The following is a 128,497-nucleotide window of genomic DNA, read 5'->3' on the forward strand; positions in this document are numbered from 1 at the left end:
CAAAGACTGTAACATGACCGGGCATCACTTCCAACTGAGCTTGGTTCACAGGCACTGGTATGTCATTCCTTGCTGCTTGTGTTCTATGCCAGAGTTCGTCGATCGTAATTGCTGGAAGGTGGTGGAATTCCAGTTTCTCGGAAACCCATGGCCAAATGTTTCAGTCGGTGAGAGATCTGGAAAACGTTTTGGCCAGTGCAAGAGTCTGACGCCCTCTGTATCGAGGGAGGTCTTCACAGCGGGGCAAAATGCGGTATTCCAGTGTTGAGTTGGCTGAATGGCCACCTCCAGAAAGTCAATAAATTGAAAAATAATCCCCGTTGTTGACTTGTTCCTGCGAATGAAGAACAAAAATCTGTGGAAAGCACCAGAATCCCGTTTCGGCTGAAATTAAGCCCTGCTCGAAAATCGATGGTACTTGAAAGTGTTGTGCTTGCATGGTGCTCCAACAGACTTGCTGCGATGAAGCGGCCTCACTTCAATGTACTGAGATCAGTGTCTTTCTCACCCACGAAATACGATGAGCTCACATCAACAGTAATTTGCATGGCACCGAAGATGTATGGTGGTGAACTGAAATGACACTGCTGCCCATGAAGATTACAACACAATGAAGGGAAATGCAACAGATGCCAAATGAGATGTACTAAATGCCCGGACATGGAAATGATTAGCTCTCACAGCAAACTCACATATCAGGTAAGAGTTACTAAATATACATTCTCTATGTAAGGATACATTAGACAGCGGTTTGTTCATCCAGAAGTAGATTTTAGATACTGGTTGTTTCTGAAAAGATATGTTATGCTCCGTATAAGACGAAGAAAATTCGACGGCAAAGTTTGAATGCAAGCGAGCTAAAACTTTTTCTGTGATTTTAACCAACTTAACTACATCCATACAAAAATTACGGAGATTCTAAACTAATACACGACGGTGTTATAAAATGTTAGCCACAGTAACTTTGATCGTGACGGAAGGAGGGAACAAGACGATACTAGATCACGTCTGCTACGCCACGTGACCGCATGCACACTTCCACCAAAGAAACCACCTCCTTAAGTAAGCGTCTATGTTAATAAAGGATATCAGAGATTAGCAATAGTATCCATAAACTGCTAATGTGAATGTCTGGATGATTCCTTTAAGAAATGCCACTCCATCCTTGTCCAATCAGAGCTTTTACAGAAAAATAATTTAAATATAACAGGGATTATGGTAATTTATGTTCACTGGAGAGAGAATGGGAAAGAGGTCGATAATCAGAGGATCGAGCGAGACAGACCCTTAGTAAGTAACACTTCTTATTTCTCTTTAACGTTCGCGTAAAATATCATTATACTTTGTAATGTAGAGGCCATTGACAATGATCACAAATTTTACCATAACAAAGACATGCTACGCTCTACGATCCAAAACTTGTATCTGTTGATAACATACGAAATAGATAATTTAGAAGTAACACAACTCATGAACTAATTCATTATATAGCTAGTAACAACAAACATCACAAGAAACCCTATTTTCACTTTACACATTCCATACTATTTATTCAGTTAACATTAGTTGTGTGGAAGGCAGATGCCAGACTGATTACACTAGTCAACAGCCATTTTGCTTCTGGGATCTGATGCATCAACTAGTATGTATTTTGGTGTGAAGAATCCGAATATACCTGTCAAAATGTTCTAGCAAGTACCATTTTTGCGTTTATAAAGGTTTTTTTTATTTTTAGTATTCAGTATTTCGCTTTTTGCTGTTCTTTTGTTTTCTGTTTGTTTTTGATTTGCAGAGGAGAGCTAGAAGATCTACAAATCTCCAGTAGATGGTTTGTGTGGTAATCCAGTAGTGTGAAAGAGATCTTCAGTGGGTGTTTCCTGCGAAAGACACTGCAAACTTTCGGTGTTTAAAACTTACATTAAGAAAAATGACAACTAATAAATCTCGTTGCTGTCTATACCACCCCTACGACTTTTGTTATATGTGTGGGAAATTCATTCCAAAAGTCCACAGAAAACTAATCACGGATTTGGTTAAGAAAGTATATAAATTATATTTTGATTGTCCTGTTGGTGATCAAGATAAAAATTTTGCACCCCATATTGCCTGCATAACCTGTATTACAATCTTAACCGAGTGGTTGAAAGGAAAACGCCGAGCCATGCCATTCGCTATTCCGATGGTGTGGTTTGAGGCTAAAGACCATTATTCAGACTGTTAATTCTGTCTTACAAATATTTCGGGACATCCAAGCAAATCTAGACATAAAATAAAGAATCGAAATGCTTCTTCAGTGCATTTGCCTGTGCCCCATGATGAGGGGTTGCCTGTTCCTGCCTGTAACTTGAAAGCCACTGAAGCAGACACCATGTCAAGTGAATCAGAAAGTATTGAACATATAGAAGAGTACTGCCCTCAGCATCATGATACTTCGACTCAGCTCTTTAATCAAAAGGAACTGAACGATTTGGTTCGCGATCTAAAACTTTCGAAACAGCAAGCTGAACTCTTGGGGTCGAGATTGCAACAACGGAATCTTCTAGCTCCAGGGACAAAAATTTCCTGTTTCAGATCAAGAGGTGCTTCCATCGCTCACTATTTCGATATGCAGACTTCAATGTGTGTATATAGAGATGTCAATGGTCTGATGATGCCGCTAGATATACAACATAATCCATAGGAGTGGCGACTATTTATTGAGTCCAATAAAACCTGCTGAAAAGCAGTACTACTGCATAATGGAATGAATTTCCATCGGTACCTTTGCCTTACGCAGCAGAAATGGAAGAAATTTATGAAACCATGGCTTTGCTGCTAGAGGCAATCAAATATAAGGATCATGAATGGCATTGTTGCTGTGATTTAAAAGTTGGTGCACTCCATACAGGCTTACAGGCTGGATTCACCAAATACTGCTGCTTTTTGTGCCTTTGGGACAACAGCATATAGTCAAGGAATGGCCTATAGGGAAGTCATATGTTCCTGGAAACGTAAATGTGAACAGTACCCCATTGGTTGTTGTTGTTGTTGTTGTTGTGATCTTCAATCCTGAGACTGGTTTGATGCAGCTCTCCAGGCTACTCTATCCTGTGCAAGCTTCTTCATCTCCCAGTACCTACTGCAACCTACATCCTTCTGAATCTGCTTAATGTATTCATCTCTTGGTCTCCCCCTACAACTTTTACCCTCCACGCTGCCCTCCAGTACTAAATTGGTGATACCTTGGTGCCTCAGAACATGTCCTACCAACCGATCCCTTTTTCTAGTCAAGTTGTGCCACAGACTCCTCTTCTCCCCAATTCTATTCAATACCTCCTCATTAGTTATGTGATCTACCCATCTAATCTTCAGCATTCTTCTGTAGCACCACATTTCGAAAGCTTCTATTCTCTTCACCCCATTGGTTGAGCCCGATAAAATCATTTTGCCTCCCCTTTATATCAAATTGGGCCTTCTCAAGAACCTTGTAAAAGCTCTGGATAAAGAAGGTGAGACCTTCAATTACTTAAAAGAAAAATTTCCCAAAGTAAGTGAGGCAAAGCTGAAAGAGGATATCTTTGTTGGGCTCCAAATCAGAAAATTTCTGCAAGAGCCATCCTTTGATACTAAACTCACAGATATCCAATTGGATGCTTGGTCTTCTTTTAAAGCAATTGTGAAGGGCATTTTCGGTAAGAGAAAAGACAAAATCTGTTACCATTGTGAATTGTCTGTTGGACAAGTATAAGAACATGGGGTGTAGAACGTCGCATGAAATTCAGTTTTTACGTTCTCACCTTCATTTCTTCCGGAAAAATGTTGGAGCCGTAAGTGATAAGCATGGTGAGCGCTTTCACCAAGACATTCTTACCCTAGAACACCGTTACCAAGGTCACTGGAACCCTTCGATGATGGATGACTACTGTTGGCGTCTTGTTGGGGAGAGTGATGAAAATGCAAACAAAAGAAGAGATCGGTCGTCGCACTTTTCGAAAACCGAAGACGATTAAAGGTGAAAATAACTTCTGAACTAATTTGGACCTTTTATTGGCATCATGCCCATATATACGTACAAAACAGTATTGATTTCAAACCTTCCGAATGTGTATTTTTGTTTGACTTAATTGTGTCAATTTTCGCTATTACCATTTTTTATTCTGCTGCGTATCTAGGAAATGTGACGTCATAGAAAAAAACTGATTTTACGAGTGTATTCAGCACCCCAAAATTAGGTAAATCCACCCATTTACAAACTAGATGCACAAAAAAGCTTAATTTTGTTAGCTAGTGTTGTTATACCAATTCTAAGGAAGGGTAACTAAAGTACGAAGGATATTGCTTACAAATCCCTCTACCGGCTATTTCTTGAGTGTTTCCTGAAGTTTTCCTAGCGGAGCGAATATTCCATCATTTTTTGGCAATGTATTCAGAACAATGGCGGGTACAGAAAAACCACAAGGAGAGGGCGCTAAAGATATCTTGAGCTACCTTTACTTTTAACTTAATACAAAATGATCAAGTCACATGGAAAGTTTAAGAAAGTTTTATTTAATCTGATTGTACTCTTACGCACAACAATGCCATCTTGTGATATAAAAAAGTTACAATTGTGATTTTATTCCTTAAATGATGAATTCTAAGCGCCTATTCTTCCTGGTAAATTGGTTAATTACAGCATCAATAGGACAATCACGGTCTGGGTGAGTGCTCAACAGAACTAAGCCATTAAGTCGGTCCTCCTTCATTGTCGGCCTCAGCCATGCCTTTGTAAGAGGCAATGTTGAAAAACTTCTTTCTGCTGTAGCAATAGACGCGAGTAGGCAAGCAAATATTTTGTAGAGCGTGCGCAAAGTAGGACTGTCAGATCTAGGAAAAAACAGACATAGCTTGCATTACAGAATCACGATCATTATGGGCGTTTATGCTCGTTTGCTTATGTTGAAGAATCTCTCTCATTAGTCTCTTTTTAATCACAAAACAGTAGAATATTCGTGACTTTTCTGGAACAGATGCCAGACAGATTAATGTATCGAGATCACTAGAATGGCCACTACTTTTAGGTATGTGTTAGTTATCCATGTGCCAGACAGAAACGTATAAAATACGATGACGGGGACGCGCGTGCTACATTGGAAAGTGCAATTATTCGATAGCTCGATTCAGTCGAGTCGACTGACGAAAGAAACGAACGACTAGCGTGCGGGCTGACAGGCAGCGGCGGTGCCGGTGGCAATGCGGGCGGTCACCCATGGCGCGTGCCCCTTTTATACATCCGCCACTGCTTCAGAATGGCTGCAAGGTTTTCGGCCGAAATATCGCTACAAGAGTTAATTATATCCTGCATGCACTCCCGAAAAATGGTGAAGTATTTTTCCAGTATTATTAGATGTTCCGAGATACAGTCTAAGTTATATTAAGGGGAGTTTTACTATCTTTGGCGCGAAAAAAGCGTGTTCTTTGAGACTTTTTTTCTCGGGATGTGTTGTAGATATCAATGTCAAATTTGGTCAAAATGTTTATATGTCCCCCACAAACTGGAATTTTTTAGATCGGAAATGTCGAAGAGCAAAGGCGGAAGTGTCGTCGGAATGAAACAAAATTTCGATGTAGACCTCCACGCGCGGTATGTCACAGGTCAGCCGGCTCGTCTGAAATCAAAATTGAATTGACGTTAGCGAAGTATATAAGACTCTTTAGGAGTTGTATCTCGCTTAAGTTATTTGGACCATAGAAAACAAAATGGCAGCCATTTGAAAAAATACGGTTTTTTCATCGATTTTTCGACTTCTTTGGCCAAGTAAGACTACTTATAGTTCATGGATCGGAATAAAAGTGGTACAAATCCTAGACAATTTAGTTAGCTCCGTCAGAAACAAAGAATCACGCCAATCGGTTCAGTAGATTTGGAGTTACCGTAACGCGCGATAAAAAAAAAAAAGTCCTTTCGAGAAAAACGCGTTTGAAGTTTTGACTACATAATAATGCAATATTATGCAACTCACGTTCAGTCTGCTATTCCGGATCCATAAACTAGTCCTTCCTCTTCCTCATAGAGGGCGTTCTGCTCGATATGGGCCATTCTGCGCTTCTCCAGAGCCGCTAGTATGGCCGGTGACAAGCGGTTTTCGGCCGCATGAAGTCGGTGTCGTCCGAATGCTTGGCGAACTGCGTCGAATAGAGTCCTAGGGTGGCGTCCATCGTTGTCATTGTCTTCAGAATTGCTGAACAGCCTTCGTTGAAGCTGCTTACTGCCAGGAAAGTCGCAATCTCCACAGTCTTCGCACCAGAATGCAAATGCTTGGCGGCTAACTTCCAAACACACGCGTTCAAACTTTCATTTGAATTTTGCGTGTTGCCGGCTGCGGTGGCCGTGCGGTTCTAGGCGCTCCAGTCCGGAGCCGCGCTGCTGCTACGGTCGCAGGTTCGAATCCTGCCTCGGGCATGGGTGTGTGTGATGTCCTTAGGTTAGTTAGGTTTAAGTAGTTCTAAGTTCTAGGGGACTAATGACCACAGCAGTTGAGTCCCATAGTGCTCAGAGCCATTTGAACCATTTTTTGCGTGTTTCCTCCCAATCACCGGTACAATAACTCGTCCTCCGAAAAAAAACTGGTGCGTGAAAAAGGCCGATTTCAGGCAGGTGCATTTTTTTGTTCAGCCGCGAATAACAAACATTTCCGTTCTGTATTCAGAAAAACCATTTCAGGGGTAGATTCTAATCACTTTTATGGATCCAAAAATGCAATTTTAAAGAAATCGATTTTTTGAACCAAAAGATAGATGAAAGATGATGAAAAGAGATAGAGAAAATTCAAAACTGTGTTCCCCGTTTCCTCACGAGTTAGTTTAATCAACGTGAGTTTGTCGTGGAGAAGCTCCACAAATTGTTATCGGCAATGCTGCAATAAATCGTTTACTCACAAAATTCCGAGTGGACGTGTTAGTGCGTGAATTTAACAATACAGTAGAGTCTCGATAGTACGAAGTGAAAAGGGCCAGGAACAACTCGAACTACTGAAAACTACAGAAAAAGAATTAAAACGACGATGGAAACAATACAGGACCAAATGTGACCTTTATTAAAACAAAGCTTTTACATACGCATATACATTGGCAGAATAAACGTTTTAACGTAAATCTGGTAACAATTTAGTTCGTGAATTAATGGTGGAATTCCTTTTATTTGTGAAGCTGCAACGTTTCCACTCGACAGTATCACGTCACTGTAAGAAACAATCGACGTCGGTTGGTGTCGCCTCTGGTTGTTATTCCACATGGCGCCTGGGGTCCCCAGGTACACCGCGGCCATCGACGTGTCGCTTCATCGGTACAGTCTCGTCCTCATCGTCGCCATCACTCTCACACCGCATTGGGGTGTTAACCGTATCAATTGCACAGTAGAAGAGTCTGTAACTTCCGAGTGTGCGCTTGAATTCAACCATTCAATTATTTCCAAATTCCCTATCTCTTCACAGACTGGCAACCTCCTGATTAAATTACACAATGAATGGTCGTCCTCATCGTCAAAATCTACAGTTTCACTATTCGACCTACTTGCTGTAGAATTTTTCTCAGTGAACTGGACATTGCGTCTGATGGCTCGCTCCAAGACTCTCTGATCCAATACACGACGTCCTTCACAGTCATTTTCTTTTAGACTCCTACATCGCTTTCGTTGTCTTCCGATTGCAAGACTGCGTGTAGCACTCGCCAACGATATTTTTTTCTTCAGGCGTTCCGGAACGCACTGATCCATTGGCTCAAATGAAGTGATAAGGTCTGATATCAGAAACAAGGCGGGGATCCCGTCACACGGCCGTTCTTCTTCACTTGGATGTGAGGAAGCATTATCCATGTCAAAATAGCTTTGCATGGCAATAACTTTTTAAAAACTTTTGCACTCCGATGTAAATGAGTTCAAAAAGCAATTCCCGAAGATATCCTGATTCACCCTAGAGTTATTTTGGTGCGTGAAGATAACCAAAGAGTTGACATTGTTACATTCTAGAATGCTCTTGGCTTGGCAGAATTGCCAAATACAACCAGTTTTAGTTTGTGGCTTCTAGTTAGACCTGAAGCTGCCATAACCGTGAGCTGCTGTTTACTCTTTTATGCGGCTGGGATTTATAGGAAACTCGTAATTCCAAGACTCAAAATATCGAGACTCTACTGTGCCAAGAAAATTAGTAAACTGCTGGCTTTTGTATCTGGCGCTACCCTTCGCTCCCCGTTTTGCACCTTAGTCATTGTACGTTGGTGGCTGTTGTGGTTGTAGAGAGTTGAGTGTTGAAATGGTTGGCATTAATTACATCATGCTGGTCACCAGACATCTTATGTCTCTGTCGCGTCAATCTATTTTTAAAAAATGTGTGTGTGAATTCCTAAGGGACCAAACTGCTGAGGTCATCGCTCCCTAGACTTACACACTACTTAAACTAACTTATGCTAAGAACAACACACGCACCCACGCCCGAGGGAGGACTCGAACCTCCGGCGGGAGGGGCCGCGAAATCCGTGACATGGTGCCTCAAACAACCCGGCCACTCCGCGCGGCAATCTACACTCCTGGAAATTGAAATAAGAACACCGTGAATTCATTGTCCCAGGAAGGGGAAACTTTATTGACACATTCCTGGGGTCAGATACATCACATGATCACACTGACAGAACCACAGGCACATAGACACAGGCAACAGAGCATGCACAATGTCGGCACTAGTACAGTGTATATCCACCTTTCGCAGCAATGCAGGCTGCTATACTCCCATGGAGACGATCGTAGAGATGCTGGATGTAGTCCTGTGGAACGGCTTGCCATGCCATTTCCACCTAGCGCCTCAGTTGGACCAACGTTCGTGCTGGACGTGCAGACCGCGTGAGACGACGCTTCATCCAGTCCCAAACATGCTCAATGGGGGACAGATCCGGAGATCTTGCTGGCCAGGGTAGTTGACTTACACCTTCTAGAGCACGTTGGGTGGCACGGGATACATGCGGACGTGCATTGTCCTGTTGGAACAGCAAATTCCCTTGCCGGTCTAGGAATGGTAGAACGATGGGTTCGATGACGGTTTGGATGTACCGTGCACTATTCAGTGTCCCCTCGACGATCACCAGTGGTGTACGGCCAGTGTAGGAGATCGCTCCCCACACCATGATGCCGGGTGTTGGCCCTGTGTGCCTCGGTCGTATGCAGTCCTGATTGTGGCGTCCACCTGCACGGCGCCAAACACGCATACGACCATCATTGACACCAAGGCAGAAGCGACTCTCATCGCTGAAGACGACACGTCTCCATTCGTCCCTCCATTCACGCCTGTCTCGACACCACTGGAGGCGGGCTGCACGATGTTGGGGCGTGAGCGGAAGACGGCCTAACGGTGTGCGGGACTGTAGCCCAGCTTCATGGAGACGGTTGCGAATGGTCCTCGCCGATACCCCAGGAGCAACAGTGTCCCTAATTTGCTGGGAAGTGGCGGTGCGGTCCCCTACGGCACTGCGTAGGATCCTACGGTCTTGGCGTGCATCCGTGCGTCGCTGCGGTCCGGTCCCAGGTCGACGGGCACGTGCACCTTCCGCCGACCACTGGCGACAACATCGATGTACTGTGGAGACCTCACGCCCCACGTGTTGAACAATTCGGCGGTACGTCCACCCGGCCTCCCGCATGCCCACTATACGCCCTCGCTCAAAGTCCATCAACTGCACATACGGTTCACGTCCACGCTGTCGCGGCATGCTACCAGTGTTAAAGACTGCGATGGAGCTCCGTATGCCACGGCAAACTGGCTGACACTGACGGCGGCGGTGCACAAATGCTGCGCAGCTAGCGCCATTCGACGGCCAACACCGCAGTTCCTGGTGTGTCCGCTGTGCCGTGCGTGTGATCATTGCTTGTACAGCCCTCTCGCAGTGTCCGGAGCAAGTATGGTGGGTCTGACACACCGGTGTCAATGTGTTCTTTTTTCCATTTCCAGGAGTGTATTTTGCAAGCGAAATTAAGTGAGAGTTGTGTAATGTTCTCGAGCTCTTACAAATATTTTTGAATATTAACAAATTAACGATATTTGGGAATTAACAATATTCAGTAATTCAATTTCAGGGCCATCCATAAATTCTACCACACGTTAAAAGAGAGGGAGACAGTAAAAAAGTTATGATATCGCGGACGACTTTTGATCTTACAGTATTACAACTGTATCGAACAACTTTAAAATATTACAAACACTATAAGTATTACTAAATAAGTTTTAAATTTTTTGCATCACTTTTTGGTACGTGGTTGCCGCGCGTGTTTTACTCTCGCTGTACCTTACGGTATCGCATGCCAGACGCCTCTGAAATACGCCGAAAGGCCAATACCGCCTTTGAAGCTTTGACAAAAACCGCCGCCGCTCCGGTTTCGTCTATATTTGATTGTTTGTATCATTCAGTCGACACTTACACTTTCGCTGAGTGATGGGCGTGTTTTTCTTAGTTATACTATTTTGTGATTTTTAGTTTATCTAACAAATTTAAAATGAGTAAAAAGAATTTAGGTATTCTTTACTCCAAACTATTTGAAGTATACAGCGCAGCTTATTTCTTCAAAACCAAACAGAATATACATGACGGAGTTAACACCTTATGGCGAAGACTGGAAAGCAGTGACAAACTTGAATGTGAAGTGGATTCGAAAATCAAAGAAATCCAAAGAAATTGACAAAAAGAAAGTGACAGTTAAAGTTTTCTTATTTTTTCGAAACAACTTCTTCGTCGTCAAAACCACCAAAAGAAATAGAGACTGTGGGCGTGAAAGCAATTTCGAGTTTTACATATTTCATTCTCGCGCTAAAAATATGTTTAATGTCCTGTGGCAAACTGAAAAACAAAAGAACCAAGTCAGTTAAGTTCAACTGTTATTCACTACTTCTCATAAAGCAAAGTCGGCAACCGCACCTTTCTATTTATCTGTTCGAGGTAATCGCGAAAGGTACATGGTCGATTTCAGTGATGTTTTCAATATCGTGATGTAGTATACCTTTTGTGCGAAATGCCCGTGTTCAACATTTTATATGTTTACCTTTAATTGAAGAAAGGAACCAAACAGGACACATTAGAAAACACTGCTGATATTAATATGCAATCAAATGGAAGACATTACTTTTGAATACATTGTGAGAGCAAACAGTGATCAATGTTATTACTAATGTTTGCTATCAATAACAGTCTTGATCGCAAATTATTTATTCCGGTGATCGCTTTCGACCACAACTGTGATCATCTTCAGACCAATAAGCAAGAAACTCCTTCTGATTTTACTTCAAACAGTACCTAAGGCAATGCCTAGTCGGACACTTATAGGAATAAAATCTGAGTTCAATAGCTTACTGTTAGCACGTGATGTTCGCATGGTGATAGATGCAGCAAAAAAAGCCGTGATTCTAAAAAGACAGAAAAACTCTAGCAATTTATGAAATTAATTTCGACTTAGCAGCAGCTCGCAAAATTCGAAATACTGTTGGTCGGCCTAGACTAGAAGAAAGTCAATCCGGTTTACTTAACGCCATAAAGAAGATTGCAACTTTTGGTCGTGCAGCTGATGATCGACGGCGCACTGAAATTTCAAAGTGCTGCAAAATATTGGACGACTTAAAAGCCGAATTATGTAGCCAAGACTAAACCATCAGTCGACCAGGGTACACTTTAAGACTTCTTCTCAGATAAGTCATTACAAAGGAAGGAATCAAATACGCGTAACTGGTCCTATTAAATTGTGTACAGTAAACTTTGCGCTATATGAAAAGCATTAAGATGACAAATTCTGTACAGCTACGATAAAAAACCTTAGCTTCGATTTTGGGTGGTGGTCAAGTATTCTTTTCATTGGCGGATGACAAAGCAATTGTGCCACTAGGTATTACAGCGGCAAATGCCCAGGCACCAATATCTATGCACCTGAAAAACGTAAACTTATTCCCTCTTTTTACACAGGTATTATGGTGAAGGGGAATCTGAAGCTGTGACACACTTTGGACCTACACTCGTTGCGATTCGTAGTGGAAAACATTCATCCTCTAATGCAGACAGTCATACCACAAACTACACACTTTGGATCTACACTCGTAGCGATTCATAGTGGAAAACATTCATCCTCTCTGACACTCATACCACAGACGTATATAGACTTCCTGTATTATCCGCTTTTGAAAAGTTACTGATAAGTCGGGAAGGCTTTGTAAAACCCGTGTTTATTTTCACTTGCGATGGGGGTCCCCACGAAAATCCATGTAACGAACGTTTTACGGTTTCAACTGTAAAACATTTTAAAGATTTTGACTTGGATGTTATTTACATTGATACTAAAGCTCCAGGAAGAAGTGCATCTAATGGAGCGGAGCGACGAATGAAGCCAGTTTTGTTAGTCGCGAACTTACTGGTGTTGTGTTAAAACATAACGACTTCGGTTCACAGCTTAATTCCAGTAATCGAACTACAGACTTGAAGCTAGAAGTATGGAACTTTGAGAGAGCACGCGCCGAGTTGGCTAATATTTGGAGCCAAGCTATCCTGTGGTTGCCGAAGAGATTGTACTAACAGATACCAGTCTGGGCATCGGACAGGTTAGGACACTGAAGAATACGAGTAATGTCACTTGGCACGCAAGTTATGTGCGTTATTCACAGTATGTTTTACAAATTGTAAAATGCGAGGTTGTTGCGTGTTGCTGTGTGCGACGACCTAGTCAGTGGCAAGTATTATGAGAGGGGTTTTTGTCCCCGCCCGTTTTGATTAAACAGATTTCAGACGGGTATGCAACCGTAGTAAATGATGACCACGAACATAAATTTGCTCCATTGTAACTATAGATATCTTTGGAGCTCCGAGCGTTATCACATTTGAAGCAAGTTCTTACCATGGCTATTGCCCCAGCGTCGATGCATACTTATTTAAACGATCGTGCGGCATTTGTGGTCTGCATTATTTATCCTATAAAGCCACTAAGCGACACATGCAATCATGGAAGAGCCAGCAAGAGGTTTTGCCCATCACAAAGATTCGTCCTCAAACTATTTTAGCTATGTGTGCCAGGAAAGTTCTTTGTATGCTAAACGATGAGGATGCCATATGGTTGGATAAAGAAGATGTGGGCACATCGTATTTTACTAACACTATCCAGATCAAGAACGAAGTGACTGCTATGCCAGTGACAAATAATATAAAGGAATGGGTTCAAAATCCATGGACACAAGATGATTAAATTTTGTACCTTTTATTTGATTTGTTAGGTTTTCCCAGGTTTTTTTGTTTTTGTTTTATTGTTCATTTTATGAAGAAAATATACACAGAAATATATAATTAATTTTGAAAGTATTGTTTTAGTTTAATAATTTCTAAATTGAAAATAGCAAAATATGTATTGTCAAACCAGTGGAGTGGGGGATCACACAAAAGTGATCACCTATGACAAGGACAGGGGGGTCTCCAAAAATCTACATGATTGATGTGACACAATTTATGAATGGCCCTAGGAAACAACACCATTGAAACCGCACTCCGGCAAAAACGTATTGAGCGATGGGTTGGGAAACGTAGCAGAGACAGACGAACAGTTCATCAAAAAAATGTGTTCAAAATGGTTCAAATGGCTCTGAGCACTATGGGACTTAACATCTATGGTCATCAGTCCCCTAGAACTTAGAACTACTTAAACCTAACTAACCTAAGGACATCACACAACACCCAGCCATCACGAGGCAGAGAAAATCCCTGACCCCGCCGGGAATCGAACCCGAGAACCCGGGCGTGGGAAGCGAGAACGCTACCGCACGACCACGAGCTGCGGGCAAAAAATGTGTCTGCTTATAGAGAGAATCTACGTAAATACATAATTGTGTGTGCATGAGCGCTAACAATTATAGCAACAAAAAACGACTTTAGCTCAATAATCAAATCAGCGTATACATAATATGATAGAAGTTGAAAAATAATTTAGATCCTATTATGTAATGATAAAGCAAGACGAAATACATAAACACCAGTGGTGGGGCAATGTATGTCCTGGCCCAATTTGATGGCTCAATTAGCTGTTACTTACAAGGTCACCCACTCCCCCCTACCCCTCCCCAACCACACTATTCAGGCATCTGGTTGACTTGGAAAAGGTAGTGAAACTGTGATGTCACTAAAACTAGCAGACAAAGATGTCATCATTAAACCTCCCCCCCCCCCCCCCCCCCCACTTCTCTACACCAATTGGTTGACTTAAAAATGGTTGGAAACCTACAGTCGCTACTTTTCCACACCATCACTTGCGTTCTGAGCACTATAATGGAAGTCCCAGCCAAAATGATAAGGAAAAAAAGGAAGCAACCCCCCCCCCCCCACACACACACACCAACACACACACACACACACACACACACACACACACACAAACACACTGTACAGTGATTAGTGGTATGTATATGTACACGTACCTAAGACACGTTAGTGTTTTAGGTCAAAGTAGATACATGAATTCTATTTTATTTTCATTTGAAACTGTGCAGGTATTATAAGGGTTAGTACACTATAAAGATCAGTTCAAAGCACTTACAGTTATCACCTTATCCTCTTCATAGCTAACAAAACACAAATAACTGTGCGATACGTTTCTTTGGAATTACATTTTTAGCAGTATTTGATATGGCGAGCTTAATTGCATTATGGATTAACAACAATTGCACTCTCTTAGTAGTGAGTGAAGTACTGCAGGCAGACACAGTATCTGGCACATCCACAGACGTAGCGACGTCCGCCGCGGGCTGCATCGCCTGCAGTACATCAAGAGAAGGCGCCGATGCGCATAACGGACTCCATGCCGCCGTACACAATCTTGGTGCCACAGCTGTCGATGGCTTGCACTGCCTTTAGGACGCGGAAACTGCCAAGCACCTGCAACAGTGCAGCCAACTTACAGGGTACATCAGTGGTACAAGCAGTAGCTGGGAACAATATCCACAAATTTAGTCTACATCAATTACAGACGTAAGAATAGAACCCATTTATTAATTATTCGCTGATATTTTATTTAATGTTTCTGTTTATTTATTAATCCGCAATTCCAGCGAATGCATGGACTACTTGACTGTAGCATCACAGCTACAGTTACGACTTGCAGCGAGTTAGCTGCTGGGGATGAGAGCATACGTGTGTGGCTCGACCCTACAACATTGCTGAGCTACCCTTTTTAAACAGAGGTGTGCACAGCCTAATTTCCTAAGGTGAGAGCAACATCCGATAATGTCACAATTGGTTTGCTAATATGAACTGCTGGTTATAGAAGCTACTATTCAACGGAATATCCATTAGGTAACAGCGCAGTTCCTAAAATGCCAGTGCAGGGTGCTTGTCGTGATACATTATTGTGATACTAAATCTCTGATAACTACAACAGTGGTGGTATTTTTAGGACTTACACAAGGTAGAGCTTAGTACTCTATCGGAGGTCCTTGAGCTGAACTTTAATAATATATAACAATTCTTCGCTGTAATTGTCATAGAAACCCCCAATTTCGAAGTTGAGGATGAGTACACTGTTGGACGATTGCCAAACTGGGATGTAGCAATAACGAAAAGAGAACTTCTGACTACAATAAGCATTTTAAAATCGGAAAGATGGAAATTAGGTATCATGTGCTATACGCTGAAGGCTATAATGTTTAATAGGACATTTATTAATGGCAAGAACATAGCGAATGGAAGTACCACGCAGCAGTACTCAAAAATAGGGCTGAGCGGTGCAGTAGAGATGATCTGTTTTAGTAGAGATCTTCTTTCAAGAATATTTCAAAACTCCTAATAGATTCTGCTTCAAAAAGGATAGCTGTATTGTATCAGCAGTGGTGGACCGGAGGATACACATCTTGTTATTCCACGGGTCTTAAGAAAAAATTATTATAAGGTGTCTCGAACTGAAGACCACAACGCATTTTTATTAATTTCTGTAAAGCGTAAGAATCGATTCCTCTCTTTAAGTTTGTTTTGTGTCTCCCGCACGACACTGCGGCTGAGTGAAGTCATCCCGCGTAAGTCAAAGGTGGTCCACGAAACTGGCCATTATAAGATCGCGTGGTATGAGACTAATATCGCAAGAGAATCCGTTTCGGCTGTCTAGGCCGTTATTGATATTAGTAATATTTTATTGATACGATTATGAACCGAAATAATCCCTTTGTTATTGATTCCCTTATGAGATGCTGTTGTCGTACCATCCTTTACCACTCTATTTGAGATATAATATATGGCTACTACAGCTGCTAAAACTTTATTCGTTGACTGTGATTTGTCAATTACTGACAATGAAAATGTGAATAAATTTATTTGTGAGAATGTAAACATACAGTCACATGATATAGTGTGTCTGATTTTGTGACATGGATTTATAGTCGTTTTGAAATTGTAATTTGTATTTAACATTATCATTCAGCGAGATGTCGGTGCGGATGTTGGAAAATGTGTGCCACAGTTTAGTCAGCAATAATGACTTAAGATTAATATTAGTAAAATAATGATTTTAGCCTTGCGGTCTAGCGCACTGCTTTCCGGGCGGGAAGGCGTGTCGGGCCCGTCACGAATCCGCCCGGCGGATTAGTGTCGAGGCCCGGTGTGCCGGCCAGTCTGTGGATGGTTTTTAAGGCGGTTTTCCATCTGCCTCGGCGAATGCGGGCTGGTTCCCCTTATTCCGCCTCAGTTACACTATGTCGGCGACTGCTGCGCCAACACTGTCTCCACGTACGCGTACACCACCATTACTCTACCACGCAAACGTTGGGTTTACACTCGTCTGGTGTGAGACGTTCCCTGGGGGGGTCCACTGGGGGCCGAACCGCACAATAACCATTGGTTCGGTGTGGGGCGGCGTTGGGGTGAAGTGGACTGCGGTAGTCGTCGTGGGGTTGTGGACCACTGTGGGCTACGGCGGGAACGAGACCTCTCCGTCGTTTCTAGGTCCCCAGTTCCATTCAATATAATATAATATAAAATAATGATTGACGTCATTTCCTGTATAGATGCACTATGTCGAAGTCAATCAAGCAATAAAATGATTTTGAAATTTTAATCTGTTCAAAGAAACAGCTTATTAAAAGAATACTTACATTACCTCTTTGGTTTATAGAGAGTCTGTGGAAATTGAAACTATGTTATTTTGTTTCGAACATTTTTATACCCTGATTAGCTTTTCGAAGTTGGGGTTCAAAGCCATATAAAACTTTTCTAATGAATTCAGAGGGGATACGTAGCAGATTGTGGATCTAATGTACCTTCATAGTATTGTTCAGTATTATAATCCCTGAATAAGGTATAGGGTTCCAACAAATGCACTAAGCCCGCATCTCGTGGTCGTGCGGTAGCGTTCTAGCTTCCCACGCCCGGGTTCCCGGGTTCGATTCCCGGCGGGGTCAGGGATTTTCTCTGCCTCGTGATGGCTGGGTGTTGTGTGCTGTCCTTAGGTTAGTTAGGTTTAAGTAGTTCTAGGGGACTTATGACCACAGCAGTTGAGTACCATAGTGCTCAGAGCCATTTGAACCATTTTTTGAACAAATGCACTGCACAACATTTGTTATGTGTCTCCAAGTATTACGTCGCAGAGCATCATACTCGGACGGGTCACTGAAGCTAATCCGTTGTATCAAAACAGTACCCTGGGAAGGATCGCCTAACACCACAAGCATTGGGGAAAATTAGTATAGCCGACTTGAAAACCATGTTATACGGTATTACGGCGATCTTTATGGCGTTGGTATTTCCGCTAATGTTTATGTTGGGAATATTGTGGATCGAACGGAGGCATTGTTTTAACAAAATATTTAGAAAAACTGCATTAAAAGATGAACAGAAATGCAAACAAAACTAAAACATGAGACCCAGGTGCCTTTTTTGGCTTTAATGATTGTCTTCAAAAAGTTTTTATGTTCCTGATAATTCTTTAATGCAAAATACTCAGTTTAGGAATGATTCCGTCGGTATAATTTTGACCCTGAGAGTTTCAGCGACCTGTGTTATGAATTTCGTTGATTTTGCTTGAGTACCATGTGGAAATAAGACAGGGTAAACTCGTCAAAAAGCGCTGATACTTCGACAGGTAACTTCCTCCTCTAAACTTTAAACAACGAACTGCGGCCTAACCTCCTTGTGCCAGTGCACGATGGCCTGCTGAAAAGGAATGAGGTATAAAAGTTTAAAAATCAAAAAATTTCATCATTGTATACTTTGAAAAACATACTTTATTTCCGTCATGGTACAAAATTTAAAACCTTTGCTAAACATGTCAAACCTTTTTCTAAAGGGCATTTTTAAGAGCCAGTCCTCGCCCCACGTAGGAAATTGAAATACGAGGTTTGCTGCCCCACAGTTTTTTCCTCAGAGCTTATTTATTCTTAAGAGTTAGATTTTGATGACTATATCATTCAACATTTCTTTTACGTCCATTGTTTTACTGGATAACCTTCATCACGTTCTATGGCCTTACGCAAGTGTTGTGTAGGAGTGTGTACTTTCTGTTGGTAAAAGCCCAAAGCGAGGAGGCTAGGTATGGTCATCTGTAACGCCCTGTGAGACACGGGCCTCTCCATTGGCCTCAAACTACTCCAGCAGTTCAGGTGAAATGGCTTTCTTTAAATGTTGTGCTTTATTGCAGGCATTTGTGAAACCTGTCTTGAGAAATTGTTGAACATCCAAGAGTCTGTCATTGTACAAGCACTTGCACTGCATACTCATAGCTGTAGAGTCAATTGTCAAACTGTGATGCGTCGGTCTCCGCGAATGATGGCATCCAGACGTTCTGAACGTGGCCGATCATCTGCACTTCTTGACGTTTTAATTCTCGTTACCCACACCCCAACGGTTATTCCTAACAACTTCACCATTACCCTACACTACACAGGTACATTTATGGATGTTCACCACAATTTCCTTCTTCGCGACTAAAAACTCAATTACTGCACGTCACTCATAGCGAGTATCTTATGTGGATGTCATTCTTATAGTTGATTATGTTTCTCTCATCCGTCAGAACTGTTCGAAGCCTCGCACACATGCTGATGAAACATCAAATTTGAAGCTCCTCAGAACGTTTTCCCATATTTATTAATGGCAGTAAAAAATATAGGGCATTAGTAATTTAACAACCCTAGTAAAATTAAAACAAAAAGCAGGATAGGCTGCGCTTCAAGGCCTACCGAAAGATCGGCTGTTTTTGACAAGTTTCCGCGAGTACATTTCAGCGAGTTACTCAAACTTTAGAGACTATACGGCTTGTGGTGGGCAGGAGGGAGGGGGGTGGGGCCTGGTGGGAGAGCAGACCGACTTTCATTGAAATATTTGTATTTCACTTTATGTAAGAAAAATAGATACCCGCTGAACAAATATTGGTAGCGTCAGATTCTCACCTTCACGAACCGAGTTAGGAAGTTCACTCTACGTGAATTTGCTGTTTTATTCCGCAAGACCCGATCAGTAGACTCTGTCAGCAGGAATGTTGATAAAAATCGCGAGTAATGTTTGATCACAAAGTCCCTGTTACCGATCACCGGCATGGTTAGCTACTTACAAACATATAACAATCGCTAATGACAATAATCCGCTTGGAATGTGACCGCCGCTTCCCTTGAACACTGGCTGCTAGAATAATTTGTTAATCACAACCATTGTGACTGTCCATTAGATTTCAGCCAGGCTTGTGGACTCAGTTCAAAGCTAGTGAGTTAGTCAGAAGTTGATTTCTAGTGTGTGTTCAATGGAAATATCTAACCGGATTTAAAATAAAATGATACAAGTTACGCTGTTCACGAGAATAAGTGGCTGGTTAGCAGTGATCACAAGAGATCTTATGAAAATAATTATCAGACTGTCTCTTCTCTTTCGAAAGTATGCAATTCTAATAAGGAAAAAGATACGAATTTAATCAAAATATTAGGGTAAGTCAATTATTATCCGCAATTTAGTTATATTTTTGTTTATTTTGGTAGTACTGTCGTTTTACGTTGATGGTGCATGCTTTGTTTATTTGATGTTATATCTTTGCAATTTTCAAGCTGCTTGGTTAGTTTCGTTATAGCTGCCGTACTATTAATCATGGTTGTTCCGCTGTCTATTTGCACCAACGAAGAGCAACATTCAGTAATCCGTTTTTTGTGGTCAGAAGGCGTATCGGGGGCCGAAATTCATCGAAGACTTTCGGTACAGTACGGGAACAGTGTTTTGTCACAACGGAGTGTCTACAAATGGATTGAAAAATTCCGAAATGGTCGCACAAGTGTTACGCACAATGAAGGAGCCAGACGACCGTTTACCGCCACAAATGAAGAAACCACTGAGCGTTCACGTGAAATGATTCTCTTAGACAGACGATTAACTATTGACGAAGTGGCACATCGTCTGCAAATTAGTCACAGTTCCGCCTACGAAATCATCCACAACAGGCTTGGGTTCCATAAAGTTTGTGCAAGATGGGTCCCAAAACTACTCATACAGTTGCATAAACAAACGCGCTTGGACATCTGCAAAAAACATTCGGTTCGCTATGGTAACGAAGGGGACAACTTGTTAGACAGAATCATTACTGGTGACGAAACATGTATCCATCATTACGAGCCGGAGAGTAAACGGCAGATTATGAAATGGAAACAACCCAATTTGCAGTGCAAGAAAAGCTTCAAGACCCAACCGTCCGCAGGAAAACTGATGCTTACGTCTTTTTAGGACGCACAAAATCCACTACTGGAACATTATGTGGAAAGGGACACAACAATAAACAGTGTACGTTACAGTGAGATGCTTACTGCAAGGCTAAAGGCAGGATTGCTGTCAAAAGGTGTTGTGTTGCTGCATGACAATGCTGCCCACACTGCTAAAACGCTCCAGAAACTCAAATTTGAAATACTGGATCATCCTCCATTAGTCCCGATCATGGCCCTTCTGACTATCACTTGTTTGGTTCAGCCAAACAGGCATTAAATGGCCGTCGATTTGCCTCGGACGAAGCAGTGAAAGAGGCGGTGCATTCCTGGCTCGCAGCTCAACCGGGAACCTTCTTTTACGAGTGCATCAGGAAGCTTGTACAACGATGGACCAAGTCCGTCGAAACGCCAGGAGACTATGTAGAAAAATGATGTTCTTGTATGTTTCCTATTTGATTACAATAAAAATTTATAACTACTTTGCGGATAATGATTGACTTACCCTCGTACATTCTTATTTCACATCTCGCTACGTTATTTCTAAACGCAGTGCATAAATGTCAATTTAATTTCGATCCTACAGCCAGTATGAACCAAGAAATTGGCTGCCAGTGGGCACTGATCCATATCAGTAGGACATTCTTTGCGAGGAAATGGATGCCGTTCATCATTAGCTTCTATTGCACAAGGAGACGCGTTCATTGTCTCGTGGTAAAGTTCTTTGTTGCGTTGCGCAACTGAGGGATTAACTCACTTTTCCTAATGAACAAGAGTCTTGTAAATCTCGGCTCTATTCCTGGATGAAAAATGGTGTCCAATGTTGCGCTACTTGGACGATGTTTTTGAGAAACTGAATGACCTTACCGCATCTTTCGAGGTCGAAATTTTTAATATAGTCTTTCTAAGAAAGTGCTTGCGTTCAACAGAAAACTAGTACTCTGGAAAACCTAGATGGAGAAGGATAACAGCAAGATGTTTTTTTTTTTTTATCTCAATGATTTCGTGAAGGAAAACGAGTTGGCTGCAAGTAAAATTAGTAGAATGGCGTAGTATATCTCGAAAATCTTCTTCAACAATTCGAGGCTATATTTCCGGAACCTTCATCTGAGTATGGATGGATCAACAATCCGTTCGATACAATCGTAACGTATCACTTGTCAAGAGTAGAACAGAAGGAGCTAATACAACTCTCAAGTGACAGAACACTAGAACACTTCGAAACGAATTTAAATCGAAGTCGCTTGAAAATTTTCGGATGCGGACTCGGAATGAAGATCTCACTTTAGCAACAAGGGCAGTGGAAGTGTTATGACCCTTCGCTTCAACATATTTGTGTGAGTCAACTTTTTCTGCAGTGGCATTAATGAAGACGAAACATCTATCTCGACTGCAGCTGGAAGAGTATTTGCTAGTTGCTGTTTCAACGAGGATTGGAGCTGCTGTCTTCGCAAATTTAAGCACACACATCACGCTAAATGTGCAAATGTCACAGAATAGATGTGATATGGCATAGGTCATCCTTCGATCCATTGTAGAACTTGGAAACCCATTCAGGGAATATTCGTTCACATTTTTGTTGAACGCAGTTGGTTTTTATCATCCTGTATTAAAATATTTCCTTTTATCCATAGTGCAATTTATAAACAATGTTTTGTGAGTAGAATAAAATTTCCAATGGTAAACTTAACTGCTTTTTCGACGTTATTTTCCCAGCTAACTAAAAATTGGAAAGCCTTGAACCCCTCCCACTAAAATTAGTAAGTATTAAGATTGTTTTACAGGGAGTGCAGTGGAGCTGACGCTGAAATCATTAAGTATTTGATTATATCATCGCTAGTCTCACTGAACTCTTCTGAACTCTACATGTCATGTGTGGTCTGGCGTCTCCTTACTAGCAACAGGCCCCAGGTTCAAACTAGTCAATTCCCTAAAAAACACGCTCATAGCGTCGTTGTGCGAAAGTGGTAGGGAGACACGACTTAGAACAAACAGACACCACGCAGAATGTTAGAGCATTAATGAAGACGAAACATCTATCTCGAGTGCAGCTGGAAGAGTATTTGCGAGTGCTGTTTCAACGAGGATTGGAGCTGCTTTCTTCGCAAATTTAAGCACGCACATCACACTAAATGTGCAAATGTCACAGAATTTCCGTATTTTGTACTGAGTATATTTTTACGCTTGTTTATTTGCTTTTTGAATGCTTGAATATAACAGCTTTTAAGTTATAGTTTAAATGTCGACTATTGTACTATCGTTGTTTTTACGTCGTGATATTTCAATTATTAAAACATTCTAAATGAATTAAAAACAATATAGAGGGAAATAGTTAAATGTTGACTAACTAACAAACTAACTTGCGAATTAATTTGTAAAAAAATGTTGTGTAGTTGCGTACACATATTTGCTCAGAAACTTCCTGACTTATTAAAACCGTGTGCGGACAGAGACTCGAACTCGGGACCTTTGCCTTCCGCACGCAAGTGGTAGAGGAATTTCCCGCGAAAGGCAAAGGTCCTGAGTTCGAGTCTCGGTCCGGCACACGGTTTTAATCTGCCAGGAAGTTTCATATCAGCGCATACTCTGGATATTTGCTCAGCTCCAATAATTGCACACACAGCCGCGGTTATTTACGAACTAGTTGTAGTTGTTAACTTTCATCATCTTTGAATAACACAATTGCGTAATAATTAATAAATAATGTTTAACTCTGATATCCTCGAAAGAGTCTTATTATTATTATTATTGTTATTGTTCAACCTGACAGCTGCAAAAATTAGACAGAAGTAAATAGCCATCGCGGACCGTTTTTGTACCAAGTATGAGCGTGCTCTGGAAGGAAAGAAATATAGGAGGCATGGACTGGCAACATAATTTATGTTTAGGAAAGGCGACGCGATGGAGAAAATTTGAGAACCCCTGGGCTTGACCCTTGAGTGTCTACCTTTCTCTGCTTGACGCTGACAATCTCCACGGCTGGGAGTCCGCTGCCACCGCACAGTAATGTGTCGCCGTAGGGGTCGCCGCTGAAGAACTGTGCCGCGTACAGGAACTCTCCGTTCAGCGCAGGCGGCCGGTTGACGGGCACCACGGTCTCCAGCAGGTGCGTCGAGCGCAGGTCCCACAGCTGCAGGCTGCCGCTCACCGACCACGACCCCGTCAGCACCGTCATCTCCTGTCGCCAGCGGGACTCAAGTAGTATATTAATACAACAGAGTCCAATTACATCCCTATCCCCTACCCTTCCTGTATTTCATAATCATTGTAATTATCTTGTTCGTCTGCAAAGTCTCTCCTTCTACATCATCTTCCTGTCATACTACACTACCGGCCATTAAAATCGCTACACCACGAAGATGACGTGCTACAGACGCGAAATTTAACCGACAGGAAGAAGATGCTGTGACATGCAAATGATTAGCTTTTCATAGAATTCACACAAGGTTGGCGCCGATGGCGACACCTACAACTTGCTGACATGAGCAGCAGTTGACCGGCGTTGCCTGGTGCAACGTTGTTGTGATGCCTCGTGTAAGGAGGAGAAATGCGTACCATCACGTTTCCGACTTTGATAAAGGTCGGATTGTAGCCTATCACGATTGCGGTTTATCGTATCGCGACATTGTTGCTCGAGTTGGTCGAGGTGCAATGACTGTTAGCAGAATATGGAATCGGTGGGTTCAGGAGGGTAACACGGAACACCGAGCTGGATCCCAACGGCCTCGTATCACTAGCAGTCGAGATGACAGGCATCTTATCCGCATGGCTGTAACGGATCGTGCAGCCACGTCTAGATCCCTGAGTCAACATATGGGGACGTTTGCAAGACAACAAACATCTGCACGAACAGTTCGACGACGTTTGCAGCAGCATACTGGCGCATCACCCGGCTTGATGGTATGGGGTGCCATTGGTTACACGTCTCGGCCACCTCTTGTTCGCATTGACGGCACTGTGAACAGTGGACGTTACATTTCAGATGTGTTACAACCCGTGGCTCTACCATTCATTCGATCCCTGTGACACCCTACATTTCAGCAGGATAATGCACTACCGCATGTTGCAGGTTCTGTACGGGCCTTTCTGGATACAGAAAATGCTCGCTGCTGCCCTGGCCAGCACATTCTCCAGATCTCTCAGCAATTGAAAACGTCTGGTCAAAGGTGGCTGAGCAACTGGCCCGTCACAATATGCCAGTCACTACTTTCGATGAACTGTGGTATCGTGTTGAAGCTGCATGGGCAGCTGTACCTGTACACGCCATCCAAGCTGTGTTTGACTCAATGCCCAGGCTTATCGAGGCCGTTATTATGGCCAGAGGTGGTTGTTCTGGGTACTGATTTCTCAGGACCTATGCACCCAAATTGCGTAAAAATGTAATCACATGTCAGTTCTAGTATAATATATTTATCCACTGAATACCCGTTTATCATTTGCATTTCTTCTTGGTGTAGCAATTTTAATAGCCAGCAGTGTATTTCATTACTGCCGTTATACAAATCGGCGTCTTAGCGGTCATGTATTATATAAATACGAGAAAAAAAGAAACACCCGGAAAGACTGTATTCAATGGTACCAGGATACAATATGTGGATACTGACGGGTTGTAGTGTTGAGATTCATTTTTCATGGTCATCGTCAATCAATGGCGCTCAGGAGGCCAGTCTGTGTACCCTCTGTTTTCAGTCGACCAGCAGTAACACCGCTGAGTTTAGACGTGAGCAATGTTTACAACATTAATTCTGAAGTGTAAGCATGCCCCACCGACGACTACGCATTCTTTTGAACATCTTCACCGATTTGAACGGGGTCGAATTGTGGGCGTGTGGGAACCTGGATGCACTCATCGTCAGATTGCTGCTAATGATGGGCATAATGCATCGATGGTGCGTCGCTGCTTTCAGCACTGATCTGTGGAACACTCTTGCATCTGTAGACCAAGTCCTTGTCGTCCGTGTAGTGCAGATGCACGTAAACATCGAAGAATTGTGCGAACAGCTGTGGGCGACCGGACATTATCCAGGGACGATATCCGAGCACATTTTGTAGCTGCTGTGGTCATCAGGAACCACTGACAGCCTGCTTATAGCAGAATTGAGATCCGCTGTGTCTTTGACCAGGCTACTATTGACACCACAACACCGTCAAATATGACTACTCTGGTGTCATAAAAGAGTTGACTGGAGAGTGGAATGTGAGTCTGTTGTAATGAGAGTAGGTTATATCTGTATGACTGTGATGTATGCACAACTGTGTGACATATATTCAGTGCCGCCTGTTCCAGAGCGAGTCTGCCCACGACGCACAGGATCCGTCACCAGCTCCATAGTGTGGAGTGGGCGGGGGGGGGGGGGGAGGGAAGGGGGCATAAATTACAATTCGTAGTCACATATGGTGTTTCTGCAGGGTAAGTAGCCAGCGCCCGCTACATTGGGCAGGCTGTTATACCCGTGCTACTGCCATTTTATCAACAGAAAGGTGATGTGATTTTTCAGCGGGGCATTGCACATACGGTTGCTGCGATGCACATTGCTCTTTGTGGTGTGTAGCAACTTCCCTGGCCAGTAAGATCATTGAACACGTATGGGGCAACTTACTCGTTCTCCAGAGCCAGCAAGAATCTTCCTCGAATTGCAACAAAAGCTGCAAGATACTTCGGACAATCATTCAAAGTCTTTCCAATCGACTGCATCTGGGTCCGCAGCTTGTGGTCTAGTGGCTAGCGTTGCTGCCTCTGTATCAGGGGTCCTGTGTGCGATTCCTGGCCAGGTTGGGAATTTTCTCTGCCCGGGGACTGAGTGTTTGTGTTGTCCTCATCATTTCATCATTATCATCATTATTCGTGACAGTTGCTTGATTGGATTGAGTTAAAAATTGGACTGTGTATAAATTGGGACTTTGTACTGGCGCTGATGACTGCGCAGTTGAACGCCCCACAAACTAGACATCATCTGCATCTGAGAATACACATCAGAGTGGCCTGCAGAGGGGGGCACAGTGCGTATTTATGCGACTGTTTGGCCACCGTTTATTGTTACATGTGTCTTTCCTTTGTATTGTATTGTGTGTGCTGTATGTTAACCGGGGACCTAGAAACGACGGAGAGGCTCCGTCCCCGCCGCAGCCGCAGTGGTCCACAACCCCACGTCGATTACCGCAGTCCACTTCACCCCTTCCGCCGCCCCATACCGAACCCAGGCTTATTGTGCGCTTAGGCTCCCGGTGGACCCTCCAGGGAACGTCTCACACCAGACGAGTGTAACCCCTATGTTTGCGTGGTAGAGTACTGGTGGTGTACGCATACGTGGAGAACTTGTTTGCGCAGCAATCGCCGAATTAGTGTAACTGAGGTGGAATAAGGGAAATCAGCCCGCATTCGCCGAGGCAGATGGAAAACCGCCTAAAAGCCATCCACAGGCTGGCCGGTTCACCGGACCTCGCCACAAATCCTCCGGGCGGATTCGTGCCGGGGACCAGGCGCCCCTTCCCAGTCCGGAGAGCCGTGCGTTAGACGGCATGGCCAACCGGGCGGGCGTCTTTCCTTTAGTCTGAATTTGTTTTCGTATACTCCTAAAATGATGAAGTACCTGTCACCTCACTCGTCAATAAAATGTTCTTGTCCGTGCGAGGCGGCAAACTTTTTCAGCAGTGTCGAAGTCACCTCAAGAAATAAGAGGACTTTGTGTGTGACAGTAAGACCGCCAAACAGATGTACTGTGTGCTGTGGCTGCATATATCAAAAGATGCTACAGCGCATTGCACATGTAAAACAGTCAGTAGTCGAAGACTACACTAAGAGACACTAACCATCACATCCAGAGCATCACCGCAGACGTGTGGTCCCGTAATACCACGGATGCAACCGTCTGGAATGCGCAGATCCCATACCTGAAATATGACATAGGGAACTTTATAGCATTGTACACTGTAGAAAACAATATCGACATTATAACAGTGTACAGAAACGCTACTTTTAATATCTTACACATCATTAAAAGGGAAAAATGGATGAGTACTTATAAATAATGCTTAAGGGGCAGTTTTGACAGATATACTGTGATGCCAAAGCCACGAAATAGCTGAAAAAAAAACAAAGAAGAACATTACCAGCAAATGCAAGTTAGTTGTAGCGTGTATGAGCTTGAAGGCATAACATCCCTTCCTGCAGAGTGCAAAGAACTATATTATCTGTTTGTTGACTTCCACCACCAACATCTGGGTAGAAGCGATGGCCACATCGACCGTGCAATCCACACTTTGAGTGTTTGCAGTTGAAAATATTCGCACATGAGGCGACCCTTGTGCCGTCTTCTTATATGAAATCAATAACTATTATGTTGGCCTAACGTCATGGAAGACGCATCAAACGTATGATCTCTATATGAAAGACGTGCTGGTCTGTTCTTGCCCCTGATGATGGTAATACCCGAGTCAAACACCGTGGCTTCTCCGAAAACATTCTTTTCACTAGTGTTAGGTGAACGACAACAGGTCCTGTTACCCTAGTGGAATCACGTTTGTTGTTACATTGTTGTTATATTGCAGTCTGTATCCAGACTCGTCCGCGAAGGGGATCTCCTAGCTAGCACGTCTAACGCAAAATTTCACATTGATCGTCTCGTACTGCCCATACTGCTCGACGGTATAATCATTCCTATGCGTCTAGCAATGACATACCGCAGTTGGTTGGATTTGCGTAGCTTTTGCTACAATACACAGTAGCAAATACAAGTTATTATAGCACATCACTGACCAGAGCTGACATTCGCTAAATCTTTTGATTGCTAAACCAGTGCTGTTGTCACTGTCTGCGAACAACAGAAGGACGAAAATTTAACTGCTTAGCTAGAGCCCTTTAATGGTGCTCATCATTTGACCGAGCTACCGTCCAACCTGTCTTCTCACAGCTCCAATTGCTGTCCTGTTTTTCAACATGGAGTTGCAAACGATGAACACAATGAATGAAATAAGCGAATTCCAGCGTTGCTGGATTGCAAGTGCTGTTTATATTCAGAACAAAATTTGTAAGAAAATATTTGACTTGTCAGTAGTTTGAGGTTTCATCTAATTAGTTCTGTTTATGTGATTTTTCTTTAATTTTGGGAAACTAGTAACGCCTTTTTCCACTCAGTATTATACTACAACAAGATATTCAGCTCTGAGGCAGAAGTTTTTATAGAAATATATATCTAAAAAAAGAACTTCTTGGGACACTGGCCATGTGACTAATTGCGTAACATGAATCTGTTATACCCATTCGTACCGCCAAACAACGATAACTGATCACAACGCATCATAGTTGTGAAAGGGAAGTCTAGACAAACAATTTAATATAAAAAACCGACGTTTATTCCTGAACTTGGACTTATCTATAATAGGTATAGATGTACTAGCTAAAACGATTTCGAAAATTTGTACCAGACAGGGATTCGAAGCCGGAATATCCTCTTATCATGAGCGGTCGCCTTCCACTTAGACTATCTGACTATGCTCTCTGGACTGACTCAAACTTCCATATGTCATACTCATCGATTTCTTCTCATAGATTACCAATTCATTTATCCACACTCTCACATCTCGTGACTCTCGTACATGTTTTAGATTCAAGGCAACGAGAAGTCATAGACCATCGTTGTCACTTTCGTCACAGGTCCGTCTTTGTCTTATGTACACTACGCAAGAAAGTTAAACACTCACTTTTTCTAAATTGCGTTATTGTGTCACGTTCCGATGCATTCAAGTTTGAAAAAACCTAAAAAATACTCCTAGGCGCCTGCAGACAGGAAACTGGCCTTGGAGGTGCATCAATTTGTTGCATTTCTCCAGGCACCTCGAGTTAATTCACGGGTTTTCTCTGTAAATGCATATTATTAAAACCCTCAATAAATATGGGAGGGAGTCAGCTAGCATTTTGTCGAAGTGAGGACCTTAGAGAGACCCTTTGCTGTATTATTTACGCATGTATCAATGTCGTACCCCTCAGTGAGTATGCCCCACAGGGCATGAAACAGGAACACTGATAAAACGTAAGGAACCTATGTTGCATCGGACTGCGCTTAAATTTCGCCGAAATTTTGAACTGTGCGTAGTAGTTGCACCCGGTGCGCCAGAGTAAAAATTTCAGTCACACTGCGCTCCAAAGGAGTGTGACCAAATTCAAACGTGTTTCAGCCCAGTGATGTCCGTCGAGAAGGGTTGAATCGCTCAGGAGGTGTCAAGTGTGCCAAAGGTTATCAAGATGGTTTTCCTGTTGCTCATCGCACTACGAACTGCCGTTTTCCACCGCGAAATATGTGGAAACCAATGCCCCAAGGATAGGGGAGGTTTCATTGACGTGCTACACTACAGCCTCTCAGGCCTTTTCGTTTCGATTCTGAGTGGCAGTGCATCTGAAATGTTTTACGCAGCCACGTATAAGAAAACAGCGTGATTTCAACACTGGGTGTCGCGGTTCTGATCTTCATCATCGAGGCGTTAAAAGAGGGGAGAGGGGGAAATGTGAGTACGAGGGGCTGTGGAGACCTTCCCATCGTGTGACATGTTCACGGTGGCGTTGAGCAGAATTGTGGTGAAATTTGGTGCCAGTGTGACAACATTAACCCACTTTACACGTCACATGAACTTCTGAGCTCTGGCCTTTTTTCCGCAAGTGTCGCCACCTTACTATTTGATGTGTCGTCTAGCCCCAGGGTGACGTCACAAAGGGCCGCAAAGGAATTAACCATAATTACGTGATGGAAATCGGTAGATGTGTCGTACACATACAGACAAACAAATGAGCACAATTTCAGAGAAACTGGATGATTTATTCAAGAGAAAGAACTTCACAAATTGAGTAAGTAAGTAACATGCTGGTCCACGGTGCGTTAGATCGTCAAAAACCGGAGGTTGTTGCAGGGCCCTGCGCATAAAGCTCCAAACGTTTTCAGTTGCTGAGAAATTTGGTGACCTTGCTGGCCCAGGCAGGGTTTGGCAAGCACAAGAACCAGCAGTAGAAACTCTTGCCATATGTGGGCGGGCATTACCTTGCTGAAATGTAAGCCCAGGATGGCTTGCCATAAAGGGCAACTATATGGTGTGTAAAATATCGTCGACATGCCACTGTGTTGTGATGGTACCTTAGATGACAACCAGAGTGGTCTTGCTATTAAAAGTCGTGATATCCCAGATCATCACTACTGGTTGTCGGTTCTTATGGCGGACGACTTTCAGGTTGTCTCCAGACACGTTTTCGCTGGTCATCGGGGCTCAGTTTGAACCGAGACTCATCAGTGAAGACAATTCTACGCCAGGCAATGACATTCTAGGTCAAAGACGTGTCTGGAGAGGGCCTGGACAGTGGTGGAATGCCAGCCTGACTGTCACCCACCATATGGCCCGACAAACAGGACTGACAGTCCTGGATGCCATTTATTTTCACAGTAGGATACCTGTGGTTGGCATCCGCGGTACCCTTACAGCAAAGCGGTACGTCGGCGATATTCTATACCCCGTTTCGTTGACCTTCATGACAAGCCATCTTATGTTATCATTTCAGTAAAATAATGCCCATCCGCAAACACTGAGAGTTTGTACAGCTTTTCATCAAGCTGGCAAAACCCTGCATTTGCCAGCAAGGTCGCCAGATCTCTCCCCAACTGAGAACCTTTGGAGTATTACGGGCTGGAACCTCCAACAATCTCGGAATTTTGAGCTAAGGTGACAATGGGATAGAATTTGGCACAGTATCTTTCAGGTCATCCAGCTACTCTATGAATTATTGCCAAACCGAATAGCTGCTTGCATAATGGCCAGAGGTGTACCAACGCATTATATATATACAGGGTGGTCGGAAATTCCCGTTACAAACTTCTAGGACTTGTAGAGGGGAGTGCGTACGTAATATTTTGAATAGAAACACATGTCGGGAAACGTACCGTTTTCGTGCTACAACCGTCTGAAAACATGTTTGCTAGGTAGGTGTGCAACAGGATAGTCATAGTGATGGGCGCTTACGTCAGATCGGCTGACGTCATTTGACATCCTATCCTACATCACTGACCTGGTTGAACCTCATTCACGCGTCTGTCAGTGTTGGAGCAACATGGTTGAGTACAGGTTTGCAGAAAACACCGACATGATCTTCCTGAATGGCGAAGCTCACGGCAATGGAAGAGCTGCTCGTCGCCTTTATCAAAATACTTCTCCACAACTTAAGACTACATCGCGTACCCTTTTCGCCACAATCACGCAGCTGTTTCGAGAAAGGGTATCTTCACCAGCAGCAGGCGTGACTGTGGCGCTCCAGGCAGGCTCCACACGCCCGAACTGGAAGAGGCGTTAGTGCATCACGTTGATGAGAACCCGTCAACAAGTCCAAGAGCAGTCTCATTGTCTGTTAATGAGTGGAACTGTAAAACAAGTGGTTTACTGGATCACGCCCAGTCAACTACTTGTAAAATTGGTCCTATTAGCAACACGTTTCCAAATGTTGTAGCAAGGAAATGTTACGTTTCTGAACATGGGTTCCTATTCAAAATATTATGTACTCACTCCCCACTACAAGTCCTAGAAGTTTGTAACGGGAATTTCCGACCACCCTGCATAGTATATACCTTCATGGGAAGCCATCCTATGTTATCATTTCAGTAAGATAATGCCCATCCGCACACGGTGAGAATTTGTCTTCAAGCTATCAAAACCCTGCATTGGCCAGAAAGGTCGCCAGACAAAAATGTAGTCGTGTTTCTACATGTTTATTCAAATTTCGCGCCAGTCACATAAGAGTTGCGCTAGTACCGCCACTTTGAGAAAGCGAATCACGTTTCCATTTTATACACGTTGTAACGATTGTAGGCGTTAGTTACAATTGGGATTGGACGTGGTGATTTGATGTTAGGCAAGAATGCCATGACATCGACAAATACGCCACATCAACACCTCACCGAGTTTGAACGAGGTCCTGTAATAGGGCTATGACCAGCTGGATGTTCCTTCTGAGATATTACAGAAAGTCTTGGCAGGAATGTAGCCACTGTACATGACTGCTGGCAGCGGTGGTCAAGAGAATGTACAGTCCCAGGTAAACCGAGCTCAAAAAAATGGTTCAAATGACTCTGAGCACTATGGGACTCAACTGCTGAGGTCATTAGTCCCCTAGAACTTAGAACTAGTTAAACCTAACTAACCTAAAGACATCACAAACATCCATGCCCGAGGCAGGATTCGAACCTGCGACCGTAGCGGTCTTGCGGTTCCAGACTGCAGCGCCTTTAACCGCACGGCCACTTCGGCCGGCCAAAACCGAGCTCCAGATGGCCATGTGGCACTGCTGTGTTCGGCGTATAGCTGTGGCACAGCATACGGCATCAGCAGCAGCAATTCGAGCAGCTGTTGGCACCATAGCAACACAGCGAACTGTTACATATCGGTTGCTTCAAGCACAGCTCCGACACTGACGCTTTGCAATGGGCATTCCACTGGCCCCAAACCACCATCATCTGCAACTTCAGTGGTGTCAAGCAAGAACTCATTCGAGGGCAGGATGGAGGCCTGCTATGTTTTCTGATGAAAGCTGGTTTTCACTCAGTGCTAGTGATGACCATGTGTTGGTTAAAAGGAGTCCAGTTGAGGGCCGGCAACCAATGTGTCTGCTTCCTAGACACACTGAACCTACACATGGAGTTATGGTCTGCAGGTGCAGTTCTGTATGACAGCACGAGCACTCTAGTCGTTATCCCACGCATCCTAACTGCGAATGTTACGTCAAAAAAAATGGCTCTCAGCACTATGGGACTTAACATCTAGCCCGCATCTCGTGGTCGTGCGGTAGCGTTCTCGCTTCCCACGCCCGGGTTCCCGGGTTCGATTCCCGGCGGGGTCAGGGATTTTCTCTGCCTCGTGATGGCTGGGTGTTGTGTGCTGTCCTTAGGTTAGTTAGGTTTAAGTAGTTCTAAGTTCTAGGGGACTGATGACCGTAGCAGTTAAGTCCCATAGTGCTCAGAGCCATTTGAACCATTTGAACTTAACATCTATGGTCATCAGTCCCCTAGAGCTTAGAACTATTTAAACCTAACTAACCTAAGGACATCACACAACACCCAGTCATCACGAGGCAGAGAAAGAATGCTACGTCAGTCTGGTGATTCGACCTGCTGTTCTGCCATTCATGACCAACATTTCAATGTGTGTTTTCCAACATGATAACGCTCGGCCACATACCGTTGTTGTAATCCAACATACTCTACGGAGTGTCGACGTGTTGCCTTACCCTGCACGACAACAAGATCTGTTTCCAGGGAAGCAACTGTGGGACATCATCGGTCGAAAACTACAGCGTCGTCTATATGTATGAGGAGACTCTATACGTTATTGTTATATGGGACTAGCACCTGGCATACTGCTTTGGTGTCACATTGCACACACAGTACGATCACCTCTGTTGAGAATATCTGGTAATTCGGACAGCAACAGTTACAATTCTTACAAGTTCATGCAGTTGACTGTGACCATTTTTGAGGTCTCTATAACGTTATCTTTTGACATGATAGCAGATGTTTCCCTTGTTCTCCTAACCTACTTTGACGAGCGGGTGATCGCCTGTTGTTCTGCCCAGCACGTTTACCAAACATCTCATTCATTAAAAAAGTGTGGCTTGCCAACAGACTGCCAGGCAAACTTCTACAATTGATTAACTTTGAAACAGAACTGAAGCAGCATGGAATGAGGCATCACCAACTGTCATCCAAGCTAACTACGTGATCAAAAGTATCCGGACACAGTTTAGTCGAATCGCATTCGATATAATAGTGGTCCATATCCCTGTCCTGCCAACCGAATTTAGGTTGTCCGTAATTTCCCTAAATAAATCTAAGAGAAATGCTGGGTTGATTCCTTTGAAAGGGCACGGCCAATTGCCTGAACCACTTCCTCCAGCGAGTCGTGTGCGTCCACAGATAGAGTGGATAGTAGCCAACAAAAAACACTATCAACTTCGGACTACTTTTCTTCCATCTCACACAAACAGAGATGGAAATTCTTCTGACAACAGCCACCAAAACAAAACGTGACACGGACATCCAGACAGTTCCACACCAGCAGTTAGAGAGTTTACTTCAGTGCCTGCAATCAGCTCAGTACAGTACTCTGAAGGCTACCTTTCGACTTAGCAGTGGCTATTTGTCGTAAACTTGGAACAACCTAAAGTGTCCGCAATATTATCGGCGGTGTTCAATAAGCAATGCAGCACAGGTTTTCTTCTCGGACAACTTCGTTGAGAAAATTTGGTGTGGAATATTCCAGCTTCAGTCCCTATACTTTCATGAAGTTCAGATAGTTGGTGGTGCTACACGCAGCCTTCAAATTGACGTATGTAACGGAGGTGGTTGCAAGCAGAGAGCTGTCACTGAGTTTCTTTTAGCAGAAAACCAGAGCATCGCAGATATTCATAAGTGCTGAGGAGACTTGGTAGTGAACAAAACCACGTGAGTTTTTCGGTAGGGCGTCTGTCATCGTCACAACAAGATCGCCCAAACTTGTCTGATCTCCAGCGTGCGTGCCAGCTGCACACAGCGGTAATTTCTGCTGTGTTGGAACGTGCGGACACTCTCATTCGAGGTGATCGATGGATCACAATCAAACACCTCGCTGCACAAATGGATGTCTCCGTTGCTAGTGCTGACACATTCGTCCACCAACTGGGGTACTCTAAGTTGTGACCTTTGGGATCCACCCTACAAACTGGATGTCCAACCTTGCGATTTCCATCTGTTTCGGTCAATGAAGGATGCACTCTAAGGCAAGCAGTACATGGATGATGGAGAGGTTGTGAGGTAGCAAGACTTTGGGTCTGACGTCAATTGGTAGAGTGGTACCATGCGGATATACAGGTCCTCCCAGTAAAATGACGTAAGGGCGTCACGTTGAACGGCAACTATTTAAAAAAATTGGGCTTCAGTGTATTGGAATCCTGAATAAAACCAACCCGCTATCAGAAAAAAATGTACAATTACTTATTGAACAATATTCACTGAGTCAGTTACAGTGATAGGATCAGAGACTGACAAGAGAGAGAAACGTTATTTTAGATATCATTGTATTAACTATAGGATATCAAGCGCCATGCATTGACTGTACCAGAGTTAGGTACCGTTTGTACACTACTGCCCATTAAAATTGCTACACCACGACGATGACGTGCTACAGACGCGAAATTTAACCGACAGGAAGATGATGCTGTGATATGCAAATGATTAGCTTTTCGGAGCATTCACACAAGGTTGGCGCCGGTGGCGACACCTACAACGTGCTGACGTGAGGAAAGTTTCCAACCGATTTCTCATACACAAACAGCAGTCGACCGGCGTTGCCTGGTGAAACGTTGTTGCGATGCCTCGTGTAAAGAGGAGAAATGCGTACCATCACGTTCCCGACTTTGATAAAGGTCGGACTGTAACCTATCGCGATTGCGGTTTATCGTATCGCGACATTCCTGCTCGCGTTGGTCGAGATCCAATGACTGTTAGCAGAATATGGAATCGGTGGATTCAGGATGGTAATACGGAACGCCATGCTGGATCCCAATGGACTCGTATCACTAGCAGTCGAGATGACAAGCATCTTACCCGCATGGCTGTAACGGATCGTACAGCCACGTCTCGATCCCTGAGTCAACAGATGGGAACGTTTGCAAGACAACAGCCATCTGCACGAACAGTTCGACGACGTTTGCAGTAGCATGGACTATCAGCTCGGAGACCATGGCTGCGGTTACCCTTGGCGCTGCATCACAGACAGGAGCGCCTGCGATGGTGTACTCAACAACGAACCTGGGTGCACGAATGGCAATACGTCATTTTTTTGGATGAATCCAGGTTCTGTTTACAGCATCATGATGGTCGCATCCGTGTTTGGTGATATCGTGGTGAACGCGTATTGGAAGCGCGTATTCGTCATCGCGATACTGGCGTATCACCCGGCGTGATGGTATGGGGTGCCATTGGTTACACGTCTCGGTCACCTCTCGTTCGCACTGACGGATGTTTGAACAGTAAACGTTACATTTCAGATGTGTTACGACCCGTGGCTCTACCCTTAATTCGATCTCTGCGAAACCCTACATTTCAGCAGGGTAATGCACGACCGCATGTTGCAGGTCCTGTACGGGCCTTTCTGGATACAGAAAATGTTTGACTGCTGCCCTGACCAGCAAATTCTCCCGATTTCTCGCCACTCGAAAACGTCTGTTCAATGGTGGCCGAGCAACTGGTTCGTCACAATACGCCAGTCACTACTCTTGATGAACAGGGGTATCATGTTGAAGATGCATGGGCAGCTGTACCTGTACACACCATCCAGGCTCTGTTTGACTGAATGCCCAGGCGCATCAAGGCCGTTATTGCGGCCAGAGGTGGTGGTTCTGTGTACTCATTTCTCAGGATCTATGCACCCAGATTGCGTGGAAATGTAATCACATGTCAGTTCTAGTATAATATATTGGTCCAATGGATACCCGTTTATCATCTGCATTTCTTCTTGGTGTAGCAATTTTAATGGCCAGTAGTGTAACATACTCTTAATAACAGTCATTAGTTACTTCTTATTGTGTTACCACATCTCAACCACAGCAGGAAAACAGTTTCCTGCTACTGTATATATTTGGGCTGAACTAATAGTAGCGTTCATTTACTACGTTCACAACAGGCCACAAGTGTGGAAGCAAAATGAGAGAAGTGAGAGGATAAAAGAGAAAGGTGCTGACCTTGACGACGTCATCCCATCCAGCAGAGAGGAAGAGGTCTCGGCTCTGCGGATGGAAGCGCAGTGCGAAGATGCGCATCCTGTGGAAGTGGGGCATCCGCTCCAGGACGTGGTCCTCGAGGCGCCAACACAGCTCCCCCGTCAGCTGCAGGCAATGGCCACCGTCTCACCCGCCAGTCTCCATGCGAGACCGCTGATGCACGGTGGACTGACACACTTCAATTTGGGGGTAGCAGTTTCATTCGTACCTTTGTTGGACAACAAGTATAGGATAGGTTACGCCATTCATTTTCAGAACATTTGGATGTGTACCAGTTTCCGAACTATAAGAATGAAACTTCTTGGCAGATTAAAACTGTGTGCCGGACCGAGACTCGAACTCGGGACCTTTGCCTTTCGCGGGCAAGTGCTCTGCCATCTGAGCTACCCAAGCATGACTCACGCCCCGTCCTCACAGCCTTACTTCCGCCAGTACCAAAATGAATTGTCCCGCAGTGTTTAGCGAATTGTTTGGTAGTCCATTTGGCGCTACTGCAAAGAGGTTGACTATTTACTGGCTCCGGATTTCAATCGAACTAGATGGCGCATTGGTGAGATGCAGGACTCTTTTTCTCTGGAGGATGGTGGCCCGAATCCCTGTCCATTGATCCAGTTTTAAATTTTCGCGTATTTCCCTAAATTGCTTAAGACGAATTCCGGGCTGGTTCATTTGAAACCACAAGACCAATTTCCTTCTCCATCCTTACCCAATCCCGTCTGCTATGACCTGGCCCGTAACCTTAATCTTCCATCCTCCCTTCCTGGTTTCATCCTTCCCTCTACTGTAATGATTAGAACCATTTACAAGAAACCAAAGAAGTTTTTACTATCTCTGTCCCTCACGGACAACTTCTCAGGTACGAAATATTTTTCTTTTCTGAGGAGGGAAGCTCAGTCTTTCACGACATCTACAACTTCATTAATACACCTGCATCATACTTCGCATGCCTCGTGTGAGGAGGAGAAATGCGTACCATCACGTTCCCGACTTTGATAAAGGTCGGACTTTAGCCTTTCGCGATTGCGGTTTATCGTATCGCGACATTCCTGCTCGCGTTGGTCGAGATCCAATGACTGTGGCACAGGGTACTTCTGGTAGTGCCAACTGATGCCCCCCTCCCTGTTCCATTATCGGACGTCGCGTGGGTACGCCTCTATATTGGCTCTAATTTCCCGAATTTTCTCGTTGTGGTCAATACGCGAGTCGTATATTGGAGGAAGTAATATGTTGTCCGACTCTTACCCGAAAGTGCTCTATCTAAATTTCAATAGTAAACCTGTCCGTGATGGTCTTGTGGCGTGTACTCCTAGTTGTGGTAAGGTTCTATGGGGCCAAATTCCTGAGGTCATCGGTCCCTAGGCTTACACATTAATTAAACTAACTTCACCTAAATTACGCTAAGGACAACACATCCACCCACGCCCGAGGGAGAACTCTAACCTCCGACTGGGGGAGCCGCGACAACCGTGACAAGGCGACCAAGACCGCACGGCTGACCCGCGCGGCGTGGCGTCTGCCACTGAAGTTTATCGCACATCTCTGTAAATCTCTCGATCCCAATAAACAATCCCGTGGTTAAACGCGTCGCTCTTTGTCGGATCTTCTCTATCTGTTGTAAGGGTCACAGAATGATGAAAAATGCTAAAGAAACGGGTGGAAAAGCGCCTTGAAAGCCTCTTCCTTCGTGGATGAATAACGTTTTCTTAATGTTCTCCTTACGAATCACAGTCCGGCATCTGCTTTTCTTGCGTTTGTTTTATGTGCTCATTCCACTTAAGGTTGTTGTGGATAGTTACTCCTAGATATTTTACGGTAGATATTGTTTCCGGCAATTTGCCATCAATACCGTAGTTGTGCAGTAATAAACTTCTTTTCATATCTACGTGCAGTACGTTACATTTATTTACATTCGCAGTCAGCTGCCAGAGCCTGCACTATTCATCAAACCTCTAAGGTCGTTGTGCAAATCGGTACTGTCCTCTGGCGTTGCCACTTTCTTATAGACAGCCGCATCATCTGCGGACGGTCTTAAAGAACTTACAGCCCTTTCTGCTAGATCATTTACAAATATTGCAAACAGTAACGGTCCTCCAATATGTGATCAAAAGTACCTGACTGAAAATGACTTACAAGTTCGTGGCGCCCTCCATCTGTAATGCTGGAATTCAATACGATGTTGGCCCACCCTTAGCCTTGACGACAGCATACACTCTCACACGCATACGTACAATCAGGTGCTGGAAGGTTTCTTGGGGAATGGCAGCCCATTGTTAACGGAGTGCTGCACTGAGGAGAGGTATCGACTTCGGTCGGTGAGTCCAAAAGATCCCAAAGGTGTTCTATAGCATTCAAGTCAGGACTCTGTGCTGGCCAGTCCATTACAGGGATGTTATTGTCGTGTAACCACTCCGCCACAGGCCATGCATCACGAACAGGTGCTCGATCGTGTTGACAGATGCAATCGCCATCCCCCCAATTGCTATTCAACAGTGGGAAGCAAGAAGGTGCTTAAAACATCACTCTAAGCCTGTGCTGAGATAGTGCCACGCAAAACAACAAGGGGTGCAAGCCTCCTCGATGAAAAACGCGACCACGCCATAACGTCACCGCCTCCGAATTTTACTGTTGGCTCTACACACGCTGGTAGATGACGTTCAACGGGCAATCGCCATACCCGAATTGTGTACCGTGATATGTTACTTCACACAACGTTTTTACATTGTTAAATCGTCCAATGTTTACACTCCTTACACCAACCGAGGCGCCATTTGACATTTACCGGCGTGAAGTGTGGCTCATGAGCAGCCGCTGACCCTGAAATCCAAGTTTTCTCGCCTTCCGCCTGACTGTCGTAGTCCTTGCAGTGGATCCTGATGCAGTTTGGAATTCCTGTGTGATGGTCTGGATAGATGTCTGCCTATTACACATTACGACCCTCTTCAACTGTCGGCGGTCTCTGTCAGTCAACAGACGATATCGGCCTGTACGCTTTTGTGCTGTACGTGTCCCTTCACGTTTCCAGTTCACAACAGTAACAGTGGACCTAGGGATGTTTAGGAGTGTGGAAATCTCGCGTACAGACGTATGACGCAAGTGACACCCAATCACCTGACCACGTTCGAAGTCCGTGAGTTCCACGGAGCGCCCTATTCTACTCTCTCACGATGTCTAATGACTACTGAGTTCGCTAATATGGAGTACCTGACAATAGCTGGCAGAATAATGCACGTAATATGAAAAACGTATGTTTTTGGGTGTCCGGATACTTTTGATCACATAGTGTATTTATCTAAAGCATATTGAAAGGTGTTTTTGAATTTTTTCCACATGTGCTACACATCTTCGTCCTCAGCACTGAATATTTGGTGCTGACAACTCAGATATTCTACAATTTGTATCCTGTCACTCTTGCTAAACGTAAATATTTTTCTGTCTTACTTAAAATTGCTTGTGAATCTCGTAGACATACTTGTTATCATAATCTTATTATACTTTCCACAATAGTAACTGATTCGATAAGTTAAGGTGTGTCTGCTTCTAGGAGGTGTGAAGTGTTACATTCACTAGTTGGTTGTCTAATTATCCCCTCGAAATAATTTTCAGAAGAGCATACAGAATAACGTCACACGAATCCCTATCTCAGGCATCAGTTTTGACAACAAGACTCTCCTGATCTATACCTGGCAACCTGAAGTCACTCGCTATTACAATGGCATCATCAAGAACATTATAAACGAAATTCACCACAGCCCCCTACTCAAGTGGGCTATAAAAGAACCTGATTAACATTTTTGACTGATCTTTGATGCTTAGCTTCGCCCAGATTAATTTACATTCGGAACCGTCACAACCTCTCTAGATATATATTGTAGAATTCTTTACTACAATAAAAACGCCGCCGCTATTAGCAAATAAACCTGTTATCCTTACGATAAATATTCCAATGTGAAATTAGGATTTCAACAACCTGTTGACGGATGTGTTTACTCATGCTGCTATAGATTGATAAGGAAAAACTACAGAAAGTATACATTTCTACAGCTGGCCTGCGGAATGAACCTGGCTCCCCAAGAAAATTACTGTATCTCTCTGTTTGCCATAAAATTCCAGCCCACATTTTGAGATCGATTACCAATAACTGACACATCTCCACCTCTTAATTTCAGTCGATCTACATTTATCAGTTTCTACTAGGAAGTGAAGCATTCCCTTCTGTAATGTCACCACCCACTTACAATTTGTAGAAATGAGACAGCTCTATTGACGAGGTAATTGTACTAAATACGGGGAATTTTATACGTAAATCGCGCAACGTTTTTAGCAGCAACAGTAACCTCAGCAGCAGTAGCAGTAATAGTATAGCAGTAGTAATTGCTGTAAATTTGGTGCTGAAAAATGGCATACAAGGTTTTAAAGAGAAAACAAAATTATGAAGGGGCTTCAGTACCACAGCCATGTGTAACATTGATAGACGTTTCGTGGTCTCTAACTACGCTGCTTGACAAATAAAAGTGAAACATGCAGAAAGGCAGGAAGAACGGAAACGAACTTCAAGGGTTGAAAGTGTGTGTGATGATATTTCAGTGATTACAGTATCGATCGAATTTACAAAGGACTCGGCAGTATGAGCCCATTTACTGTTATGATGTTGCAACGCCTCCGGCCTAAATTTATGCACTGATTCGGTTGCGAAGGGTGTCATAAAGACGCTGTATCCTCTCCTGGGACAAGTATGACAACAACCGTTGTTGATATCCTGAATACTGGCTCTAGGACGAGACTGACGTCCGAGCTACTCGCACAAGTAGTTCATAGAGGCAGGCGAGGCGGTCCTCGGCACGAATCCACCCTGCGGATTAACATCGAGGACCGGTGTGCCGGCCTGTGGATGGTTTTAGGGCGGTTTTCCATCTGCCTCAGCGAATGCGGGCTGGTTCCCCTTATTGCGCCTCAGTTACACTGTGTCGGCGATTACCTGTTATCGATATCGCCTAGATATCGGTCCCGGATTTCTAAGCCTTTCGAGAATATCAAAGAATTTTTCTCGTGTGATATAATTACAAATTAATAACTTTCGGTTCTTCCCTTTACATCCTCAGGAAGTACTTTTACGTTTTGGTGAGTGAATTTGTATCAAAATATGTGACAGAAATGGGCGTACCTTTTAATAGCGTTGACTTAGAAACTTCAATATTCGTACCCCAATGGAACATAGACCTTAGTACGTGACATAAATTTCAACTTGATGCCTCCGTTCATTCCTGAGAAAACAGATTCTTAACAGTCGGAGAGACAGACACACAGACAGGCCAGACAGACAGACGGACAACAAAGCGATACTGTAACGGTTCCGTTTTTATCGACTGCGATATGGGACCCTAAAAACTACTAAATTAAATTCTTACGAAGAAAAAAGTCGTTAAAATATTTTTTAGTTGACCAATGTAGCATTTGGGACAGGAATAGCACAAAAGCGTACATGCCGACGTCGTCTGTTGACTGGCAGAAACCGCCGATAGTTGAAGAGCGTCGTCGCGTGTAATAGGCAGACATCTATCCAGACCATCACACAGGAATTCCAAACTGCATCATGATCTACTGCAAGTACTATGACAGTTAGGCGGGAGGTGAGAAAAATTGGATTTCATGGCCGAGCGGCTGCTCATAAGCCACACATCACGCCGGTAAACGCTTGTGTGGACGAGTAATTGCAGCTGAAAAACTAGCACTACGATACTGTTGCATGAGAGGGAATAAATGGGCGCTCAAGATGTCCATGACAAGCTGTTGTGACGCTAGCGCTCCCTCGATTATAATCAGTGATGATCTGAAGTCATGCCCGACGGCTCCTCACGCCATGACGGCAAGAGCAATACCTCTATGCTCTCCACAACATAGGAGGAAAGAGATCTCTTCCCAATTCACAGCCATACTGGCAGGCAATGGTCATCCACAATAGTGCAGAAACGAGGTTCATCGGTGAACACAGTTCGATGCTATTCATCAGAAGTCCATGCTTCCCAATTACGGTACCATTCCAAATCGAAACGTTTGTGTTGTGTAGTGAAAGGCAGCCTACGCGGCGGCATGACACAGAATGTTGCAGGGTGTTTGTTATTTGTTGTTGGGCGGCAGCATCAGCTGTGAAAATATGTTATAATACACTCCTGGAAATGGAAAAAAGAACACATTGACACCGGTGTGTCAGACCCACCATACTTGCTCCGGACACTGCGAGAGGGCTGTACAAGCAATGATCACACGCACGGCACGGCGGACACACCAGGAACCGCGGTGTTGGCCGTCGAATGGCGCTAGCTGCGCAGCATTTGTGCACCGCCGCCGTCAGTGTCAGCCAGTTTGCCGTGGCATATGGAGCTCCATCGCAGTCTTTAACACTGGTAGCATGCCGCGACAGCGTGGACGTGAACCGTATGTGCAGTTGACGGACTTTGAGCGAGGGCGTATAGTGGGCATGCGGGAGGCCGGGTGGACGTACCGCCGAATTGCTCAACACGTGGGGCGTGAGGTCTCCACGGTACATCGATGTTGTCGCCAGTGGTCGGCGGAAGGTGCACGTGCCCGTCGACCTGGGACCGGACCGCAGCGACGCACGGATGCACGCCAAGACCGTAGGATCCTACGCAGTGCCGTAGGGGCCGCACCGCCACTTCCCAGCAAATTAGGGACACTGTTGCTCCTGGGGTATCGGCGAGGACCATCCGCAACCGTCTACATGAAGCTGGGCTACGGTCCCGCACACCGTTAGGCCGTCTTCCGCTCACGCCCCAACATCGTGCAGCCCGCCTCCAGTGGTGTCGCGACAGGCGTGAATGGAGGGACGAATGGAGACGTGTCGTCTTCAGCGATGAGAGTCGCTTCTGCCTTGGTGCCAATGATGGTCGTATGCGTGCTTGGCGCCGTGCAGGTGAGCGCCACAATCAGGACTGCATACGACCGAGGCACACAGGGCCAACACCCGGCATCATGGTGTGGGGAGCGATCTCCTACACTGGCCGTACACCACTGGTGATTGTCGAGGGGACACTGAATAGTGCACGGTACATCCAAACCGTCATCGAACCCATCGTTCTACCATTCCTAGACCGGCAAGGGAACTTGCTGTTCCAACAGGACAATGCACGTCCGCATGTATCCCGTGCCACCCAACGTGCTCTAGAAGGTGTAAGTCAACTACCCTGGCCAGCAAGATCTCCGGATCTGTCCCCCATTGAGCATGTTTGGGACTGGATGAAGCGTCGTCTCACGCGGTCTGCACGTCCAGCACGAACGCTGGTCCAACTGAGGCGCCAGGTGGAAATGGCATGGGAAGCCGTTCCACAGGACTACATCCAGCATCTCTACGATCGTCTCCATGGGAGAATAGCAGCCTGCATTGCTGCGAAAGGTGGATATACACTGTACTAGTGCCGACATTGTGCATGCTCTGTTGCCTGTGTCTATGTGCCTGTGGTTCTGTCAGTGTGATCGTGTGATGTATCTGACCCCAGGAATGTGTCAATGAAGTTTCCCCTTCCTGGGACAATGAATTCACGGTGTTCTTATTTCAATTTCCAGGAGTGTAGAAGCAAAGACGTTCCAGTGTTACAAGCCACCACTGAGTTCAGCATGAAATATTTTCCTAGTTAGTACAAATGTATCTGAGATGTAAAATTTTCAATTACGTCCGCATCTAATAGGTCTCAAATTTTATCTATATTGTACGTATACTAAATAGTTAATTAAGTCCAGTGAAATTTCAGCTATAGGTAACTACTCGTATTAACGGAAACCGTTTTCTAACTTGATAGTGAAATTTGTTGAACTTACTGGAAACTCAACAAGTGTCCACTATCGTGTTAGAGAATTTCTAAGACAGATTTGCTTTATTCCTTATATACAGTAGTGTCTGGGTGGTACGAACTGTTACTTACGACCGCAGTTACTGGGTCGTACAGCCGGATGTTGGCGTCCTTGCCTCCCGTTGCCAGCACGTCCCCCGCCACGTTCAGGTCGAGTGCGTTGACTTCATTCTTCGGCTCTGGCGCGGCCCGTACGTGTAACACACATGGCGTGTAATTCAGTCACGTAAATCAACATCTCATCAGCTAATTCTCACACACTGTAATATACAAGGACGCCGATAAGACAGTTTATAAGTGGGGGGGGGGGGGGGGGTGGAGGGAGGTAGGCCTGGGGCTATGGATTATTTTTAATGTTTTGAAAGGCGAATGGCAACCTGTAAATAGCCATAAAAAGTTCCAGTTCCGACACTGTTTAGAGCCTGCGTAATACAGACTTTCAAATCGTGTTACTGAAAGAAAAACACGTGACTACATTATACTTTTCCCTTTGCCTGACAGGTAGGAGGTCTGTAGCCCCTTTTCCCCCCTTACATGGGCCCCCTTGTTGGTATACACTTAACCCTTTACTGTAATGCTTTGCAGATACGCTACGCGAACTTTCAACTTTCTTTTCAACGCTGTCCTAGAACTTTAACGCAATGGACACAGATGTTTTACGAAGGTAACTAGAAAGAATCTGCCACTGGCATGAAGTACTGAGTTCATAACGCAACAATGTGTCTTGCTCCGTGTAGCCTTGTCACTCTGGCACACATTACTCTTTTTTGGTTTGTGCTGTTAGTAGTTGCAAGCAAGAACAAATAAACATAAAAAATATACAGTGCTTCTCTAACCTTGGAGTGGCTTGGCTCTGAGCACTATGGGACTCAACTGCTGAGGTCATTAGTCCCCTAGAACTTAGAACTAGTTAAACCTAACTAACCTAAGGACATCACAAACATCCATGCCCGAGGCAGGATTCGAACCTGCGACCGTAGCGGTCTTGCGGTTCCAGACTGCAGCGCCTTTAACCGCACGGCCACTTCGGCCGGCTAACCTTGGAGTGCACACTGTTCAATTCAGCTTGTATTTCTGCTAACACATACATAATTACTACATCAACCAATTTTGTCTGCACATGTGCAACAGAGCGCAATAATGCTTCTACCCACATGCGAACGAAGAGAAACTTGTGATTCCTTAATTCTGCTTTTTTTAGTTTCCCGTACTGGTTCGTGTGTTGTGATGGATTCATTCTCCATTTGAAAATGGACGACGCAAAGTGGCGACTTACAAAGAACTTATGGCCATAGAATATCAGTCAGACGCAGAAAATGGGTAGGATTTTGAATCTGAATGAAGATCTTACTATAATTCTGAATGATTTGGGATCTGCAGATATTGATACTGAGCCTGATACTGCTGAAAGATTGATAATAATGAACTTGTTGCTCATATACCACTACAACAAGCTTCTCAAAAACATCCGCAGATATAGAAAAATCTAACTAGGAAAAAAAGAGTGCTTATTTGTAAATGACCTATTTAGATTCAAAGAAACTACCACACTGCCCCAATTGATGCTAAAGTTGTTTATGCCTCATCAGTTTTTAAATACTTTTTTAATGACTAACTAATGGCCAAAATTATAGATGAAACTAATCTTCACAGCATTCAGAAAAACCCAGACAAAACATGTAATTACAGTGTTCATTACATTTATGCATTTATAGGCATATACGTTATTTGCATTTCAATGACAATACGAAGCGTTTAGATCCTGATAACCGAAATCAAGACAAATTGTACAAAATTATACCTACAATTGATCAAATGAACAAAAAATGTCTTTCATTTACAACGTGTAAGCGTTTGTCACTTGATGAACAAATTTGTGCAACCAAATCAAGTACCATATGAGGATGTACATGAAAGACACACCAAATAATGGGCTTACAAACTTTATGTTTTATGTGGAGAAATTGGGTTTGCACACAAAACTTAAATGACCAGTGGGCAATAAAATAATCCAAAATTCAGATTATATAATGAACGAGATACCGGAGCATCTGGAAACGTAGTAATTCACTTCGAAAGGGAAATTCGAAGAGATCAGAACTATAAGGTCCATTTTGCCAGATATCATTCCTCTTTAGACATAGTTTCCGATAGTAACATTAATTCTATGATACTCGTTGATCATTTTCTGTTTGAAATTATGTTCTTATACTGATCAAATGTTTATTAATGATACAAATATCACACTGTTATGGATAAGTAAAATGTGTTGCATATTAGTATTATGATACGTTTCACGCAGTTTTGCATAAATGCAAATTGTAAATAAGGACTTTTTTCCAGAATGAAAACTGAAGTATGTTTTCCAGCATTTCTTCTTGGCATCCTTGAAGAACAGCACATACAAAAAATATTTGGCGTCTAAAAAAAGTGTAGAATGAAGAGTTAATTTTGGTCAGTAATGTGATGGTCTCCAGAGGACTCCAAGTGGTATTTTTTGCTAAATGCAAATTCTCATTTAATGAATATTTACTTTAGTGGGATAAATATAAAGTTTTAAGTATCATCTCGAACAAATGCAGTTACATAATTAACTTTTTGTCTGTTTTCAGACGCATATCTGTCTAGTGGTACACACTGAAATCCCCGCGCCACTGTACCATAGCATGTTGCTACACGAGCCAAAACAAAACAGCCCAGCCCATTGAGAAACTACAGTGTCATGCTGCAACAGTTGATGTTGCGTTGGTACAATTATATGCCAACAATGGACCATCATATCATAGAGTGGTTATGTGATGCAAGTGCTGGGGAAAGAGCAGTTCTGAGCCACTCTGCATTGTTGCCAAATGTATCAAAAATGGTAACGATGACGTCATCCAAGATGGCAGCATGTAGACTTGGCAACAGCTCATGATGTCATCCAAGATGGTGGCTGGGACGCCATCCAAGATGGCGGATTTTAGTGGGAAGATAGGTCAATTCAGCAACCTCCACTAACCTAACCCCCCTCCCCTCTCCTCCCCCAGAAAAACGGTGGGAGGTTCAAATTCCAACAGGATAATACATCACACCACAGTTATCTCTACAAACCTAATAAATTGGGGTGAAGATAGGTCACTTGGGCTACCTCCACGAACCTAAGACATCCAACCGCCACCTTGTCCTAGGAACTGACGAAAAGTTTGAAGTTTGATGGTAAAGAAAGATAAATTGGGCTATATCTACTAACCTAAGAAACTAGTTGTTATGAAAAGTCGCCTCCACTAACCTATGTTACCTGACCGCCACCTCCTCCTAGGGATTCGTGGGAAAAGGACTCGAGCAGTGCAGGACATAAGTCTTTATTTAAACAATTTAAAGCAGTACCACCATCTGGTGTGTTCACCACGAGGTCCAGACTCCAACTGCCTTAGTTCACAGTACCACCAGCAGAGGGCGCTCTCATCCGTGATGTAATCCAAGGTGGCCACCATGATGTTAGCTGATGACTCAGGTAGCATTATCCAGAATGGCGGGAAACTGTGTTTTCCACGAGGTACGAGTCTAGTATACAGTACGACCACCACAGAGCACTGTCGTCTGTTCTGCAAAGTAATCCGAGATGAGAGTCCGGGGTGGGGGAAATGGCAGAAAAAGGACTCTGCCTGTGATGAACGTAAGTCTCTATTTTGCAGGCAGTGTCTCCTCAATGAGATCTAGAGTCCAACTAATCTAGTACACAGTACTTCCACCAGAGGGTGCTGTCATCCCTCCTGTGATGTAATCCAAGATGGTGGCCTGGAGGGGGAAAATGGTGTGAAAAGACTCAACCTGCTCTGGGCTGTTGAAGAGAGTAAGGAAGGAGTGTATTTTATTTAGCTTGGAACAATTTATTTAGGGATGGAGTATATTTATCACACTGATACAAAACACATGCTTAGGGTCACACCACACAGCCCACATACCTGTGAACTACTCCTAAATAACGCTCTGCAGACATGCAAACAACTCCTAAATTACCAAAATAATTTCAGTACAGACTTGCAAACTCCTCCTAAAAAAATGCAGTACACCGATGTGTAGATATGCTCATAACTCGTAAACTGTCCAAATAGTGCATAGCACAGCCTACAGACGTGCTCGCAAAATGATGCAACAGACATGCAATCAACGTGTGCAAGCACTGTCTGCCACACCCTGTCCACTAGACCACACAGGAGGCTACCGACAGGCCCTGCAAAGTAATGCAAGGGTGCCCATTTGGGTCCTGCAAGTATAAGGCGGCGACATACCTAGGCACCGATGCTGATGGGGCTGGACGGGAGCACAGACGCTCCAGGGGTACACGCACCTCTACACCGCCACGAGCCACAGCTGCAGGCAAGCCAGAGCAACCCCACTCACACACCGCTGATGCCTACAGCAACCGGGTGAAAGTTGGGTCTGTTTGTGGGTATACAGTCAGTGTCATACTGACATCACCGATCTCCAAGGCGCGCTCACACCTGTCTCATATGCGAGACGCCTCTGGGCAGCACGTGTGTCTACCGTTGATGACAGAGTAGCACAGTGTGCATTGTTCCTAGCTGGACACGCGAGCTGAGTCTAACCATGCTTAATGGCCCAGAGTGACCGACACAACGCCACAAAGTGAGTGTACGTAGCTACAAACAATCGCAAGCGCACCTAACAAGGTTCTCAATCTTATACTGATGTCACATGGCTATGTAAATAATAAGAACCGAGTCGGCCTCTCGGAAATTGTATAGTGTCCCAGAAATAGTTAACGCTCACTTTCTTGATGTCTCAGCTTGTGTGCTAGGAAATTCTTGCCCCAACAGAACCTGTTTACGAAATCAGCGCAGAATAACATCGAAAGCTGTCTTCCTCGCCGTCCTAAAGTGGTACCCCATCCATCACGTGTTACACTTTCTGCTTTCAACACATACGAACGTTCCCTCCACTATGTAGAGAAAAAAAATGGTTCAAATGGCTCTGAGCACTATGGGACTTAACATCTTAGGTCATCAGTCCCCTAGAACTTAGAACTACTTAAACCTAACTAACTTAAGGACATCACACAACACCCAGCCATCACGAGGCAGAGAAAATCCTTGACCCTGCCGGGAATCGAACCCGGGAACCCGGGCGTGGGAAACGTGAACGCTACCGCACGACCACGAGATACGGGCCACTATGTAGAGACTCCTATATCCCAGCACAAAGGATGTGAATGAATTGAGCGCTATAACTGGCTCTTATCTTATTTACCCTCTGAATTACATACAGAAAACAGAGCAAACGCTCTCAAAATGTGGAGGTGACTGGACACACTCGAGTACAGTGCTATGCTACATCTCCTGATCTGTGCATTTTCGCTGTGTGTTGGCAGCTGTGCTACATTTACAAGCAATTTTAGAACGCAGAACGAGAAGTTATGTCATGATCGCGTGGATAGAACTGACATAGAACTGACATAGAAAAATCGATAGAATTGTGAAAAATGATGGGTGAATAGTTATAAATTGACCGAATATACACCGAAATGCACGGGACTTGAGGAAGTACTTGTGTATCTTCTAGTTCACGCAGAACGATTTGTACGTGGGGACGAGTACGCGGCAACAGGAGGAATCCGAGAAAACGTCGACTAGAAGCAAAGGGAATTGGGGAAGCAGTTGATTTTTTCTCTGCTGAGGCAGCATTATACTGTATGTCTATTGAGGTAGCAGTGATACACGCAAGTTGACTACTGTACTTGACGCTTTTCAGGAAGACCGAGAACCATCCACCTCTAAAATTACATGCATCTGTGTTAAAGGATAACGGAGAGTGGATGGGGTGGTCGATTGAGATGGAGCTGTAATGAAGTACAATTTAATGGTAGACTGATGATGCACTCTAGAGAGGTGTGAAGTTGCCGCGGGTCAATTTTTCCACTGTTCTGTCAGGATGCATCAGTCACGTGACACAGCATGCGTTCGACTCATATACAGCCACATCTTCTGTATGTGATTTAAAGCACTGTCTACTCGCGACCGTTAACGGTAAACCTGTCGGTCATCAGACGACTTCCATCTCATGGGTGATGAAACGTGGCACATTCCTCTAAATGAACTATGATTTATGTGATGTACTCCATCCGCCTGTCACATCTTGGGTGTAAAATCAAGACTTCAGCTTTATAACTAAGTTAGCTATAGGTGCTTGTGAGGCGCTGCAATACCCATGTATACATCTGCCTGACAGATGTGCTGTTTATAGAGTTAGTGACGGGATGATTTGTAATTTTCACATGTCGGACGTTGCTGCTATGCGTTTACCTGTTTCCTTGTAAGAGGTAGTCACCGTTACTAACGATCATTTTAAGTAGGGCTGATGCATGCATAGTATAATTTCCGAACCGGATGTGAATAGTGGGCACTGTACATCTCCAGAAAGCTATATTGTACTCGTATAACACAAAGCCAATGTTTTAAGGAAGTAGTTTTTACGTTTCACGGTTCGATAACATAGTTTATCGTAGAGAAACAGGAAAGAAGGATGTATGTCATCCGCTTGAAATATATATCTTGGAGTATTAATAGCGCTACATTCCATATGACTAATAGATCGGAAACACAAGCGATCTAGCATTATAGCCCGTTTTAAGTGCGGAACATTGTAGCCTAAGGAGTGCGTGTGTTTATGTTCTGTCTTACCAATACCTTCCAGGACCGATCCTAGATTCTAGAACAATACTTTACAGTTGGTAGCTTGGTTGATTTACGTAAAAATCCGTTGAACACCAACCATTTGGAGCTCCATCGCGCATAAAAATCATTCGGTTCTTGTTCTTCTTAACCGTCCACTGTTACATCACGACACTTTTAAATCTGTTACTATACATCGAAAAAGAGTGCTAAGCTCCTCGACATGGGAACATCTCGAGAAATCTTGTACACTTGGATGGGTGAGGACTCGGAAAGCTCCTTTCATTCACGAGACATGGAGTGTAACGGTCTACTTCTGGTCGGTTGCAGATTAATTCGGTAACTGTGCTGCAGGGCGGGTCGGTCAATGACAGTGTGATAAGGGTCTTTCACTATCTAATTTTACCCTAAGACAACGAGAATGCTCTGTGACTCTCATCACAGAGAACAACTCCGTCTTCAGGCCACAAGTGGCCCATCGGGACCATCCGACCGCCGTGTCATCCTCAGTGGAGGATGTGGATAGGAGGGGTGTGTGGTTAGCACACCACTCTCCCGGTCGTTATGATGGTTGTCTTTGACCGTAGCCGCTACTATTCGGTCGAGTAGCTCCTGAATTGGCATCACAAGGCTGAGTGCACCCCGAAAAATGGCAACAGCGCATGGCGGCTCGGATGGTCACCCATCCAAGTGCTGGCCACACCCAACAGCGCTTAACTTTGGTGATCTGATGGGAACCGGAGTATCCAATGCAACAAGGCCGTTGCCCATACCAGAGAGATAAATCGTAAATTAAGCTCTATGCTCGATATGTTAGAAATATGTAGAGTGGTGTGGTGGTGGTGGTTAGTGTTTAACGTCCCGTCGACAACGAGGTCACTAGAGACGGAGACCAAGCTCGGGTTAGGGAAGGATTAGGAAGGAAATCGGCCGTGCCCTTTCAAAGGAACCATCCCGGCATTTGCCTGAAACGATTTAGGGAAATCACGGAAAACCTAAATCAGGATGGCTGGAGACGGGATTGAACCGTCGTCCTCCCGAATGCGAGTCCAGTGTGGTACACAAAACTGCGCCACCTCGCTCGGTAGAGTGGTGTCTGGTGTACTTTGATGACTTATGTGTTCGAGAATTAACAATGAATGGACGTACTGTGCAGTCATCTATCTACATTTGCAATGATACTTGCAAAGTAGAGAAGGAACGATTTAGCTATGATACTGAAATTGGGGAAACATGCTGTCACATCATTGGGCATTGTTGAAATTACTGTAAAATTGTTACAAATGTTCACAGAATCAACTGTGATGCTTATTATTACAGTACACTGGCGGTGTCGTGCTCTGGCATGCTGTTGGTTAGCACATAATGATGACTGACAGTGCTTGTTTGAGTTGGGGAATGAGTTTTGTGGATGGGTGACATCTTCTGGGGGTTGCTAGCACCGAAACAGTGATAGCATAAATGAGTGCAATATGAGGAATCAGTCGAAATTGAATGCAGAGCCATCATCTATTCTGTAACTGTGACAGAAGAGTTTAAATGTAGATGTCGTCAGTCACTTTCGGACATCAGTTTGGAAACTCTTCACAATACAGCCAAACTTTTCTAGTTTCCTATGTTATAACTGTCTTTTATTTAAAATCATCTACCATGTGTCACGTGTTATGGTAGCCACAGTAACAAAACGATGTACACCATGCAATGTCTAGTTTTCTGCGAGAGGCCATTGATCAGAGCATCTTAAAGTCAGTTTAGGACCTGACACAGACCATGAAGTCGTGGAAGAAAAGCAAAATATATAGCAGTGTACAAAGTGTGTTTGAAAACAATGTTCCGAACAATGACACAGGGTCACAGGGGGCATCTCTTGCCACATACAGTATAGTCTGGAGGATACAGTCATCATCCTACAGTACGGTTGATGAAACCTTAAACTGCCCTCTGCAATGGATCAAAAATCGTGTATTTTTAGGATCGTCCCACATCGGCAGCAGGAGCAGTTTGACAGGTAAATTCGATGACAGACGGGGTGTCCCATTAGGAATACGATTCTGGGAAGCATCGCAACAGCTGTCTCTGCTCCAGATCCACATCGCAGCTAGGCGTCATCGCGCCTGCAACGGCGCCTGGGTGAGTTCTAAATCGGATGAAGTTAGTGGAGCTTTTATAGTTCGTAATTTTTCTCTGTTAGATGGTATAGGATAATGATGATAGCATGTTGGAATGATAGATGTGAATGGATGCGGATCTGCTTCAGACTGTAGTATCTGTATCTACACTCATACTCATAAATTAAGGATAATTGCAGAATGTGGTGCCACACTACGTGGCACTACACAAATCTGGCACTAAGAGCATAGGCACACTGGGAACGCACACGACACAGATCTGTAAGTCCACGGTATTGGTGACAAGTTGAGAAAACCGTCCCAAAACACATGTGCTACAAAACGCCACTGTTTCCTGTGTATGTACCCCGACATCAATATGGGATATGATCACCATGCACACGTATACAGACCAAAAAACGGGTTGGCATACTATGCATCAGGTGGTTGAGCAGCTGCTGGGGTATAGCCTCGATTCTTTCACCAGTGCTGTTGGAGCTCCTGAAGTGTCCTAGGGGTTTGAAGAGGTGCAGCGTTACATCGACCGAGAGCATCCCAGACGTGTTCGATGGGGTTTAGGTTCATTAGCCTGATATCTTCCGTTACAAGGCGGTGGCGTGAGGGATTCGCAAATACCGCTTTCATACCACGTTCCTTAGCCGAATCACTTTCTGAATTGGGTAATTCTATTACGAGGTTGCACCGTCAGCGACGTGTAAGAGCGCTGTTGGTCTGATGCTATATGCTCCTGCGATCGCCGTCACGATATTTTTCTGGACAAAAAACCACTTCATTCATAGGTAATGTCATACCCTGATTTGTAAAGTGGGTATAGCTTTTAACATTGATACTTGTATTCATCTGTAGAAAGAAGATCGCTTGTGACAGGAACATACAGTAGTTGTTGGGATTGGGTTTTTTTAATATCTGGAGGTTAAACCTCTCTTTTTAAGACACGGTGGTAGCACTCGCAAGAAAAACTTATGAGACACCCATGGTTGATTTTCTCTTAGTATTATTTCGTATTGCCAGCAATCAGTTACTGATGAGGTATTATACCTAGTAGTAGGGGGTGTGTGATAAGCATCAGGCTTGTAAAGTATGTGTTTGTGTTCCGAAATGTGCAAAGTAAATGACTACGTCCAGTCGTAAGGAAGGTATGGATTTGACGTAGAGAATTTTGATGGCATGGGAAGACTATTTGAAGTCATAAGAATGTTACCGCTATATCTATTACCAGGGCCACAGCCGTCAACATGATGCATTTCCGATACTTCGCTCGTTGTCGAGTGTCATTCAACTGAGGCCGCAATGGTTGTAACTATAGGGATAATAATATATGTGAACGATTTCGTAGAATTATTCTGCCTATGTGTGCTTGGCCTGCAGTGTTGGTGACCTATGCGGGAATGATTCACATTTCCCGTTAACGGCAGCAGCCGTCTGAATGCAAAGGCCTGTTGCAATGCAGGAATTTATCTGAGTTAACTTTCCCGTCCTCTAGAGGGCAGAATAATGAATTAATGTTTAGTATGTGTTGGGCAGCTTTCGTGAACGCGTGGGAATTTGAGAAGATTGAATTTGGAGGTGTGTATGTGCTGGACCGTTATTCCCTCCCATGTAAATTGTACCATTGACTGCTTCAGCTCATTTCGTGCCTATATTTAGTTGAGGGAACATCGATTGTGTTGTGTGCATCTAGCAGGTGAAAGAGACATTCACTTGTTCTCTAGACATGAGAAACACCTTAGCTGACTTTGTAAATTACAGGGATGATTTGAAATCTGTTACATAGCAGACATCGCTATTCGCGAGTGGTGATATCATTTTCCTCTATTTGTTTCGAGTTCTCATGTAAAGTTCTTCGCAGATGGGATAAGCGCTAAAGTTTCTGGCTTTGTAGAGAAATAATTTCCAATCTCTATCTTCAGAATTATGCTGCACGAGCGATCGGTAGGCTACTGCTGTGTGCATACCATGCGAAAATACATGTGTTCTTGTAATCCCAGAGTCTGGAGATGCGTGTAGAAAAAAACAAGAAGCAAGCATGTCCAGACCGGAAACAGTAATGCGTTTGTGCCAAGGGGATGAACCCATATTTGTAGAACAGTTCTGAGAGTGACTTCAATCCACTGATGGCGCTCTGGTCACCTGGCTGATGTAGATGACCGCCGACCTCACAGGGGGATATCTAGTGGTGGGAGGACTATATATGGTGCTGTCTGTCTTCATGGTATATGTACAAATGATGTAAAAGGTGCGATTTTGTATGTTTACTACATCGACACGGTACGCGGCGATATATTGCTGTGTTGGAGTTCGGTTTCATGCTCTAATATTCAAGTTCCTGACCTCAGTGGGAGAGCACTGTAATTGAGTAAGAGTCTTTCAGTATTTGACGATGTGTAGGGGCATTTTCTAGGATTTAATTTTCGATGGAATATGCCTATCTGTGTAAAATAACCACTGAAAGTCTGGTCTGCAGAAAGAAAAAAAAAGGTGGATGGTGCTTTCACACCTGTGGCATTAAGTAATTCAGAGGGCAAATTCGATAAGTGCCAATGATAAGGCTCGATTCATTCACATCCTTTGTGCTGGGATATAGAAGACTCTACATAGTGGAGGGAACGTTTGTATGTGTTGAAAGCATGAAGGGTAACACGTGATGGACTGGGTATCACGTTAGGACGGCGAGGAAGACCGCTTTCGATGTTATTCTGCACTATTTTCGTAAACAGGTTCTGTTAGGGCAAGAATTTCCTAGCACACAAGCTGAGACATCAAGAAAGCGAGCGTTAACTATTTCTGGGACACTATACAATTTCCGAGAGGCCGACTCGGTTCTTATTATTTACATAGCCATGTGACATCAGTATAAGATTGAGAACCTTGTTAGGTGCGCTTGCGATTGTTTGTAGCTACGTACACTCACTTTGTGGCGTTGTGTCGGTCACTCTGGGCCGTTAAGCATGGTTAGACTCAGCTCGCATGTCCAGCTAGGAACAATGCACACTGTGCTACTCTGTCATCAACGGTAGACACACGTGCTGCCCTGAGACGTCTCGCATATGAGACCGGTGTGAGCGCGCCTTGGAGATCGGTGATGTCAGTATGACACTGACTGTATACCCACAAACAGACCAAACTTTCACCCGGTCGCTGTAGGCATCAACGGTGTGAGAGTGGGGTTGCTCTGGCTTGCCTCCAGCTGTGGCCCGTGGCGGTGTAGAGGTGCGTGCGCCCGTGGAGCATCTGCGCTCCTGTCCAGCCCCATCAGCATCGGTGCCTAGGGATGTCGCCGCCTCATACTTGCAGGACCCAAATGGGCACCTGTGCATTACTTTTCAGGGCCTGTCGGTAGCCTCCTGTGTGGTCTAGTGGACAGGGTGTGGCAGACAGTGCTTGCACATGTTGATTGCATGTCTGTTGCATCATTTTGCGAGCACGTCTATAGGCTGTGCTATGCACTATTTGGACCGTTTACGAGTTATGAGCATATCTACACATCTGTGTACTGCATTTTCTTAGGAGGAGTTTGCAAGTCTGTACTGAAATTATTTCGGTAATTTAGGAGTTGTTTGCACGTCTGCAGAGCGTTATTTAGGAGTAGTTCACAGGTCTGTGGGCTGTGTGGCGTGATCCCAAGCATGTGTTTACGATCCTTACACCAAGCAACTCTTCGTTTGGTATTTACTGGCCTTGATGTGTGGCTTATGAGCAGCCGCTCAACTGTGAAATCTAAGTTGTCTCACCTCCCGCCCAACTGTCATAGTACTTGTAGTAGATCCAGGTGCATTTTTTAATTCCTGCGTGATATTTTGGATACATGTATGCCTATTACACATGACGACCCTCTTCAACTGTCGGCGATCTCTATGAGTCAACAGACGAGGTCGGCCTGTACGCTTTTGTCCCTTCACGTTTCCACTTCACTATCACATCGGAAATAGTGGACCTAGGGATGTTTAGGTGTGTGAAAATCTCGCGTACAGACAAGTGACACCCAATCACCTGACCACATTCGAAGTACGTGAGTTCCGCTGGGCGCCCCGTTCTGCTCGCTCACGATCTTTAATGACTACTGAGGCCACTCACATGGAGTACATGGCATCAGGTAGCAGCACAATGCACCTAATACGAAGAAATTATGTTTTTGGGATTGTCCGGATACTTTTGATCACATAGTGTATGTTGTCCGACTCGTCCTGAAAAGTGCTGTCCCGAAACTTCGATAGTAGATCACCCTGTGATGCTCAACGCCTCTCTTGTAACGTCTGCCAGTGGAGGTTGTTTAGCATCTCCGTAACGTTCTCTCGCCAGCTAAACGATCCCGTGACGAAACGCGCCGTTCTTCGTTGGATCTTCTCTATCTCCTCTATCAGTCCTACATGATAGGGGTCCCAGATAGATGAACAATACTCAAGAATCGTGCGAACAAGCGCCTAGTAAGCCACTTCTTTCGTGGATGAGTTTCATTTCCTTAAGATTCTTCCGATGAATCTGTCTGGTGTCTGCTTTTCCCACTATCTGTTTTATATGTTCATCCACTTAAGTTCGCTCTTGATAGTTACTCCTAGATATTTTACAGCAGACGCTGTCTCCAGCTGTTTGTCATCAGTAGTGTAGCTGTACAGTAGTGGATTTCTTTTCCTATGCATGCGCAATATGTTACATTTATTTACGTTCAGGGTCAACTGTCAGAGTCTGCACCATACATCGATTCTCTGCAGGTCGTTCTGCATATTCTTACTATCTTCTGGCGTTGCTACTTTAGTACAAACAACTGCATCATCTGCGAATAGTCTCAAAGAGCATCCGCCGCTTCCTACTAGATCATTTATGTACATTGTAAACAGCAATGGTCCTATCACATTTCCCTGTGGTACTGAGGGTATTACCTTTACATCTGTCTTCAGTTAATTACAAAATTTATACACGGAGTTGAATCTCCGCACTAGTGCTATGTTTTTGTGTCATCTCAACAGCTTTCCTTCTTGCAGTCTTGGAGTTCTCATAATTTGGCATCATTGTGATTAAATCTAAACCTTGCATCTTTCAAATGTTGCGACTGATTGCTGCGATCTGCGATTTGCCCATACACTTGCTCCCCGTCGCTTGCGTGTGGAGTCCTTAAGCGTAACTGTAATCAAACATCGGTACTAAGAATGTTACGCACCAGTTATCAAACGTCTGATATTTTTACCAAAACATGTTTCGGAACTATTTAGCTCATTAACTAGCGCTAAAACAAGGAAACTAATCAATACATCGTAATACCACACGTACTGAGAATCACATCAAAATATTTACATCATCCTGTAGTATAACATACCTAAGGCTTCTATGCCATAGCGAGTGGCCTTTATAAAATTTGAGCATCGACAATAGGAATAACAAGCTTGTGGTAGAAATATTCAGGAAATCTACGTTTATGGATGCAGTATTTGATAAGACTTCATGCAACCCCCTTCCCCCAACCTCAAACGTAAATTGGCATTCTCCAAAATGCTGGGCACAGGGATAATTCCATCCCGCTAAGTTCTAAAATCAAGGAAGAAAACACTTAAGCAAATAGCGATAGAAAATGATTTTGATGCATGTTTTATAGATAGGATGGATACAGGCACCAATAAAACGAGAAAAATCCTCAGAAATTTAGTGTCACGCCATACCGATGAGGTTATTTAACAACAAAGGGATGATAACTACATTCAGGGTGGAGAATAAACTAGACGAGAAGCTGAAGTATTTACTACCACATGGGGGAACTGGATGGGTAAAGCGGGCATTTATGAAATGAAGTGTCAGGATTGAGAAACGAAGTACGTTAGCAAACGGGGAGAAAACTTTAAAAGGTTTGAAGAGCACAACAATAATGAGAATGGCTCAACGACGGGGGCGAAACACCACAAGAATGAGCATCATTCATTGGGTAACATCGCAGACAGCATGAAGGTATTGCACTTTGAGAATAACGGGTGGTTTTTGTCAGATGTGGAAGACGTTGAGATTTTTTGCGCTTTAAGAAAGGAAAGCGTCAGCGTGCTAAATGAGAAGACATAAGCGTCGAAGGGCCATTTCTGGCCGCACTTTACCAATGTCTTCCATAGCAAGCAGGTACCAACTTACTCAAAGTAGTTGTGTTAAGTTTTTATTGGTCATTCTATAATCATGTATTTACATAGGGGTAGTATTGGTTTTTAGGATTTACAAGGACTTGACACATAATGTTCATAGGTTTTATGGTCGACATTAGCATCGTTGCAAGCTGTGACATATGCGTTGCAGCGAAGTACTATCTTTGCTAAGTGTATAACACGCCATCATGAGATGTTATAGGAAGAGTTTTATGTTTGACAAGGCATCTTCTCTGCTGGGTTTTTGCTTTTGACGGTGCCTATTGGAATAGAAGTTTTAAAGCATGTCATACTGCAGGACGATACAAATATTTTCAAGTGATTGTCAGGACCCGTATTTCTATGTATTGATTTGTTACATTGTTTTATAGCACTTTATGAGGGCATAATGTGGTCTGGAAATACATTAAGGTAAAAATATCACTTTTTGACAATTGGTGCATAACACTCTCAGTAACTATTTTTGAGACACAGTTGTACCACGGTTTCACAACAGATAACCGATAAGCAAACGGTTCAAACTGAGCATTCGGGAGGACGACGGTTCAATCCCGTCTCCGGCCATCCTGATTTATGTTTTCCGTGATTTCCCTAAATCGTTTCAGGCAAATGCCGGGATGGTTCCTTTGAAAGGGCACGGCCGATTTCCTTCCCAATCCTTCCCTAACCCGAGCTTGCGCTCCGTCTCTAATGACCTCGTTGTCGACGGGACGTTAAACACTAACCACCACCACTAACCACCACGGTTCAAACTGAGGACTCGGTTGTAAATATTGCTTGCTCTCTCTGCAGCAGTGCGCTCTACATCTACTACTTCTACTTTACTTCAATACCCCATAAGCCACCTTACAGTGTGTGGTGGGTGGTATTTGTGACTAATTATCCACCGTATGTTCTGTATCACAAAACAACAGTCTTCAAGAGAGAGTTACTAAAAAGCTGAAACTGATGGGTAGTAATTATGGAGGGCCAGTACAAGGACCACTAACGAACTTATCTAAGGGTCACTTCTGGTGTCAGGTTACATGCTTGGCAAGTTATATTGGTCACCATCACTAACCCCCCTGAACCCAGTGATCACCGCCAATTGTGCGCAGTACATTCCAGGTCACCCAGGGAAACTCCAATCCTACCTTCGGACCTGGGTCAATTAGACTAGGTATAGTCAAGGTCATGATGTAGCTCGATGCCACTCACATGGTGTCGTGTAATATAAAATTAATGGGAAACTCTTATATCTCAGAACGAATGCGAACACATTAAATTGGCAAGAAACCCATCCCCTCACCCTTGTATCAATAAGATTCAAGTTCCCCCTCCCCTCCTCATCCTTTATAATTAGTTCAGTTCCGTAGGCCTGTTCACTTGAGATCTGCATATCAGGAGGAGAGGTTCAAGTTTGTTTGGGGTCTGCTTGTGAATTTGCGTTGTCAATTAATTGTATTATTATTCTAAATATGCGCGTTTCGTTATTTTAGATCTGTACTCCATACAGCGAGCTATTCGCTATAAATAGTAACAACTTAAATTTATTGTTATTCCAGCTACACGAGTGACACCATTCAAAGTCCGTATACTGTTGCGAGAGGACTAGGGCCTAGGTATTTGGATTAACAAATTAATTTTATTACTATCATCCCAGTCATGCAAATTTCGCCATAAGAGCCGCCAGCAGAGACTTGCCACCACCCGCAGGCAGAATAAGAAGTAATATAAGTAATCTCATGATTAAATGCTATTCTAGTTAATTTGTTGCAATTTTTACTGATTTCTTCCAAATACACCTCTATCGTAAATGCGGTGTTAAAAAATTACGTCAGCGTATAATTTAATAACAAATACGCTCTTTCAAAGTCTTAATGTTTCGGAAATACAACAGTGTGATATATTAACGAATAAACACTTGTTAAATCATCCTTACTTTACTAGTGTGTATGACTTCATAGTGTAAGCATTAAAATTAGTGCATTCTCCTATTGGCGGACATGAAGATGACATGGCATATGTGAGTAAATACTAACAAAGACAATAATGTATGACTCTAGCGTGTGAAGTCATAGGAAAATTCTGTAAGCTCTGCAGTTTCCCCTATTTCCAAGATGGTCAACCAAAGACGTGTGTATATGACACACACAGAGACCTAGATTACCAGGAACTCGCCCCTGCATTCAGCTCTTAGTGCGGGTCGAAAATGCCAAGTGAGATGTCTGCAGCCTATGGAAATCCTCAAGTAGCCGAGGCCCCCAGTGCTGCCGCCACCAAGCTCAGGCCACAGAACCTATACCAAATCGAGCAGCTAGCACTGTGTTGCCCATCCCGCCTCTTCCAGAAATGGTAGGGAAACTTACATTATTTAAACAATGTACATTTAATAGTTTCCGAAATTTTACCATGAGTGAGAAGTGTCGGTTTTTTTGTAGGTTTGTGAATAATGGGTTACGGTGTGGGATTTCTTCAAAGTATTTTCATTCGGGGGAATGTAGTGGGGAAGACTGGACATTCTAGCGAGCTCCGCTCCTGGGAATGCAGAATTTCTAGTATAAATACTAGAAATAAGGTGATAGAGAAGCAGTTACTACACGTAAAGGAGGAGCAGTTACAACACGCAAAGGAGGAATTAGATAAGTTGAGGGGGAGTGAAGGGTGCTGGTGAATGAGAAATGGCAGTTGGCAAAAGGGGAGGTAGGAGGAGGAGGAGGAGGAGGTATTCAGTCAGTTATACGTTGCCTATACGCAATAGATTTGACCAACTGTCAGAACTGAATGGAGAGGTGCGTTTTGTAGCTGTAGATGTAGGATACATGCAGGAGTCCTCAGCAGTTACGAGGCCTAGGTCAGTTGCAAAGTCTAACAGAAAGAAGTAGTTTCTGCTTCTATGTAGTTCGCACGGTATAGGTGTCAATTGGTTGCAGGAAGTGTTGGCGAGTGAGTACCAGGTCACCAGCATTTCACGGTTGACTCAGGTGACTAACAACATAGGGGAGTTATGTAGGAATTTTACGAGGGAGGATCAGCTAGTGATAGTGGGTGGAGCAGGGAATAGTCTTGATAGGGACGGGGAATATGATGTAGGTGGTGACCTGGTAAAGATAGCTACTCAAAACTGGTGGCATTGTTATCAGCGTCATGATCAGCCTCATCTTAATGCGGCTGTTAGGCGCGTTAACTAGATGGGCATTCTGTTAGTAAAAGGGTGAATGGCCTTTCAGTCCATGCTGCACAAATTTTAACACTAAAAGGGTTTTATAGTCAAACAAATGTCACATACAACTACAAACTATGTAGGAAAGTTAATCGAACAGCAACAAAAAGTTTTTTTAACCACGTCAAGGAACAAGAGTGGCAGGATGTTTATATTGCTGATAAAATAGATGACAAATATAATGTTTTCGTTAACATATTTTGTGGTGTCACCGCCAGACACCACACTTGCTAGGTGGTAGCTTAAATCGGCCGCGGTCCATTTAGTACATGTCGGACCTGCGTGTCGCCACTGTGTGATCGCAGATCTAGCGCCACCACAAGGCAGGTCTCGAGATACGATATAGCACTCGCCCCAGTTGTACGACGACATTGCTAGAGACAATACGGACGAAGCCTTCCTCTCATTTGCCGAGAGACAGTTAGAATAGCCTTCTGCTAAGTCCATGGCTACGACCTAGCAAGGCACCATTAGCCTTACCTACTTTGAGAGTTATAGTATAAATGTCTCAAGAAGAACGCTGTATTCATCAGAGAATAAAAGTTAAGTATAAAGCAGCTACGTACTTTTCTTGCTACCATTCAATAGTTATCCTGTTCCAGACTTGACGCCAGTCGGCGTGTGTGTACGCGTGCCTTTCTTTCGGCTCCCTTCCCAGTGTGGCGTAGCAAACTTGTTACGCCACAACATATTTCTCACGTTCTTAGAGAGTTGTTTCCCATTAGAACGTTCTAAATGCGATACTAGCAGTAAAAGCCAGCCTGGGTCGCTGACTAGTGGGATAAGGATATCATGTAGAACAACGCGGGAATTATATCAAAATGTTAGAAGTGGTCACAATCAGGCTACAGTAGCCAATTACAGAAAATAGTATAAAGTGCTTAAAAATATTATTAGGAAGGCAAATAGTATATGGTACATAAATGGAAAAGCCAATTCACAAAATTAAATTAAAACCACATGGTAAGTTGTGAAGGAAGTGTCTGGTCAGCAGCACAAGGTCGATGATGTAAAGTCAGTTCGTAGTAAAAATATTTCTGTTACTGATAAATTAGACGTATGTACAGTATTTTACAATCATTTTCTTAGCATTGCTGGTAAATTAAATAAAAATTTAGTTTACACAGGGAATCATATAACAATCTTGGCAAATGCCTTTCCGAGATTGGTGTCTGAAATACTGCTCTGTGATACCGACAAGGGGGAGATTGAGTCAATAATTAAGTCATTGAAGAGTAAGGACTCTCATGGATACGACAGAGTGCCTAGCAGAATATTAAAGTACTGTGCTGTACATGTTAGCCCTGTATTTATCGCCGGCCGTAGTGGCCGAGCGGTTCTAGGCGCTCAGTCCGGAACCGCGCGACTGCTACGGTCGCAGGTTCGAATCCTGCCTCGGGCATGGATGTGTGGAATGTTCTTAGGTTAGTTAGGTTTAAGTAGTTCTAAGTTATAGGGGACTGATGACCATAGATGTTAAGTCCCATAGTGCCCAGAGCCATTTTCAACCCAGTATTTAGCCATATTTGTAATTTTTCCTTTAGGAGTGGTCTGTTTCCTGAACGATTAAAGTACTCAGTAGTAAAGCCGCTTTATAAAAAGGGAGAAAGAGACAATGTAGACAATCTTAGACCTATCTCTATGCCATCAGTGATTACTAAAGATATTGAAAAGTCTGTGTATGTAAGAATAATTGATCATTTTATATCACAAAATTTGCTATCAAATGTACAGTTCGGCTTTAGATGTCGTTTAACAACTGAAAATGCTATATTTTCTTTTCTCTGAGAGGTACTGGATGGGTTAAACAAAAGGTTTCGGAAGTTAGGCATATTTTTTTTTTTTTTATTTAACTAAGGCATTTGATTGTGTTGATCACAAAATATTGCTCCAGAAGTTGGACCATTGCGGAGTATGGGGAGTAGCTCACAATTGCTTCACCTCTTACTTTTGCGACAGGCAGCAATAGGTAATTATTCAGTGTTGAGAATGGCTGTGATGTGGGGTCTGAGTGGGAGGTGCCCCTGGGATCAGTGTTGGGGCCATTCCTGTTCCTTAATTATATAAATGATACGCCCTCCAGTATTACAGGTAACTCTACAATATTTGTTTTTGCTGATGACATTAGCTTGGTAGTAAAGGATGTTGTATGCAACAATGGCTCTGTTTCAAATTGTGTAGTTCATGTGATAAGTTCATGGCTTGTAGAAAATAAACGAACGCTAAATCACACTAAGACTCCGATTTTTCTGTTCCTAACACGCAATTCAACAAAATCTAATGTTTTGATTTCAGAGAATGGGCATATGATTAGTGAAATTGAATACTTCAAATTTCTAGTTGTTCAGATAGACAGTAAACTGTCTTGGAAAGCCGTCGTTCAGAATCTTGTTCAATGACTTAATGTTGCCATTTTTACTATTCGAATGGTATCGGAAGTAACTGATCGTTCGACACGAAAATTAGTCTACTTTGCTTATTTTCATTCACTTTAGCGTCGTATGGTATTATATTTGGGGTAACTCTTCCCATTCTAAAAGGATATTTTTCGCTCAGAAATGGGCGAATTGGGCACTAAGGGGTGTAGGCTTACAAACCTCTTGTCGACCCCTGTTCACGAGTATATGCATTTGGATCGGACTTCCTTACCTCTTGCGCAGAAAGTAGTGCAGTATACTGCTGTATCCATTTCCAATAAGCTACCACAAGAATTCATAAATCTTAGCAGTAATGCATGCGTTTTCAAATCGAAACCGAAAAGCTTCCTCACGGGTCACTCTTTCTATTCTGTCGAGGAGTTCCTTGAAAAATTAAGCTGATTCTTGTTGTATTGTTGATTGTGTTTACCTAAGCTTATGGCTTGACTTTTTTCAGGTTCATAAATATTTTATTTTTATCCGTAATTACTTTTATGTTGTTATTTCATGTACTGAAATGTTCCATGACCTTCGAGATTTGCTCCTTAATCTGGTCCTATGGAACTTGATGTGTAAATAAATAAATATAGTGATCGAATTGGCTGCTGGCAGAAACACAGTGCTACCAAATCACGCAGTCAGAAACTATCATCCACCCCAGGAAACTAGTCAGTAAAGCCCAGACAAAATACTGTGGCTGGCAGATAATCAGACGACAGGGCACGCATGTGGAGATTGGTAGTGGGAAGGGGGGGGGGGGCTGTGAGCAGACACTTTAGGGGAAATGCTGAACACTGGAGGGGAAGTACCATTCTAAACGGAAGCCCACACTCACCTCTTTTTGTAAATATTAGGTGGGGCCCCTCCAAGCCCACACTTTCATGGTGACCATTCAACAAAATGCTTTGTTTAGTATCTAAAAAAATTCCCCCCGAAAATGCAGCGATTTATTTTCACATGGCTTGTTAACCATTTGTAACTTTCGGAGAAGTGTAACGTCTGGGGAATTTTGAGTAAAAGCTCATATTTCTCTTCTTGCCATGTTAAAATTTGTTTCTTTTGACAAAACGCAGCTGAGATTACATAGTATCACTTAAATCACGTGTTGTGCAGACGCAATTGCGAGAGAATTTTGAAACAGTGGTTTATTAAGTTTATTTAGTGAGGAACTGAGGAAAAATAACGTTAGTATCACACAAAAAAGCACATCGTCGGTTAAAAAACATACGTCTAATGTCTTCCCTTACGTTGTTCCAACACCCCTAGAATTTCTCGTTTCACTATCGATGGCCCTTAAAAATTACATTCTTTCATCGAAGAAGTCTGTAGTTAGTGGAATAACACGGTAAATAATGAAGTTTTGCGTAATAACCGTACGGCAAAATACTATTCTCCTTGCGTGCTATCATTTATCATTTCAGTATCTCAAACATTTTAATAAACATGTGGAATGTTGTGAATATTTCAGTCTGGCTTTATCGCTGACGTTGCGCGAGTGCGAATCAGTGTGCTATTTCAGATCAATTTTCTTGAGATTGGTGACAGATAGTGTCCTTCACCCAAGTATAATGAAAAATTCAGTATGTTAGCTAAATCCATGAACCATGAACCATGGACCTTGCCGTTGGTGGGGAGGCTTGCGTGCCTCAGCGATACAGATAGCCGTACCGTAGGTGCAACCACAACGGAGGGGTATCTGTTGAGAGGCCAGACAAACGTGTGGTTCCTGAAGAGGGGCAGCAGCCTTTTCAGTAGTTGCATGGGCAACAGTCTGGATGATTGACTGATCTGGCCTTGTAACAATAACCAAAACGGCATTGCCGTGCCGGTACTGCGAACGGCTGAAAGCAAGGGGAAACTACAGCCGTAATTTTTCCCGAGGGCATGCAGCTTTACTGTATGATTACATGATGATGGCGTCCTCTTGGGTAAAATATTCCGGAGGTAAAATAGTCCCCCATTCGGATCTCCGGGCGGGGACTACTCAAGAGGATGTCGTTATCAGGAGAATGAAAACTGGCGTTCTACGGATCGGAGCGTGGAAAGTCAGATCCCTTAATCGGGCAGGTAGGTTAGAAAATTTAAAAAGGGAAATGGATAGGTTGAAGTTAGATATAGTGGGAATTAGTGAAGTTCGGTGGCAGGAGGAACAAGACTTCTGGTCAGGTGACTACAGGGCTATAAACACAAAATCAAATAGGGGTAATGCAGGAGTAGGTTTAATAATGAATAGGAAAATAGGAATGCGGGTAAGCTACTACAAACAGCATAGTGAACGCATTATTGTGGCCAAGATAGATACGAAGCCCACACCTACTACAGTAGTACAAGTTTATATGCCAACTAGCTCTGCAGATGACGAAGAAATTGAAGAAATGTATGATGAAATAAAAGAAATTATTCAGATTGTGAAGGGAGACGAAAACTTAATAGTCATGGGTGACTGGAATTCGAGTGTAGGAAAAGGGAGAGAATGAAACATAGTAGGTGAATATGGATTGGGGGACAGAAATGAAAGAGGAAGCCGCCTGGTAGAATTTGCACAGAGCACAACATAATCATAACTAACACTTGGTTTAAGAATCATGAAAGAAGGTTGTATACATGGAAGAACCCTGGAGATACTAAAAGGTATCAGATAGATTATATAATGGTAAGACAGAGATTTAGGAACCAGGTTTTAAATTGTAAGACATTTCCAGGGGCAGATGTGGACTCTGACCACAATCTATTGGTTATGACCTGTAGATTAAAACTGAAGAAACTGCAAAAAGGTGGGAATTTAAGGAGATGGGACCTGGATAAACTAAAAGAACCAGAGGTTGTACAGAGATTCAGGGAGAGTATAAGGGAGCAATTGACAGGAATGGGGGAAATAAATACAGTAGAAGAAGAATGGGTAGCTTTGAGGGATGAAGTAGTGAAGGCAGCAGAGGATCAAGTAGGTAAAAAGACGAGGGCTAGTAGAAATCCTTGGGTAACAGAAGAAATATTGAATTTAATTGATGAAAGGAGAAAATATAAAAATGTAGTAAGTGAAACAGGCAAAAAAGAATACAAACGTCTCAAAAATGAGATTGACAGGAAGTGCAAAATGGCTAAGCAGGGATGGCTAGAGGACAAATGTAAGGATGTAGAGGCCTATCTCACTAGGGGTAAGATAGATACCGCCTACAGGAAAATTAAAGAGACCTTTGGAGATAAGAGAACGACTTGTACGAATATCAAGAGCTCAGATGGAAACCCAGTTCTAAGCAAAGAAGGGAAAGTAGAAAGGTGGAAGGAGTATATAGAGGGTCTATACAAGGGCGATGTACTTGAGGACAATATTATGGAAATAGAAGAGGATGTAGATGAAGATGAAATGGGAGATATGATACTGCGTGAAGAGTTTGACAGAGCACTGAAAGACCTGAGTCGAAACAAAGCCCCCGGAGTAGACAATATTCCATTGGAACTACTGACGGCCGTGGGAGAGCCAGTCCTGACAAAACTCTACCATCTGGTGAGGATGATGTATGAGACAGGCGAAATACCCTCAGACTTCAAGAAGAATATAATAATTCCAATCCCAAAGAAAGCAGGTGTTGACAGATGTGAAAATTACCGAACTATCAGCTTAATAAGTCACAGCTGCAAAATACTAACACGAATTCTTTACAGACGAATGGAAAAACTAGTAGAAGCCAACCTCGGGGAAGATCAGTTTGGATTCCGTAGAAACACTGGAACACGTGAGGCAATACTGACCTTACGACTTATCTTAGAAGAAAGATTAAGGAAAGGCAAACCTACGTTTCTAGCATTTGTAGACTTAGAGAAAGCTTTTGACAATGTTGACTGGAATACTCTCTTTCCAATTCTAAAGGTGGCAGGGGTAAAATACAGGGAGCGAAAGGCTATTTACAATTTGTACAGAAACCAATGGCAGTTATAAGAGTCGTGGGACATGAAAGGGAAGCAGTGGTTGGGAAGGGAGTAAGACAGGGTTGTAGCCTCTCCCCGATGTTGTTCAATCTGTATATTGAGCAAGCAGTAAAGGAAACAAAAGAAAAATTTGGAGTAGGTATTAAAATTCATGGAGAAGAAATAAAAACTTTGAGGTTCGCCGATGACATTGTAATTCTGTCAGAGACGGCAAAGGACTTGGAAGAGCAGTTGAATGGAATGGACAGTGTCTTGAAAGGAGGATATAAGATGAACATCAACAAAAGCAAAACAAGGATAATGGAATGTAGTCTAATTAAGTCGGGTGATGCTGAGGGAATTAGATTAGGAAATGAGGCACTTAAAGTAGTAAAGGAGTTTTGCTATTTGGGGAGCAAAATAACTGATGATGTTCGAAGTAGAGAGGATATAAAATGTAGGCTGGCAATGGCAAGGAAAGCGTTTCTGAAGAAGAGAATTTTTGTTAACATCCAGTATTGATTTAAGTGTCAGGAAGTCATTTCTGAAAGTATTCGTATGGAGTGTAGCCATGTATGGAAGTGAAACATGGACGATAAATAGTTTGGACAAAAAGAGAATAGAAGCTTTCGAAATGTGGTGCTACAGAAGAATGCTGAAGATTAGATGGGTAGATCACATAACTAATGAGGAAGTATTGAATAGGATTGGGGAGAAGAGAAGTTTGTGGCACAACTTGACCAGAAGAAGGGATCGGTTGGTAGGACATGTTCTGAGGCATCAAGGGATCACCAATTTAGTATTGGAGGGCAGCGTGGAGGGTAAAAATCGTAGAGGGAGACCAAGAGATGAATACACTAAGCAGATTCAAAAGGATGTAGGTTGCAGTAGGTACTGGGAGATGAAAAAGCTTGCACAGGATAGAGTAGCATGGAGAGCTGCATCAAACCAGTCTCAGGACTGAAGACCACAACAACAACAACAGCTAAATTTCATACGCAGTAACATGTTATGTAAACTGCACCAATCGCAAAATCATACATACCTCAATTTTTCATTGTAATTCTTTTCTAAAATCCATTCTGTGATGGCCGACCGGCTGAAAGGGCCTGCCCTTCCGAACGAACGAATGAACTCGCTCAAGCGCTTTGAACGAAAACTGGTCACTGCGCTTCGGCCAAGAAACAAGCTCCCCCTCCTTCCCTATCCATCCTGCTCTTAAAATTAGATCTTACGCGTGGGTGGTAACTTTCTTGTTCTGTTCACAAAACACCAACAACACCAGGGATCAGCCAGAGCTCCGAGGTACAATAGAAATACGCGTAGTTAACAATTAACCTGCCACAATACAATATTGAAACAAATAAACTCCTCCTGTGTGTCAAGTCTGCATCACTCCTATATTATTATTAACGTGTGACGTCATAGTGTGTGTTAATAAACGAGAATTACTATAGTATAATGATGACACATTGTTTCCTGCATACGCTATAAAGCATATCTCGAAACCGATATTCCAAAAGAAGAACAAGACGCTTGAATGCTTAATACATAATTTATCAACAAATATTCACTTCCTAATTACCAAGCCTCCATCATCGCTGTACCATTAACATACGACACGAGTGCTAAAAAATAGAGGCATAAGAACAGCTATCGCTATTTGCGTTATTCGGATAATCTATCTCCACTTTTTTCAAGAAAACGTACGTAAATAGTTGGCTGAACGAGTAACACAGAGTGCAATAAATAAAAGTCAGGTCACTGGCCAAATGCCTGTACTAGTGCTCCGTGCCCAACACCACCCCCCGCTGTTTCACGCAAAGCCCGGCGCTCGCAAGCAGAGTGGCTGCTGTGCAAAGGGTCAAGTGCCTCTATACCCCGCATACGTTAACCGGCTGGGTGGGAGAAGAACCACCATGGTTCCGGCCGATACGAAATACTTAGGTGAAAAAATTTCATTTTTGCACGTCTGAGAGCCTGACGTTCTCATCCGATAAAGAACTGAATTTCTTTTCGTTACCCGTCAGACTTACTGAGCTGCATCAAATTAATTAAAACGTTGCTCGCCATTTTGAAGAGTTTGCAGAGATTGGAACGCATTGCGTGAATTTTGCGTATGATTGATTTTAGCTCATGTATTGTCGAAAATTAAATTTAGATAAGAAATCGAAATTTCAATTAAAATTGAGAGCATAGTGATATCTCATCTTGCTCTGGAGTTGGGTTACGTATCCGAGGGACAGTCGCGTGCAACGAACCCTGTTCTGCTCATGTACACTTGCCGGCTGCTACGAAAGTGCTTATTACCCGATTTAAAAAAAATTATTAAATGAAAAAATTTGATTTTTGCACATCTTATAGGCTGATATCTTCTGTCGATAAAGTAGTCAATTTCTGAAACTTCCTAGCAGATTAAATCTGTGTGCCGGACCAAGACTCGAACTCGGGACCTTCGCCTTTCGCGAGCAAATGCTCTACCATCTGAGCTACCCACGCACGACTCACGCCCCGTCTTCAAAGCTGTACTTCTGCCAGTACCTCGTCTCATACCTTCCAAACCTTACAGAAGCTCTCCTGCGAACCTTGCAGAACTAGCACTTCTGAAAGAAAGGATATTGTGGAGTTTTGATCCGCCAGGAAGTTTCATATCAGCGCACACTCCGCTGCAGAGTGAAAATCTCATTCTGGAAACATTCCCCAGGTTGAGGCCAAGCCATGTCTCGGCAATATCCTTTTTTTCAGGAGTGTTAGTTCTGCAAGGTTCGCAGGAGGCTTCTGTAAAGTTTGGAAGGTAGGAGACGAGGTACTGGCAGAAGTAAAGCTGTGAGGACAGGGTGTGAGTCGTGCTTGGGTAGCTCAGATGGTAGAGCACTTACCCATTTCGAGTCTCGGTCCGGCACACAGTTTTATTCTGCCACCAAGTTTCATATCAGCGCACACTCCGCTGCAGAGTGAAAATTTCATTCTAGTCAATTTCTCTTCGTTATGTGCAATAAATATTTTTCTGCTTAAAATTAAGTAAAACGTTTGCAAAGTTTTATAGATTGCCTAAACTTTGCGTATGGTTGATTTTAGCTCATAGATTACAGCGAATGAAATGTAGGCAATACATGTAAATTTCATTTAAAATTCAATGCATAACGATATCTCGTTTCGTTCTCAAGTCGTTCAGTTCCATATGCGACGGATGGTCGCGGGCAGCTCGCTCATTCACGTCCTTGCGCATCGTGAGTCATGTCGTTATAACAATCAAAATATCTCATAAACCGTTCAAGATATCGAATGAGGTTTTTTTTGTGGCAAATGATAGTATGCAATGACGTACATATGTTGCTCGATGAATACTCGAAACTTTTGTATTCACTGAGGCATGGAAGTAACTCGCCTGCAGCAATGAGAAGCGGAGTATCAGGACGTATACAGAAGTCCATAGCACTGTAGGAAAACGCAAGTGGAGCGCGTACATGTAGAAGCGTCCGCAGCACCTAGGGAAACGGTGTAGCAGGTCGTGTATACCAGGTTTGCCCAGAAAGTAATGCACTGCATTTTTTTTTCCTCAGGTGAAAACAATACCGCGAATGCGAAACGTTACTTATGTATTATTTGAAGTCTCCTGAGAGAGAGCGCCAAGTTTCCGTCACTTCCGACAGATAGCGTAGCTGCAGGACAGTTTGAAAATGGCGTCTGTACTACAGACTCTGTAGGTGATGTACGTTACAAGCAACGTGCCGTCATTGAATTTCTCACTGTAGAGAAAGAAACTGTGAGGAATATTCACAAACGCCTGCGCGAAGTCTATTGAGCATCTGCTGTCGACAGAAGTACTGCTAGTCTTTGGGCACGGAGGGTGAGGTCATCAGAAGGCGGTCCGGCGGAGCTCCACGATTTGCAGCGGTCGGGGACACCGCCCACAGCTGTCACACCTAACATGCTGCAGTGAGCTGATATCATTCGCGAGGGCAGACGCGTTACGACTCGACAGTTGGCGCTCCGTCTGTCAATCAGCAAAGGAAGTGAGGATGCAATTATCCGCACTCTTGGATATTCAAAAGTGTGTGCAAGATGGGTCCCGCGGCGTCTAACGGTGGATCACAAATCGCACAGAAAAAACATTTGTCTTGATTTGTTGCAACGTTTAGTAGCTGAGGGGGAGGCCTTCTTGCCCTGAATCATGACAGTTAATGACACCTGGGTTCACCATTTTGCGCCCGAAACACGTCGATGAGCCGATGGATTGTCACCATTCCCACTCCCCACAGTAGATAAAATTCAGAGCAATTGCTTCCGCCGGTAAGGTCATGATCTCCGTGTTCTGGGACTGTGAAGGTGTGATTCTCATTGATGTGACGCCAGCAGGTGGTACCATTAATTCAGAAGCATATGTCAACACATTACCAAACTCAAGGCGCCATTCCGGCGACTTCCGTGCCACAGCAACCCAGGAGATGTTTTGCAGTAACACGATAACGCTCGGCCCTAAAGATGTCTGAAGACTGCTAGACACATTGCAAAACATGGTTGGACAGTGTTAGCCTATTCACCCTACAGCCCTGACCTAGCCCCCACGGACTTCTACTTATTTGGGCCATTAAGGGATTTAATTCGTGGAAGACATTTTGAGGACGTAGAGGAGGTGGCTCACACAGTCAAGCACGGGCTTCGCCACAAAGGCAAAGACTGGTAACGACAGGGCATACACGCCTTTGTTTCTCGCTGGAGGAAGGCCACAGAACGGGATGGAGATTACGTGGAAAAATAGGGTGTGTAGATAAAACACCATTCTTTCGAGTGTATAATTCTCATTATGTTCAATAAAATTTTGAAGAAAAAATGCGGTACATTACTTTCTGGGTAACCCTCGTACATGCCCAGAGCAGCGAAAGGGTTAACATTTAAGAGCTCCTCTTGTGAGGAGTCACACATGTGCTACCCGCGTTCATAGCAGGATGGGGAAACAATGAGGCGCTGTGAAGGTGACTACGGGATCCTAACGGCTAAATTAACTCTCTGGTAGCAACAGGCAGCACCACTCTGCGCCACTTAAAAATTATATATTACACTAATAATATGCCATACGCCCACACACCTCTGGCATATGTGATCGCCGGTAGCATGGGCTTGATAAGGCGTCGCCAGTTAAAGTGCGTTGCAACAGAGCAACATTAAACACACTCTAATATTCTTTATTGCATATAACTCTAATTCTCAGAGAATTGTATAAATGTTCTTCCCTTGGAGGACGGCAACGCTCTGACGTTCATGGATGTTATTTCGTAACTACACTCCTGGAAATGGAAAAAAGGACACATTGACACCGGTGTGTCAGACCCACCATACTTGCTCCGGACACTGCGAGAGAGCTGTACAAGCAATGATCACACGCACGGCACAGCGGACACACCAGGAACCGCGGTGTTGGCCGTCGAATGGCGCTAACTGCGCAGCATTTGTGCACCGCCGCCGTCAGTGTCAGCCAGTTTGCCGTGGCATACGGAGCTCCATCGCAGTCTTTAACACTGGTAGCATGCCGCGAAAGCGTGGACGTGAACCGTATGTGCAGTTGACGGACTTTGAGCGAGGGCGTATAGTGGGCATGCGGGAGGCCGGGTGGACGTACCGCCGAATTGCTCAACACGTGGGGCGTGAGGTCTCCACAGTAAATCGATGTTGTCGCCAGTGGTCGGCGGAAGGTGCACGTGCCCGTCGACCTGGGACCGGACCGCAGCGACGCACGGATGCACGCCAAGACCGTAGGATCCTACGCAGTGCCTTAGGGAACCGCACCGCCGCTTCCCAGCAAATTAGGGACACTGTTGCTCCTGGGGTATCGGCGAGGACCATTCGCAACCGTCTCCATGAAGCTGGGCTACGGTCCCGCACACCGTTAGGCCGTCTTCCGCTCACGCCCCAACATCGTGCAGCCCGCCTCCGGTGGTGTCGCGACAGGCGTGAATGGAGGGACGAATGGAGACGTGTCGTCTTCAGCGATGAGAGTCGCTTCTGCCTTGGTGCCAATGATGGTCGTATGCGTGTTTGGCGCCGTGCAGGTGAGCGCCACAATCAGGACTGCATACGACCGAGGCACACAGGGCCAACACCCGGCATCATGGTGTGGGGAGCGATCTCCTACACTGGCCGTACACCACTGGTGATCGTCGAGGGGACACTGATAGTGCACGGTACATCCAAACCGTCATAGAACCCATCGTTCTACCATTCCTAGACCGGCAAGGGAACTTGCTGTTCCAACAGGACAATGCACGTCCGCATGTATCCCGTGCCACCCAACGTGCTCTAGAAGGTGTAAGCCAACTACCCTGGCCAGCAAGATCTCCGGATCTGTCCCCCATTGAGCATGTTTGGGACTGGATGAAGCGTCGTCTCATGCGGTCTGCACGTCCAGCACGAACGCTGGTCCAACTGAGGCGCCAGGTGGAAATGGCATGGCAAGCCGTTCCACAGGACTACATCCAGCATCTCTACGATCGTCTCCATGGGAGAATAGCAGCCTGTATTGCTGCGAAAGGTGGATATACACTGTACTAGTGCCGACATTGTGCATGCTCTGTTGCCTGTGTCTATGTGCCTGTGGTTCTGTCAGTGTGATCATGTGATGTATCTGACCCCAGGAATGTGTCAATAAAGTTTCCCCTTCCTGGGACAATGAATTCACGGTGTTCTTATTTCAATTTCCAGGAGTGTATATATGTGTCGTTAACAGACACTGACTTGAACGTCACGCTGCTTCGCTGTTTCTAAGGTTACTAGCATCAGTTCGTAACCTGGATTTTGGTAACTATTTCCTGGAAGTAAATCTTTTGTTGATTACGGAAATGCTGTAACACACACATTAAGTTCTAATGGCTACCGTCGTAGAAGGCTTCCTCTAAATCCCTCATGTAATTGTTCGCAGCTCGTGGTCGTGCGGTACCGTTCACGTTTCCCGCGCACGGGTTCCCGGGTTCGATTCCCGGCGGGGTCAGGGATTTTCTCTGCCTCGTGATGACTGGGTGTTGTGTGATATCCTTAGGTTAGTTAGGTTTAAGTAGTTCTAAGTTCTAGGGGACTGATGACCATACATGTTAAGCCCCATAGTGCTCAGAGCCATTTGAGCCATTTTGAGCCTCATGTAATTCTATATTTGCTACTTGTAGGTTCGATTAACACGTGAACTCACACCGGAATGCCTGACGAGAAGCAAACGTTCACTTCGCGAAAACATTATTGAGAAATTATAGAGAACAGGCATCTGTAGCTGACAAAAGAACAATGCTACCACTACCAACGCACATTTTGCGTAAGGAGCAAGAAGACAACACAAAAAACTGGGACTCGTATAAATGCATATAGACAGTCGTATTTATCTATCGATCTTTTCTTGCAGGCACTTTGCCGTGGTTTGCGCAGTATATATGTCATCTAAAAATTTTGAGTCATAATCGGAATACACGTCATGATCATCTCACTAATTCATAATTATGCAGCGACCTACAGTTTGGACCAACATTAAAAAATAAATAAATAAAAAAATATAAAAAAATTGTGACATGTGCGCAGAGAACAGGCATCTGTAGCTGACAAAAGAACAATGCTACCACTACCAACGCACATTTTGCGTAAGGAGCAAGAAGACAACAGAAAAAACTGGGACTCGTATAAATGCATATAGACAGTCGTATTTATCCATCGATCTTTTCTTGATGGTTGTTTGGGTATATTCATACATACAGGGTGGTCCATTGATAGTGACCGGGCCAAATATATCACGATATAAACATCAAAGAAAAAACAACAAAGGACAAAACTCGTCTCGCTTGAAGAGGGAAACCAGACGGCGCTGTGGTCGGCCCGCTAGATGGCGCTGCCATAGGTCAAACGGATATCAACTGCGTTTTTTTTTAAAATAGGAACCCTATTTTTATTACATATTCGTGTAGTACGTAAAGAAATATGAATGTTTTAGTTGGACCACTTTTTTCGCTTTGTGATAGATGGCGCTGTAAGAGTCACAAACGTATAAGTACGTGGTACCACGTAACATTAAGCCAGTGCGGACGGTATTTGCTTCGTGATACATTACCCGTGTTAAAACGGACCGTTTACCAATTGCGCAAAAGGTCGATATCGTGTTGATGTATGGCTATGCCCAACGGGCGTGTGCTATGTATCCTGCTCGGTATCCTGGACATCATCCAAGTGTCCGTACCGTTCGCCGGATAGTTACGTTATTTAAGGAAACAGGAAGTGTTTAGCCACATGTCAAACGTCAACCACGACCTGCAACAAATGATGATGTCCAAGTAGGTGTTTTAGCTGCTGTCGCGGCTAATATCAGTAGCAGACAAATTGCGCGAGAATCGGGAATCTCAAAAACGTCGGTGTTGAGAATGCTACATCAACATCGACTGCACCCGTACCATATTTCTATGCTCCAGGAATTGCGTGGCGACGACTTTGAACGTCGTGTACAGTTCTGCCACTGGGCACAAGGGAAATTGCGGGACGATGACAGATTTTTTGCACGCGTTCTATTTAGCTACGAAGCGTCATTCACCAACAGCGGTAACGTAAACCGGCATAATATGCCCTATTGGGCAACGGAAAATCCGCGATGGCTGCGACAAGTGAAACATCAGCGACCTTGGTGGGTTAATGTATGGTGCGGTATTATGGGAGGAAGGATAATTGGCCCCCATTTTATCGATGGGAATCTAAATGGTGCAATGTATGCTGATTTCCTACGTAATGTTCTACCGATGTTACTACAAGATGTTTCACTGCATAACAGAATGGCGATGTACTTCCAACATGATGGATGTCCGGCACATAGCTCGCGTGTGCATGAAGCGGTATTGAATAGCATATTTCATGACAGGTGGACTGGTCGTCGAAGCACCGTACCATGGCCCGCACGTTCACCGGATCTGCCGTCCCCGGATTTCTTTCTGTGGAGAAAGTTGAAGGAGATTTGCGATCCTCATCCACCGATAACGCCTGACAACATGCGTCAGCGCATTGTCAATGCATGTGCTAACATTACGGAAAGCGAACTACTCGCTGTTGAGAGGAATGTCGTTACACGTATTGCCAAATGCATTGAGGTTGGCGGACATCATTTTGAGCATTTATTGCATTAATGTGGTATTTACAGCTAATCACGCTGTGACAGCATGCGTTCTCAGAAATAATAAGTTCACAAAGGTACATGGAACAACCGATATAAAATGTTCAAACGTACCTACGTTCTGTATTTTAATTTAAAAAACCTACCTGTTACCAACTGTTGGTCTAAAATTGTGAGCAATGTGTTTGTGACTATTACAGAGCCATATATCACAAAGCGAAAATAAGTGGTCAAACTAAAACATTCATATTTCTTTACGTACTACACGAATGTGTAATAAAAAATGGGGGTTCCAATTTTAAAAAAACGCTGTTGATATCCGTTTGACCTATGGCAGCGCCATGTAGCGGGCAAACCATAGCGCCATCTGGTTTCCCCCTTCAAGCTAGACAAGTTTCGTTCTTTGTAATTTTTTCGTTTGGTGCTTATTTCGTGAGATATTTGGCCCGGTCACGATCAATGGACCACCCTGTATATCCTGGACTGGCTTCCAGTCTCCGCAGTAAAATAGGCTTCCATGGAGCAGCTAGAATACCGTTTTCGCTAAACTCTGCTGGAGAGGGGGAGGGGGGGGGGCAGGTGAGAAATGGGCTAGCATAGTGATATGTGCTCGATATGGTTCGGTCGCTGCAGCCGGGATTCTGTGGTGGTGGTGGTGGTGGTGGTGGTGGTGGCCGCTGTCGGTCGAAGATTTCCATAGCCTGCACGCATCTCACTTGGATCGTCGACCTGCATTACCCTACGAATGCAGGGGTGAGTTCCTCGTAATCCAGATGTCCGTTTGTAGCAGTGTGCTAATTGTTATACGTAGCGCAACTGCGCGTGTCTTTGCTTGACAGTCTTGGAAATGGGTAAAACTGCAGTGTTTAACAATTTTGGTGTGACGTTACACCCAAGTGACTTAAATCATAAATTTTGTTAGTATTTACGGGGATGTGTCGTGGCGTAATTTTTTCCATCAATAGGAGAACGCTCTTATTGTAACACTTCACTATGCCGTCACACACACTAGTAATGTAACGATGGTTTAGCATATGTTTATTTATTTATATATCAGTAACACTTAAAAGACTTTGTAAAAGCACAGTAGTTGTTGAAGTATGAGCAGTAAAATTTGTTAACTTCGTACTTAGGACAGAGATATCGATATTCGGAAAAATCGGTAAAAACTGTAAAAAATTCCAATTGTTCTAAACGTTTTCGTACATATGCCACGCTAACCCCTTGCCTACATGTCGATGCTTATATACAAGCATCAGAGTCATACTGGGTTGCAAAAACGCTGAAGCAACGCCTCCAATTGGAATCCTTATGTTCACATCTTATAACCCAATAAACCAATTAATTATAAGATTACTTACATGACTTCTTTTCTGTCTGGTATGGTGGCGCCTGGTATGGCGAAATACGTGTAATTAGAATAATAATAATAAAATTAATTTGCTAATAGAAGTACTTACACCCTGGTGCTCCCACAACTGCATATAGACCTCGAGTGGCGACACTTGCGTAGTTGTAATTACAACATATTTTATTTGTTAGTACTTATAACAAATCCCCACACACCAGTTCTCTCCCTATGGATACCAGAATTAAGATGACGAAACTCGCCTAATTCGTGTAATAATATAATTAAATTAATAATTATTGATTTGTAACGAATACCCAAATACTGGCCCCAAACGAACCTAAATCTCTCCCCCCTGATGGACGGACGTTGAATGAAGAGGCCTACTTAACTGAATTAGTTATAACCGATGAGGAGGTGAACCGGAAATCTGAATCTTATTGGTTCATTGGGAGGGGACGGGTTTCTCGCCATTTTAAGTAATCCCATTGTCGAGAGATAGGGATTTCCCGACAATTTTATGTCACGCAAGAATACGTGGTCGATATCGAGTTACATGACGACATAGAAGATACTTAGGCCAATTGACCCAGGAGCATGGACGGAGCGGATGTTCCCTTGGGTGGCGTTAAATGTACCACATAAAGTTGCCAGTGATTCCCAAGGTGAGAAGAGTGGGGTTGACCTTGAATATAACGGAAATATGTAACCTGACACCGGAAGTGACCTTGAGATAAGGTCATTATCTGCCCTCGTAGCAGCCCTCGATAACTACTACTTATGAGTTACAGAATTATCTTATCAGTGTACTGTTGGACTTTTTTGCGATCCAGAACACAAAAATAACTACTGTTGGTCGCTTTCCCCCATTTTGTATTCCAGCCACTAACAGTGCACAGAAAGAACGGTTGTTTGTAAACCTCTATGTGACCTCAATTCTGATTGCACTTTGATAGTTATTTCGCTAGATAATTTAGGAGGATGGAATATATTGATTGATTCTTCCAGGAACGTAAGTTATCGAAATTTTAACAGTAAACCAGACCATGATGCGCAACGTCTCTGTTGTAGTGAGAGGCACTGGAGTTAGATGAGCTTGTACCTATCTTGTGAGGGTCTCAGACAAGCGAGCAGTTCTGAAATATCGGCCGATAGAGAGTGTATCAGCTACCATTTTCACGGATGGCCTACCCTTCCAACGAAGTTCAGTCTTTCCTGCGATTATTTGTATACGATTGTTTCATTTTAAATTGGTCCGTACACACGCTCCCAGAAATGTAGTGGATGCGAATATTTCCACTGACTGTTCTTCTCTCGAGTAAACAAAAATACTGGCTCTCAGCAGCTGTTTATGAGCAGTGTATTATACACTCCTGGAAATGGAAAAAAGAACACATTGACACCGGTGTGTCAGACCCACCATACTTGCTCCGGACACTGCGAGAGGGCTGTACAAGCAATGATCACACGCACGGCACAGCGGACACACCAGGAACCGCGGTGTTGGCCGTCGAATGGCGCTAGCTGCGCAGCATTTGTGCACCGCCGCCGTCAGTGTCAGCCAGTTTGCCGTGGCATACGGAGCTCCATCGCAGTCTTTAACACTGGTAGCATGCCGCGACAGCGTCGACGTGAACCGTATGTGCAGTTGACGGACTTTGAGCGAGGGCGTATAGTGGGCATGCGGGAGGCCGGGTGGACGTACCGCCGAATTGCTCAACACGTGTGGCGTGAGGTCTCCACAGTACATCGATGTTGTCGCCAATGGTCGGCCGAAGGTGCACGTGCCCGTCGACCTGGGACCGGACCGCAGCGACGCACGGATGCACGCCAAGACCGTAGGATCCTACGCAGTGCCGTAGGGGACCGCACCGCCACTTCCCAGCAAATTAGGGACACTGTTGCTCCTGGGGTATCGGCGAGGACCATTCGCAACCGTCTCCATGAAGCTGGGCTACGGTCCCACACACCGTTAGGCCGTCTTCCGCTCACGCCCCAACATCGTGCAGCCCGCCTCCAGTGGTGTCGCGACAGGCGTGAATGGAGGGACGAATGGAGACGTGTCGTCTTCAGCGATGAGAGTCGCTTCTGCCTTGGTGCCAATGATGGTCGTATGCGTGTTTGGCGCCGTGCAGGTGAGCGCCACAATCAGGACTGCATACGACCGAGGCACACAGGGCCAACACCCGGCATCATGGTGTGGGGAGCGATCTCCTACACTGGCCGTACACCACTGGTGATCGTCGAGGGGACACTGAATAGTGCACGGTACATCCAAACCGTCATCGAACCCATCGGTCTACCATTCCTAGACCGGCAAGGGAACTTGCTGTTCCAACAGGACAATGCAGGTCCGCATGTATCCCGTGCACCCAACGTGCTCTAGAAGGTGTAAGTCAACTACCCTGGCAAGCAAGATCTCCGGATCTGTCCCCCATTGAGCATGTTTGGGACTGGATGAAGCGTCGTCTCACGCAGTCTGCACGTCCAGCACGAACGCTGGTCCAACTGAGGCGCCAGGTGGAAATGGCATGGCAAGCCGTTCCACAGGACTACATCCAGCATCTCTACGATCGTCTCCATGGGAGAATAGCAGCCTGCATTGCTGCGAAAGGTGGATATACACTGTACTAGTGCCGACATTGTGCATGCTCTGTTGCCTGTGTCTATGTGCCTGTGGGTCTGTCAGTGTGATCATGTGATGTATCTGACCCCAGGAATGTGTCAATAAAGTTTCCCCTTCCTGGGACAATGAATTCACGGTGTTCTTATTTCAATTTCCAGGAGTGTATTTTCTAATGTGAGGGTCAATTGCCAATTCCTGCACCAACATCGACGGTCTACAAATCTTCCTACACTTCACTATAAGTTTCTTGTGTTGCGCTTTCTTTGTATATATTGCAGAATCATCCGTGAAAGTCCTCATCGTGTTTTCCTCGGCAGTCTCTATGATACCCCTACAATTCTTAATCGGTTCAAGAAAAAGGAGCGTTCATAGCCATTTTTGATCGCTATTGTAAGAGAGGGACAGTTAAGGATCGTCATAGTAGTGGAAGAGAATCTTTTCTGTAACACTATTGATTTAGAATTCGAGTACTATGTCGGGTTTTAAAATAATAAAGACTCATACTGTATTGCGAAACTATCACTTTTGTTTGATTTTCTTATTTTAACTATAGTTTATCAGATTTTCAGCGGTGTGCTACCTTCAGTGATGCGGAAGTACTGAATGAAAACAATCGATTCAGTTGCCTTTTGGAAAATTCGCCTCATTAAGTTGTAGTTTTACGTTTCAGTTGGATTATTATTGATTCGTTTCTTTCGAGTGAAACCAGTTTGCTTGGCCAACTGAGTTAAAATAGTCTATAGAGTCCGTTGAGTTCAGCGTATTGACTGCATTATTCATTTTTTCTTTTAAAGTGAAACCATTTTCTGCATAATCTGCCAGTTGGACAATGTATTCATTCTTTGAGCTGAAATGAACCCTTAATGTTTTAGTTGCCTTAGCTATCCATTCATTCTTCTGAGTGAAAAGGTCTACCGTACTTTCATTTGTAGAAATACGAGGTGCATTCAAGTTCTAAGGCCTCCGATTTTTTTTTCTAATTAACTACTCACCCGAAATCGATGAAACTGACGTTACTTCTCGACGTAATCGCCCTGCAGACGTACACATTTTTCACAACGCTGACGCCATGATTCCATGGCAGCGGCGAAGGCTTCTTTAGGTGTCTGTTTTGACCACTGGAAAATCGCTGAGGCAATAGCAGCACAGCTGGTGAATGTGCGGCCACGGAGAGTGTCTTTCATTGTTGGAAAAAGCCAAAAGTCACTAGGAGCCAGGTCAGGTGAGTAGGGAGCATGAGGAATCACTTCAAAGTTGTTATCACGAAGAAACTGTTGCGTAACGTTAGCTCGATGTGCGGGAGCGTTGTCTTGGTGAAACAGCACACGCGCAGCCCTTCCCGGACTTTTTTGTTGCAGTGCAGGAAGGAATTTGTTCTTCAAAAAATTGTCGTAGGATGCACCTATTACCATAGTTCCGTTTGGAACGCAATGGGTAAGGATTACGCCCTCGCTGTCCCAGAACATGGACACCATCATTTTTTCAGCACTGGCGGTTACCCGAAATTTTTTTGGTGGCGGTGAATCTGTGTGCTTCCATTGAGCTGACTGGCGCTTTGTTTCTGGATTGAAAAATGGCATCCACGTCTCATCCATTGTCACAACTGACGAAAAGAAAGTCCGATTCATGCTGTCGTTGCGTGTCAACATTGCTTGGCAACATGCCACACGGGCATCCATGTGGTCGTCCGTCAGCATTCGTGGCACCCACCTGGATGACACTTTTCGCATTTTCAGGTCGTCATGCAGGATTGTGTGCACAGAACCCACAGAAATGCCAACTCTGGAGGCGATCTGTTCAACAGTCATTCGGCGATCCCCCAAAACAATTCTCTCCACTTTCTCGATCATGTCGTCAGACCAGCTTGTGCGAGCCTGAGGTTGTTTCGGTTTGTTGTCACACGATGTTCTGCCTTCATTAAACTGTCGCACCCACGAACGCACTTTCGACACATCCATAACTCCATGACCACATGTCTCCTTCAACTGTCAATGAATTTCAATTGGTTTCACACCACGCAAAATCAGAAAACGAATGATTGCACGCTGTTCAAGTTAGGAAAACGTCGCCATTTTAAGTATTTAAAACAGTTCTCATTCTCGCCGCTGGCGGTAAAATTCCATCTGCCATACGGTGCTGCCATCTCTGAGACGTATTGACAATGAACGCGGCCTCATTTTAAAACAATGCACATGTTTCTATCTCTTTCCAGTCCAGAGAAAAAAAATCGGAGGCCTTAGAACTTGAATGCACCTCGTAAAGCAGTGTTACGCCACTGGCGTACACATATTCTCGGAGGGTAACCCTATCCAAGAGGTATGTGAAATCATCTCAAGGGATGCGTCAAATTAAAAATAAACACTATACGAGGGTCACTACAAAAGAAATGCACACTATTTTTTTTAAACCCATCTTTTATTCTACATGATTGAAAGTTTTACAGTGTGTAGATAAATCCTTTAGGAACAATATTTTCATTTCTCCACATAATTTCCATCCCTCTCAACTGCCTTACGCCATCTTGGAACCAGAATCTCGACACTCACTAGTGGACATTTATGTGATATGTCTCCACCCTTGGTCTCTATGATGTCTTGAACATTCTGCAAGCAACAATTTCAATGATGTATCTGAAGGCCTGTGGAGAAATGGCAGGCCATTCGACCTGAAGAGCCGAAACCAGATACTGCTTGGACGGTGCGGTTGGGAGTGAAGTCGATTTTCAGTCTCATCCCAAAGGTTTCCCATTGCGTTCAGTTTGGGACTCTGTGCAGGCCAGCCCCTTTCATGACTGTTTCTGTTCAGGAACCACTGTGTCACAGATGCTGTTTCATGACGGGATATTGTCGTGCTGATAGAAATGGTTGTAGGCTCTGAAATCTTCCTCTACTGTATGGAGTACCCCAATGCTGTAAAAAGTGTTCACAGACTGCCGCATTTAGCTTTTTGCTAAACGGAAAGAAAGGACCAGACTCTAACCGCAAAAACTCCCCCGAATCGTAACCCCATCTCCTCCCTGTTTCGCTGTTCGCACTGCCCATGACGGCACATAACATTCTCCAGGCATTCACCTCACCCGAGCGCTTCCTATCTTGCCTCAGAGTAAAGAGTGATTGGTCACTCCCAGTCATTCGTTTTCAGTCAGACACCATCCAGTGGCGTCCATCTTTACATCGCCTCAAGTATCGCTTAGCACCTATTACAGAAATTTGTGGCTTATGCGGAGCAGCTCGACCATTGTACGCTGTTATTATTAAATTCTTACACACAGTCATTGAGCTACATAGACTACTGGTGGCACTCTGCAGCTCACGAGTGATTTCCTTCAGCTTATTTTGTGCAGTTTTTTACTACCACCCTCCACAATGGACGACAGCCCGTATCTGTCAGCACATGAGCTCTGCCCAGACTTGGTTTAGCTGCAGTTGCTCCTTTGCATTTCCATTCCACAGTCACGTCACCAACAATCGACTTTTGCAGCTTTAGAAAGGTCGAAATGACGTTGGTCGACTCGTTACTCAAGTGACATCCAGCGACTTGTCTACGGTCGGAGTGAAAGAGCTCTCCTGACAGACTCATTCCGCTGTTACTGTTTCTCTCCTGACAACACAATACTCGCCGCTTTGTTTTATACAGTCGCGTCTGCCTCTCCTGGCATCTAGGGCCGTCCGGATTCTTTCCATCGGGCGGTGCATTTTGTTTACTGGGTGACGGTACGGAACTGTGTCGCAGACTTTGTGCAAATGTAGAAGCACGCCGTCAATCTGAGTTCCGTCATCTAGTGCCTTTTGGGCCCCATGAAGTACAAGGGGCTTTCAGTAAGTAATGCAACACTTATTTTCCTATAGCAATTGGTTCCATTCAGGATTCCAATATACCGTATTATGCCCCACTCTTTTGGCTACACAACCCTATTTTTTAACATAATCTCCATTCAATGCGACTGCCTTACTCCACCTTACTGGGAGGGCCTGAATGCCCGCATCGTACCACTCCACTGGTCGACGTCGGAGCCAATGTAATGCTGCAGCAATAACCTTCTCATCTTCATCATTTTTATTTGCAGATACTTGTGTTGGCCGTGTTTGCAGTTAAAATTGTTGGATGTGAGGTCCGCCAGTTATGCAAAACACCGTCTTTTCTCAGTACCCAAACGTGTTTCGGCACCACTATGCCATCATCAGTGGGTTTTCGTTTTTATTTATTCTGTAATGTGAACATTTTTGTTAAATGATTTTAAAATTATGTGCATCTTTAGTTCAAACAATAGACCGTTTCTTTTTGTAAATACCTTACATTTGGTGTGCATGAATTTTCTGTATCACTTTTGTGTTGATTAATACAGGCATCTTGTCATCTGCAACCAGACGATGTTCATGAGAAAGTTTTCTGTTGGGAGTTAACCTATCTTCTAGAATGTAATTTAGTTTGTCGCGATGTTTTCGCGCCTATATTCGTTTTTACTTACGTTTTCGTGTGACAAGCACTTGCCTTCTCGGCATCATGCTGAGGTGTTGTGATGCACGTGTAAGTATAACAAGTATTTTCCACAAATAACATAGTAAAACAATTTTCACTTCATCAAAACACAGTGTGATTGTGGTTTGTTGTGTGTCCCAGCCCAGTCGGGGTTCATTTGTTCACCAGAGAGTTCAGCGCCAAATTTGAATTTTGTTTGCATTTTATCTTTGTGTGTGAGCGTGTGTGTGTGCGTGAGTGCATACGTCCGTGTGTGCGCGTGCGTGTGTTTTCTGTGCGCTTCTTAGCTGTGTGTGTTGTCTTTTATATGGTATTCCTTTTGTGTAAATGGTGCATCTTTGCAGATTTTAGTGAATGTGTGTGTGTGTGTGTGTGTGTGTGTGTGTGTGTGTGTGTAGACTTTATCCGTTTGTGCTGTTTTTATTTGTAAAGTTCCTTTAATGTGCTAAATAATGTGCCCTTGCAGAGTGTAGTGTATTCGTTAAAGAACTGTTTTCCTTCTGCTATTGCCTTCTGTATGTGGAGGTTTTCCTGAATGGTCAGTTTGCTGTATAGACTGTGGCTGGGTTTTAGTATTCTTAAGTCTGTTTCTATTCTGTTTGGGAGATGATTGTGGACTACAGGGTGGTCAGAAAATATACTATGGGGATGTTGCTTTTTAAAACTCTGAGATGTTCTGAATATCTGGTTTTGAAGTTTCTGAATGTTTGTCCTATGTACACTTGTTTTGCATAACCTCACATCCAACAACCTTCTCGTCATCCGTCTACTGTTTCTCGTGGAACTCATCCTGCATTGGGCCTGACAGATCAAAATCAGAAGGTGCGACATACAGGATGTACGGTGGATGAAAAGAACAGTCCAATGAAGTGTTGTGAGAGCTCCTATTGGGTGCGCTGACTTAGGCTTGCGTTGCCATGAAGAAGAAGTTCGTTTGCATTTTTGTGGAATTTCTTCAATTGCCTGAGGGTTGCACATTACGACTCAGAGTTGATCGTTGCACTATTACGGAAGACAACAATCAGAATCACCTATTGTGACTCATAAGATCGTCGCCGTGACTCTAGCGCCTAAGGGTACAGGTTTGAGTTTTTCTTTGGAGGAGATGTGGGGCCACTCCATGGATTTCCGGGTCGAAGTCATGAACCCATGTTTCATCGCCTGTGACGATGTTCGGCAAATAACTGTCCCAATCAGCCTCGTAACGCGCAAGCAGTTCCGCACAGATGGTCAACCATTCCTCTTTATGGTTCTCTCTGACGGCGAGGGACACAGCAGACACGTTTGAGGACCCCAACTGATAGGCGAGTGCGTCAGTACACAGACGTCCAGTCATGCAGAGTGACATTTGATTGCAATCCATCCACGTCCACCACATCGAATGAGTGTGTCCACACATTCCAACACTGCAGGAGTCACAGTTGTGTGTGACCGGCTGGCATGCGGATTGTGTGACTTTGTTGGAATAATGACAGATGCCTGACCCTATGATTCACCGTGGTTTTATTCACTGCCAGGCCTCCGTAGATATTCCTCAAGCGTCTATGACTCTGGTTTTCTGCCAAAAGTATCTCAATGACAACTCTCTCTTTCGAATGCACCTCCCTTACAGAGGCCATTTTGAAGGCTAAGTGCAGCATGTCCCACCTGTTGGAACTTCACTAAACTATAGGGGCTAAAGTGGAAAATGTCTCACGACGAATTCTGCATTTTGTCAACCGAAATTCGCCGAGAAAAAAAAGTTGGATTACTGATTGAACGCCCCTTATATATTATCTCCAGGTGCCTTTTGATTAGCTTGAAGACCAAACAGTTATATGAATATTTTTGTGTCAGTGCTATACTGTTTACCCCTGCGCATTCTCAGGGGATTTATCTTAGGCTCCTTTAGTAGGTGCTCCACCTAGTGCATGTCTTAGAATCATTCCACGTCCAGGCTTGGGAAGGTGGGATCTGAACTGGCTACAACACCGGTTAGTATATTCACCTCCCGATAGGCAGACCGTAGCGGATGCCATTCCTGTGTAGAGTCCTGTAGTTGGGCGCAAAACTATCAACGAACGTCTCTCTGCTGTCATGTCAAGGTAAGGGCGGCCGTGCTCTCAGTCTGCGATGCAGGAGTACCAGCTGTGTGCGGCCTGCCGTCATGAGCGAGATCCGGCAGGTTTGCTTGGCTTTGTTATGCTGATGACAGACGCCTTGCCCAACGACTCACGGTGCTTTTGTTCACTGCCAGGTGTCCGTAGACATTTTTCAAGCGCTTATGAATATTTGCGATGTTCTGGTTTTCCGCCAAAAGAAACTCAACGACAGCTCTATGCCTAGAGCGCATCTCCCTTACAGACGCCATTTTGAAGGATACGTGTTGCGCCGCCACCAATCAGAATTTCATAAAACTATAGTGGCTGCAGCAGGAATGTTCCATAATACCCCACAACAAATCCCGCATTTTTTCAACCGAAATCGTGCGGAAAAAATGACTTGCATTACTCATTCTACATCTACATCTACATCCATACTCCGCAAGCCACGTGACGGTGTGTGGCGGAGGGTAGCTTCAGTACCTCTATCGGTTCTCCCTTCTATTCCAGTCTCGTATTGTTCGTGGAAAGAAGGATTGTCGGTATGCCTCTGTGTGGGATCTAATCTCTCTGATTTTATCCTTATGGTCTCTTCGCGAGATATACGTAGGAGGGAGCAATATACTGCTTGACTGCTCGGTGAAGGTATATTCTCGAAACTTCAACAAAAGCCCTACCGAGCTACTGAGCGTCTCTCCTGCAGTGTCTTCCACTGCTGTTTATCTATCATCTCCGTGACGTTTTCGCGATTACTAAATGATCCTGTAACGGAGCACGCTGCTCTCCGTTGGACCTTCTCTATCTCTTCTATCAACCCTATCTGGTACGGATCCCACACTGCTGAGCAGTATTCAAGCAGTCGGCGAACAAGCGTACTGTAACCTACTTCCTTTGTTTTCGGATTGCATTTCCTTAGGATTCTTCCAATGAATCTCAGTCTGGCGTCTGCTTTACCGACGATCAACTTTATATGACCATTCCATTTTAAATCACTCCTAATGCGTACTCCCAGATAATTTATGGAATTAACTGCTTCCAGTTGCTGACCTGCTATATTGTAGCTAAATGATAAGGGATCTTTCTTTCTATGTATTCGCAGCACATTACACTTGTCTACATTGAGATTCAATTGCCATTCACTGCACCATGCGTGAATTCGTTGTAGATCCTCCAGCATTTCAGTACAATTTTCAATTGTCACAACCTCTCGATATACTACAGCATCATCCGGAAAAAGCCTCAGTGAACTTCCGATGTTATCCACAAGGTCATTTATGTATATTGTGAATAGCAACGGTCCTACGACAGTCCCCTGCGGCACGCCTGAATTCACTCTTACTTCGGAAGACTTCTCTCCATTGAAAATGACACGCTACGTTCTGTTGTCTAGGAACTCTTCAATCCAATCACACAATTGGTCTGATAGTCCATATGCTCTTACTTTGTTCATTAAACGACTGTGGGGAACTGTATCGAACGCCTTGCGGAAGTCAAGAAACACGGCATCTACCTGGGAACCCGCGTCTATGGCCCTCTGAGTCTCGTGGACGAATAGCGCGAGCTGGGTTTCACACGATCGTCTGTTTCGAAACCCATGCTGATTCCTACAGAGTAGATTTCTAGTCTCCAGAAAAGTCATTATACTCGAACATAATACGTGTTCCAAAATTCATAAAACTATAGCGGCTGCAGCGGGAATATTCCACAATGTCCCACAATAAATACCGCGTTTTTTCAACCGAAATCGTCGGGAAAAAATTAATTGCATTACTCATTGGACAGTCTTCGTAATAGAACAAGCTGAATTTAAGATTTGCGATGTGGTAGCTTCAGGAAGCGGGCGCGCGGACGGGACTCACCGCTGGCGAAGCGTCGCAGGCTGCCCTTGGCGGAGCACTGGAAGACGTTCCCGCAGGCGCCGCCCGCGTAGAAGTTGTCCGTGTGGATGGGGTGAAAGCGCGCGCACATGACGGGCGGCGCGTGCTCCAGCGGCCCGCGCAGCGTCGCGCGCAGCTCGCCCGAGTCCGGGTTGCGCAGCTGCCGGCACACGCCGCTACCGACAGCCCACACCACGACCAACTCTCGAATGCATAGCGAGCAAGCAGTGTATCCAATCAAGTTCCTCTAGGATTTCAGAACAAGCCCGTGCGAAAACCACAAGATATACAGAAAATAGACACATATCACGGGATAGAGTATCCCCCACAAGTTTTCAACGCACATTACAGGTGGTCTGTGCCAAGAAGGATACTACCCTCTCTGTTGAAAAGTGTTGTGGGCCGTCTGCCATTATTACTGAGCTCTGTGGAGTACTGCGAAACAGAGGTGTACACAAAAAAAGGCTGTCGTCTGCACCGAACCAGCTTCCTTTATGGTCTTCCTCAAGTTTCCTTCGTTGCATATCCCTACTATTGGGGTAGTAAAATTACGCGTAGCAGTGTTCCTATGTAATCGAAAATAGCTAAACACAACACTGTCTGCAAAATTGTTGGGCTAAGCCCAGCAGCAAGTGCGTCATTGTGTGCGCATTGCTATGTCTTAATACGTTTTATTCACGAGAAGAATAGTGACCCCATTACTTTGGTGGTGTTTCTGACACCCAAAATATTTACTGATAGTAAGCGACCACAGAGTAATTACCCCATCTTAACCTCGATATACTGGGTGTAAAATAACTATGTATACAAATCTGTGAAGTTATTGCAAGAGATACAAAGAAAAACTTTTGTTATGAGACATAAATGTCACAAGTGCACCCCCTAGGTATCCTTCAAGATTTTCCGAACTGTTTGGCTTGAGGAAGCTGTGTTACAACAAACTGAAGACAACCTCAGCATCAACACACGGTAATCAAGAAAAAAATACTTTCAACACCAGTGTGTGGAGCGTCCTGCACAGGACGGACAGGCATCCACTCAAGTATCAGAGGGTGTAATACCTCAACTGATGACCTTTCCCAGCGAGTGGAATCCTGCCATTGGTAACTACACCAAACTGCAAACATCCCTGACTTCCAAACGTGTGTTCTCTTTACTGTCGCCGGCCGGTGTGGCCGTGTGGTTCCAGGCGCTTCAGTCTGGAACTGCGCGACCGCTACGGTCGCAGGTTCGAATCCTGCCTCGGGCATGGATGTGTGTGATCTCCTTAGGTTAGTTAGGTTTAAGTAGTTCTAAGTTCTAAGGGACTGATGACCGCAGATGTTAAGTCCCATAGTTCTCAGAGCCATTTGAACCTTTACTGTCATCGCTGTGTTCACAAGGGAAGTGAAGGAAAGGAAGGGCATATTCTACAGCCATGCCAGGAAGTTGTAAAATCCTAACACATCTCATGTGTTCCATCATCAACAGATACACTCCTGGAAATTGAAATAAGAACACCGTGAATTCATTGTCCCAGGAAGGGGAAACTTTATTGACACATTCCTGGGGCCAGATACATCACATGATCACACTGACAGAACCACAGGCAACAGAGCATGCACAATGTCGGCACTAGTACAGTGTATATCCACCTTTCGCAGCAATGCAGGCTGCTATTCTCCCATGGAGACGATCGTAGAGATGCTGGATGTAGTCCTGTGGAACGGCTTGCCATGCCATTTCCACCTGGCGCCTCAGTTGGACCAGCGTTCGTGCTGGACGTGCAGACCGCGTGAGACGACGCTTCATCCAGTCCCAAACATGCTCAATGGGGGACAGATCCGGAGATCTTGCTGGCCAGGGTAGTTGACTTACACCTTCTAGAGCACGTTGGGTGGCACGGGATACATGCGGACATGCATTGTCCTGTTGGAACAGCAAGTTCCCTTGCCGGTCTAGGAATGGTAGAACGATGGGTTCGATGATGGTTTGGATGTACCGTGCACTATTCAGTGTCCCCTCGACGATCACCAGTGGTGTACGGCCAGTGTAGGAGATCGCTCCCCACACCATGATGCCGGGTGTTGGTCCTGTGTGCCTCGGTCGTATGCAGTCCTGATTGTGGCGCTCACCTGCACGGCGCCAAACACGCATACGACCTTCATTGGCACCAAGGCAGAAGCGACTCTCATCGCTGAAGACGACACGTCTCCATTCGTCCCTCCATTCACGCCTGTCGCGACACCACTGGAGGCGGGCTGCACGATGTTGGGGCGTGAGCGGAAGACGGCCTAACGGTGTGCGGGACCGTAGCCCAGCTTCATGGAGACGGTTGAGAATGGTCCTCGCCGATACCCCAGGAGCAACAGTGTCCCTAATTTGCTGGGAAGTGGCGGTGCGGTCCCCTACGGCACTGCGTAGGATCCTACGGTCTTGGCGTGCATCCGTGCGTCGCTGCGGTCCGGTCCCAGGTCGACGGGCACGTGCACCTTCCGCCGACCACTGGCGACAACATCGATGTACTGTGGAGACCTCACGCCCCACGTGTTGAGCAATTCGGCGGTACGTCCACCCGGCCTCCCGCATGCCCACTATACGCCCTCGCTCAAAGTCCGTCAACTGCACATACGGTTCACGTCCACGCTGTCGCGGCATGCTACCAGTGTTAAAGACTGCGATGGAGCTCCGTATGCCACGGCAAACTGGCTGACACTGACGGCGGCGGTGCACAAATGCTGCGCAGCTAGCGCCATTCGACGGCCAACACCGCGGTTCCTGGTGTGTCCGCTGTGCCGTGCGTGTGATCATTGCTTGTACAGCCCTCTCGCAGTGTCCGGAGCAAGTATGATGGGTCTGACACACCGGTGTCAATGTGTTCTTTTTTCCATTTCCAGGAGTGTATTTACCACAACTGTATTGCTCGTACTGTCTTACTGGGCCGTATCTTCTGCCTGACACACTACTGGAGGAAATTACATTATATTTTTCCGTGGAGCATTATCGGAAGTATTGGAGAATTGTCCCGCTAGAAGTCAGTCAACGATTATTCCAGCAAGACGGGGTTTCGGTATGGGTCATTACCGTGACCATCACGTTCTGCCAGTCTCACTCCTATGGATTTCTTTTGGTGTGGGAGATAAAGCGTTTGCGGTACGAGACACCGATAGACACTCCACATGACCTGGTTGCCCGTTTGGCTGAAGCTGCGGTGATCATTCGTGAAACATCTGCGTTTTAGACGATCATTAGCACTTAGATGACATGGATGCGTTAATTTAAATGGACGAAGATTTACCCAGTATATCTAAAACAATATTCATCATACGGCAGGTTGTGAACACCGTCTCTGCACATAATTAGCATCAAGTCTGCCCCCGGTAGCTGAGTGGTCAGCGCGATAGACTGTCAATCCTAAGGGCCCAGGTTCGATTCCCGGCTGGGTCGGAAATATTCTCCGCTCAGGGACGGGTGGTTGTGTTTTTCTAATCATCATTATTTCATCCCCATCGACGCGCAAGTCGCCGAAATGGCGTCAAATCGAAAGACTTGCACCAGGCGAGGGGTCTACCCGACGGGAGGCCCTCGTCACACGCCATTATTATCAGCATCAAGGCCTTCATGGACTCCTAACGGGGAAACGTGCATCTGAGACGTTTTTGTCGCACAGAAAAATGTTTCTTTTTATTTCCTGTAAAAACTGTCAAATTTCGAATACATCCTGTATTTCCTCTACAATTTTATTTAACTACACAAAAACTATTAATTTTTAAGATATGACTGAAAAAAACACACGCATATACTTTGAAATCAATATTTCTGCCCTTATACTTTAAGGGTATACGGAACGCCCTATGCTTACAATGTTAAATTGAGCTGAAAGTTAGGAACATTTTCTCATTTGTTATTTGGACGATACTCTTGATTTTTTCACAGAACGCAGAAATATGTTCTGCTTTTATGCTGAATTATTAATTTTGAAAAAATAATGTATAGTTTTTCAGATATTTTATTTTTTGAAAATGTTAAACAAGTCATACATTTTAACAAGTATTTTAAAATTTACATCCATTTATACAAAATAATTTCACATATCTTTTAATTCAGACATATTAGAAGGTCTTAAGGAACAACTACAGAAAATTTCATCTTTCTACTATAAGTAGGCCCTGAGAAAATGTACCTTATACACAAAAAAACTAAAGTTACGGGAAATCAGCTTCAAAGTTTTTACTTCAGTACAGGCCGGCTCCATAGCTTGTATCATCAGAATCGTCCAACAGCTTCGTCTTGATGGCTCTGCTATGCTGTCTAGCCATCTTTGAATATACTTTTATGGCATTATCTGAAGACCTGAGCCGTTCCTTGTCCAAACAAAGCATAGCTGCAGCAGTTCGTAGTCCCACACAGTGCCCCAACTTCTGCAGAACTTTGTACTTTGTTATATTGCCCTGATTGAATGATGAAACAGCATCATAAACGCCAAAGTGAAGTGTGTTTATACCCACAAACACAGTTTTAGGTAGTCTATTCAATATCACATGGTTCACACACTCATTTGGATTTTGAGTCCGGCCATGAAGACATTTCTTTAGTAGACTAATATCTGCGAGGTCTCGGAATATTGGTTTTATTTCATCCATTATGGCAGGTGGCAGGTGATGAGGGTGATTGTATTGTTTCTTAGTTACCTTGCCTCTGTTGTACTTGCACCAACTATCGTCTCCTTTTGGACATAGCCCATGTTGGGGATTCTCATTGTTTGAAGCTGTATGAAAAAACAGAGCCCAGACTGCTCTTCTCCTTAATTCTGCATCTGCTGTATTCTGTCTTATTGCTAGACCATAGCACTTCTGAATATGATCTATTTTAGCATCTGTCAGTCTATTTTTCCTATCTAAAGTTTTTCCATTGCTCAATTTCTTGCCTTTCATGCTAGCCTTGAGCCGTCGAAGTCTTGATCTCACGCTTTTCTGAACATGGCCAACACACACCAGTTTGGAAATTTTCACATCGTTACCATAGTGTCTCAGTTCCTCAATTTCTTTGAAAGCCTTTCAGACACCATCTCCAAGATAATTTATGTATCTAATGTTGTACCATTTTACTGAGCGTTGATAAATACTTCTTACACTAGCAACTTCCATACCACCACTTGACCCATAGGAATTTGCCATGCACTCCTCTTCATGTTTAGTTTTCATTTTCTCCTTGCATCTGCAATGCTTGGAAAAGTATCGCCACATCAACTACCCCACCAGTGTCCACACGTGTATCTGTTACTACACCATTCAGAGATGTGTGGCCTCTCTTCTGCCAGCTTCCATCAAAAGCTATGGACAAGTCTCTGTTATTACTATTTTCAAAAACAGCTTGTTCAACAGCATCTTTCATGTTTTCCTGTGCCACATCTTCTACAACATAGCCTATTGCAATTATGTGTTTGTTAAATTTTGAAGGTGGAGGAGGGAGGTTCATCACACCACACAACAAGGTACCTGCAGCCCTGCCCTTTCCTATACACCGTAATCCATAAACCAGTCTAATGTTTATATCGTATAGTTTACCTGTATCTGCAGTAACATGTGAGGAATTGAAGAAAGTAACACTGTGTTTGAATTAACTGCACATCAACTCTAACTCACAAGCAAGTCCTACATGTAAATTTGTTTTCAATGAAACACCACATTTTCCATATTGTTTGCAGAACACATTGTTCTCCAAAACGTCTGATAATAAAGAGACGTTAATTACCTCATATTTTGTAGTCCCAGCATTTAGTTTCTTGTATTCTTCTTCAATTCCAGCTAGTTTTCTTCTTGAAGCACTTTCCGGTGTAGTGGCAGCAGCATCACTCAATGTATCACTACCAGTGTTGAGGTTAGTCGCTACTGGGACATCAGATACTGATGAAGATGAATCAGACGAATTTTTAGTACACTTTACTTTCTTGCGCCAATGTACGCGCTTTCTAAATACCTTCAGACTAGGTCTTGGCATGTTGAAGGAAAGAAAACTCAATGACTTCTCCACATACGACTTTCACAACAATGACATGGATGTACTCACAAAGGAAACAATACAAATGGTGCAGAATCTATTGTCAACTGTCTAGCAGTGTAGCCAACAGAAAAGCTAACTCTCTTGTGCTCAATTATATCTCTGGCAAGGCTGTCTATATCAGGTATATTTCGCGTCTCATATACAAGGTGCGGAACATCATGTGTCGAAATTATTTTAAAAAATTATTTAAAATAGTTCTATTCACGTCATCCAAATATTTTATACATGGTATTAAACGGGAGATTCTAAATTTTTCGAAAATGCATTTACCCAAAAATCGATTTTTTCATCGAAAAACTCATTCCTTATAGCCTTAAAGTTAAAATTACTTTAATTTTTGTACTTGAATAAAAGATACATATAGCTAGACGTAAGAATATTATGGTAGGAAGTTAAATGCATCTGAAAAATTAAAACAGCATAACAGAGTTCAGGCGTTTAGTCACTACTTTTCTGTTTCAGAAACGCATGTCTCACGTAAAGGAACAAACACGTTCCAAGGACAACTATGTTTTGTACAGTAACCCTGTTTTTCTGTCCATTGAACGAGGGCAAATGTCGCAACGACGCCGATATTTTGGATGTATCGCCCCTGATTCTCGTAACTACAGACTGACGTACCGATTTACTCAAATGGTTCAAATGGCTCTGAGCACTATGCGACTTAACTTCTGATGTCATCAGTCGCCTAGAACTTAGAACTAATTAAACCTATCTAACCTAAGGACATCACATACATCCATGCCCGAGGCAGGATTCGAACCTGCGACCGTAGTGGTCGCTCGGATCCAGACTGTAGCGCCTAGAACCGCAAGGCCACTCCGGCCGACCTACCGATTTACTGCTGACCGAAGTTCTCTGGAATGATTACAGGTCACATCGGAACTTGCTTTCCGATGATGGTTCATCACGTCCGTGGCAAGAGGCCTCAAAAATTGGAGCAGTTCCATACTGGTCTCTTCGTTGCTTGCAAATATTATCTGAGCATTAATTCCAGTAAGGTCTAGAAGACCGTAGAACACATATTTTGAGCTGTTGTGGTTTCTGTTCTTTTGTCCATCAATATGCAGTGAAACGAGCAATGCAACCTTTTTCCTCTCTTTGGAACGAAAGAAACCATTGTCAATATTGTTCTTGTTTTATATTAGTTGAGGAGTTAAGAGTTTAAGAAGAGCTATTCACTGCTAAACTCTCTGCGTTATGTAAGGCAGAACAGTTATACTAAGCGGGTGTCATCATTTCACAGAGATTCTCATCAAACACATGCATATAAAGCCGCCTCTTCTCAATGTACACGTTGTGCTAGGAGAACTTCGAGATGAATTTTGGATTTTTCAAGGATGACATTCTGTTCGGAGGGTTCTTCGCCCTTGTTTTCCCTGCAAATAATGCACAGTAGTCGATACGAAGAAATGGTCTACAACCACTAGACGAATTCAACTTGGAAGACCGTTTGCAGTGACAGATTGATTTTGATGTGGTATTATGCGTTAAAATGAGATACAAAATCATGAAGCTGTACATGGTCTTACTCACATGTGCCACAGCACGTGCTATTCATATTGAACTTCTCACTGATATGTCGACCAACAGATTTCTTATGGTCATGTAATGCTTTGCAGAACATTGAAGCTTTCGACTCACTGTTTCCGCAGACAATGCTACAACACTTCCATGCAGCCATCACAGAATTGTCTGAGATCTTCAGAACTGTCCAACACAGTGACATGCAGTGCTATTGCCCCCACTATGGAATCCCATGTAAGTATATAACACCGCAGATGGCTTGCTGGGGAGGCTAGTGGGAACACATGAAGCGCTCCATCAAGCGTTGCTTGAGAAAGGTGCTTGGCCGCTCTCAGGTGGATGAAGACATCCTGAACACCATTTGGACAGGAAGAGAAGCCGCAATAAACTCAAGACCCGTTGCTCGAGAAGAGAGTTATACAGCACTGACACTAGCTCACCTCCTAAATGATGGCAAACTGGTAACTATTCCATGTGGTCCAGAACCAACAACTAGGAAGGATCTTACCAAGAATTTTCGACTAACACAAAAGAGCAATGAGGACAATTGGCATAGGTGGAAAAATAGGACCTCCTACTGCTAAGAAGCTACCACGAGGTGAGGTGATAGCCTTCAAGAAGAAAAACAAGTGTTGAAGAAGTCGTTCTTCTTCAGGAGTATGTCAAACCACGATACTTGTGGAAGAAAGCAGTAATGAAAGAGGTGTGGCACGGCAGAGACAACAAAATAAGATGCGTCATTTTACAGCAGTCACACGGGATGGAGATCTGTCGATCAGTCCAGCTAGGCATCCCTCTCGAGATAGAATAGGGCGGTGTCGACGTTGGGGAATAAGAGACTCGTACACCATCTTCTGGTACTGTATTGAAAAGTTTAGACTTTGCTGCACTCTGCAGGAAATGCATATAATTGCAACTGAAAACTATAGTGGATGCTGTGCATAAATATGTGACCTGAAGTTACTATGCTGAATTCTTTTAAGTACTAGTGTGTAACAACACATATACAGCCCTTATCTCTGTAATAAGGCCAAGAAAGATATGTACATGTATGAACGTGCTCATCAAGTCTCAACTTGTTTGCGACCTTGGTGACTAAGTATGCATATCCATCATAGTATTGCCTCCATCCCCTCATCTTTCCATGACACGGATCCAAGCAGGCTCCTTCCCTACTCTCCAGCGCCTTCCTCCCACAGGTAGTGTGGGACCTCATTGAGATAGTCCTAAGAGGGCAATGTACACTTTGTCAGCAAGGTCTCAGACAAGTTGAGACTTGGTATGCTCAAACTTGCACATGTTTTCTTTCTCATATTATAGAGATGTGAGCTTCACAAGTCAATTTAAAAATGGTTCAAATGGCCCTAAACACTATGGGACTTAACATCTGAGGTCATCAGTCCCCTAAACTTAGAACTACTTAAACCTAACTAACTTAAGGACATCACACGCATCCATGCCCGAGGCAGGATTCGAACCTGCGACCGCAGCAGCCGCGTGGTTCCGGACTGAAGCGCCTAGAACCGCTTGGCCATCGCGGCCGGCTCACAAGTCTATTCAAGAAAGCATTTTGCATTATTTTGTGAATATGATACACAATCTCCAAGTGTATCATATTGATTATTTTTGTCTCTATTCATATTTGAACTCTTTTAAATTCGTCCCTGTGAAATATTCTTCGTGGAGTGTGAGCTTTCCCGTACCGTTTTATTGCGACGTTTGTTTTTATCTCAGCGCAGTGGTGAGCTTCTTTTGTCAGATGTCCTGCACATTTGAAATGGATACATTCGTTCTTCAATAGTACCATAGTATATAATAAGCATAAATCCGTTTTCCAATTAGCTCAAAAGCATCAAAAACAGCATTATTTTCAACACACGAAAAGTAAGCTATTGATTTAGCAGTGAAAATGGCTGTTCAAGTCTTCTTTCTCAGAAAACGTCAACGTATGAAATAAAACCAACTATAACATTACGCTATCATCTTCTGGCTACGCTCACGAGATCAACACAAATTTGTTTAGCCACTTGCTGCTCGCAATAGCTATGTCGAAAACAGAAAATCTAGCAAAATAAGCCAATAACATCTCTGAAACTGCTCATAGTTTAATTTTTCACATTTTCAGTCTTCCTCTCTGGTTCAAACTGATCCTCTGCGATCCTTTTTTGCATATATGTGACAGTGTAGTAGTACAGAAAATTAATCCGGGTCCATCGACAAACGTTTCCGATTGAGCCCTCGGAGCAGTAATACGTCGCGGAATTTCTCTCGCGCTTCGCACGTTGCCAAGAATCCACGTATTCTGGCCGTGGCCGCGAGCGTCTACACGACACCGTGAAAGATCCGAGATACCGACGAAAGGAAAGTCCCAGAACGTCATTATCAAAATCGAACTACAGAATTTCTGTTTCCAGCTACTGAGTGCCGTCGTCAGTGGATAAATACAATAAATTAGGTAAAACTGTGCAGCTTTTTCGTACGTTCATATTACTGAATTCTAAAATGAACACATCTACGTCAACCTATATAGTCGCTTTATAATATGTGGTGGGAGGTACTTTGCGCTCTGAAACAAACTGAAACGGTGCTTTTCTGACATAAAAAATAAAGGTTATCGTAATAGGAACATAAGCGGTACAGTATTAAACGAAATATGCTGTACATTGAAACAGAGCATGTCATACACAGAACTGTGGGAGAAACCAAATGTAAAATAAGAACGCTGAATGTTAACAGTACTGGGGAGAAATAAATGTCACTAACACTGAGAAGGGAGATGATACTGGCAGTTATGGTGTTTCTGTACAAAAAGTATAGTTTTGACAGAAATGGGTTCACCACTGACTTGGAATAGTAGCCGATAACTTTTGGGAGGAAGTAATTTCTTCTTCCATTACTGTGTCTTGCTTCCTTAATTTCAGTTGCACAAGATCCAATACGAATAATAATTGAAGCATTGAGTGGGAAAGCATGTAAGTAAAAAAAAAATCGAAAATCAGTTTTTTCACTCATAAGATGGCACGAACCCTTGCCAGTGGCATGATAAAGCCAGTAAGTCGCTAGATGAAACAGTATAGTTTCTGCAGCACTCCAAAGATGACATATGCAGTAAGTGTGAGGACTTTGGCATGCCAGATGTTAAATGAGTATAATCTTTACTGTCAAGTTCTCAGCAGTCTCAGTTTCTTCGGCTTTTTCAGAGTGATTTAGCGATTAGATTAAGTGGACAGGATGTTACCTAAAGTGATTTCCTTCAAATTGGTAAGTAGGAATTTGTGATTTTCATGAATGTTTACAGATTTGCCTACTATTTTCTCCTCAACTAAGCTTTATTATTTTTGGTTATGTTTTGTCTGGTAACGTGCGACTGTCACTAAAAGTGTCGGGACGTTACACAAGCCGGATTATGTAAACCGTATAATGAGTTTTGGAAACAAACGTAGGGCAATAAAGAGAATTTTATTTCTGGGTTACCACACCTTGCAAAAGTAAAAGGGTGGAGGCCACATAAAGACGATCCCGAATCTCAACCCTCTAGGAGACAATTGTCGGACAACTATACTTTATTTATGATTTCTGGTCACGTTCAGCCATGTGGTCAGTCATTTGGATATGTTTTGGGATTTTTTGGCAATCACATGAACATATCATACAGAAAAATAAGACAGGGGATGTCACCTATCAAAACCTCCGGGGAAAGAACCCTCAGTCTCATCGCCGCAGTAACGTGGAGGCTGCACATGTGAGTCGATCACAGCCACGAAAGAAATGAAAAAATCTCACGGTCTAGCGCTCAGGCAAACGGATTGCAATTTACTCTCTACCATAGCTCTGAAATCACGGTAGATTTCAGTGTGTCACACACCCGTTTGCTGGTCGTAACAAGGACCAATTTGGCTCACTTATACGACAGAGCACACAAGGATACCAAACCTCAAGACTGGTAAATCAAAAACAAATAAGTGTGCCCTCAGTAAACGAGTAGTCTGAGACATTTGAAGTCACGCTGTCAGTACAATAAGATCTTCATCACAGGCTCCCCAGTCTAATCTACTCGCACAGTCTCAGGACAGGTCCTAAGTACCAACCACAGATGCCAGAGCTTCAACCAGAAGTGCTTACCAGACCAGAGTCCCGCACCTGAGTGCTTCGCACCTCTCCCGAAAAAAATTCCGTTTTCCCGCAAAGTGCATGAACTACACTGCCTTCACCCTGTCTTGAGCCAATCACAAAGCTCTAGAGGCGCTAAATCTCCCCTCCCACACGACAGCACAAACTCATGTCGAACCAGGGCAAGAGTTAAGAAACTTGCGTCTCTGAAAAAAAAAAAAGAAACCACCAATTACTGGGTTTCTTAAGTTTTCGCAGAGGGGGCGAAGGAGATGATTTTTTTCCAAAGTCCTCCCACAGCAACAAGCGAACAGATACAACCTCAAAGATCTTTATCTAAATCTCTGTGCCTTTGAGCTATGAGGTGTAATAAAGATTCTACATTTATACTCAGATGTTGGAGTTTTCTTATACAACTGAGGTGGCCAAGGGAAGTGGTTCGCTGGTCTACTTGTACTATCGGTTAACACAAAAACATGTGAACTTTTATTACAAGTGCACACAATGCCCAGTATATGGCTCGACTGGGCAGACACGTTCCTTTAGACCGTCACCCCAGCCCAGGCTTCTGCTGGCGCTACGGCAGGTATCACTGCATTGTTCTGCTGGAAGCTGTCTCGATAAGGGGCTGCCCTGTCTGCCCTGTGCGGTTGTGTCCTGTCCGGGAAGATTTACTAAGGGATGGGCTCGCCGCCAATTGCTTTCAACTCCCAACATGCCGTTTCTATGAGCTAAGAATCATAAAAATACCTCGTGCTTTTAGCATCCTACCAGGCTCCATCAATGTCTACTCAGGACATTAACTTTCTAGAGCCTCGCCCAAGGTGCGTCTGGTTGTAATAAAATCTTTAATAATTTTCAGTATGCAAAAACACTATTGGTAGTCCCTCGGTTCATCTGCACGGTCAGTTGCTCAACAGTTGCACTTCTGTTCACCTGTACACATCTCTACAGCCGTCGTTGACTCCAGTCGTCTATGCACTGGTGCACCAAATTTGCTACGGCGCCGGTTTTGGATAGTGCCAATATGCCACGGACGATACACTTTAACCACAGTGGACGCCACCAGTCCACAAATTTAGCCGTTTCGAAAATTCTTGCACCCTCCGCCCGAAAACCAATGATAATGCACTGTTGGACGTCCGATAAATCGCTCCGTTTCCGCATTACGACTACGAGTGCACCGTTTACCGCGTCCCCCACCTACTCACGCACGCACGCACGCATGAACGCACTCCGCTGCTCGACTCGCTGCGGCTCACTTCGTTACCGTCGCTCGCTCACGGCAACGCAACTAGCCCAACGCTATGCCAGGACGTAGGAATGGAGGAAGAGGCAAGATTGCTGCTACTGTTGAGCTCCTGCTAAAGGCAGTCCGGAGCAACGGTTGCGGTAACAAGAAGAAGAAGCGGAAGCCTGTGGCACAATTACGGTGCTATAAGTGACAAAAGTTGGGACACATATCCAGGGAATGCGAAGGCGTGGTTGCGTGTGTTAAGTGCGGGAAACCGCACGAGACATGAAACTGCAACAAACCAAGAGGTACCGCAGCAACGTGCGTAAATTGCGGCTGCTCGCAAGCCGCAAATTCGCGCAGCTGCGGCTATCTGAAGACATGGGAGCAGCGGAAAGGGGCCACGACACAGGAAGAGGTGGCCCAACAAGAAGAAAAGGTGGATACACCGGCCTGCTACTCAAGTTGGGGAAGCGGGCTGCGCCACAAAGACGACGAGGACGCGTTTCGCCAAGCACTGCGGGAAGCCAACGAGGACGCCATCACCGCTCTCAAAACCGCCTTGGCGGAGGAGAGGGCGGCCCTGAGGGTAGAACTAGACGAGAGCGTCGGGAGGTGACACAACTGAGGGACGCCCTGTACCTCGCGTCTCGCACGCCACCGGATGAGGCCCCGATCCCCACCAGTACGGGGGTAGACGCGGCAACACAAACGACCGCCTACCTGGCCGACACGGAAACGCACGTTGCTAGGGAGGTTGGAGTTGAGGACAACCGCCGACAACAAGGAGACGGCCCCCTCGGAAGCAGCGGTCACTTCTGTCTCTGAAGAAACGCAGACGACAGAGGAGACGCCCATGGAAACCGAGGGAGAAGAAAAAGACGAGCCGTTCGAGTGTCTGCCCTCCCCAACAAGAACTGTGTGAGGGAGGTACTCAGCAAGATCGCAGATTCCCTGCGCGATGGCAGCTACCCCCATCATGCCAATCACTATCCCTTCACAGAAACCAATATCCCCCTCCTACCCCAAAAACCGTATCTGTTCCACTGGGGGTGCGAACCCCTAAACCAGAAGATCAACGGGAGGATACTCGTCCGGTGTGCAGATCTGAAGCTGAAAAACGAGCATCCGATCTTCACCGACGAGGACTGGCGGTACTTGACGGACAAAGCCGTCCTGTACATCCAGAAACAGACGCCACCAGTGGACATCTCCCGCCTGAAGAAGATCGAGTTCAGGCAGCCCGGAAGTAACGAGAAGAAGAAGAATAAGAGGCCGCCAGAGGCATCTGGCAGATAATTCTTTCTTTTACAGATAACCAGAGGCCAATTCAAAACATGAGGAAAAACATCCCTAACAGCGAGGAATTGAGGAGGAATAGCTTAGCCAAGCTTAAACTCCTACGACTCGGGCCAAGGCAGGCCCGTCATTATAGCGACAGCGACAGCGACTGCGTCCGCCGACACCCCGTCCACTGCTAGTGGTGACACCTGCCGTCTGTGAGCGGTTATTGTACGCTACCGTCTGACATAGGCGGTGTTCATATTAACGTGAACAGACCGTGTAGTTGCACGGTAGCTAGTGGAGACAGAGGACCGGTACCTGTATGGCGCCGGAGCCGTAGGTGCTGGCGAGCAGGGTGCCGTCGGCGTTGAAGCGCGCGCAGTAGACGCCGCGGTAGGTGTCGGGCATGGGCAGCTCGCGCAGCACGCGGGGACGGCGGCGCACCGGCTGCGGCTGGATGCCCACGTCGCGCCGGCTGTCGTCCTCGCGCTCGCCCTGGCCGCGCGCGATGCCCAGCCCGGACGACGAGTCCTGCGCGCTGCGGCCGCGCGCCAGGAACACGTCCGTCCGAGGGTAGCCCAGCTGCTGCATCTCCCCTGCAACACGCCTCTCTGCTTTCCAGCAACCACTAAACCCCCTGTTCTGTAAGCCTTTCGAACCCGAACTAATTAAAGCTCTGTAGAAATTGGTTTCCTGCTTTTGGAATGCATACTGAGTCAGGTCCCGTTTGTAAATTTAAGTTGTTGTTTATACTTATGTTCAAATGTGTGTGAAATCTTATGGGACTTAAGTGCTAAGGTCATCAGTCCCTAAGCTTACACACTACTTAACCTAAATTATCCTAAAGACGAACACACACACCCATGCCCGAGAGAGGACTCGAACCTCCGCCGGGATCAGCCGCACAGTCCGTGGCTGCAGCGCCCCAGGCCGCTAGGCTAATCCCGCGCGGCGTTTATACTTATACGAAGTGCGAAATAAACGTTCTATTTAAAATATTTTTGTTAGGAACTAAATCGTTCAAATGGCTCTGAGCACTATGGGACTTAACATCTGAGGTCATCAGGCCCCTAACTTAGAACTACTTAAACCTAACGAACATAAGGACATCACAAACATCCATGCCTGAGGCAGGATTCGAACCTGCGACCGTCGCGGTCGCGCGGTTCCAGACTGATGCGCATAGAGCCGCTCGGCCACACCGGCTGGCATTAGGAATTAGGATTTCTAAAAGGAAGATAGTAAGTACCATTATTATGTCAAAGCCCGCATCTCGTGGTCGTGCGGTAGCGTTCTCGTTTCCCACGCCCGGGTTACCGGGTTCGATTCCCGGCGGGGTCAGGGATTTTCTCTGCCTCGTGATGGCTGGGTGTTCTGTGCTGTCCTTAGGTTAGTTAGGTTTAAGTGGTTCTAAGTTCTAGGGGACTGATGACCATAGATGTTAAGTCCCATAGTGCTCAGAGCCATTTGAACCATTTTATTATGTCAAACAAATCAATTTTTTCACAACTTTATGATTTCATGAAATTTTTCAAAACATGCCTAAACACATAGAACCAGGCCTACTTTTCAGTAGCTACATATGAAATTAGCACTTATCTCTTGCTTCCGGGTGCTGCTTTGTATGCATAGCCTACTTGTGTTCCTTGCTGGAAAATATTTTCCAACTGCATGTAAGTGCGCATCGTCATCTGTACAAAAGCGAATGATCTGCAAAAAAATCCGGTCAGTAATTATCTGAAGTTCAAAAAATCGAATTCTCTTGGCCTCTGGATGCCGTTATACAACCTGCAACTGGGAGTTGGTGACCGCGCTCCAGGTTAGTCGCTTAGCAAAATAGATGCTCGTACCGAGCGTGCCACGCTGTGGTCGAATCGAACCCTAACTTTGTTCCAGGCCATCGGTGACAGCAGGTTCAAATGGTTCAAATGGCTCTGAGCACTATGGGACTTAACATCTGAGGTCAACCGCTACGGTCGCAGGTTCGAATCCTGCCTCGGGCATGGATGTGTGTGATGTCCTTAGGTTAGTTAGGTTTAAGTAGTTCTAAGTTCTAGGGGACTTATGACCACAGCAGTTGAGTCCCATAGTGCTCAGAGCCATTTGAACCATTTGAACTACGTAAACGTAACTAACCTAAGGACAGCACACACATCCATGCCCGAGGCAGGATTGGAACATGCGACCGTAGCAGCAACACGGATCCGGACTGAAGCGCCTAAAACCGCTCGGTCACAGTGGCCGGTGGTGACGGCCGGATCGTGTGCATCCTTGTGATCTAGTAGTAGAGAATCGACCATGTTACATGACAATGAAGACACGTTTACAAGCGCAGTTTAATCTACACTTTTGGACACGACATCCCATGAGTGCGAATACCATCGTTTACACAGATCTGTAACTTCCTTTTAATACGAAAGAGAACATCATTAATGGTTACAATGTCTGTGTTTTTACGGTGTTGTACGTTTTATGCATGCATACCTGAACAACATTGTAATGTGAAGGTACAGAAATTGTAGGAACACAGACATTGTAACCATCAATGACTTATCCATGCATGTACGGGCTACTCTTTGTCCGGAAATAACAAAAAATGTGAGAAGTTGTGACTCCGTGACGCATGGAAGTTTGGGTCGGTCCTGGAGGCGTGCTCGGATAGTCGAATGGTTAAGGTGGCCGGTCATGATAAGCGAAAAGTCAGGGTTCGAACCCCGACTCAACACAAATGTTCATCTCTAACAAACAACTGAGGTCAGTCCGGGTTCGCATAATGCAAATCAGTCTCGTAGCAAAAGGGAATTTCTGTAGCACAATAAACTGCAGCAATAAACAGAATAAGACTCCACATTTATCGTTCTTTAGGTTTCTTAAGGACCCTGACAGGTGTGAAACATCACATTACAGGACTCAATAGTCACGATTCCCTTGTAAACCACAGACCTTAGCGATGGTTAACGTTTCTTGTGAGGTGCGCGAAGGTAATTAATAGTAGAAGACATGACCTCTTGCAGAAAGACCTACACCTCTAACCATACTCTGCAAAACACAGTGCAGTGCATGGCAGAGGGTACGTGCTTGTTGTTGTTGTTGTGGTCCTCATTCCTGAGACAGCTCTCCATGCTACTCTATCCTGTGTAAGCTCCTTCATCTCCCAGTACATACTGCAACCTACATCCTTCTGAATATGCTTAGTATATTCATCTCTTGGTCTCCCTCTACGATTTTTACCCTTCACGCTGTCCTCCAATGCTAAATTTGTGATCCCTTGATGCCTCAGAACATGTCCTACCAACCAACCCCTGCTTCTAGTCAAGTTGTGCCACAAACTTCTCTTCTCCCCAATCCTATTCAATACCTCCTCATTAGTTACGTGATCTACCCACCTAATCTTCAGCACTGTTCTGTAGCACCTCATTTCGAAAGCTTCTATTCTCTTCTTGTCCAAACTATTTATCGTCCACGTTTCACTTCCATACAAATACTTTCAGAAACGACTTCCTGACACTTAAATCTATACTCGATGTTTAAAAATTTCTCTTCTTCAGAAACTCTTTCCTTGCCATTGCCAGTCTACATTTTATATCCTCTCTACTCCGTCCATCATCAGTTATTTTGCTCCCCAAATAGTAAAACTCTTTTACTATTTTAAGTGTCTCATTTCCTAATCTAATTCCCTCAGCATCACTCGACTTAATTCGACTACATTCCATTATCCTCGTTTTGCTTTTGCTGATGTTCATCTTATATCCTCCTTTCAAGACCATATCCATTCCGTTCAACTGCTCTTCCAAGTCCTTTGCTGTCTCTGATAGGATTACAATGTCATCGGCGAACAGCAAAGTTTTTATTTCTTCTCCCTGGATTTTAATACCTACTCCAAATTTTTCTTTTGTTTCCTTTACTGCTTGCTCAATATATGGATTGAATAACATCGGGGAGAGGCTACAACCCTGTCTCACTCCCTTCCCAACCACTGCTTCCCTTTCATGCCCCGTGCTTACTGTTCCATTAACGTATGGCGCTCGGCAAGAATGACTGTTTAAACACATCGGTGGGCGCTGTAATTGATATAAACTTGTCTTCGTGAGCCTTACAGAAGCCATAACGAGGGTATTATAATATATTCGTAGACTCATCATTTAAAGCTGGGTGTTGAAACTTCGTAAGTGGCCTTTCGCGGGATGCTTTGTGCCTACCTCAAAGTGTCTGTGAGTTCAGCTTCCTCAACATACCCGTAGCACTCTCCCATAGGCCAAACAAACCTGAGAATATTGGTGCTGCCATTCTCTATATACGTTCGATATCGCCTGTTGATCCTATTTGGTACTGGTCGCATACACTTGGATTATATTCGAGGATGGGTAACACGAGTGTTTTGGAAGCAGTCACCCGTGTAGATTGATGGCATTTCCTAAGTATTCTGCCAATGAACTGAAATCTGCCATCCTCTTTCCCAACGACTGAGCCCTGTCATCGTTCCATTTCACATTCCTACGAATGGATATACCCAGGTAATTCTGTGAATTTGATACCGTAGTCATAGCTTACTACTATCTTTTTTAGTTTTGTGGACAATTTTACATTTCTGAACATATAAAGTAAAATTCCAATATTTGCTCCATTTCGAAATCTTATCAAGATCCTACTAAACATCTGTGTAGCTTTTTTCAGACAGAACTTCATGACATGTAACAGCATCATCTGCGAATCACATTTGTTATTCGTAGCTTGCGGAATTTCTCTGTGGGTATTCATGTTTTGCAATCAATTCTGCGTTGTTCTCTTTTCATTAACGTTCCTCTTTTTCGGGAATTGCGCCAATAACAGCTTACATAAGAAAAACTTTTTCAAGTCTATAATGATCATAAGATGTGTTACCAACTCATGAAGTTTGCTGTATAACCACAGGAGATTCTCCAAGACGGTGAATATCATCCGTTGAATTAGCTTTCAGTTTTCAGTATGCTTAAGACAGAAAAACTAAATTATTTGGGGTTGTTATTGATTTATGATATTTAGTTTGCAGTTGGCACACCTGAGAGTTGCTACTAACTATGCTGTAGTCCCTACAACTAGTTATAGAACTGGGAATAAATCTCATTGGTATTCCGGTTCTCGATGACCATACCTTTAGAGACGAAAGCTGTTCTCACTTGTGAGACTGCTCAGTTAACACAGTGGTCGTGGAAATATATTCCTCGTGCTAGTACTAAAACTGAAACTGGAGTACAGTGTAGAAAGTGTTTAGCAACTCTGTGATCGTTGACTTTTTTCCTGAGTGGCAGAGAATTATGCTGCAAAAGTCACGTGACGTTTCCTTATCATTTCTACTGACTAACAGAATAAATCATATTCACAAGATGCAAGAAAGTAAAATCCCGTACGATATTACCTAAAAAACACTATAACTTCTAATGAAAAATGAAAGTTGTTAAAGACATTCACAGCAACCTAAGACTGATTTGTTATTACACGATGTACATTCGATTTATCGAGGTTATTTCATGTGGAAAACCAATGTAGTTAATATGAGTGGTTTTCACTTAAGGTGTGACACTGGGTTATCAAAATCATGATACTGGGTCCAGAAACGTTATTCCACACAGAAACAGATACTAATTCCTTCTTTACCTGCATGTGATTTATCTCCCCTTTGGAGAATAAGGGTGAGATGAGCGAAACAACTCTAAGGTAATGGCGTTAAGCTCCTAAGTGAATACTGTCTAGGCTCTCGCTTCCACCCTCAATGGAAGCCAACTTTTTGTGTGTTCTGTAACAGTGCTACATGCAGCAAGATCAAATTCAAGAAATATATCTGAAGGAAACATCTCCACTAAAGGTCTACTCGCTACTTTCAGTAGTTTATAGTCTAACGGCGAAAAACCTATGATACTGCAAACTTGATAAGACCTTTTTCTGCTTCTCCTGACATAATTTTCCTTTTCGTCAACACACGAATTTATTTATTAAATTGTGGAACTGAATAATTTATCGACTGAATAATTTATTAACTGAATAATTGATTAACTGAATAATTTATTAACGGGTTTCTTTACGTGTGTACCACAACTGGTAAATTTGAATACTGCTTGAATATGAAACGGGACAGCACGTAAACACAGAGAATTTCGAAACCAATAATTTATGTCGGTTCAGTCACGCTCGTGTTACAGATACTTCATGCTTTATTAAAATATAGTTTCTTTGTAAGACTACTGTGGTAATTTGTAATTCATACGTATTAGTATAGTGCATATTTTAATAGCGTTGTTCCTCATATGTTTGAAGACAGCAAAAACCAGATTTCCTACAAATTACACAACGTTTCCTTGTCCGAGTTTTCATAGCTGAACGAATTATAGGAAATGGACAAATGGGTTATTAAATTTACCAGTGACAGGTCTAGAATTGTAAAAAACATTTACTTGATTTAAGGGTAATTTAAAAACTTAATCATTTGAGGGAATACACACAATGAATTTTTGTTCAAATTTTCATTGCCAAAACAATAATAGGGAGTGGACAAATGGGGTATCAAATGGACCAACATGAGGTCTACTTTAGCAAACAAAAAAAGGTTGCTTGGAAGTAACCGGAGTAGATAGAAAAACGTAATTAGTGATTTGAGGGAAAACTGATATATTTCACGAACAGCTGCTGCTAACTATGTAAATGAAAAGTCAAAGAGTTCATGTCATCGAGGACTAACAATTTTTTGCGCAAAAAGTTATGTTGGTGTGATATTGAACTACCAGGAAGGTTTCCTTCAAAACAGGTACCAAATTTAGGACTATTCGAGAACAGCAGAGACTAGGAAGACAAATGGAAGCTCATGTTTTCGAAGCCTAGCATTTTTGCTCATAAAATGTTACATGGTGCGATATTTAACTGCCATCTTTCCTTCAAGTTCGGTACTAAGTTCTGTACGGTTTGAAAGAAGAAGACGCCAGGAAAGCAAATGAATTGTCAATTAGACCATGGTTTTTTAACAAAATTTGAAAATTAAAAGAAATAGAAAAAACGGTCAAATCTTTTGTGAAATTACTTGTCTGAAAGTAAGATATTAAACAGATCAGAGAAACATTTCATACGCCTTTGAATGGCATTCAAAATTATACACAATAAACGAGATGCATCAAATGTTTCTCTAATCTCTTTTATTTCTTACTTTCGGATAAATCATTTCATAGAAGATATGACCGATTTCTTTTTTCAAATTCTTTTTATTCAGTTAGTTTGTTGAATACAAAAGAAAACATAGAGAAATTAATCATCAACGAAATGTTATCTCACATTATTTAAAACAGTCTGACATATTTTCATGTAGTTTACCGATTCCACCACTGTGAAAACCTACTGCTTCTGAGTTAAGAGTGTCATCAAATCATATTTGAATTGCATTCATCCATAGAGAAATTTTCTTGATGGTCGTTTCATAAGAAGTAGGAAGGATAAACATTTGAGGGCAGAACGTGAGAGTAGCTAGTGGGTGTGAGGTGACTTCACAATCAGGCTCCTGGGTAGCTTTCTTTGTGAAATTAGCAGAGTGCAGGAGGGCGTTATCCTGCAATAGCAACATCTGAAGCAGTTTTATTGGTTGTTTTACATCACGACTGAAAGGTTTCTCAGTTGTTGGCAACAAATGCCAGCTGCAAAGAACACAACATGCAGTGTGAAGCATTATCATAAAAATCGCCAGGCACGACACTTATCAGTGCGACATTCGTGTTTTCACTGCTGTGATACGACGAGCAACAGGGCAATAGGAAGCATTTTCCTGCCTCAGCTGCTATTATAAGCCCTCTACTGAGTAGGACGTTCTTCTGACTTATCATTATTTACAACTCAAAAACTGAAAAAGAGCTGGGAGTATTGGGTGCACCGATGTAGAGCTATAAATATTTAATATACTTTGGCTGAGTTCTCTCACGAGCTCTCTCGACACGAACACAAATTCCACGAATTCTACAGAATCAGACCAGACAGTTTCCACTTCTTGAAGCAACTAGTATTAGCTACCCTGACAAATCAGGACGCAAATTTTCTACTTGCTACTTCTCCTGCTGAGAAGCTAGTCGTTATAATAAGGTAAGCTGCACAATTGTTGAATGACACTAAAACACCCACTATGAAAACTTTATTTTTCGTATGACCACCTAGTACGGTACTTTACTCAATGTGCTACATATATAGATAATTGTTACAAATTAATAAATCTACTATAGTATTTATATGAGTATCGAATTTCGAAAAGTGGTATATGATTCAACATGAAGAGTATTCAGAAGAACATTGCTGGATTTTAAGTGAGATTGGTCACCATCATTGGTGCAACAGTGAGTGGTGAACTCTGCATGGCGGTAGACAATGTGTTCGAAGAAATTGAAGAACTCCGCAATAATAAGGAAAGTCTCGCTGTGTCTTTCTCGACTTCATCCAGCTGGTCATTCAGAAGTAACAGAAACTTATCTTTCAGGTTTCTTTTACATTTGTGACCAGTTTTCCTGAAATCAGGAGCACTGACTGTAAAAACATCCACTGAGCATAATTAGCTGATGACTATCAGTGTCTTTTCATTAGAGTAAACTTTTTTCGTTTCCAGATTCAGCTAGTACCGACAATCAAGGAAAAGAGAAACATGAAGCAGCTCCCCGCTGTGTATAGCAGACCGTAGTAGATAGTAATAGCCTCTCGAGTGGCGCGTAAGTGCTAACCTCGTCATGGACAGCCTCCAATATATCTCAGATACTTTCTCGAAAATGGAAAGAGACTCCTGCCTCGGGCAGGATGTCCTTAGGTTAGTTAGGTTTAAGTAGTTCTAAGTTATAGGGGACTGATGACCTCAGAAGTTAAGTCCCATAGTGCTCAGAGGTATTTGAACCATTTGGAAAGAGACATCCCCAACTTTGATTTCATACAGACTCACTATATGCAGCGACCGCATATTGTTATAAGCAAGGATAGGAATACAGCAGTCAGTGGCAACCCCAATGGTTCTTTATTATTCTTGCATATCCAGATTTCAGCTACAAATAGCCGTCCTCAGTGCTTTGAATGATTTATAATCCGACAGACTCCCGGAAGTACGAGTCACCAGTGGTGTACAAGCAGAAGGAAATTGAGTTCAGCTTCCTTCAGCCTGGAGACCAAAAACTCATATGGTGACAACTACTGTTGGAAATTTGTTGGATTATAACTTACTCATTGCCCTGAATCTGGATATCCAAGAATAATAAAAACAAACAGTGGGATTTCGACTGATTGCTGCATTCCTATCCTTACTTATAGGAAAGAGATAAGATTCTCCTTCCACGGTTAAAAATAGTTTGGATATGTTAGTTGTGTTTCGGACGCAGCTACAGATGATATAAAATACACTAAACGTAACTGGCCAGCATCTATATATTCACTGCAAACTTTTCGAAGAATATCTGGTGATTTACTTATTTGCGAAGCTTCACAATAATTATGGGGAACAGCGAAAAGAAAACTACTTCATTACCAAGCCGTTGTTTGGGTCTATAAAATGTGAAAAAAATTTTTTTTTTTGCCGCTTAATTTTCTTTGAATCGAATGAGAAGAGAAAGTCCACACAGCGGAGAACACATGCGAATTTAAAAACTTGTACTTTAAAATTTTTAACGAAAAGTGATAGCATTACTGAGACACTAAGAAGAGAGAGTGCTGTAGCTTTGCTTCATTTACATAAAACTACTTTTTTCCAGACACATCTGATGTCTCAAAATTTGGCATAGTTGCGTGGAGCAGCCAGAACTATCTGTTTCCGGACGATACGGCACCGATTCGTGTCGGTGACGTATCGCTATCGTCCCAGCAGCTCCAGTGCGGGTTGGTTCTGCATCGTCTCGAATCGCACCGCTATCTCAGTATATACTGTATCGCCTCTGTGAGAATCTTGGCTTACGCACAGATCTCGCTTTACGAATGTACGAACTGAACTAGTTCATAACATATTTTTTAATAACTGAACTTCCGATAATATACCAACACTTAGGATAATTTAGAACAATGTGCAAAACCAAGAAACAAATTCCACCGATGACCCTCTATTGAGTCGACCTGTGTTTTACTAAACGTGTCCTCGGCAGACTAGACTGTTTTACAATCGATATAATCTAATGAGAGAACGCTGCAAAGATAATGTAGCTTCCCATATAGTTGTACTATGACTGTACTTTCAAAGAAGTAGTTTAAACGTATAGTAAAACCAACGTTGCTGGGAAATGAAATGATTAAAAATATTATAGTACACGATTTCGGGCAGAATTCTTAAATTTAAAGCACTTGAGTAGCGGAGTTTTTCCTCTTTACTTCCGAAAACAATTAATTCAAAAGGAAGATGTATATGACTTGTTAACCGTTAGTTTCAACTGGGTTTGGACGGAACCACCAGTCTTTAATTTCATACTGCTGTGATGTAACATTAAATTACTTCCTCACTGCATGAAATCTTGTACGACTGATATCGAACTTTTTAGCGGTTGCTGAACTGTTTTAAACGCACAGCCAACTACGAAACGTTGCAGTCTGTATGGACTGTGAATCAGATACTAGCAGGACCTCTTTGATCATTACTGCTAAAAACATATTATACGGACCTTAAACTCACTCATTTCTCATAACAGAGAAAATATGCTGATTCAGACTTCCTCAGTAGACACCGTCTTTTGTATCCCGTTGGCAGATTGAAGACGTAGATTTACAACAGGATATGGTTGCAGTCAATTACTGTCTTGTCAATCATGAAGACTTAACTGCATTATGCTCCAAATAGTTTCGGGGTTCGTCGGTCACAGTATCTTATACTGATCATTACTTTCAGCAAACTCGTTCAAGAATTGATTTCCAACAAATTTTCTTATTTAACTATCATGAGCTACAACAGGAAAATGTTGCTTACAATGGCCTCGAGCCTGTTCACTGATTATTTACGTTTCATCGCCTAGCTGACGACGAGTTGACTACTTCCATTACAAAGGGAACCTGCCACCGTTCATTTTAATCAATGTGGAGAAACCTAAATGGGGGTTATCAACGATTTTAAAGACGATCTTTCCAAACGCGAAACTAAGCTGTTAACGAACATGTAGGCTACTGCTTAAAATAATTCGTACTGTCACTGTTAAATAACCTAGAAAACTGAATCTTACGCCCAGAAGATGGATCATTGCCCGATAAGATAACAAATACACTGCCACTTAACGTAGATACCATGGATAGTAAAACAGTTTTTTTTACCTTATTTACAGCAGCTTGCGTAAAGATACAATTTCGTGTTAAGATGGTGCTCTTTGTAACAACAAAAAGCGAATAATTTCGATGTTAAAGACATGAAAGATATAATGAACGGATTCACGCACAGTTTGTTTACTAATAAGAAAGTTACACAATGTCGCCATCAGTAAATACTCTATAGTGGCCAGAAGCTTTTATTTCCTTTACGCTTATAAAAACTTCTTGGTTAAAGAGTTTTTCGTTGCTGTGAACATCACATTTGTGTTGATTCGCATCAACTGCCTAGATAACAGAGTGAAATCGCGTGAGAAGTCACTCCTATAAGGAAATGAATTCGCGAAATAAAATATCAGACCAGCGATACTACAACAAACACATAGTAACAAGGTTCCTTGGGCGTAGTCAACATTCTAGTTATTATCTTTGGAGTGAGCATTGTTTTTTCTGCGCATGTTGCCAACATCAAGCTGGAATTGTCACGTGATCTCGGAACGACGGTGTCCGTTCGGGCCAGTTCACATTGGCTGTCACTTAACGTCACGTCATGTTAATTCGCGTCACGTTCTAAGATTTCACAGCGCATTTCAAATGGCAGCATTCACATAGTCAGTCAGCGGACCGTCACGACGCGTCATGGCACGGTAAGGTTTCTCAGGAAGGAAGTTTTAATGATATCGTCGTCTGCTAAGTTAACCCATTTTTGCCATGCTCACTCATGTTATAGTAGTGTGTTCCGTGCTTTTGTTTCTTCTTAATGTTTATTTTATTATTATGCTTTGTTCCATGACGACCTGGATATTTTTTTCCACTCAGTTTTCTTACACAATCGAAAAATTATTTAGGTTTACAATAGCAGAACAGACAAGCAAAATGTATATAAAAATAAGAACTTAAGTTGCCGAAGCTTTCCATTAAATAAGTGTGAAGGTCACTTTTAATGAAGGAGAAAATTACAGCTGTTTACGACGTTATTAGCTATGTAAGGAAAAAAATACAGTGGAGAAGGTAACAGGCTCTATTTATCCGTTTGTAGATATTGTTTGATGTGTTTGTATCTATATATTTTTCCTTGCAAATAAATGTCGGTGTTTTGTAACGTCCCAGTTCTCAGCACTATACCCAACAAAACTGAACAAGAAAGAAAGTAATGAAGTTTTCTTCAGCCATTAGTAAACTTTGTCGTCGTTAGTTCCTCAATTCCGATGCTATACATTTTTTGTATTAGTGATGGTGACTCATAACATCACTCTCTCCATTCGATACAGTACTAATCGAATTGACGTGACGTGACGTGATGGATAAAGTGAATGCACACTGACGTGATGGTACCGTGACGTGATGTTTAGTGTGAACTGACCTCAAACAAACAGCTGTTTTGACTGCATTTTGAATAGATGTTTTAAATCTCTTACTATGTGTGCAAAATGAGGAGAGTTGTTGGGAAAAATTTTTCACCATCTGCTGCAGTCATTTCTTATATTGAATTTAATCTTAATGCTCACACACATGAAAGGCAGTACAGCTCTTGAGTTTGAAAAATGTTCTGTTTAGGATTTAGAGTTTTTTTTCCTCCTGATACAATTCTGATAGTTCATCTCTGCATGATGCATGGCCAATAATTTGTTTCAAACGAAAATATTCATACGGAATCATATTCTCTAACATGAAGAAATAGTTTTGTGTTTTATGCAAAATCGAAATGTTTCACTCTTGTCTGAAAGAATGTTATGCACAATATAGAAGCAAATGGTATATCATTGTGCGTAATTTCCATACAGTACAGAAAACTGCAAGTAGAGGTTAAATATACGCTAAGTGCTATACGAAATGAGATCTGTAAAGTAAACGAAAGATACGAAATATGAACTGTAGTACTGAGTGTAACTTCAGCATCTGCACTACACTGGTACAGATCTTTTCATTTTTTTACTTTTGTTACAACACTGGGATTAACATATTTAGGTTGAATAGTCTGTTTTGCAGGTAAGTCAGTAGGAAATCAAGAGATTAAATGTGTTTAATAATATTGGGAAACAGAAAGAAGACAAACTACACAGAAACACACAGTATAAACTTTTAGTGCAGAGTCATTTGGGTTATTCTGCTTATATTGTGCACTTACGACCTGGTGAGTGATAGGTGTCATATACATTTTTGATATTCGTGGTATATTTATCCAGCTGTTTCGTTTTCCCACTTCTTACTTATTCTATGAAGTAGCTAGTGAGAGCTTGTACTTGTAATGCTCTAAATACACACGTCAGCGTGTTATCAATAGGTAAAATTATGTGCTAACCTGCAAAAAAGACACAGTATACAAAATATCGAGAAAAAGTAATGAAGAATCATGAAGAATCATGAAGTATCATCGTCAAAGTGCGGCAGATTCGGTTTTCATGAAACACTTTCAGAGGTACTAGATTTCTATTAAGTCATTTGACAATACCATCACAGGAAAATATATTGGAACAGACTCAGCAAAACGAGAAAGTGTTGTGTAAAAATCAGAATTAGCTGTGACTATCCCAGAAACCAAACATAAGAGACATCTAAACTGTGACACTTCGAAAAAAACGAAATTACCGTTCATATTGCTCTCCAAAACTGAGAGCCCATATTATTCCATGTATTACATGCAAATTGTTATGGTGTCTTCAAAACGCATGTACCAAATCCACAGCACCTACGAAGGGAATCTGTTTGTACTAGCGATATATACAAGTAAATTTTGTACTATGCATTACGGACAAATCTAAAACGTCCCGAGATCACGTAACCATGGTGGCTATATCTGTTTGTACTAGCAATATATACAAGCAAATTTTGTAGGATGCATTACGGGCAAACCTACAACGTCCCGAGATCACGTGACCATGGTGGCTATGTATTTTGACAAAACAAAATCAATTCTGCCCATCTGAATGCTTATACCAGACAAATCCCGACATTATAATATAAAATAATGCTCTATAGATACGTAACAAATAGTTGCTATTCGAAAACGATACAGTTTCCCAAATAACCAACCAGATTCTCTGGTACAGAATGTTATATAGAGTTTCATTCGCGGCATTACACCACATATTTGAACTACTTTTTAAACAAAGTTTCCGCCTAACCTCAAATCTTGCACTGAATTATCCCCTTCCATTGCTTTTTCCACTCACGGCGACCTGCAACCACTTGAAAATTCTTTGTTGTGAATTGTTGATACCTTCATAATCTGCGATATCCGCTTCTTTTAATTTAGTTTTATTGGGATTTGGTTTACGTGCCGCGCACTCAACACCATGTTACATTAGTAGCGCATCTTAAAAGTACAGCAAATGTAAGTTGGTACTTTCAGATTACTTGATAACTGATAACTATTTGTTTTGGTTGAAGGCAGTCTAAAGAAATGATAATTTTTTAACTTAATGCATATCCCCCTCGCTACAGAATTATTTTACAGATTAGTGTCGCCTATATTCTCCAGCTGTGAGTAAATGATATCGGTAGCTGCTATATCGGTAGTTTATTAAGATAGGAAGAGGTGTTGTAATGGGACCTCTACTTTGCTTTTTTTGTCCTGACTGCCACAATTCCTTTTTCATCTACTTCAAATTTGCTGAGCATACACTGTGGCATGTCTTACTTACTTATCACACAATTTTTGAGACATTATTCATGACACACAAATTGCGCTGGCAATATGAGTCCCATGGAATAAATGCAAAAATTATACAAAAAATTACAAGAAGTTGCCTTTATTGAATCAAATATTGTTTAGTGTACAGTGTAGAAATCTTCTTGAAGACAGACACCATATTTTGCTGCTTTTTTAGAACCATTGCTTGTCTGGTAGTGCTTTAAAGCTCTTACGCTCTGTTTATTTCGAGTCTTTCTCTTTTGTCCCCTCCTAGGCGTTACCTCTTTACGAGGTTTTGTGGCTGGTGGACGAAGTTGCCAAAGCTGAATGTGGAATGATGGAATAACTAATTTGGTTGTCTATTTTTCTTGTTCCCCTAAGACTTGCCAATATTAAATCTCACCTGTGGTTCTTCTGCTGTCCCGACCGCGGCCGGCATCAGGCTCCATCACTTTTAGCTGGGTTTCCCCAATTAATCGCTAAAGAAAGAGACATCAGGGGGAAACTACAGACCAAGAAAACTGACAGACAAATCTGTTAGCGTGTCTTTTTCGCTAACGTCTTTTCAAATGATATATGCCCTCGCTTTGACTTCGTGGTTGTGGTCAGAGGCATTGAAATCGGGAATAAGTGAGTGCCCGTTGTGCGTTGCACCCCCCCCCCCCCCCCCCTGCTACAGTGGTTCCTAACCTTTCTGGCCGGCCGAAGTGGCCGTGCGGTTAAAGGCGCTACAGTCTGGAACCGCAAGACCGCTGCGGTCGCAGGTTCGAATCCTGCCTCGGGCATGGATGTGTGTGATGTCCTTAGGTTAGTTAGGTTTAACTAGTTCTAAGTTCTAGGGGTATAATGACCTCAGCAGTTGAGTCCCATAGTGCTCAGAGCCATTTTGAACCTAACCTTTCTGAGACCATTATCCCTAAGTACAATCAGATATTAGCTAATAACTCCTCCCTCTTTCCCCACGATCATCAACATTAGCAGCTAACGAAGCTATAGCATGCAAAAGGATGTTATCTGAGCACATTCATTCTTAAGATAACTGGAGGTAAACGATTTTTGATTTTTGAAGAAGCTTTATTAAATCATCAACTAGTGAATATTGAGATGACTGGTGCTGTTTATTTCTGACCACCTTTTTATAGAATTATGATGCATTTTCCATCTAAAGTAAGAGATACCTTTCCTCAGAAAAGAAATTGATGGAAATATTAAGAAACGTACTTCTTCTGCACCACTCTTCTCCCTAGAGGCACTTGTTTCTTCCACACCCTGTACCTCCACTTAAAAATCAGCCGTGTGAAAAGTATGATTCCTGGACTGACAGGAATTTGAGAACTTCAGGCTGCCATAGCTTTGTGTCTTACTACTGCCACTAATGAAAACAGTAACAATAATACAACAATGTTGTAGCCATTATATATTTACATTTCCATGAGATATTTAACCGTATGTGAATGTTGCAGGTGCCTGGTACAAAGTACAAAATATGTGTGTATTGGGTGGGCTGTATGAGGAAGATATTGATCATATATTCGTTTCACATGCTACAGCCTCCACCACGCTAAAACCAGTATTTAAACAAAAACGTAACTATTGTTAACTTACTAGTATAGTAGTCTTTTCAAACTAATTTAGTTTCGAGACCGAAATACAATCGAACCCTTTTGTTTTTACCACTCAGAAAATTTCATTTTATCCCTCAGGCGATAATTAAGCTCAGGTTGAGAGCCACTTCTCCAACAACATCCACATATTCGCTATGTTGGAGTCAGTGCGATGAAACCAGAGAAACTACACTTAAGTTCTACAGCGCCAAATTTTGCAAGGTCTCCTCTGGCAATAAAATTCCCTACATACTTCACAAATTCCATATATACTTAACATCTGAGGTCATCAGAACTGTTCGTGCAGATGGTTGTTGTCTTGCAAACGTCCCCATCTGTTGACTCAGGGATCGAGACGTGGCTGAACGATCCGTTGCAGCCATGCGGATAAGATGCCTGTCATCTCGACTGCTAGTGATACGAGGCCGTTGGGATCCAGCACGGCGTTCCGTATTACCCTCCTGAACCCACCGATTCCATATTCTGCTAACAGTCATTGGATCTCGACCAACGCGAGCAGCAATGTCGCGATACGATAAACCGCAATCGCGATAGGCTACAATCCGACCTTTATCAAAGTCGGAAATGTGATGGCACGCATTTCTCCTCCTTACACGAGGCATCACAACAGTGTTTCACCAGGCAACGGCGGTCAACTGCTGTTTGTGTATGAGAAGCTTTCGTAATAAGTAGTGTACTTTTTTTTTTTCAAGAGAGAAACAATACTTGGTTCCACGAACATTCTGTAGCTCAGTTAATGTCTGTATAACTTAAGAGAAAAGTAGTTCGGGGGTGCAGTGGCTTGTGGATTAGGAGTCCCTGGTTCCAATCCCGACTGGCTTTGTTTTCGTCGTTCGGAGGCTGGAGTTTTGTGTTGTTCTAATTATTTCATCTCATCTTCGTCATCAAGACAAGTAAATCACCGAAGAGGTGTCAGAGAGACTTGCATCACGCTACCGAACAATCCCAGACGTGGTCATTTCAGTAGGGAAGGAGAGGTGTTCCAATGAGTGGATTCTATGCAACATACATTTATCCGTCAGGAACTGACGCCGCATATGGAGGAGAATTTTCGCTCCTTCCATAAACAGAAGATTAGTTGATGTCGAAGGCATCACTTCAATACAGATACTAATGCAGTAGTACGTTCTATTGTTTGTCTAATTTGGCGAATTATAACTTGTTGCTCCTATCGAAAGATTGTATTGTAATCTAAATTTTTATTTTAATTCTCAGGGCATACAAATATAATCATAACTGTTGTAACCTGTTGTGAACGCGACCAGAACGGTCTCGGGGTGGCCAAGAAAGCGCGGCGGGACCAAACGGAGAGCGGCCCGCGAACAAACAAACGAACGGGAAGGACGGACACGAAACAACGACGGACGATGGAGAAAGACCTTACGACGACAAGACACAAGAAGCACCGGAGTGACAGAGACAACCACATGAATCCAAGACGTCCACTGTTAATGAAAACAAAGAACGATAAACAGGCTGTCTGTTGTCGAGGCGATGTGTCGAGACTCACGCAAGGATTAGACTCGCTGGCTATGCTGCTTTTTTTTTCCTTTATTGAATTTCGATTCCCCCCGAAGGCGGCGGGCTGGCAGCAGCTTAGTACGCTGCTCTGCAGCCTACAGACTTTTTAAAACGTAAGAAGAAGGTAAGAAACAATAAAAGCAGGCGATAAAACGGTGACTTAAATTGCAAAACGGCGGAAAATTGTGGAAAGTTAAAACATTAAGCAAAGGGTTGGCAATGCAAATTTTTTTTTTCTGGCTGAGTGAGAGGCAGGCGCTTAAGTACTCTATCGGGAGCGCCGCTATTGGCCGCTGCAACCACGTGTTACACTGTGGCGCCCTCACACTTAATGCGGGCCAGGAAGCGCGCGCCGCCACAGCTTATGGCGTGATGGTGCAGAGACCTCGAGGGGTCTTCGACGTCCATGACGTCTGGCGGGGATTCAAATTCCGCGGCGAGCGGTACCAGAATAACCAGTTCGACTCTTCAGCAAGCCGTCACCAGATAATTTGATTACGTTACGTAGTAACTCGTCGAAGTAAAAAATTTGTGTGACCTGTCGCTGCAAAGTATAATAAAGGAAATCGTTCACGGGTCTGTCACTGCGATCCCCTAAGGCGGTATGTCTAGTATGTGTAAGCACACAAGGAAGGAAGGAAGATCAATGTTTATTGCCTGGTCGACAACGAGACCAGTAGAGACTGAACACAAGCTCAGATTAGTGACAGTCGGGAGGGAAAGCGGCGACGTCGTTTGAAAGTAAATTACAACAAACCTAAATCTGGTTGGCCGGACGGGGATTTGAATCGTCATCCTCCAGATTGCGAGCCCAGTCAGCTAACGTGTAAGCACAGTAATCAATATGGGGTCGCACTGTAGCGGTGTGTGCGTCCCATCAAGTATGGAGCTGACGCTTGGAGAACGTTTACCGCTGTTCGAACCTTGGAACCAGATGTCTCATGTCGGCACATGACGTCAGATGTGAGTCGTAGACTGGCCTGACGACTAGTGTAGTCGAGTTTACTTACACCATAATGTCCCCTAACTTCATCTGCGGAGCAAGATGCTGCATACGTTTACTAGTAAACACCATCACCTGCGAATTGTAAGGAGGTATTGCTACCTCATGCGTTACCGGCGTTGCTTCAAATTACGTCTCATCGAGATCTAGACAGTGGCAGGTAAACTGGAGAGGCATGGCAACTGAGTATAGGCATCTACAAACAGCGTATTGAATAGTTTTAGAAGCGATGATAGTGAAGCTTCAGTATCGTTAGTATATAAAATATGTAAAATAACGTTGAGGATAGCCTCTTGAAGAAGGCCTTAACAAATTGTGCGTTGGCCTAGCATCTATTTGATCGACCGGATGTATGTACAGCGGGTGGGAAGCAACCCACAGATATCTTTGAGGAGCGTATATGGTATTCCAAGAACATGAAGAGCGTATCTTATTAAAGGGACTTGTACTAGGGATAACCACACAATTTTAAGTATCAGCTCGAAAAAATCAAGCTACAATCATGGAACTGTACATATTGAGTTTCAATGCGACACTTTTTTTCCCAGCAACGAATGACTTAAAAAATTGGTTCAAATGGCTCTAAGAACTATGGGACTTAACATCTGACGTCATCAGTCTCCTAGACTTAGAACTGCTTAAACCTAACTAACCTAAGGACGTCACACACATCCATGCCCGAGGCAGGATTCGAACCTGTGAGCGTAGCAGCAGCGCCGTTCCGGACTGAAGCGCCTAGAACCGATCGGCCACAGCTGCCGGCTGAATGGGTTAGCGGAGGCCTTTAGTTGTAGAAGTTTGCATTTTGATTGTTCAGGGAATGTTCCACCTAATAAATCTCCTAGATACCCTTCTGGTAATGTCTGCCACCCAATGGTTTCTTCATGCAACGAAACTGGAGGAAGTCACTGGCTACCCTGACAGTGGAAAACGGGGGTGAAGAGGGAGGTACAATTTGATAGCGTAAAGAGGCAGCATGTGTGATTCTCTCCTGTTCCCAATGAGCTAGAGCGCTGCCGCGGAGCAAAAACACCCCATGGACACCTTCCCGCGTAATCCCAGCCCCTACAGCATCTCATAAACATCTCAGGAGAATACGGAGGTTAACTCCTGTGGCGGTTTTCCCTTCATGAGCTTAAGTTGTTAGTACCACTGTATGGCCATAACCGATGATGGTAGGGTCTTCGCCTTTTTCGGCGTTGATGAATCCACATGTTTCTATTGTTCACCATGTTACTTTGTTTGACTTTATAGTAATACTCGCTGAAATCATTCCTGGTGATTAGGTGACTAGAGAAGTCGTCTTTGTTGAACTGACACAGCTGCAACATTTCTGATGCTGCGTTGGTTCGGTGTGTTTTTTGGATTGGGGGGGGGGGGGGGGTAAGGTTAATGTTTAATGTCTCTCGACAGCGAGATCACGATACATGGAGCAGAAGCTCGCATTGACCAAAACGTGAGGAAGGAAAGGATGGCCTTTTCATAGGAACCATCCCGGCGTTTTCCTTAAGTGCTTGAGGGATATCACAGAAAACCTTGATCTGGATCGCCACATCGTCGTTCTCTGAATGCTAGTCCACTGCGCCACCTCGTTGTTGTTTGAATGGGAGTGAGAAGTTGCGCAACTCAGCGGGCCGCGGCCTTTGTGTCATTTTCAAAGTGCCCTGTAAACATGTTTAAATAATATCAAAGAATGATTTTCACTTTTTCCACTATCTCCTAGATTGTGATATGCTGTTATTTGAGCACGGGAGCCTCCACTTTTCTTTCCGTCTTTCACAGAAGGATGGTCCGCATTTCGTTATTCGCCATTCATAATTGCCCACCATAATGGAGACGTTTGTCCCCCTAATCACAATTTCATACTATGGTGCATTGGTGCATTACACTTAGACCAGCTCAGCATAGACTGTTGCAGCACTGTTACCCTTCAACTGCAGAAAATGAATTACCGCATGTTACTAGAGATGGGCAAACTCGTTCATCTTTGGAAACTAGTTCACCGATGATCGCTTTAATTTTGGGAACCGTTCATTTTTACTCGTCCACCGTTCATATGTGCATGGTATATGGTTCATATCAAAAATTCAAATTGGGAATCGTTCATTTTTTGAAATAATATAAGGTGGCGCACGAAAAACCGGCCGCGAGTACAGACTGCTCGCCAGTTATGCACGACTTAATGACCACTACGAGCAGAATATATAAACATGTAATAATCAGGCGGTAAAGAAATAAAAAATAAGTTAATACAAGCAACAAAACAGCAGTCTAGTATTCGGGGCCAATTTTTCGAGCGCCACCCTGTATCACTGAAATAATGTTGAAGAAGTTGTCGTATTCTCCTTACAATATGTGACACCAGACACTCGATTATGGAGCGCGGGCTTCATTCGTTTGTTAGTCGGTCTGCCTTCCATAACAATGAACATGCTGTTTTACCTTGGATCAAAAAAAGACGAAAAATCGTCACTCATGTGTGACGTGCCGACTTCCTTTCCATGCGTAATAGAATACGAAAAGAACCAGAAGTGCAGAGTTCAGAAAGGTTTGAAACAGATCTTGAATGGGGATCCGCAGCGATTGAAACACACAACAACTGGATACTGAACTAACTAGGAGCAGACGGCAGTGGAACTGCGACGAGTGGCCACGCGAAGAAGGACGAGTCCGGCCGAGCGAGACCGACTCCGAGACAGGCGGGAACGGCACCGAGGCTGGAACAAGGACGGCCAACGTGCCGTTGCGGGAACGAGACCGACCGTTTCCCGTTCCCGGGAACTGGAAGTAGAAAGCCGCGACCGAAGTGGACTATAAACGACCGTTCTGAATTCGTTCCTCGCTCCTTCCGTTCATCTTGGTGAATCGTTCCTTTGGACCCGTTAGTTCGCGAACGACCCATCTCTACATGTTACTCCGCGCTGTAGATAGGATACGCAATTTTGTTTCGGTTCCTCTGTCGTAATGTTACGGTACTGAAACGCTTTTATTTCAATCCGTACCAGGACTACAGACACTTATCTGCCGACAAAAAAAACCTTAATTACGTAACTTTATGCAATGGCCAGTCAAATGAAAACGAGACAGATGAAATAAAAAATGGTTGTTGTTGTTGTTGTCTTCAGTCCTGAGACTGGTTTGATGCAGCTCTCAATGCTACTCTATCCTGTGCAAGCTTCTTCATCTCCCAGTACCTACTGCAATCTACATCCTTCTTAATCTGCTTAGTGTATTCATCTCTCGGTCTCCCTCTACGATTTTTATCCTCCACGCTGCCCTCCAGTACTAAATTGGTGATCCCTTGATACCCCAGAACATGTCCTGCTAACCGACCCCTTCTTCTAGTCAAGTTGTGACACAAACTCCTCTTCTCCCCAATCCTATTCAATACTTCCTCATTAGTTATGTGATCTACCCATCTAATCTTCAGCATTCTTCTGTAGCAAAGGAGTAAATTAATTATTATATCAAAATTAATTGCCATAAATGTTTGTACGCTTACCCCACTGTGAGACAGCATTGTGAGTGCCTTCATGAAAAATGCTTGCGCTTACCTACGGAACCATACTTGAACTCAGGCATGCACCTCTTCGTCCGAAGCAAATCGCCGGCCAGGAAGGTCTTTCATCGGGGCTCCAAAAATATGGAATAGCATGGGGAGACATCGACACAGTATGGAGGAAGTGTAAGGCATTCCCAGCGAAACTTCTACAGCGTAGTCGAAACAAGCTTGGCAGAAAGTGGGCACGCATGCCTAAATGCACCGTACGGTCCACGTCGTCCTTTACTTTTCGAATAAGGGCCACGAAGATAAGATAAGAGAAATTAAGGTGAGATATATAGAGTATTCGTTTTTCCCTCGCTTTATTTGCTAGCGGAAGCGGAAAGGAAATGGTCGTAAGGTGGCTTGCGGAGAAAGTAAGTAGATTAAGTAGATGTAGGTAGATGGGTAGCTGCAGATACAG

At 43.7% G+C, this 128,497-nt stretch overlaps 1 protein-coding gene across 1 annotated transcript; it reads right to left on the reverse strand.

The window, feature by feature from the left end:
- Positions 1-14,781: 14,781 nt before the first annotated feature.
- Positions 14,782-91,390, reverse strand: LOC126475532 (uncharacterized). Its single transcript, XM_050103512.1, has 5 exons — positions 91,282-91,390; positions 45,390-45,496; positions 37,417-37,560; positions 23,623-23,853; positions 14,782-14,892 (listed from the first exon to the last, which is right to left on the reverse strand). Exons 1-5 carry the CDS (start codon positions 91,388-91,390, stop codon positions 14,782-14,784), a joined length of 702 nt encoding a protein of 233 aa, XP_049959469.1.
- Positions 91,391-128,497: the final 37,107 nt, after the last annotated feature.

The sequence above is a fragment of the Schistocerca serialis genome, chromosome 1 (assembly GCF_023864345.2).
Source record: "Schistocerca serialis cubense isolate TAMUIC-IGC-003099 chromosome 1, iqSchSeri2.2, whole genome shotgun sequence".
NCBI lineage: Eukaryota > Metazoa > Arthropoda > Insecta > Orthoptera > Acrididae > Schistocerca > Schistocerca serialis.

Excerpts from the sequence above, each read along its gene's own strand:
- LOC126475532 (XM_050103512.1), bottom strand. The coding sequence starts at position 91,390 with ATGTGCGCGCGCTTTCACCCCATCCACACGGACAACTTCTACGCGGGC. Across the intron at positions 37,561-45,389 it reads ACGACCCAGTAACTGCGGTC|CTGACGGGGGAGCTGTGTTG; the intron begins GTAAGTAACAGT and ends CATTGCCTGCAG. Across the intron at positions 23,854-37,416 it reads GATGGGATGACGTCGTCAAG|GAGATGACGGTGCTGACGGG; the intron begins GTCAGCACCTTT and ends CGCTGGCGACAG.